A 144179-nucleotide genomic window follows, 5' to 3' on the forward strand; every position below is an offset into this window, starting at 1 on the left:
AACACCTGTCTCCTTCTAGGGAAGCTGAATGATGTCCAAAATTCTGATGACCCTGGGGCTATTTAGCACCAAGCTAGCCTGAGTACTAGAACTATTTGATTACCTGGAAGTCAAGTGTGGAGCCTAAAACGAAGTGAGAATTGTTATGGAAAGTATCAGTCATAGCATTCACCTAAGGAGGAGGGTACAGTGGGTGGTGTGGGTGGTGTTTCCTTTTTTTTTTTGGGTGATGGAGCTACTAACAAGGTTTCTTAGTTTCTTCTCTCTGGTGCTTAGACAAAGTACCCAACACCCAAATTTAAAGGACGAATGGTCCTTATTCATCTCACTGTTTTTTAGCAGTTTTAGTGCATAATCAGCTGGTTTCAAAGCAGGCTGGAACATGGCCGAGGACATCACAGAGGACACATAGTTCACGGCAGGCAGAAGGCAGCCAAAGCTGCAAGCAAGTGATGACATAGCAGCCCGTTTCTGTCCCCTGTATTTTATCCAGGCCTATGTGTCCTCAGGGTGGGTAGCACTCACACCTGAGGTGGGGCAGCCTTTATCCTAGCTTAGCACTGTGAATCATTCCCAGCATCATAACCTTGATCCAGCATTTCACAGCCAAGAAGCTAGCACTTCCAAGGCCCCAACTATGACCACATGAGGCTTTGGGGCACTGCTAGATTCAAGCCACAACAAGGAAATGTGATACACACACACACACACACACACACACACACAGAGTGGAGTACTATTTACACATTAAAAAAACATTCAAGTAATTTGTAGGAAAATAGAAGTACCCTTATACCATAATGCTAATGCTAAGTGAAACAAATCAGACACCAAAGTTTAATATCATGTGATTTCTTATACATTAAAATCCTAAACTACAATTACTTGAAGAGCAAAATAAAAGGTAGATGATAAGAAAGAGGAAAGTAGGCACATGGGAAGGGGATTCAGGGATCCATAGATAGAGGAGGGAGGAAAGGGGAAGAAGAGACAGAAAGGATGAAGTTGGGATATGCATCTGCACGGCTGCACAAGACGAATGTTTTCATTGTGCGCAATGTGTTATTAAAAAACAAGTCTCCCCAAATTACATCAACTTGTGATCTCCCCAAATCTGCACGCGACCCTGCTAGAGAGAGGGTGGTGATGCTCCCAAAAGAAAGCACGTTATAAGCATGAGGATGGAAGGGCCTCTGATGGACCCAAGCAAAACACACCTGTGGCACTGCAACCTTGCTCTTATGACCCTTCTTTTTACTATACCCACGAGTGTGGTAAATTTACTTAGTGTAAATGAAGCTCTTTAAAAGAAAGAGTAGGTATTGAACTTGCCCAGCTGTGTCCTATCATGATCCTTAAAGTAACTTACACAGGAAAGCGTACCATCTTACTAAGAATACTTCTTTATCCTACTGAGATTCCAAGATGATCACATTTTCTTATTTTAATGCACATGAAAATATCATGGACAGTCGAAATTCTGTGGAAGAGTTAGGCATAAACTCTAACAGGCCTCTGTGGAAATACTATTACAACAGGAGCAAAGCATGTTTTTTTAGAACAGAGCAAAGACCTAAGTCTTGGTTACGGAGCCTTCTTTCAAATAATTACCCACTGGCTATGTCCCTAGTTTTGTTGAAATAGAATTTTAAGTACAGGAAGAAATCTGGCCTGATGTAAGACTCTTGCTAATTTAAGAACCATTAAATGTAATTCACTGTTTTCTAGTGTCCTTGAGTATGTTTGTTTTAAAAGTTAGTCTAGAAAAGGCCACTTAGAAAAGGATAATATGAAGTTACTTGGGCGGGAAATATTTGAATGAAAGTGTTCGTGGTTGCCTTTTCATGAAGGTTTGAGGTTTTTCTTTTTAGTTTAGCTTTAGGAATAATATTTATTTTTTAAAAGTTAGTATGTGTGTTACAGAAAGCAAAAACACAACAGTTATAGTCTTTGGCCTTTGGAAGGAATTTAGGTAGCTTAGCTGGTCAGCCATGATGGATATCACTTTTCATGTCTCAGCATAATCTCTAGCCCGATACATGCTTACCAGCCCATACAAGGGTGTGGGCAATTCCGGAGGTAAGTTTCATATCGATTGTTTGTAACATCAATCAAGGTTGTGAACACAGTCAGCTTGTTGAGAATGGGTTTTGTTGATAGAACGTCATATAAGCTTGCAAATGACAGCCTCTCTTGGGTTGTGTGTTTTAGACACACCTCTGCAGGTGTTCTGCGATGATCATGCAATAGCGGGGTTCTCCATCGATCATAATTTGTTTGCACCAAAAACCATCTACCCTGTTTAGGACTGAGTTCATATACATCCAAAGAGTCTTTTCTGTCTCGTGTAATCACACATCCTTCTCCAGACTTGCTACCGCCCAGAATAAAGTACACTGGGACCAATAACTTGGTTTTCATCAGTATTTTCTGGGCTTCTTCATAGCTTATACCATTTTCCAGCACTGATCTAATGATAAATCCTATCCACGCAGCATCTTTCTTTCCTAAAATCCACTCAAGAATACCCAGATAGCCACCATGTAGGCTGAAACGTTGGTTTAGTGTGAGACTAAATAGTCTTGGTTTGAAACCCGTTAGGGTGCCTACATAGCCAGCAAAGCTTGTAGCCTTAAAGACAGTTTTATTGTTCCTTTGGAAGTCCAAATTCACTGTTAAAAGTTTTAGTTGCTCAGTTATTATTGACTTACTATTATTTTTGTTCTGCTTGAGAAATATTCCAAAATCCAAGTTTCTAACATGTAGTAGATGACCGTTCTTGTCTTCGGTTATTATTGAGGTACACATAGTAAACAATTCATAAAAAATATTGAATAAAATGATCTCTCCTAAAGGTATGTTAGTAACAGTTGCAATTCCCTTCATTTCCTCTTCATAAGGACTAGGAAATCTGCCAAGTAGTTTAGGCAACTTGTGATCCACCATCTGCATAACTTTTCCACTCGGTACAAGTGTATTTACTATATTCTTCATGGACTTCACTATGATCTTTAGCACTGGTCGCTTATCAGCCATTAATTCATGCCATCTATTATAGGGTGGTAAATCAAGATTTATGACATACCATGTAACCGGTCCTTTGTAGGTTGGTCCGGAAGGAGGATATGTTGATTTTCTGCAGTTTTCCGCCCACAGTGACGCATGGCGTGCCCCAGTGCAGGAGATGGTCATGGCCAGGAGGACAACGATGAGGTGACATGGGCCTAGCATCCTCCCAGCCAACACAGTTGCTAAGAACTTCCTCAGAGTCAGTGGGAGGCCTCACCTGGGCAGGGAAGAGGCAACACCGCTGGCCAAGGTTTGAGTTTCCTGTTGAGTTTTGTCATACACTGAAATTCTCAGTGAGAAGGTGGTTGGCTTTGTTTAGAGACTGTGGTTATTGGTCTAGAGAGGTGAAGATCTCACTCATATAGAATCTTTGGCTGCTTCTGGAATGTTTTCATCTGGCAATTCTAGGCGACACTGTTGCATTATTAAGTAACTAGAGTTTGGTCTCTTCTAGTCAGTTGGGAAGATATCCAAACAAACCAGATTCTACCTTCTGTGGCCCTTCTTTGTGTTGCCTGTTGGCCATATCACCTCTCTTGGTACACTATTTTCATCTGTGATAGGGTCCCCTGGCGGAAAGAAAATAAGGAGTTGTTCTAGAATGAACCACGCAGTCTAGCAGCCTTGGCATTCATTAGGCTAGGTTTCTAAGTATAGAAATCCTCGGATAAATGTGAAAGGACTTGATTAACATGGGTATCAATTCCCTAAAATTTAGGAACCTTGTTCAGCCTATTGTGTATGCAATAGTTTCAATTTGTTTTGGAAAATCTCTGGGAAACAAGTAGTATTTTAAAATTATATATTATTTGTCATAAAAGTAAAAATTTGTTAGTATTAAAAACTTCAGACCATGCCAGAATGTATATTGTCCCATACCAAAATTTTCCCATACTAAAATAATTTCTACTAGTGTTGTAAACAAGGTAAAGATGTCTAGTAACACTGCAGTTTGTTAAGCTTATTGCAGGTACTAGATAATTCAATTAGATAAAAGCAATGTGATACATAAAATTGGGGCTATCAGATGATTGGCTAATTGAAAAAGTTGGTAAAACTTTTATTTAAAAAGATGAATTTAATGTGAGACACAGATAATTATAATGCTATTTAAACTGCCCCAGAACATAGTAAAATAAGTAACTATCCAAATTATTTTATATGACTCCAACATAACATTGAAAACTATATAGAACAATAATTTCACAAGCAACCACAGACTAATTTTACCTACAAATGTCAGTACAATAAGCCAGCATAATACATTAATAACCAGAGTTTAGCAGCACATTAAAGAATAGCATTAACAATTAGGGTTTATTCCAGAAATACAAAGAGTATTCAAGATTGAGAAATTTATTATTATGAAAGGAGAAAATTAATATTATCTTCCCACAAGGTACTAAGAAGGCCTTTGATAAAATCTAATACCTATATTTCTGGTGAAGATTCAATCAATTAGCGATAGATAGATACTTTTATAATATGAGTAAACATATTTATCTCATCCTAAAATCCCACAATAAGCATACAAGAGAAGCATATAATTTACACTACTGTTGTAAAAAAGGTAAAGATGTCTAGTAACACTACAGTTAGTTAAGCTTATTGCAGGTACTAGACAATTCAACTAGATAAAAGCAATAAGACACATAAAAAAACATTGATATGGCCCGAGATTTAGCTCAGTGGTTTACACGCTTGCCTGGTAAGCACAAAGATATAGGTTTGATCCCCAGTACAAAAAAAAAACCAAAACAAAATAAAAAATTAACATGATATAGCTGAGAAACTTTAAAAAGTAATCTGAAAAATTATGTCCAACAATATGGAAACTAATTTGGTGTGGTAAAAAATAGACATAAGTAAATAGTCTTTAAAAAATAAAAACAGCAGCCAACTAAAAGATGTGATGGAAGACCCTGCTTATACCATAACTGGAAAGGTAGACTGAATTCAAAAGATATACAAGTTCTAAAGAAAGCAAATGTAGATAAATGGAAAGGTAGGTTCTGCTCTTGAGTAGAGAGGTTCAATATCAACCATTTCATTTGTCTTACTATTAAATGCAAGCTCAATAAAAATCCTATAAAACAAATTTTTGAGACTAATTAAGAAGCAAGTTAATGTGAAAAATAAATGAGCAGAAAAAACTGGAAAAATTTTGAAAATTAAGAGGTGAGAAACAATATGGTATTAAAATGTGAAGGAATAGCAGTTTACACAGTGCAGGACTAACCTATTCCAGGTGAGTCAATGCTATGCAGTATAAAGTCCAAAAAGTGATTACATGGCATAGTACTTGACATTTACTATTGTTTCAATATCCCATAAAGATTTCTTTCAAATGGGTTATTTAGCTAATATATTGAAGCAATTTTCATGAGTCTCTAGAATTAAGTTAAATCTATATGTTATACTTACATCAAAAATCAGTTTCAGATGGATCAAAGACTTAAATATAAGGATTAAAGAGAAGTAGATAAAAAAAGCATGGCGATATTTTCATTGGGATGGAGAAGAAATTTCTAAGAGTGAAAGAAAACTCAGAAGTGTTAGAAAAGTTCAATAAATTGAGCCATATAAAAATAAAAAAAATTCATTATGACAACAATCCACATAAGGAAATAAAAATTGAAACAACTGAGGGAAAAATGTGCACAGTTCTTATCATTAAGTTTTTATTTTCTTGTTACATAAAATGTTGCTACAAAACAATAAGAAAAGGATCACCCAACAACAACCAAAAAAGACATCAACTAGAAAAAGAAGACACAAAAGGCTTTTTGGTGAGCATGAAAAGCCATTCAATTTCACAGACAGAAAGTGAAAAAAACTATAAACAAATGTCTTGGCTGCTTTTCTCATTGCTAAGACAAAATAAGTCACGTAAGTTAAAAGATAAAGGTTATATTTTGTCTCACAATTTGTCAAGATTTCAGCCCACAGTTGGCTGGTTCCAAGGTAGGGTGGCACGGCAGAGGGGCATCTCAGAGGAGAAACAGTCCTTGGCAGAGGGTATAGCAAACAGCGAAGCAGCGGCAACAAGCCTCCCTTTCTCTTTCATCCCCTCCAGGCAATAATCTTTGGATGATGTCACCCACACCCAGCGTGGGCCTTCCCATTATCCACATCCTGAACTGTGCTAAGCTGATCAGTGGACAAAGCACCACATACTCTTGAATGACAACATCACACAACCTGGATCCATCCAGCTCCAAAATGCTTTGCCCATGAATGAATGTGTGAGGCTTCGGGGGTCATCTAGATACACTTCATAACAACAGGTATCATTTTATATGTCAGTATACAGATTTCAAAAGTTTGCTAACCTACTGTGGGAGTGAAAGTGAGGGGAAAATAAACACTATTCCACATCCTGCACAGAGTGTAAACTGGCACTGTGACTAGAAAGGGCACCTTGGCACCATCTAGCAAAATTATACATATGATCATACTGTCGCCCAGCAATGCATTTCTAGGAATTTGGCCAACAACTAGCTCTCAACTACGCAAATGGCATGTATTTTTATGGCAAAGTTATTCATGATAGCATTATTTGTAATCATGAAAGTTCAGAAACTAAATATTTAGCAATAGAAGTTTGGGAAATGAATTGTGGGACATTTGTATGTTGCAAAAATACCAAGCAACTATTTATATAAAAAACCATATTTATTCAGGGTATTCTGTCAGAAAATGGCAAGTTTTAGAATCATTACAGTGATAAGAAAGAAGCAAAATAATATATTTACTTTTTGCTTGTTTATGAATAGAATATTTTGGAATGGGCGTCCACAACAAAGTACCATTTGCTAAGACAGTGTTCATTAAATAGTCCGGCTTGGTCTTGAACTTGCTAGGCAGCTCAGGATGAGCTCAGACTTCTGAGTGACCAACCACCAGTCACTGTCCTGTGCTTTCCCTGTCAGCCAATGCAATGACTATAACCTTATTTTTTTTTTAATATTTAGAAACTCATATCCCTCAGAAGGCATGCTGGACTGCATTATTTTGGACAGCTGAAGTTATGTTTATTTGCTGGGTGGCTATCTAAATTTTGCCTCTAATAAACTCTTGTCATATTTGGTATGCCTTAACTTGCCTTTTAGGTTCACAGTACACACACACATACACACACACACACAAACACACACACACACACACACACCTGCATACAGGACACACAACCACATATAGTGGAATAGCTGGGAGCAGTTACCTGAACGTCACAGTATTTGCTAGGTTGAAAACTGGGCCTCAACTTACCTTTCTTCTGTTTGAAGATTCTTTCCAATGTGCTACCATTATTCTATCATCTCTCTGAACATGTTTACTGTTTTTATGACTTCAGGGTGTCTAAGCATTTTTTTTTCCTGGTACTGGGGATTAAATTCAGGCCTATTGCAGACCTGTTAATTTTATTTTTGAGACAGGCAACTTGCTAAGCTGCTAAGTTAGCAGGCTCAACGGCTGGGCTCAAACTTGGGATTCTCCGCCCCAGCCTCACACAGTTCTGGGATAGAGGTGCGGTATTCTAGTTTTAATGCTTGAAATGAATCCTCTAGATTTGAGGCATGGAGGCCTTATGGATGAGTAATGACGCTTTCTCAGACACTACTTTACCTATGCACAATACGACATCCTGTATGGAGTCACTCACTTCTATCTTACAAATTGTGAAAGACTTGGAAACTGTCCCATCTAAAATTATTGCTTTACGAGTCTGCTTAAATCTGAAAGAAAACTTGGAAAAAATCCCATTTATGTGTATCTTTTAGGCAAAAAGAAAATAATTTTTGGGGGGGTATTCTCACATACTCAACAATAAATAGTAACTTCTGGGAAAAAATGCACAAATAAGATTCCTATTTACAGGTTAGATTCCAAGGGAAGGCTCCTGCAAGAATGGGACAAGAAAGGCCGGCCATTTAGCTCAGTGGCTTAAGTGCCAGCCAGGCAAGCATGAGGTCGTGGTAAATTTGGATAAAAAAGAAAGCTCTTAGGATCTCAGTCTCATTATCAGTAAACGGAGTGGTCTGCATTAGTCGTGTGTCCTCAGATTTCTTTCCTTTAGGACTCTGCTTTGGCTAAGATTTGCCAAATATTTCATTCATTTGCATGTCATGGCTAATCTGAGGTGCATAGATGGGGCAGCGATAGTCATTTTTCTTACTTGTCAGATGAGGAAGCTGAGACTCAAAACAGTTGAGTCAAGTTCTCAGGACCATCTGCTGTCTTCTCCTGCTTGTGCTGCTAGAAAAAAGTATCCCGGACGGGTAATTCATACACGGTAGAAATTCACTTCCCCAGTTTTAAGGGCCAGAGCGTCAAAGTTCAAGGCCCTGACTAACGGGGGCCCAGGAGCTCTGCTCCCAAGATGGCCTGGGTTTGTGCAACACCAGGAGGAATGGATGCTGTGTCCTCCCATGGCAGAAAGCAGAAGGGCAAAAATGACTGAACACTGTGTGAAGCCTCTATTTTTTTTTTAAATGAGGGCTTCAGTGTAATACAGAAAGTAGGAATTCTTATAATCTAGTCACCTCTAAAGAGCTTACACCTCCGAATACTCCCAAGAATGGCCTTTACGTTTCAACAAGTGAAAGAGGGGATGTGGATTAGACCACAGCACCAGTCCGGGTCAATTAACCCCGAGCTCTGCAACTTTTCCACTGCACGGTACTCATCTCCTTATTTCTGGAGCAGCTGTTACAGCATATGACACTAGGAGCTGAGCATGCAAAACGCAGACGCTCCTGCCCTCTGGGGCTGGCAGTTGCTGTGAAAGGTGAGTCAAGAGCTGCAGGGTCAGCCCCCTGCTGGAGAGAGAAATAACTGCAAGAGGAAAGGGAATTTGGGGGCATCTATCACAACCAGCTTCCACGCAGCGCAAGTGTATCACAGACACTGTTAGGAAGGATAAATTGGTGGTTGGGAGATAGGGTTTGATCTCCAGCAAAGAAACGAAACCAAACCAAATAACCAAAGAAAAACCCCATTGGATCACTGGTTTTTGTTTGTCGTTGTTTGGTGTTTTCAATCAGGTTCCCTCTGTATAGTACAAATCCATCTTGTGCTCTCTGGGTAGCCCATGTTGCTTTCAAACTCTTGATCCTTCTGCCTTAGCTTCCTGAGGCAAACTGACCAATCTTTAAGAACCCGATGATCCAAGAATTGGCAAAGGTGTGGGAGAAATTACATCTTTTGTACCCTCTTGATTGGAAGATGAATTGGTATTGGAGAGCAGTTTGGCAATGTTTAATAAAATTAGAGGGGCCGGGGGTTTAGCTCAGCGGCACAAGCGCTGCCTGGCAAGTGCAAGGTCGTAAGTTCAATCCCTGTAATAAATAAATAAATAAATTGAAATCAGAGTTCACACTTTACCAAAAAACCATAGCAGTATTGCTGTAGTAAAATTTTGGCTATAATTTTTACATTAATAACAAAGGTTAAACAAATTGTACATTGGAACAATGGAATATCATATAGCAATAAACAGGAAAGAAGTAGAGCTAAAAATATCAATATGGACAAATTTCACAAATGCAAAAGGAACTCCACAATACATGCACGTACCTAGGTTTCATCACACACACCTTGCATATTTTTTGTTAGATTATCCCTAGGCCTTTACATTTTTATACTTTCAAAAATGGTATTTTTTAAACATTCAACTTCTAATTGTTTTTTGCTGGTATGTAGAAATACATCCAGCAGTTTTATAGTAATTTTGCATGTTGCAGCTTTGCTAAGAGCACTTATTACAACATGGATTTTGTGGGTAGACGCCCTCTGGTGTTCCACCTGTGAACAAAGACTGGTTGACTTTTTTTTTTTTTTTTTAATGTGTATGCCTTTCCCCACTTTTTTCTTGTCTCTATCTTGGTTTGAACCTCTTCCCACACAAAGCAGAATAGTGCAGAACAAGGCAGGACGGTGGCTGCCCTGGCTCCTTCCTGATCCCAGGGCAGAAGCACATGGTCTTTCACATTCAGCAGTGTCATAGGCTCTGGGATTTTTTGCACGTGCCCTTTATCACATGGGGAAAACTCTCCCCTGTCCCTAGCTTGGGTGTTTTTTATTTTGAAAGTGTGTTGAATTTTGCCAAATGCTGTTTTTTGTAGTAATGAAATGATCATTGCTATTTCATATGATGGTTACTTTTCATATGTTATTTTCAAATGTTGAACAATTTTTGCATTTTTGGAGTAAGTTTCACTTGATCAAGGTGTATTGCCCCTTTTCTGTAAAGATATACTCACACTGCTAAAACTTTAGGAGTAGTTGTGTCTATATTCTTGAGGAATATTGGCTAGCGAACTTTTAAAAAATAATGTCTTTGCCTGGCTTTGGTTGCAGGATAATGCTATACCATACAGTGAGCTGGGAGGTGTTTCCTCCACTTTAAGTTCTTTGAACGGTTTGTGTAGACTTAGTATTATTTCTACCTTAAAGATTTGTCTCTGAGGTCTCTTTACAGGGAAGTTCCCAGCTACACATTCAATTCCTCTCATAGATACAAGGTTATTCTGAGTATCTTTTACTCAAGGAATGTGTCCATTTTATCTGTGTTGTGGCATTTCTATCTAGCATAATTAGAATAGTGGTTGAAAAACCAATTTTTCCCACCTCCTTTCCAAGGAATTTTCCTTTTGGTGCTTTGAAGCTACTGTATACAGCATGTTGACTGCTTCCTATGGGCCTCATCTTACCTCCTAGGATCCTACTCATCATCCCCTCAAAGCCATCCTTACCACCTGTATCTCCCCAGGGGTCTCACCCAAAGACTCTGGCTTTCTCAAGTCCGTTAGCTGACAGAAATCTATTTTTAAAGCATGCACTCCAATGCTTATTACTTAACAGACAAATCCTCCCAGTATCATTTGCTTTTCCAAAGGAACTGTCTAGAGTGGATTATGCATAACAAAAATAATTAAATCTTGAATGATACTATTATTTTAGGATCTGTGACTTCAGGTAAGAAAACCCATCTGAGAACTAAGCTTTTCTCTGTTTTTCAAATCCTAGTCAACTTTAAGTTCTTACTATTCTAGCAGGGGGGTTCCCATTCTCTTTCAGTTCAAGTAAAATCTCTGACTCAGTCTTGTAAGATCTACCACTGCTAGGGTTCTCAGAATCCACTTTTTTTTGAGATTGTATCTCACTGTGTAGTGCAGGCAGTCCTTGAACTTGCTTATGTGTCCAGGCTGGCCTTGAGTTTGCTTCAGTGTTTCTGCCTCAGCCTCCTCAGTGCTGGTATTACAAGCATGCACCACCATGCTTTTTTTGGGATTTCTCTGGGAAAGTGATGTGTGTGCTCAGATTTTATGGATGAGGTGAAATGCAGATGAAGGAGCAGTATGCTTTCTCACTGCTGACCAGTGCAGGTTACCCCCAGCCTGAGTTGCTTCTGTACCAAATTGTGGGTTACTTCAAAGTGGGACTCAGGATGATCTAGTCGGCTTATTAAAAATCAGATTTATGGATACAATCCACGCCAGGCAGTTTGAATCTTCAGGAAAGGAATAGAAATAAATGTGCATTTAAAATCAAGTCCTGCAATACTCTTTTTCTTTTTTGAGACAGAGTTTTGCTATAAAGTTCAGGCTGACTTTGAATTCACAGTGTAGCCTAGGTTGGCCTCCAACTCACACAATCCTCCTGCCTCGGTCTCCACAGTTCTGGGATTGTGAGCATACACTGCCACGCCTGGCCTTAAGCAAGGCAGTTTGAGAGCCACGGTTGAAAGGTGCGTGATCTTGACCCAAGACAGATCCAGGGCCTCTACAATCCTACCCCATCAGTTGACTGATCTTTGTCAAGGGTCACAGCAGTAGCAAAGAGGAAGAGTTGGGCATGCTTGGGACTGCAGCTAGGCCACTGGCTGCTGGGCTGGAGACCCCTATTGGGAAAGCCAAGCTAAGCATCAGAGTGGGGACAAAGGAAGCTCAAAGGCAGCCCAGCTCTTCCAGGCACTGGTGGGCAGAGTACCTGGGGTGCTGGCAGGTTCAGCTTGTGGCACAACATGGGGTCCCAGAGTGGAGCTGACTTGTGACCCAGTGGTGCCTGCAGCAGGACAGGTGGGAGGGAGAGACAGGGCAGAGGACACTATCACTGCCACACAGGGGAAGAAGCGCTGATTCTGGGCCTCTAATCCATCCAGTTGACCCTCTTTCCCCGATGATTATAGTTCCTTTTCCATCCCAGTGGGGTCACCCTCTGTGCCCGGTAGGGATCTCTTGGAAGAACATTTAGAGTTGTTAATAAAAACCTAAGATTGTGCAGTAGGTTGGTAGAGTCAATGACCTGTGACCCCTGCATAGTGGACATTAGGCTTCAACCAAGTAGTGGACCTTTAGTTACCCTCTTTTTGTTTGTTAAATTGATTTTTGAAAAAAATTAAACATGTATGTTTATTTGTACATTCATTTAAAATTAAATGTTCCTCTTTGACCCAGGATGTCTTGGGAAGAGAGACAGTTGAGCAAGGTGCCACACACCCTGATGACCAGAAATTTGGAATTGAGGGGCTGGGGATTGAGCTCAGCAGCATAAGTACCTGCCTTGCAAGCAGGTGGTCGTGAGTTCGATCCCCGGTACCGATAAAAAAAAAAAAAAAAAAAGAAATTTGGAGTTGAGTGGGAATCCTGGCCTGCCACTTACTTCTGATGTGGCTGTAAGACTGCTTGGTGTCTCTAGCTCCTACCTATGAAGTGGGAACTGTAGTAGTAATTATTGCTCTCTCCCTCCTGTGCTTAGTAAGGTGCTGATGGGCTGTTCTTCAGTGCCTGTATGAGGGTTGGTTATGCTTCCCAGTGTGTGCACAAAGGAGGCGTTGGAGCAGAAGGAGGAAGCCCGAAGGCCCAGCTGTCCCTGCTTCTTCCTGAGACCTGGCACATTGGCGTGCTGTTCTTGATTCTGCCACCAGCCCTTGGAGCATATTGTCTCTTTTGGGAGGGGGATGGGACAGGTCTTGCTAGGTAGTTAAGGCTGGGCTGGATTTGAACTTGTGGCAGCCCTTTTGCCTCAGCCTCCTATAGGTGTACACTGCCATGCCTGGAAACATATTCCTTCCTTTAATCCTCACTGTAGCTTGGAACACACTTGTTTTAGGCTTTAGAAAGGAGAGCTTCTGCCTACATTGTGGTTCCAGTCATGTCAGAGCAGAACTGGAGGACCTTGGGATGACCACTGGCCTCTGCAGCCCACCTTCTTTCCCACGATGGTGTTTCAGCACAATGAGGTGACAGCCGGGAGCTCTGTCCCACTGGAGGCAGAACAGCACAGAGATTAACAGATCCGCTAGAAAGTAGGGTGTCTGTGTTCTAGTCTGACTCTATCATATATTAACTATATGATCTTGAACATTTTTAATGAGCACTACCTCACCTGTAAAGCGGGAGTAATGACTGGTCAAGAATGTACACTGGTAGAAATGTGTAGAATGAAGAAGTCACACATAGCTTCTCATCCTCACAGTGACTCTATTCAGTAGATGGTACTCTATCATGTATCTTATTGGATTTTAATATGTGTGACAGTATAAAATTTTTATGGAAAATGATACAGTAGTCATTAGTAGTAGTAGTCATATAGTAGTCATTGTTCGGTACTAATAATACCTTATTTTCACCATGTGCTTAAGAGATTAATGGTATTCCTACTAGTTGGTGTTTGGACAATAAGCCCTATCAAAGCGATGCCCTCGTTGGAAGTTTGTCCCTCCCCAGTCGCCGTCCAGGGCAGCATCTCTTGGGGTCATCTGGGGGTCACGTAGAGCGTGGGGCGGAAGAGGCGGCACTCAACGCGTGGGCGTGTTCTCTGTTCCTAGGCAGCAGCTCCGTTGTCACCACTCAAGCTCAGAAACAGAACAGGTGAATGGATTTGGCGGTATCCCTCAGCTGGCTATAGTAACCTAAGGAGAAGTCTTACCAATCGGTATGTTACCACTCAGACCCCGTGATCAGTGTTCCCCGTGAGACCGCTGGTGGGGAAGCAGCTGGCGGGAGGGAAAAGCGTAACAACCCTGCCTGCAACAGAAGGCCAGGGCCCAGGGTGCAGCGCAGCCGCTCAGCACCTTCTTTTCTCTAGTCTGGTTAGTCCGTATTATAACTTAAATTTATTTTAATTGATACATAAGTACAACATTGAATGCAGTTATGGGGTGCAGTATATTTATGGCTTATAAGTTTGAGACAGAGGTTATCATGTGGGACCATTTCATCCTTTTCCAGGGAAACCTAGTGCAAGTGTGCGTGGAAAGCCCTGCTGCCTCTAAGGTCTTACCAGGCCTTTGTGTGTGTTTGTGGGGTGGGGGCTGCCGACTTCATCCATATGAGGAGAGGAAAGCAGACTCCCGGCTTCTCTGTGTGGGGCACTCCAGGGGGTGAGACTGTTTTCTTATAGACCCCAAAGCCTCATGTAGATAATTCCCTCCAAGTGGAAATACGGGCTACTTGAGAGAATGCAAAAGAAGGGAACATTTGCTGAATCGACGAGCCTGGGCCAGCCATGGCAGTGATAGTGTCCATGAAGCCACAGAAAGACAGTGCTGGCAAGCGTGTGTGTGCAATGACATCCCAGTGCTCCTCAGCTTCTTCATCCTGTTCAGCCCTCCATACAGAATAGATTAAAGCTGATTTTTGATCATCTTTCTTTTGGAAGGGGCATCATATTGGTCATTTTGCTGCTGTTGGGGCAAATACCTGGCACTTGGAATTTAAAGGAGGAAAGGTTTATTTTGGCGCACAGTTGGAAGGTTTCAGTCCATGGTTGGCTGGCCCCAAGGCAGGGACACTGTGATAGGAAGATGTGGCAGAGGAAAGCTGCTGAACTCCTGGCATTCAGGAAGCAGAGAGTAGAGGCAAAGTCAAGAGAGGAAGGCACCAGAGACCAGTAGTACTCTCAAGGTCAGTACCCATGACCCATTTCCTGCAATCAGTCCCTCCTTCTGAGAGCCTGTTCAACTCTGACCTCATTAATGGGTTAATCCATCATGAGATTAGTGCCCTCACAATCCAGGCGTCTCTCCAGGAGTCCCTTAACCTAATCAAATTGCTAATCAAGATTCGCATTATAGTATATGAAGTTATACTCAAATATTCTTTTATTTCAATCTGCTTTTTAAAAGTTTATTTATTTTATTATTATTATTTTTTTAATTAAGGGAAACAATTTTAAAAAATTAGCAGGATATATTATAGTAACTTTTTTGATTTCCTATTAACTCGGTTTGAAGCCCTGTATTGCTCTCACCATCTTGTTTTGACTGATTTTACTCTATTCTGTTCTGTTTGATATTATCAATTTTGAGGGTATAGGCAACTACTTTGAAGGCAATAGGATTCACTATGATGCCCATTCTGGTTTGACCATTATCTTCTTTTGAAGTTCAGTAATGTCTCCAATGTTTAAGTTTTATTGGTTTTGTTCTGTACATTTTTGTTCAATTTTATTATACCTAATGATATAGGCAATTCTTTTTGAGGTAACAAGAGGCATTATGGTAGCCATTGTTGATTACCTTGTATTCTGTTTTTATATTATGTACTACGTCCATCCTTTGTTTTGACTGACTGCTTTGTTTTGTCACATTTGCTTTTATTCTCTTCCAAAAAAAAAAAAGAGTAATAAGAACTGTGGGAGTGGTGAAACCCAAAATGTGTAGATGTTATTGTGGGGAGGAGAGGAAGGGAAAGTGCTCTAAGGGACGCAGCTACAGGAGTGTTTAGGTGTGTAAGATGGCTGACCATATTGCTGGGTTTTTGTTGGATCGTTGAGCACAGCTGTTTGCAGTCTTACTGTTTGAATGTCCACTTTGTATGCTTAATTTTGTAATTTGATCAACTATTTCTGGGATGACAGTACGTGGTCTATTAACTAGTGATTTCTTACTGTTTTTTTTTTGAAATTCTGTATTACTTGTAGCCTTTTACTGTTTTTTTTTCTTTAATTAAAAAAAAGATTCGCATTTCTCACCTTGGAGACTTGACACCCAATTACGTTTTACCCAGTTACGTTTTAAGTAAGTTGATCTCTAAATGAGGACAATAACAAGTTCCTAATTCCACCTAGGATGACACTACTGTTCTGCATAACCCAAAACACCCTAATTTTCAGAATAGGAGGCAAAGTTTTTCTTTGGGTGTTACTTTTCTTCTGACATCCAATAACTTGTATCATATATAGATTTAATAATAGTTAGGTACCAATTTAGTCAATCAAAGTTCTGTTCCATGGAATAGTGACCGGCGCAGCTCCAACGAAACAGAAGACAGGAAGCGCTTTTGTGGACGACAGTTAACTGCTAGTTTATTTACGCGGGCTCTGGTTTATATATTTGGCTGTGACCAATCACAGGCTGCCACAAGGAAGCAGGGCGGGAATGGGATGTAGGCTCTGGCTACTATATCCAGCTGTGGCCAATCAGGAGTTGCCACAGAGTACAGAGTGAGCGCGGGGTGCGCACGGGTTGGCTAATTTAAAGAGGGACGTAGCGCATTGCGGAAGCTGGCGTGGTCCTTAGTCCCGGGTGGGGTATGGTATGTTGAGCGCCTGCGCCCAACAGAATAGGAATAAAACCCCCCTAAAGATATCTGCTTATTACATGTATGTGTATTTTTGTCTGTTTGTTTGTTTGCTTTGTCATACTAGAGATTGAACCCAGGCCCTTTCCAATGAACTACATCCCAGCCCTTCTCTGTACATTTTATTTTGAAACAGGGTCTTGCAAAGTTGACCAGACCGGGCTCAAACTTTCAATCCTGCTGTTTCAACCTCCCAGAGTACTAGGCCTCTGCCATCACCCCTGGCTAGCATCAATATATTCTTAACAAAATAAGGAAATGCACATGACAATTAAAAATTTCATTTCTGTAACTGGTCACATGGCCATCGTTGGTTTTTATAACTACTTTCTTCTACTGCCTGTCCTGTATTCCACTGGCTTTTAGCAAGCACCTCAGCAGGTCTTGGTCCTTTACTTGTGAGATGGAGTGATCCACATTGTCTTTCTGAAGGGTTTGGATCATTTACCTTGCTGCCTGGACTGGGTTATTTTAATTTCTCATTGCCTTTATTAACAAGTGTAGTAATACTAAGAGACAACCTAAGCAGTCCCCTGCACTCTGGACCTCTCTTCCTTGCCTCCATTGTGGAGGGCACGCCCAGAAGCCCTTGGGTCATTTATGCACCCCACAGGATCCCTGTGCTCAGGTTTTTCTTTCACCACTTTGTCCGGGAACAACTGGAAGACTCAGCCAATGTCAAGTAATATTATTATATTATTTAAATTTCCAAAAATAGTCAAAGGTATCATATATAGTGTCACTTAACCTCTAAGTGGCTAATGAGAAATAACTAAGGCACATATTTTCATACCTTTTTAAATAGGTATGGTGTGATGGTGCACACCTATTAATCATATAGCACTGCAGAGGCTGAACTCAGAGGACTGCTGCAAGTTCAAGGCCAGCCTGGGATACACAGTGAGTTCAAAGCAAACCTGAACTACATAGTGAGACCGTGTCTCGCAAAACAAAACAAACAGAAAAATCGGAATAGTTCTTGCCATATATTATTTGTGCTCTCTTTACTATTGAAAATAAAATTATCAGCACCTTCAAATGTAATTATATTAGAGAGTCAATTTCAGGAAGTCCAGAACTAATTGATAAATTTTATCTTTAAAATTCTGTTCTAGACCCATTCTTGGTGCCAAAATCTGTATATACCAGGGTTCTTGAAACAGGCAGAGTCAATAGGTGATATATTCCTTAGGGTGCCTCTTAATATTACTATACCATGTTATTCAGGTCAATGGGAAACTAAAACAACTGAGTCCAGGCAAATTACACACACACACACACACACACACACACACACACACACAGGATTTAGCTTTTATGGTTATGGAAGTTGAACAGTCATAATCTGCCATCTGTACCCTAGAGGACCAGAAAATCCAGAATGTAATTCAGTCCTAGAACAAAGAGCTGAGAACTGATGATCTGAGTGTGTAAGTCCCAGTGTAAGTGCAAAAGCCCAAGAACTAGTAGTTCTGAACAGCTCTCTGCACTAGGACTTCTCTTCACTGTTGGTGTTTTTATCCTTTCTCTGTTGTGTCGTTATTACTCTACTTTTTTTGCCAGGAGAAGTGCCAACGCAGTCCCCAGTACCACAAATTATACAGTCATGTTTCCCACATTTGGGGAAATCGCAGGGGTCAGCACATCCGGAGTGCAGTGGATCGGCCTCGCCCTGGGAAAACCACCTCCGTGCTCATGGTATCTCCCCTGCCTGCTAAGTATGTTGTTACTCTTCTTTGGTGGTTTATTTTTCCCTGTGGCTGAGTTTCCTATTGACTGTGCTTGTGGTGGTTGAGGGGGTGGTTGTCCTCGTCCTCCTCTTACATCTTGTCCTGTTCTTTGTGTTTCTCTTTCTCTTTCTTTGACTCTTTGTCGTTCTTTCTCAGTTTTTCATTTTTTGTTTGTTTTCTGTTCTTTTTGGTTTTCATTTTCCTCTTTTTCAGTTTTTTATTTTCTCCCTGTGTACTTTGTTCTTTTGCCTGTGAATTCCTTTCTGTCTTCTCATTAAATTTCTCTTGTTTTTTCTTTGTCTCTTTTCTGTCTTTTCACTTTTTGTCCTTTTTCACATTTTCCCCTTAATTCTTCCCTTTTGTTCTTTTTCTCTTGCTTTTTCCTCTTCTCACCCTTTCCTTCCTCACCCTTCCTCCCTGGTTTCCCCAATTCTCTTTCCTTTTGCTTTACACAACAGTTTTCCCTATTCTTGTGACGATGCTGCTGTTACTCTTGTTTTTCTTCCTTTTCTTGTCCTTGTTCACATTCTCCTTCTTGCCTTGTCCTCCTCTTCTTCTTTTCAGTGACTTCTCCTGCTAATCCTCTCCTTGTCTCCCCCTTCTTTTCTGTGGCTTACGGGCCATGGCCCTCCTTGCTTTATTTTCTCACTCTGCAAAACATTTCCCTTCTTCCCAATGATGCACAAACTGGGGAGACTGTCCCCCTACGTGGGCCCATGGGAAAATCACCTCTCCACACCCAGATTTCTCTCCGCTCCTGATGTTTTTATCCTTGCTGTGTTGTGTTTTTAAAATTTTTTTTGTTGTTTGTGTACCCCATGCTGAGTTTCATAGCACAGACCTTGGGGTGATTGAGGAGGTGGCTGTCCTCCTCCTCCTCCTCTTCCATCTTGTCATTTTCTTTGTGTTTTTCTTTTTCTTTCCCTTTCTCTTTGTCTTTCTTGCTCAGGGTTTCATTTTTTCTCTTTTCCTATGATTTTGCAATTTTCTTTTTCTTCTTTTTTGGTTTTTTCTTTTCTACCTTATGTGCTTAGTTCTTTGGCTCTGCTAATTCCGTTCTTTGTCTTCTCATCTCATGTTTCTTGCTTTTTCTTTCTCTTCACTTTTTCTCCTTTTTCACTTTTTTATGTTTTGCCTTATGTTCTCTCTTCTTGAAACTTTGCTTCTCTTGCCTTTTCCTTCCTGTTATCCTCCACTGTCTTTCCTTTTTGTTTCTACAGCAATGTTTGCTTGTGCTATGACAATGTTGCTGTTGTTGTTTCTTTTCCTCTCCATGTTCATGTTGATTTTGCATATGCTTGCTTCTGTTCTCTTCTTCTCTTGTTTTTCTCCTCATCCTCATCCTCATCCTCATCCTCATCCTCATCCTCAGTTCCCCTTTCTTTGCTGTTAGTCTTAGAGTCTGCGACCCTCCTTGCTCTACTGTCTGGCCCCCACAGCTTTTATATCTTGTTCTTCCCAGTGATGCACAGTTCTGTGAGACTTGTCGTTCTAAGTTTCTATATTGGTGGTATTATGTTGAAATGTTGTCATTTCTTTGCCTCAGCTTATTTTCCAGATGATTTTACGGGTGTCATTTTTCAACCACTTCATTTACTTGTCCCATTGATTGTGATTTTATGTTGTTTTTAGTTTTTGCATAGGTGTTTACTTTAATGTCTAAACAGAACCAGCGCTGACAGGAATTGAGTCTTGTTAATCACATAAGGTGTCTTTGTTCCACTCTTACATGTGAACTTCTGAGCCTACAACCTAGTCATTTGTGGTGTGTATCAGCAACCAGGACTGAAGCATCCTCTTCTATGGCAGTGATGTGACTTTATCTTGGCCAGGGTCCTGTCTTAGGTAGCTCAGCTTTCTCTTCAGATTGTTCAGTGATGTTAGGAGGGTTGCAGAGAGACTCTTGACTCATATATGGCACTGTATTTTTCAGGTGTCTGGTCATTTTCTTCCCAAAAGGAGACTTGTGGTCATGATTTATATCTAAAGGATACTTGAGGTGTCTCATGTGTGTGTAAGTTGTTAGAATTTGGGGGTATACATGCTTATCAGTGCGTTTACCCATTCCTGTCTCAGTAATTAGGTGTAATGTTAGCATCTTGAACCTGTATGAGACAAGTCACTCTAATGTATCTGGAAAAAAGTGTAGCCTTTTCACCTCTCTCACTGTTTCCTGGTAGCTTTTCTTCCATCATGATTTTCTGCCATCTTCCTGCTTTATTAGCAGGAATTCATATGTGAACTGAAACTGTGAGTCATCAAATCCTCTGTATTATGTTGTGGTATGAAGTATTTTGTAACAGGAATTGTGTAAGACACATATCAGTGCTAAATTTAATCCATATTTGAAATATAGAGTTTCACATCCTTAAGTTATATCCTCAGTTGTGGTCTTCATTGTGATGATGATAAACACCTGTACTTCTTACTACATTCTCACATTGTGAAAGTTCATTGTGTTGTATTAGTAATATCTAAGAATATGTGACAAACGATTTCACAATGCTGGCAATGAGTCTCAGTGGTTAAGTACTTAGCAAGTGTGCTAAATTTCATTATTAAATCCACAACATTTTAAGAAAGAAGATGAAAGAAAGTAACATATTGCTTAGAATTCCAAAATATTTGGAGGTGATATTACTGATTTGAGGGAGGAAGAAAATGAAGTAATTTCAAGTGATGGCTTTTCAAAAGGGATTGCATGTTGACCATTAACCGATGCTCTACTTGAAGTGCAACATCCACAAGTAAATGCCATTTTGGTACGAGTGTAGAGAGACAGGTGCACCTCTCACACATCCGTACAGCACTGGGTAGTTTGGAGGTATTTCAGTGTAACGAAATGCTTATTGAGGTAGCTCATTTCATAAAAAAAATACTGTTGTAAGATTTAGGCATCAAATGGCAGCTGTACCAGCATATCAATTGTTAGATATAAATGGGCTTTTGGGGCAGGGAGGAGTACAGAAGGGATAGAATGTGAGAAAGGTGGAGCAAATAGAGTGTGGGAAAGTCAGCTCTTAAGCTGGAAAAGATTCACAATTGAGGACAAAATATTTTAGTTTGAGGGTAACAAGTTGTGTTATGCTGGTTTGGTTGTATATGAGTCAAATATCAGAGACCTAAAGGAAAGAAAGATTTTTAGAAATGTTATATTAATAAGCCTTGTGTTACTAAATAATCTAAACACTCTAGAAGTAAAAGTAGGACTTACAAAATTGTGTATGGCCTTGTTGTAGGTTAAAAAATGAGGGGAATAACATTTTCTAAAGCAGGATCACTAGTTTGACTAGAATCCAAGATGTTTTCTCTGAAGTTCACGTAGTTTTTAAAATCATTATTATCAGTAATAGGAGTACATTTTGAGAGTAGGTCTCACTGTGTGGTACTATGTGAAGGTTTAATGTGTGATCTTGCTTCAGCCCATGGAGATGGTGTGATCACAGGTGTGGAACACCAAGCTCAGCTCTGGTGGGGAGTTTTAAAACCACTTCTACTTGCCAAGATCACAACACTTGGTTAAATTAATTATCACCTAATATTGATTTGTTTTTATGTCCAGAATATTTTAAAGACTAACATATATCCACCGTCATTTGGATTTACCAGTTGAGAGTTGAGAGTGTGTGGTACCTAGTCTGAAAGGAATCCTTGAATTCTTCTGGCTGTAGATACATCTATAAATTTTAGACTACTTGTGTGGAGCACAATTTTTTAAAAATAATGATATAGTCTCCTGATTCTGGAACTGAGATATTAAAACTGTCAGAATTTTTTAAAAAAATTTCTCTCGACTTCCGGGAGAACATGGTGGACAGATAGCAACAGCTGTGGAGGTTCTCTGAAAGAACCAGCTTGGAATCCAGGAATGGTGTGGAATAAGAAGTCGTGAGCAGGTGGAGATATGCCCTGCTGACCCAAGAATGAACTGGGCTGAGAGAAACCAACTTGGAGTGCAATCCTGGTGCTATAACAGGAACAGAAAAGCCTCAGTGTGGAAGCTGGAGCCCGCGGCATTGGAAGCCGCGATTTGGGTTTCCCGCCGCATAGCGGCTGGCTGCCTCTACAGCAGCTCGGCAAGGAGAGAGACGTGCGGAAGCTCTGAGAACGGGAATCGGGGAACGGAGTTGAAAACAGGACGGGCGGGGAGTTGTGCATTGACTTGCGGTGAGGTGAGTGAGAGAAACTGACACTCTTCCCACGGTTTGGGAGACTCCAACAGAGGACATTCTGGGACAGGGCAGACTTGCGGGAGCAGGGCGCTGTGGCGACTTCAGCCACGTATCCCCCTCTCAAGCGGGATTGGTGAGAAGAGCCTAGCCTACGTGACGCTGCTGGCTGAGACCCAGTGGGCTAGCACAACCCAGATCCCAGAGCCTGAGGGTGACCTGGAGGGGCAGGCCCCGCATAGGCTGCCTGATCTGCAACTTCCTGGTGTGCTGCGGTGGGTGGGAACACCTAGCCGCCGCAATTCAATCAGACTGTGGCTGACAGGAGAGGAAGCTGGGCCTCCTATATACACTTGCATATATAAGGAACAAAGAATATGGGAAGAGGGAGCAACAAGAAAGGCCCTTTAGCCCCCAATCCTGAGAAACAGGCAATAGCGGACACTGCACCAATAGACATAAAGCGCCATCTAGAGAGCCTCATAGATCAGTTCAGGAATGAAGTTATTAATGACCTGAAGCTAGGAATAAACAGAATAGTTAGAGAAATGCTAAGCACCACCCAAGAAAAAACAGATGGTGGAATGGAAGATCAGAAAAAGAGGGGAGAATTGTTTGATGGAGAAAATAGAGAAAGCATAGAATATGTGAAGCAGGTTCAAAGAGACTACCAGGAAACTAAAAACTCTATCGAAAACTGGCATAACAGCTTGAAAGAAACTAAGGACAGACTATCTGAACTGGAGGGCAGATTTGTAATATGGGAGAATGAAATGAAAAACTTCTTAAAAGTAACGAAGAAACAAACAGCAATAATACAAAGACTAGAAGATGATAAGAGGATCCATAACTGAAGAATTAAGAACATAAATTAAGAAGTAGAGACACAAACAAATGAACTACAAAAGCTACTCACAGAAATAATCCAGGAGAATTTTCCTAATTTAGCAAAAGGTAAAGATACTCAGTTGTATGAAGCCTACAGGACCCCAGCCACCTACAACCCAAACAGAGCAACACCCAGGCATATAATAATTAAAATTCCAGAAATTCAATACAAGAACAGAATATTAAAAGCTGTCAGAGACAAGAAACAGACCACTTACAAGGGAACACCCATCAGAATTCCAGCAGATTTCTCTGCACAAACCATCAAATCACAAAGAGCGTGGGGGGAAATAATTCAAGCTTTGAAAGATAATAATCTCCAGCCAAGATTGATATATCCTGCACAACTATCCCTGGAAATTGATGGAAAAACAAGGTGCTACCAGGATAAAGAGGAACTAGTGGAATATGCAACCACCAATTCAACTCTACAGACAATACTACAGGATATTCTAAAAAAGAAAAATACAAAGAATCCAGAAATAGTGGCAGAGAGGCCACAATGAATGGAGCAGAAAACAAAATGAAGAAGACAAACTTACAACTAATGACAGAAATGAGGCAGAGAAGATTGGATGATAGGAACAGCTATTTTGGAGAAAATGACATCTTAATAGGTAATACTGATTTAGCATCATCTTGTTTTGAAGTCTCATCAAGCTTTTGTTCTTCTGTCTCCATTGGTCTAAACAGGTTGTATCTTATTGGATTTTATTATGTATGATTGTATAATCAAAAACTTTTAAAGACAAGGAGATTATACAGAAACCATTGTTCATTTCCTGTTGGTTGATTCTAAATACCCTGTAATGCTGTCATTCTCTTAAATGGTTTTACATTGTTTTGATATATTTGAGGCTATAGTATACGAAGTTATACTCAAAGATTTCAAGGAAAGAGACAATATGGTAACTACTTTTATGTCAGGATTATCTTGTGGTGAAACACTATTCTGCTTAAATGGTTATGTTTTGATCTGCGCTGTTTTGCTGTTATGCCCTCTTCTATCTCAGTCTCCACTTCATTATTTAATTTTTTATTTTTATCCTTTTAATTAAGGGAAAAATAAATAAAAAATAGCAGGATATATTATAGTAACCCACTTTGACTTTCCATTATCTTGATTTAAAGCCCTGTATTACTCTCACCATCTTGTTTTTGACTGATGTCCCCCTATTCTGTTTTGCTTGATAGTACCAGGTTCAAAAGTTTAAGTAACAGCTGTGAAGATAGTGAGATTCATTATAACGCCTATTCTCGTTGACTATTATCTACTTTTGAAGACCTATAATGTCTCCAATGCTTTGGTTTTGTCGGTTTTGTTCTTTACTGTTTTGTTCAATTTTATTATAACTGATGATATAGGCAATTCTATTAGAGATAGCGGGAGGCATCATGGTAACCATTGTTGATCACCTTGTATTATGCTTTTACATTATCTATTATGTCCACCCTTTTGATTTGATTGGTTCTGTTCTGTTATGTCACATTTGGTTCTATTCCCTTCCAAAAAAGTAATAAGAACTGTGGGAGCAACAAAACCCAAAATGTGTAATTGTCATTGTACAAAAGAGAGGAAAAGAAAGTGCTTTAAACGATATAACTGCATGTATATATAAGTGTATAAGATAGATAATGATATCACTGAGTTTTGTTGGATCATTGAACAGAACTGTTTGCAGTCTCACTGTTGGAATGTCCACTTTACAAGCTTTAATTTTGTGACTTGAACAATTATTTCTAAGATGACAATATGTAATCCATTAACTAGTGATTTCTTACTGTTTATTTTTTTCTGTAAATCTGTATAACTTGTACCCTTTCTCTGCTTTTTTTTTCTCCTTAAATAAAATTTAAAAAAAATTCTCTCTTTTTATTAAAAGCCTCTTTAACATGATTACCTGCATTTATATTAATAGGGTAGCTCAGCATTTCATTCCTTGATACCTTCTGAATAGTGATTCATTTTGCAATACAGCATCATAGGCTTTACCCTGAAATGTGCTTTTCAAATAGTGTACTATGCCTGGGATCTCAGTTTGTCAGAATTGTGACTGCTCTGGGTCTAGAAAGTGTTGAATTTTAAGCCTACTAGTTCCTTTTGGAGAATTGTTTGATGCTTAGTAAACAAAACTCTGGAGTTCAAAAAAGCAACACATTTAAGTAGTTGTGAAAAGGAGTAGATGTGTATAACCTTTGTAAGGTTGATTGTTAAGTATTTCATTTTTGGGGATGCTATTGCGAATGGTAAATTTTTCCTAATTTCTCTCTGTGAGCTTGTTTCTTGTTTATAAGAATGCTATTGATTTCTGAGTGTTGAATTTGTATCCAGCTATGCTACTGAATTTGTTTATCAATTCTAGAAGTCTTTTGATGGAGTATTTCTGGTCTTCTATGTAGAGTATCATGAATAACAATAGTTTAACTTCTTTCTTTCCTATCTTTATTCCTTTTTTTTCACTCTCTTGCCTAACTTCTTAGGATAATCTTTCTAGAACTACATGGAATAAGAGTAGTGATAATGGACATCCTTATCTTGTTCCTGATTTTATATTGAAAGCTTTCAGTTTTTGTCTGTTTAGTATGATATTTCATGTTGGTTTATCATAGGTGGTTTTTATCAGATTGAGGTAATTGATGCCATCTTTTCTGATATTCTGTAGAATTTTTAACATAACATGGACTTTATCAAAAGTTTTTTTTGCATCTATTTAGATGATTATGTGATTTTTGTCTTTTGATCTTTTGATATGGTGTATTACATGTATTGAATTTCATATGATGAAGTATCCTTTCCTTCCTGAGATGAGTCCACTTGGTCATGGTCAATAATTTGCTTGATGATTTGTTTCATTCTGTTGGCTAGTATTTTATTGAGGATTTTTGAATCTGTATTCATTAGGGAGATTGGTCTGAAATTCAGTTTTTTTGGTGTTTGTGTGGTATCAAGGAAATGCTTGCCTCCAGGAATGAAGTAGGGAGACATTTCTTCTCTTTCAATTGTATTATAGAGATCTGTATATCAGTTTTTTAAGTCTAAAAGAGTTCTGTTTAATTGTCTTAAATAGTTGTGAATTACTTATGAGAACAAGATCATAACACCAAGCCCACTATTTTTGAACAATAAAAGACTTTGTTCTGTCCTCTTTTTGTTTTAATCGCTTTAAAATAAAATAAAAAATTAAAAAAGACTCAAATTATTGGCACACAGACAACAATACACATTATATTTATGAAAGAAATTATAACATCGTTTTGACCATTTTGTAATATGTGTGGAAGCATATTCTTAGTTTTGATGACAAATGTTTCAAAAATACATAAATTCAAAAAGAAGGCTGTTGGGAGCCAATGAAACTGGAAATTGAACACACATGCAGGGCTGCTGCATGACCAGGGCAAGATAAGATAATGGCTGGCTTCAACTCCAGCTAACTAAATAAAGACTGTAATGAAATCCAACATTGAGATCTTCTCATAAGAAAGTTCTCCTAAATTAACATAATTTGTTACTTAGAAAAGTCCTTGACCCACTCCCAAGGTCTCTTCAATTTCTTGCATTTAAACTCTAACCCTGTAAATAAATACGGGATGCCCAGAAATGTTCCCTGTCTTAGCCACCAGAGTCCCCAAACTCTGCAGAAGGTTTTGATCCTCCAGGAGCTCTAAAATCATTCCACTTATGTCATTTATTTAAGCCTTCACAATATGTTCATTTGGGAGTTTGGGGATCTAGGCCAGGTCCCCAATAGAAGAAAAATGTTTAGGCTCAAAAAAACAGTTTACAGATGGACTGTAAAGACAAGTAATACACATATAATCAGAGTGCATTCAGGAATAGTTGGCTAAATCGAATTATAATAACATTTTTACAATATTAAATTTGTAACTTTAAATAGACTAGTCAGAATTTTTTATAGATCAGTTAGCAGAAATTTCTTATAATAAAAATTTAGAAGGAACTTATACTTTTCACCCATAATTAATACCCTTTCTGTATTTTATCTTGTCTTAAGAATACTCACAATACTTCATGTCCTTCTTTCCTTCATATAGCTTCCTGCTCAGTAGTTTCTACATGCTCTGTCAGACTTTCTTTTCTTCTAACAAAGCTTGTGTTGCTTCTCCTTAAGATTTAACATAACGGGGGTTAATATTATCACTTAATCAGAACTTCTTCTCTTCTAACAACATTTGTGGAATCTCTCTGTAAGTTTACGATTTAACACAGTGAAGTGTCTAAATAAATTATAAGGAGTTAGGCCAGTGCCAGGGATTTAGCTCAGTGGCATAAGCGCTTACTGGCAAGCAGAGGGTCATGAGTTCAATCCCCAGTACAAAAAAAAAAAAGATTTAGGCCAATCAGAAAATAACAGCAATTTCAGGTAGAAGCATGTGCCTGATTTTAATTATTATAGATTTTATGGTCTGCATTCTCTTGATCACTGATAACACTTTTACAAGATTCAAATATGATTGAATGGCTTTCTATGTAATTTGGGCTGAAATTGAAATCTTATAGGATTTAAGTTTTACCTCTTGACAAGCTTTTAAGTGATTTTAAGATTTTTGTTGTGGTCCTAAGTGCCTGCTGATCTTGTCATTTTGGCTCTATCCAGGGCTACAATCTTCCCCTGTCTCTGTGCGTGCCTGAAACTGCAGTGCCCGTTCCAAAGGAAAATCTGATTCTAAATTTTTATTTAAATTCTTAAAAGCCAGTTGAAGCATGGAAATTTTGGAAGCCATTAATGAATTCGGTCCTATGTAATTAGAATTACTGGTGTGGGTACCACACCCACAGTTCTGCTACTGGTCATTTTTACTACTGCGTTTGATACCATAAAGAGCAATGTCCATTGACTCCCAAAAGGTGGATGCTGTAATACCCAGTGCAGATGAGGATGCAGCTAGGGGAAACCCTGCATGTAGAACAGTATGGTACCCGGGTATGGAGGCAGGCAGACCCATGGTCATCTACTGTTCTGGTGCTGGGTTGATCATGTCCCTGCCATTCTCTGCCTGGTAGTGAAGTGCACTCCAGACTGGAGCCATCTCCCCTGTCCTGGCCCACTTGCGGGCTCTGTGGTGTGTGGAGCTCTATGGGTTCCACCCCATACAGGATGAGGCCCACTGACATGGCACACTTCCCTCCCTGGGGGTGTCTTGGGGAGCAGGGCACAGTTTATTCCTGTTCTCACTTTAGGATTGTGGCAGACCCTTTAAGAGTCTGTAGGTATCTTGATAGATTTGCGCTTGTTCATTTTCCTAAGCCTTTCAGATCAAATTGGTCCCTTACCAAACACCTCTGGCAGTGGTGACTGACTGCTTTGTAAAGACTTCTGTGATGGGGGAATTAGGTCATTCCACTGAGGCTCTGTCTTATGGACTGAAGCCTCTGTTGTGTATGTTTTTGTTTTTTTCTGTTACTGAAGGAGGAACTGTTGCCTGTAAGCCCTATAATGGTTTTAAAACAGATTGAACTGAGTTCCAAGTAGAAAAGATATGGGGGGAGATTGTTTCTCCTCTGGCATGTGCCCGTTTTAGATTGTTTTTTCTAACTTATGCTGGCATATAAAACCCTATGTATGGCAACCTGTTTTTCTGCATTTTGTTCCTGGATAAGATAAATAAATGGCCTTTCATCTTGGGAAGACTCACGCTTTTTCCTTGTGGAAGGTTTTTCTCTCCCTGTTTCTCTAGATGTCTCTGGACAAATTTCATCCTGTGAAGTCTTTCTCTGTCTCAAACCCTTTCCACTCTGAGTGGCCGGACTCAATCAAACTTAAAAGTTCTTGTCCACAGATTCAGGTGTATGTCCAAGGATTTTATTGAAGAATTGTCCTAGGCCCCCAATCTTCTAAAATAAATCACAGTGAAGGCTTATATAAAAAGAGACAATGTAATAAGTTTTTGTGGGGAATCCAGGAAAGTCAGAACTCTCTGTGAGCCAACACCATATGTCTTCCAGATCACCATATTTATTTGGTTTCCAAACAAAGGAAGGGGATACTGAAGTAAGGCAAGAGCTGAGCAGGTCCTTGTGAAGTTAGATCAAAGATCTCCCCATGAAGTAAAATTTTCCAATTAAGAGAACTGCCTTATCCCCAAAATTGGCATTTACAGCATGAACTAAATGACTGCAGCTGCAGCTCAGCATTTTCTTTTCTGAATTGCCTGTACTTTTATTTTTGATTTTATACACTTTTGTTTTGGTTTGGCCATTTTTGCTCTGCAGAGCTGGTTTCTCCCATACCTTTCACTCTGTACTTTACAAATAAACTTGTTGACAATGTTATTGGCTTATCTCATCCAATTTTTGTTCATTGCAAGAAGGACATGGAACATAGAAACACATTATCACTGTAGATTTCAGGGTCTGCACAGTGTTTCCCATGTAGCTTGTACCTGCCAAATTATATCTAGTGTGTTGAATATTAGCAGTGTTCTCAGAATCATATTTTGACTCAAGACACATAGAGAGCCCTCTTTCTTTGATTATTTGGTTGGGCAGTTCATACAACTCTGGTGATTGTCTTCTGCTTCATTGCCCCTTTCTGAGCTGAGGGTAATATCAAAAACAAATCCATTACTCCATGAGTGGAGTCAAATGACCAGCTAACACATGTAAAGTCTATACTAGTGTCTCTCCCAGGATGTCATTTTACCTAGCCTGAGAAATGACTACATTTAATATGATTGCTGTGGGCCTTGCAGAGATGCAGCAGGCTCTTACTGGATTCCATGGTCTCTGTCTGTGTCCTGCTCCTTAAAGTGGCATTGCACATATATGGAGCCATTTCTAGAGTCAGTACCCTGTGGAGAAAAACCTTGATGTCATAGAACCTCATAACTCCAAGTTCAGGTCAGGATATAGTGGGACAGAAGGAGAGCTTAGTATTAGGAAAGGGTAAAAACTTTTGAAGGAAGCAATTTGCTTTATGGCCAAGACTTTCTTAAAGTGTCTCAGCTTGTTCCTTTTAAGCCTCAATAATTAATATATACTAAAATAATTTCTATGAAATAAATTAGGAAACCTGACTTAAATGTTAGCAATATTCTGAAAAGGAGTCAGAATGAAATAAAAGCAAACATTTCCGTTGCTTTATACTGGCATTCAGGGTTACAAAGCACACCTAAATTGTGAAAATAAACATATTTGCAGCATGAAGATAAGAGTGGTTGCTGGAATGAATGCTGATATTCAGTCACGTCCTCATGATGAGGAACACTTAGGAACTCCTAAGTGCTTCAGATTGTAAGGTCACATACCCTATAGTTGCCTCCTCACAGATCTATGAAACATTCATAGGGATTTAGATCAGTGGCTCAAGGGCTTGCCTGATAAGTGGGAGGTCATGAGTTTTAGCCCAAAAATATCCATAGTTCCTAGAAGGAAATTGTTAGCTGAATTTATGTGATACTCTTGGCAAGTAGATCCCCTTCAGAGATGACTGAAATATTAGCAAAGACACACTTCTGGATGTGTCTATTTTAGTTTTGGAAGTGATATATGGATCATATCTGGTTCCTCATCCTTTCTAGACTGCTTCCTTAGTCATTGCTTTCTGCCTTTTATAATATAACTACATTGCTTTCACATTTCCTTTCAACAGAATGTTTCTGCTTTAGAGACAGCCAACCGTACACTACAACAGTAATTGTAACTACATACAGAATATTGTGCTCTGTGCCATAGTACAAGAATTCTGATAAAAGAATTTCTCAGCATACTGAAACCTCTCAAGTGAAGATTCTGTATTTAGTATAATTAGTTATTGGGGGAACTATTGGAGCTTTGCATGGAAAATGGTCTGAAACCCAGAAAGACAAAACATAAAGTCTGAAGTTTGTAAAAACTACTTTTGTTTATGACTGTAAAGTAGGTTAAAATTTTTTTTTATTTAAGAGGAAAAAGAGAAAAACACAAAACAAAACAAAGCGGTGTAAGGGTACACGTAATACAGAACTACAAAAAAAACATAACAGTAAGAAATCACCTGTTAATAGATTACATATTATCATCTTGAAAATAGTTGCTCAAATCACAGTATCAAAGAATACAAGGTGGACATTCAAACAGGGAGACTGCAAACAGCTGTGTTCAATGATCCAAAAACATTGATATAGTCAGCTATTTAACACCCCTAAACACACTTGCTGTTATATCCGTTAGAGCTCTTTTTTCTTTTTTGTTTTCTTTTTTTCCCTTTCTTTTTTACAACAAAATTTACACATTTTGGATTTTATTACTCCTTAGTGCTTATTACTTTTTTTTGGGGGGGGGGAGAGAATACAGTCAAATATGGCAAAACAAAGCTGTCAGTCAAAACCAAGGATAGACATAGCACATGGTGTAGAACAGAGTACAAGGTTATCAACGTTGTCTCTTGTTTCCTTAAAAAGAATTGTCTATCTCATTAGATATTATAAAGTTGGACAAAACAGAGAACAAGACCAATATAACTTAAACATTGTCAACATTACAGGACTTCCAAAGGAGACAATAGTCAAACCAGAATGGGTATCTTAGTGAATCTTATTGCCTTCAAAGTAGTTGCCTATGTCTTCAAACTTGATACTATCATACAGAATGGAACAGAGTCTAATCAGTCAAAACAAGATCGTAGGAGTATTACAGGACTTCAAAACAAGTTAATAGGAAATCAAAAAGAGTTACTATTTTATATATCCTAATTTTTAAAATTTTTTCTTTAATTAAGACAAACATAAGAAATGACTAAATAATTTTTTTTAAAAGAATAAGGGGGAGATTGAGATAAAACAGGACATAACAATATAACAATAGAGGTCAAAGCATGACTGTTTCAGCAACCTAGTACTTCACCACCATATAACCCGACTTACTAGTAGTTACCATAGTGTCTGTCTTTTTCCTTGAAATATTTGGATAAAACTTCATATACTCTAGCTTCAAATATTTCCATATCAAGAAGCCCAGAATAAAGCCTTTCTAATTAATGAGTGAAAACTTTATAAGGCTTCAAGGCCACCTAATGGGGAATCATGATTACCACATATTTTTATATATTTGAATCATTACTTACATTAGGGAAACTATTCGGTATTCACACATGCGAGATTGATTTATTTCACTTATGAGTATGGTCTCAAGCTGCGCCCATTTATTGATAAATATCTCAATGTGATCCTTCTTTATAGCTGAATAATACTCCATTGTATAGAAATACCACAACTTTTTTATCCATTCCTCAGTTGATGGACACTTGGGTTGTTTCCAAGATCTGGCGATTACAAATTGTGCTGCTATAAACATAGGTGCACATATATCACTGTGGTATGATGCTTTCAGTTCTTCTGGGAATATGCCTAGAAGTGGAATAGCTGGAATAAATGGGATTTCCAGTCCCAACTTTTTGAGAAATCTCCAGACAGATCTCCACAAAGGCTGTACCAGTCTACACTCCCACCAACAGTGCAGGCGAGTTCCTTTTTCCCCACAGCCTCTCCAGCATTTGTTGTTGGTAGTTTTCTTGATCCTGGCCATTTTTTCTGGAGATGGAATCTCAATGTGGTTTGAATTTGCAATTCTCTAATGAGTAATGATGATGAACATTTTTTTATGTATGTATTTGCCATTTGCATTTCTTCATCTGAGAAGTGTGTATTCATCTCAGATGCCCATTTTTGGATGGGATCTTTGAATTTTGGGGCTCTGATTTTTTTCAGTCTTTTTATGTTTTAGACGAAGTCCTTTGTCTGAAGGACAGTTCACTAAGATTTTTTTCCCAGCTTGTGGGTTTTCTTTTCAGGATGCTGGAGATTTCTTTTGATATGCAGAAACATTTGAATAAGATGTGATTCCAGGTATTGATACTGGGAAGTATTTCGTGCACAGTTTGATTCCTATTCATGAATTCTCTACCTCCTCCTATGTCCTCAAGGTTTTTACCCAATTTGTCTTCCAATAGATTCAGTGTTTCTGTTTTAATATTCAGATCTTTGATCCATTTAGATTTTAATTTAGTACATGGTGATAGGCATGGGTCTAGCTTTAGTTTTCAGCATATGGAGAGCCATTTTTTTCCAACACCATTTATTAAAGAGGCTGTCAGTCTTCCAGTGAACGTGTTTGGCCCCTTTATCAAAGAAAAAGTGGTTGTATCGTCTAATCTATTCCATTAATATTGGGCTCTGTTTTGATTCCAGTACCATGTTGATTTTATTACAGTTGCTTTGTAGTATTACTTCAAGTCAGTTCATTAGGGAGATTGGCCTGTAGTTGTCCTTTTTAGTTTGGTCTTTCTTAGGTTTTGGTACTAGAGTGATATTTGCTTCCAGGAATGACTTAGGAAGGATTGCTTCCCTTTCGATTTCACTGAAGAGTTTGAGGAGTGTTGCCATTAGGTCTTCTTTGTATTTCTTGTAGAATTCCGCAGTGAATCCCTCTGGGCCTGGGCTCTTCTTTGTAGGTAAGGACTTAATTACAAACAAATTTTCAGTTTGATTAATAGAAATTGGGTTATTCAGCAGTTTTACATCTTCTTGACCTAGCTTTGGTACTTCATATGCGTCCAGGAATCTGTCTATTTCTTCTTCTGTGTTATCAAACCTATGAGAGTAGAGGTTTTCGAAGTTGGTGTGGATGATCTTCTGTGTTTCTACAGAGTCTGTAGTGCTTTTGCCTTTTTCATTCCTTATTGCATGAATTTGAGCTTTTTCTTCCTCTTTTTTAATAAGGTTGGCTAGGGGCTTATCAATTTTATTTATTCTTTCAAAGAACCAACTCTTGGATTCATTGATTCTTGGTATTGTTTTCTTAGTCTCTTTTGCATTAATTTCTGCTCTGATTTTTATAATTTCCTCCCTTCTTTTGCCTTTGGGCTTGACTTGCTCTTCTTTTTGTAGATGTTTGAAGTGTAGCATCAGGTTATTTATTTGTGTTCGTTCTATTTTCCTGATGTGGAACTCATTGTAATAAATTTTCCTCTGAGGACAGCTTTCATTGCATCCCACAGATTCCAGTAAGTTGTATTTGTGTTTTTGTTTACTTGTCGGCGTTGTTCAATTTCTTCTTTAATTTCCCCTGTGACCCACTGATTCCTCAAGAGTGTGTTATTCAATTTCCATGTGTTTGTGGGATTTTTGCAGTTTCTTTTATCATTAATTTCTAGTTTTGTGGCACTATGATCCAGTACCATGCATGGAATAATTTCAGCTCTTTTGCATTTATTTAAATATGTTCAGTGGGCTATGATTTGGTCTAATTTAGAGAATGTTCCATGTACCACTGACAAGAATGTGTATTCTGATGTTTTTGGATGGAACCCTCTGTATATGTGTATCAAGTCCGTTTGTTCACAGGTGTGATTGAGTTATTTCTTTTCTGATTTTCTGTCTGGTTGATCTGTCTCTTGGTGTCAATGGTGTGTTAAGGTCTCCTGTTACAATAGTGTTATCGCTAATTAGGTTTTTCATTTCTATTAATGCTTGCTTTATATAACTGGGTGCTTGGGAATTTGGTGCATATTTATGTAAGATTGTTATGTCTTCCTCTTCAAGTTTTGCCCTAAGCAATATGTTGTGATCTTTATGTCTTAGGATCATTCTTGGTTTGAAATTCACATTGTCTGCAAACAATGTGAACTACCCCCGGGTTTTTTTTTTTTGGATTCCTGTTGCTTGAATTATTGTTTTCCATCCTTTGACGTTCAGTGTGTGAGTATCCTTTTGGATCAGATGGGTTTCTTGTAGACAGCATATGGTTGGATGTTGTTTCTTTTTTTTTCTTTTCTTTTTTAATTTAAAAAAAGATTAAGATAAAAGAGGACATAACAAAACAGGTCAGAACAGAACAATTTAAGCAACATAATGTTTCACCACAAGATAGCCTGACATAAGAATAGCTACCATAGTGACTCTTTCCTTGAACTATTTGAATATACCTTCATACACGATAGTATCAAATCTAAAGAGACAGCATAAAACCATTCAAGAGAATGAAAGTATTACAGGGTATTCAGAAGCAACTAACATAAAATGAACAATAGTTACTACATTATCTCCTTGTGCATAAAAATTTTTGTTTGCACTGTCACATATAATAAAATCCAATAACATACAATGTGATAAAACCGATGGAGATAGAAGAACCAAATGCTTGGTAGGATTTCAAAACAAGATGATATTAAATGAACACTAGCTATTATAATGTTTTGTTTTCTTCAAAATAGCTGTTCATACCATCACAGACAATAAAATCAAACAACCCAAAATAAAACCATTCCAACTAATGAATGAAAACATTATAAGGCTTCAAAGCAATATAATGAGGAATCATGATTACCGCATACTTTTATTTGTTCTTAGCCCTTCTTATATTCGGGAAACTATTCGGTTTTTATACATGAGAGTTTGATTTATTTCTCTTATGAATATGGTCTCAAGCTGCATCCTTTTATTTATAAATATCTCAATGTGATGATTCCTTATAGCTGAGTAGTACTCCACTGTATAAAAATATTGTGATATTTATTCTTTTTGCTATTCCTCAGGTGGTGGGCACTTAGGTCGTTTCTAAGACCTGGCAATTACAAATTGTGCTACTATAAACATGGGTGCACATATCACTGTAATGTGATGTTTTCAGTGCTTCTGATAATATGCCTAGAAATAGAATAGCTGGAACAAATAGGACTTCCAATCCCCACTTTTTGAGAAATCTCCAGACTAACATCCACAATGGTTGCACCAGTCTACACTCCCACCAACAGTGCAGGGGAGTTCCTTTTTCCCCACCACCTCTCCAGTGTTTGTTGTTGGTAGTTTTCTTGATCCTGGCCATTCTTTCTGGAGTGAGATGGAATCTCAGTGTGGTTTGAATTTGCAATTCTCTAATGAGTAGTGATGATGAACATTTTTTCATGTATTTATTTGCCATTTGCATTTCTTCATCTGAGAAGTGTGTATTCATCTCTTTGAATTTTGGGGCTCTGATTTTTTTCAGTCTTTATATGTTTTAGACGAAGTCCTTTGTCAGAGGGGGAATTCACTAAGATTATTTACCAGTTTGTGGGTTTTATTTTCAGGATGCTGGAGATTACTTTTGACATGCAGAAACATTTTAATAAGATGTGACCCCAGTTATTGATTCTGGGAAGTATTTCCCACGCAGTTTAATTCCTGTTCATGAATTCTCTACCTTCCCCTATGTCTTCAAGGTTTTTACCCAATTTGTCTTCCAATAGATTCATTGTTTCTGTTTTAATATTCAGATCTTTGATCCATTTAGATTTTAATTTAGTACATGGTGATAGGCATGGGGATAGTTTTAGTTTTCAGCATGTGGAGAGCCATTTTTTCCAACACCATTTATTAAAGAGGCTGTCGTTCTTCCAGTGAACGTGTTTGGCCTTTTATCAAAGATAAGGTGGTTGAGTGTGTTTGTAGTTGTGGTTGTATCTTCTAATCTATTCCATTAATCTTGGGCCCTGTTTTGATTCCAATACCATGTTGATTTTTCTACAGTTGCTTTGTAGTATTACTTCAAGTCAGGGCTTGTGATGCCTCCTGCCTTGCCTTTGTTGCCTAGAACTGTCTTTGCTATTCTAGGTCTCTTCTGGTTCCAGATGAATTTCAGGAATGATTTCTCTACATCTGTGAGGTATATTGATGGTATTGTTATTGGGATTTCATTGAATCTGTATAACAGTTTTGGGAAAATGGCCATTTTTGCAATATTTATTCTCCTTATTCATGAACAAGGGATGTGTTTCCATTTTGTGAGATCCTCTTCAATTTTTTTTCAGTGTATTATAATTTTCCCTAATAATTTTCTTTTGTGATAATAATTTTTTTCAGTGTATTATAATTTCCCTATAATTTTTTTTTGTGATAATAATTCCTAAGTATTTCATGTTTTCGATGCTAGCATGAAGGGTATGGTTTTTCTTATTTCTCTGTTATTTTGTTGTTAGTGTATAAAACTGCTGTTGAGTTTTGAGTATTGATTTGTTATCCAGCTACATTGATGAATTTATTTATTATACCTAAGAGTCTTTCAACAGAGATTTGGTGGTCTGCTATGTGGAAAATCATGTCATCTGCAAATAATGATAATTTGACTTCTCCTTTTCCTATCTTTATGCCTTTTATTTCTCTCTCTCTTGTCTAATTGCTCTGGTTGGTATTTTCAGTAGTATATTAAATAGGAGCAGTGATAAGTGACATACTTGTCTTTTGCCTGACTTTAAGTTAAAGGCCTTCAGTTTTTGGCCGTTTAGTATAACACTGGCTGTTGGTTTTTCATAGATGGCCTTTATCATATTGAGGTAAAGACCATCTATTTTAATTTTCTGTAAGGTTCTTATCTTGTGTAAGTGTTGGACCTTATCAAAAGCTTTTTCTGCATTTATGGAAATGATCATGTGATTTTTACTTTTGGCTTTATTGATATGGCAGATTACACTTATTGATTTGCATATTGTGAACCATCCCTGCACATCTGGGATGAATCCCACTTGGTCATGGTGTATAATCTTTTGGATTATTTGCTGCATCCTGTTTGCCAGTATTTTAATGAGGATTTTTGCATCTGTGTTCATTAGGGAGATTGGCCTGCAGTTGTCTTTTTTGCTTGGGTCTTTCTCAGCTTTTGGTACTAGAGTAATATTTGCTTCCAAGAATGACTTAAGAAGAATTGCTTCCCTTTCGATTTCACTGAAGAGTTTGAGGAGTGCCGGCATTAAGTCTTCTTTGTGTTTCTTGTAGAATTCTGCAGTGAATCCATCTGGGCCTGGGCTCTTCTTTGTGGGTAAAGGCTTAATTGCATTTTCAGTTTAATTGGGTTAAACTGAAACCCAATTTAATTTCAGTTTAATAGAAATTGGGTTATTCACTAGTTTCACATCTTCTTGACCTAGCTTTACTACCTTATATGTTTCTAGAAATCTGTGTATTTCTTCTGTGTTATCAAACCTATGAGAGTAGAGGTTTTAGAAGTAGGTGTTGATGATCTTCTGTATTTCTACAGAGTCTGTAGTGCTTTTGCCTTTTTCATTCCTTATTGCATGAATTTGAGCTTTTTCTTTCCCTCTTTTAATAAGGTTGGCTAGGGGTTTATGAATTTTATTTATTCTTTCAAATAACCACCTCTTTGAATCACTGATTTTTGTATTGTTTTCTTAGTCTGTATTGCATCAATTTCTGCTTCGATTTTTATAATTTCCTCCCTTCTTTTTGCTTTGGGCTTGACTTGTTCTTCTTTTTGTAGATGTTTGACATGTAGCGTCAGGTTATTTATTTGTATTCCTTCTGTTTTCCTGATGTGGGAACTCACCGCAATGAATTTACCACTGAGGATAGCTTTCATGGCATCCCACAGATTCTGCTAAGTTGTATTTCTATTTTCCTTTTCTTGTAGGCATTGTTTAATTCCTTTTTTAATTTCTCCTGTTATCCACTGATTATTCAACAGTGTGTTATTCAGTTTCCATGTTTTTGTGGGATTTTTGCTGTGTCTTTAAATAATTCCTAATTTTATGGTGCCATCATCTGATAACATGCATGCAATAATTTCAACTCTTTTGCATTTATTTAAATATGTGCTGTGCTGTAATATATGGTCTATTGTAGATAGTTTCCCATACAGTGCTCAGAAGAATGTGTATTCTGTTTTTGGATGCAACACTCTGTATATGTATATGGAAGAGTCTGCATATGTCCATCAAATCCATTTGTTCACATGTTTGATTGAGTTCTGTTATTTCTTGGCTGAATTTCTGTCTGGTTGATCTGTCACTTAGTGTGTTAAGGTTTCCTGTTATAATTGTGTTACTACTAATTTGGTTTTTCATTTCTGTTAATACTTGCTTTATATAACTCTATGCTCTGGAGTTCGGTGCATACATATTTAAGATTTGTATCTCTTCCTATTGATGTTTACCCCTAACCAGTATGTAATGACCCTCTATTGGTTTGAACTTCCCATTGTCTGCAAACAGAATAACTGTCCCCGCTTTTTTTGTGTGTGTTCCTGTTTCATGAAGTATTGTTTTCCATCCATTGACTTTCAGTCTGTGAGTATCCTTTTGAGTTAGATGGGCTTCTTGTAGACAGCATATGGTTGGATGTTGTTTCTTGATGCATTCTGCCGGTCTGTTTCTTTTAATTGTTGCGTTGAGATCATTTACATTAATGGTTATAAATGATATATGTTTGTTTATAATTGACATGTTATCTTGTTGCTGTTGAATCTTTATCTTTCAATTCTGTTTAGCTGTCTGCTTTGCTTAGTGGTTTTTTCCTAAGTGTACCTCATCAGTCTTTCAGAATTCTTTGCAAGGTTGGCTTGATGATCCTGAAGTTCTTCAGCTGTTCTTTTTCATAGAAGTATCTTTTTTCTCCATCCATTTTGAAGGACAGTTTTACAGGATACATCAGTCTAGGTTGGAAATCGTTTTCCTTTAGGATCTGAAATACTTCACTCCATGCTCTTCTTGACTTTATTGTTTGTGCTGAGAAGTCTGCTGTGATTCTGATGGGTTTTCCTTCATAGGTGAGCTGTGTTTTTTCTCTGACAGCTTTTAATATTCTATTCTTATGTTGGATTTCTGAGATGGTGATTATTATATGTCTGGGTGTAGTTTTATTTTAGTTATGGCTATTTGGAGTTCTATATGCTTCACTGATCCTGATGGCTGTTTCCATTGTCATCTGTGGGAAATTTTCAGCTCTTACTTCTCTAAATATCCTCTTGACATCCTTTATGTTGCCCCCTTCTTTTTCATTTATCCCTGTCCATCGTATGTTGTTGTTGTTTTTTTTACATCATCTTGCAGCTGTTGAATTATTATTTCCTGATTCATCGTTATTTTTAAAAGATCTTTCCTTTCCTTTTCACTAGCTGCAATATTGTCTTCGAGTCCTGAAATTCTGTTTTCACTTTCATTGAGGTGGTTTTTACAACCTTCAATGGAATTTTTGATTTCTTGTATATATTCTTTGTATTTGCTTTATGTATTCTGTTTGTTTCTTATGTTGTTCAACCAGGGATTCTACCTTTTTGTTTAGTTCCTCCAATGTTTTTCATTTAAAGAGAAAAAAAAACAGAAAAAAGAAATAATACAGGATTTCAGAAAAATAAACAGTAAGAAAGCACTAGTTGATAAGTTACATATTGTCATCTTAGAAATAATTGTTCAAGTTACAAAATTAAAGCATACATAGTGATATTCAAATAATGACACTGCAAACAATTGTGCTCAATGATCCAACAAAAACTTAGTAATATCATTATCAGTCCTACACACTTGTTTTTTATCTTAAAGAGGGTATGATTAAACATGTCAAAACCAAACAAATCTGTTCATAAGGAAACAATTTAAATTAACACAGATTTCAAAGCAAGTCCTCTGGAGATCTTCACTGTCTATCTTATTGTCTCTAGTTTTCTTCCAAATAGTTGTCTCCATCTTCACACACATTGAATATATGCTGAATATTATCAGCATAACAAATAAATAATTTCAGGATGATGAAGGCTGATTTTGGGGAGGTCAATAATGACTCTAATAATGACTCTCATTCTCTTCAAAGTAGCTGTCTTTATATTTATGTATGCTGAAATTGAACCTAAAAGACTAAACTAATATCACTCTGAATGGTGAATAATAGGATTTTTAGATTTTATATCATAATGTATAGAATTAGCATTGGGTTTCTTAGTGTCTCTTCTTCTTCAGAGTATCTGTTCATTACATTGTGTATTATATAATCTGTTCCCATAAATAGTTTAGAAATTCTTCCCGTGTGAATCTTTATAGGTATATCTATCCTTTCTGTATTTTAGGGAAAAACAGATCAAAAGAAGACAACAAAACAAATTCCTAGAAAAATATGAAATGAAAAGGACATACAAGACCACAATATTAGGTAATCTACAGTAGTTACTATGCTTTCTCTTATTATTTTCAATAGAATTGTCCACATCATCAGGCATTAGATAGTTAAGCATAGCATTACATAGCTATTTTTATAAAAACACATCTTTGGAGACATTGTAGGACTTGAAATCAATTAATAATCAAAACTGGAATGGATATCTTTTACATCTTGTCATCTTCAGAATAGTTTTCTCTACTCTTAGACTTGATACTATTAAGCATACCAAATTTGAATAAAATTAGTCAAGGCAAAATAGCGGGCTAACAAACCAGCTTCAAATAAGATCAGTCATAGTAAGACAATGTAAGTAATACAGGGTTTCAGTTTAAGTTAATAGGAAATTAAGGATAGTTACTGTGGTATAACCTGCTATTTTTGGGTTAGCTTTCTGTGTCCTCAAATCTTATATGAGTAGATAGATCGGAACAAAATATAATCAAACTAAATAGAGCTATAAGAGTACTGTGGCTTTTAAACTCTGATACACTTATAATAATGTCCTCTGCCTTCCTTTTTTAGGCAATTCCTCATCTTTCCCCTTCTCTAGATGCTTTGCATACTTTGGGTCCCGCTAGTTCCTGTAGTTTATTAAACTAGGGGTCTACTTGTTATCTATCTGAGTGTTGCTGAACATTTTTACCCCTGCGCTTAATCTTGAGCTGTACTCCTTTACTTACTAAAGCCACAAAAGTTTTCCTTCCTTCTAGCTGTGTAGTTCCACACTGCACATAAGTGTCATAACTTTCCAACCCATCTGCAGCTGCTGGACGAGTTGTCCCTATTTCTCTCTGGTTTCCTGTCTCATCTTTGACTTTCAGTTTATTTACAGTCTTTCAGGTTGAGTGTATTTCCTATTCAGATCCTCTCGATGGATCCTGCCTCCTAATCTACTTTGCCTGTGTTTCTTCTTTGTTAGTATATCAAGGCTATCTGTATTAAAAATTATAGCGTACCGTCTCTGCCTCATGTCTGCTATTCTATTCTTCTGCTATTATTTGTCCACTTTACTCCTTCATTCCACTGTCTGCCCCATTCATTGAGTCCTCTCTGCCACTGTTGATGGAATCTTGGTATTTTTTTCCTCTCTCTCTCTCTGGAATGTTCTTTAGGATTTTTTGTAGGGTTGGGTTGGTGGCCATGAACTTCCACAGTTAATCCTTGTCTTGGAAATATCTTGTTTCTCCATTAATTTTGAGACAGTTTTGTTTGGTACATCAGCCTTGGTTGGAAGATTTTCTTTCATGGCTTGGACTGTTTCCCTCCAGGCTCTTCTCGATTTGAGAGTTTGTGTTGCTAAGTCTGTCGTTATTTTGATGATTTGTCCTTTGTAGGTGATCTGCTTCTTTTCTCTGGCCGCTTTTAATATTCTGTTCTTGTGGTGGGTTTCTGGTATCTTGATTATTATATGTCTGGGTGTAGGTCTGTTTTGGTTGTAGGTGGCTGGAGTTCTGTTTGCCTCATTTATCTGGATATCATTTCTTTTTCCTATGCTTGGGAAGTTTCCTTAATTATATCTGTGAATATTCTTTGTAGTTCATTTGTGGTTACTCCTGCTTCTTCATTCACATTTTTTATTGTTAAGCTATAAATCCTCTTGTCATCTTCTAGCCTTTGAATTGTTTCTTCCTGGTTCCTTGTTATTTTTAAGAGATCTTTTCTTTCACAATCATATATCATAAATCTCTCTTCAAGTTTCGAAAGGCTAACTTTAGTTTCTGTCAAGGCATTTTGCCAGATTTCAATGGAGTTTTTATTTTGTGGTAATCTCTTTGGATATGTTTCATGTGTTCTAGATTTTGTTTATATTCTTCATGAGAGGTTTCTCTTCCTTTTCTGAATTCCTCTGTTCTTCCATCTGTGTTCTCTTGGGAGGGGCTTATCATTTCTTTAATTAATCTTTTTATATCTTGTCTCACTTGGATCAGAAGTACAGTTTGAAATTCGTCTATGAAGTCATGAAGGCATTTCTTTATGTCCACTGATGCTGTGTCTAATATTGCATGATTACTGCACTGGTTCTCTTCTGTATTTACCTCTCCTGGGTTTATTTTCCCAGGGTCAGTGGTTAGAGGGTTTTTTTTTTTAATTTCTATCTCATGTCATGTTTCTGGTTTCTTTCAGACAGGTGTATCCTGGGGGTCTCTGGCTTTCTCCGTATTGCTTAGGGTCTTTCTGAAGCTTGCTGACTGGAGTTTTGCTGCCCTCCCCAATTTGCTGTTATCTGAGGTATAGGCAAGGACACAGGAATGATGCAGGCTAGCCTCTAGCCTCTGAGCCAGTCGACCCACAATTTCCTTCAGGGACTTTTGTTGTACCTTGTGGGTGTCACAGAGTCATGACCTTTTTGTCCTTGGCTATCGGGTCCCAACCAGAGGTGTAGCTCAGCCCCAGCAGAGCCCACTTACGCTGTCTGTGCCAGGGGCAGCCGACTGACGCTGCTGCAGCACCGGGCTCTGACCAATTCCAAGATGTCCTCCAGCCAGACAGCAGCTGTGGGACCCAATCCCCAGCACTCACCAGGAATCCATGCAGCTTCTCCTCTTCACTCCACTCCATGCCGTGCTGCGTTCTCCCGCCAAGGGCTCAGAACTCAACAATTCCCGTTATTGGTGGCTGTGGCTTTAGCTTGACCTTGAATTCCCTGACCCAGTACAGTGCGGACTGGTCTCAGTGAGCCCACAGGGCTCCAGCCCTCCTCTCCCGTTTTTCCTTCCCCCGCAGAGGTAGATTCTAGCTTGATGTGGTTTTTCCATGTCTAGATCAGTCTCCTGCCTCTTCAGAAAACTATGTGGCGCGCCACCCCTGGCTTTGGGGCCCAGGTGTGTGGTCCTCTCCGTGGCCTCTTCCGGCTTAGGGCCCCAGGACCCAATTTCCAGAACTCACTGAGAGCCAATAAAGGTCTTCCTCTTGGCTCCACTTTAGACTGCGCCGTGTCTTCCTGTCAAGGGCCTGGGACTCATTGACTCCCGTTATTGGCAGCTGCAGCTTCAGTGCGACTTTGGATCATCTGACTCCAGAGCATGCCCAGCACATCAAGGAACGGGTCTCAGTGAGCGTGTTGGGCTTCAGCTCTGTGCTTTTCCTTCCTCTTCCTACTTTTATTTTTTCCTTCGGTTTCCTCTTGGCTTTGTAAAAATCATCCTCCAATCTTCTGGCCCTCTCCATGCTGTCAAATTCTAGCATCTGACCTGCCTTCCCCACAGAGGTTCTCCATCCAGCCCCCTATCAAGCCGCCATTGAGTTCCTCCAATTTTTAAACTGCGTCTTCTTTAGATATGTTCAGCATCTCTTTCATTTCTTTTATCATTTTTTCTTTTACCTGTGAGGTTATTCCTAGTTTGAATTCCTTTAAAGCTTCCTTGAGTTGCTTCTTTATTTCAGTTGCTATTATTTCAGGTATTTCAGGTGTATGGCATGTATTTTCTCCTATGTACATAGCTCCTGAAGTTTCTTGGGATGGGCTGCAGGTTTGAGAATGCATTTTGGTCTTTCACTTTGTCCAGTTTCTTATATTCCTGTGTTTCAAGTGTTGTTCCAAGGCTTTCCTTGGATGTGTTGGAAATTGTCTCCTGTGCCCTAGGCTCCTGGGACTGAGTGGCGGCTGCTGGGTCTGGTCCAGTTAGACCCTCAGGCCCTCCTGCACCACCTTCAGTGTTCCAGGCAGCTGGGCAGGCACCTAACCACTGTGGATGATGGGCTAAAGCTCTCCCCTTGACCGGAGCCGTGAGTGATAGAGGCGAGACGATAACGGGGTCGGTTCTCAAAGTTTTATTGCGTACAGCTCAGCCAGACCTAACAAGGTCCGCCGCCCTCAAGCCTTCTTCTTCCTCTCCCTCTGGGAGGAGATACATGAGTTTATATGGTGAGAAGCAGCCAATCACAGCATAGCAGGAACTCGGATAGCAATTGGTCACAACTGACTGTTGCTAGGCAGATGATCACTCTTGGCGGGTTAATTACGTGGCAACACGGGCCAACAAGAACCAGGAAGCAGGAAGCGGGCGCCATCTTTGGGGAGCGGCTCATGGCCCCTAACATCTCCCCCTTTTTTATTAAGTTGAAAGATAAATCACGAGGGTCCTCTTCTACTCCCGACCGAGCATCGGGAGGGGAGTCAGGCGGGCCCATTGCTGGGGTGCCGGCCAAACAGGGCAGTAAGGCAAGGGAGAATGTAGAGGACTATACCCTGCTGTGCATCATTTCGTTATATGCATATCCTTGCGCCGGGACCATGCTGAAATGAGTTGTTCCTTTTTCGCAGGGCCAGGCATACATCGGAATGGAACCTGGATGCATATAGACATACATTCCTGTCATCCCCGATGGCCTTGCCTAGGCGGATGACACTGCAGTACCCTTGGTCTCGCATCCCATCGCCACATCATCCCTTTCCTGATCTCCCAGGGCATAAAGGATATTGAGGACCCTCGGAAATATCCGGCCAAACTATATCTGGTGTTCTGCAATGCGCAGCAGATAGGACGCCACCTGTCCTCCTGTTAGACCTGGCTCAGTCATCTGCATAGCAGCCAGTGCTGTAAGCCTAACCTGTTGCTGCGTGTGAAGCAAACGGTCAAATAAGCACTTAATGACCACCAGGCCCACCAGAACCAACACAGCAATAATGGCCCAGGTGGTGAGATTGGGCCAGGAAAACCAGGAAGTTACATAACCCCATGCATCTTTCAGAACTGACAGATCAAAGGTGATGGGTGTGAGTTTAACGCTTTCAATCGCATCGATTGCTTGGTGGACCTCGTCGGAAATGTTTTTGAAATTTGGTAGATAAGTCTGTTTTAACCAGTCAGAAACCTGTTTTGTTTGGGCTGTGATATTAGCATGAGCCGGAGTCACACAAACGTGACGCAGCATCCATCGTTGATCGCAGAGCTGGCCCGCGACGTTCCAGAGGGTGTCTATCTCATGTCCAGTTTCCTCGATCTCTCTTTGGATCTGTTGAATTGCCTGTGAATTTAGTTCATTGAGGGACTGCTGACGTCTCAATGTAGCGGCGGTCTGGTTGGCGAGGTTGTTGACGGTATCCATGGTTAGGGCAATTTGGTTAGTGGTCCAAGCCTGTAAAACCGCGTGTCCTGACCTCAAAAGACACAAGAAACAGAAAAGGGGGGGTCTAGACAAACATAGTTGTGAAGAGACATGGAGGAATTAGTTTCCGAGCTAGAGGTGGAGGTGTTAGAGAGCTGAACCCATACAGGATCATTCGTTTTCCAGGTTATCTTTATGGGGTCAGGTGTGAGAAGGCTTTCAGTGGCCCCCAGGAAAAACCCAGACCCTTTTTATCTTGTTTAGGAGTGACAAGAATTGGTGTGGTTCTGCCCTGTAAATTGACACCTAAACCTTTGCCTGGGGTATAACCCTGTTTGAGCAACATGGACTGGGCTTTGGGGGAATAAATATTAGTTAAGGTAATGCCCATGTCAGAAAGGACATCTCTCCCCCACAGTGAAACGGGCAACTGAAGCACAAAAGGCTTGAAATAGCCCGAATGTCCCTCCCCGTCACACCAATTCAGAAGCGAGGCACTGACCTTAGGGGCATGGACAAAGCCGAGTCCCTGCAGGCTTTGTGCCGCCACATCAGTAGGCCACGGGCTAGGCCAATCCCTTTGAGAGATAATAGAACGGTCGGCCCCTGTGTCCAGCAAGCCTTTAATAGGCCTTCCATTGATTTTTAGGGTAAGCATGGGCCGTTCCTGAAGGGTCAGGTGCAGACCTTCAAAGACATCTCCAGAAGAGCCAAAGCCCCGATCTCCGCGGGTTGAATCTTCCGCGGGAAAACGTTTATGAAGGCTTGGCAGAACCAACAATTGAGCAATCTTATCTCCTTTGTTGACAAGGACAGTGCCCAGCAGGTCTTGGACCATGATCTTTATTATACCTGTAAAGTCTGAATCTATGACTCCTGGAATGATTGTAAGGCCTCTAAGGGCCACAGAGGACCTCCCCAGCAGGAGTCCGACTGTGTCCGGTGGAAGGGGATTTTGGAGGGAGGTCTCAATCAGCTGAACTCCCATTTCGGGGGTCAATAAGAGGTCGGAGGTGGCACTGAGGTCCAACCCTGCTGAGCCAGGGGTTGCCCGCCTAAAGGGGGTTGGAGGGTTTGTTGTTGTTGTTGTGGCTGGTATTGGAGAAAAGCCTGGGTTTGAGGGGGCCCCAGCTGCAGGCGAGGCCCCCTCTGGCCGTTTTTTGATTGGCCGTCAGAGCATCCGGAGAGCCTGTTCCCTTCCTTATCAAAAACAGAGCGACATTCAGCCGCGGGATGGTTACCTTTGTGGCACCTTGGGCACAACCCCAAATTGGAACTGGCTTCTCCCCCGGGTTGTTTCATCGGACAGTTTCTCCTTATATGTTCCGTCTGACCGCAGGCGAAGCATGTGCCTCGTCCTTTGATCTTGCCCCCTTTCTTGGGTAGTGCGCCCGCATTATTATTAGCCTGTAGCGCGGCTACCATGGCGGCAGCGAGCCCATGATTAGTCACCGGGCCGCCAAGCTCTCGACACAGACGTGTCCATTCGTCCAAAGGTTTATTTTTATTAGACCTTAAGACATCGCGACACTCCTTAGTGCATTGCTCAAATATCAGTTGTTTGACAAGAGGGTGAGCCGCTTCAGCATCTGGGAAGATTCTGCTAGCGGCCTCAAGCATACGGGCCACAAAGTCTGAAAAGGGCTCTCCTTGTCCCTGTATAATTTTGGTGAGATGGCCCGTATGTTCTCCTTTCCCCGCTAGCCGTCTCCAGGCCTGAAGGCCGCAACGGCTAATTTGCTCATAGACCTGACGAGGGAATTGGGTCTGGTCCCCCTCAAAGGCTCCTCGCCCTAATAACATATCTCTGCCCCATTCTGCGTGGCCATGTTCTCTATTGGCCGCGGCTTGCTCTATGCAGAACTCTTCATTCCATGACTTCCAATCTAAGTACTGTCCAGGGGAGAGGCAAGCGCGTGCCAACTGTGTCCAATCCCCTGGAGTTAAAAGCAGACTGGCCAGGGCCTCTAGGAGGGCCATGGTAAAGGGTGCACTAGGCCCATAGGCCGAGACTGCATCTTTAATGGCTTTCAGCTGTTTGATCTCCAGGGGTTCGTAGTACCCTCCTCCCCCTCTGCCTCCTATTTGTACCGGAAAGGCATGGAGGCCAGAACACTCGAAGGGGAGCCGCGACCACACCCTCTGATGGAAGAAACGTCCCCCCCCCCATGTAGACATGGGAGGTAACCCAGGAAGTAACTCCCCTTCCGGCCAGGGCGGCGTCGAGGGTTGTGGATGCCCTCTAGCGGCCATGGGTGGAGGTGGCAGCCCGGGGAGTAACTCCTCCTCTGGCCAAGGTGGTGCAACAGAGTGCGGTGCCCGGAAGGGGGCAACGGCAGGCTGCGAGGTTGTACAAGGCCGGAAGGACCTGAGTTCCCTCCGCAAGTCGGAGTATCCTGGGCAGGGAGGTGTCCAGTTCCCCTTTTTGTCTTCCTGGGCCCTCAGATTCTCCCCTGTCTGAGCCGGTGGGTCACATTTGTCGAAAACCACTTCTTCCTCAGAACTATCAGACTCTAAGTCGGTATCTCTAGGGCCCTCTTGAGGCCCAAAGTCGGCCGTAACTCCGGGCTCTTCAGAGCATTCGGAGTGGGCTTTATCAAAAGCTTGTCGGGCTGAGTGGAGCCGAGGAGCATCTTCATCAGTCAGGCATGCCCTGATCATTTCTCATAAGGGTATAACCATCGGATCTAATGGGCCCCTTTCACGAGCACCCCGGAGATCTCCGCCCAATTTTTCCCATGAAGGGAGGGTCAGGGAGCCTGTGGGCCAGAACCAGGGGGCTTGTTCGTTAACGAGATCCAGAAACCAGGCAAGAGTGACCCGATTCATATAAATTCCCCGAGAGCGAAGCAGAACTCCCAAAGAGTCAGCGAGAGGTTTGCGTGCAGCATTGCCCATATCAGCGAAGCGAAAGTAAAGCAAAGAAACATAAAAGGGAAGAGAGCGGCGCCAGCGAATGTGGCGCTCGGGAGTGTGTTAGGTGCGTCCACCCAACCCAGGTGACCCAGTACTCACCTGTCCTAGGAAACCTCAGCTGTATCGTTCGTAACCGACGTGGGGCGTCGAGAAGAGGTTCTGTCGGTCTTCGGATGTCGTTGGACCGAGGTCTCGCCGTCACTCGTGTTCACTGCACACCTTGGCCAGAGGATATGCAGGGTTCCCCATACGGGCCACCAGTTGACCGGAGCCGTGAGTGATAGAGGCGAGATGATAATGGGGTCGGTTCTCAAAGTTTTATTGTGTACAGCTCAGCCGGACCTTACAAGGTCCACCGCCCTCAAGCCTTCTTCTTCCTCTCCCTCTGGGAGGAGATACATGAGTTTATATGGCGAGAAGCAGCCAATCACAGCATAGCAGGAACTCGGATAGCAATTGGTCACAACCGACTGTTGCTAGGCAGATGATCACTCTTGGTGGGTTAATTACGCGGCAACACGGGCCAACAAGAACCAGGAAGCAGGAAGCGGGCGCCATCTTTGGGGAGCGGCTCATGGCCCCTAACATCCCCTGGCAAAGACCAATGCCCTGGAACTCACTTCACCTGCTCAAATCCCATAATTGAGCAAGGTCACTGGGCATAATATAGTTGGTCCACAAAACCTCCCAAGGCTATCTAGTGTGGCTGGGCTCAGGTGGAGCTCAGCCTTACCCCAGCTGCCAGCTGAATTTCCTGGTTTGGGAGAAGGTCAGTGGGCATGTCCTGGGCAGGCCTGAAACCTGCCGAGATCAGCCTAGTAAAGCTGGGCTCTGGATGGGTCCTTGAGCTCCTGAAGAGATGATCTTAAAGTCTTCCGGGGCTCGAGGTGGTACGCAAACTTAGCCCAGCCACCAGCTGAGTTTCCCGTTTCAGGAGAAGGTCCTCTCAAAGGATCTTGAACCACACGGCCAAGTATAATCACAGCAATGAACCCAGTGCTCTGTTATCAGATTTGTTGTATGTAAGGGAAACAATGTAATATAGGACACATAATTTATAAGTAATACTTGCTATTTATAAGTAATATTTGCATAAGTAATATTTGCTTCCAGGAATGAATTAGGAAGAATTGCTTCTCTTTCAATTTCATTGAAGAGTTTGAAGAGTGTCAGCATTAAGTCTTTTTTGAAATTCTTGTAAAATTCTGCAGTGAATCCATCTGGACCTGGGTTTTTCTTTCTTGGTAAGATTTTAATTACATTTTTAATTTCAATAATTGAAATGGGTTATTTAGCAGTTTTAGAACTTATTGATCCAACTTTGATAATTCATATGTTTCTAGGAAAGTTCATTTCTTGTGTTATCAAGCCTGTGAGAGTAGAGGTTTTCAAAATAGGTTTGATGATATGCTGTATTTCCACAGGGTCTGTAGTGATTTCATCCTTTTCATTTCTTATTGTATGAATTTGAATTTTTCTTTCTTTTTAAAATAAGATTGGCTAGATTGGCTTTATTTATTCTTTCAAAGAACCAACTGATTCATTGAATATTATTTTCTTAGTCTTTATTGCATTGATTTCTGTTCTGATCTTTATAATTTCCTCTCTTCTTTTGGCTTTGGGCTTGATTTGCTCTTCTTTTTCTAGATGTTTGAATTGTTTGTTTTTGTTTGTTCTGTTTTCCTGATGTGAGAACTCACTGCAATAAATTTTCATTTAAGAACTGTTTTCATTGCATCCCATAGTTTCTGGTAAATTGTATTTGTATTTTCATTTGCTTGTAGATATTGTTTAATTTCTTCTTTAATTTGCTCTGTGACCTGCTGATTACTAAAGAGTGTAGTATTCAAATTCCCTGGATTTATGGGGTTTTTTTTTGCAGTTTCTTCTGTCAATTTCTAGTTTCATGGCACTATGATCTGATAACATGCATGGGATATTTTCAATTTCTTGCATTTAATTATGCATGTTCTATGGGCCTGTGTCTGGTCTATTTTAGAGAATTCTGAGTAGATTGTATATTCTGATGTTGTTGGGTGGAACATTGTGTATACATCCACTAAGTCCATTTGTTTACAGATGTGATTCAGTTCTGTTATTTCTTTGCTGATTTTCTGTCTAGTTGATATCTCTTTGTGTCAATGAGGTTTTAAGGTTTCCCATTATAATTGTGTTAGTTTCTTTGATTTTTCTTTTCTCTTAATATGTTTTTGGTATACCTCGGTGTTCCTGTATTTGGTGCATATATGATTAAGATTGTTTTCTCTTCCTCTTGAAGTTTTCCTCTAACTAGTAGGTGGTGACTTTCTTTTGATCATTCTTGGTTTGAAGTTCACATTGTCTGTAAACAGAACAGCTACCCTTGCTTTCTGTTGTTCTTGTTGCATGAAGTATCATTTTCTATCCTTTTTCTTTCAAACTGTAAGTTTCCTTTTGGGTCAGACAGGATTATTGTATACAGCATATGTTTTGATGTTGTTTCTTGATCCATTCTGCCAGTCTGTTACTTTCAGTTGGTGAACTGAGGTCATTTACCTTAATGGTTATAACTGATACATATATATATATATATATATATATATATATATATATATATATATTTTTTTTTTTTTTTTTTTTTTTTGACATGTTATCCTTATATTGTTGATTCTTTACCTTTCCCCTGTTTAATTATTTGCCTTACTGAGTGTTTTTTATCTATGTCTAACTAAATGTCTTTCAGTATTCTTTGCAGGGTTGGATTGTTGGTCATGAAGTTCTTCAGCTGTTCTTTGGCATGGAAGTATCTCATTTCTTCATCCATTTTGAATGACAGTTTTGCAAGGTCCATCAATCTTGGTTAGAAGTTGTTTTCTTTAAAATCTGAAATACTTCACTCCATGTTCGTCTTGACTTCATTGTTTGTGTTGAGAAGTCTGCTGTGATACCGATAGTTCCTTTATAGGTGATCTTTCTCTTCTAACAGCTTTTAATATTCTGTTCTTATGTTGGATTTCTGGGATGTTGATTATTATATGTCTGAGTGTAGTTTTATTTTGGTTATGGCTATTTGGAGTTCTAAATGCTTCACTTATCTGTATCTTGGTTTCCATTCTCATGTTTGGGAAATTTTTAGCTATTACTTCTGTCAATAGCCTATTAATGTCATTTGCATTGTCACCTTCTTTTTTGTTTATATCTATCAATCTTATATTGTTTTTCTTTGCATCATCTTGTAGCTGTGGAATTGTTATTTCCTGATTCCTTGTTATTTTTAGAAGTTCTTTTCTTTTCTGTTCACTAGCTTCAATCTTGCTTCAAGGCCTGGAAATCCATCTTCACTTTCATTGAGGTGGTTTTGCCAACTTTTGATGGAATTTTTGATTTCCTGTATATCTCTATGAATCTGTTTCATGCATTGTTTTTTTCTAATATTGTTCATTCAAGGTTTCCATCTTATTGCATTTTTTATCTAATGTTTTAACTATGTCTTCTTAAGATGTGTCCAGCATTTCTTTCATTACGTTTGTCATTTCTTCTTTGACCTGGGAAATTATTTCTGAACTGAGTTCTTCTAGAGCTTTCGAAAGTTGTTTCTTCACTTCATTTCAGGAATTTCAGGTGCTTAGCTTACATTTTCTTCTATGTCCATGTCTCCTAGGCTTGCTTGGGATGGAATGGATGTTTCAGATTGCATTTTGCTCTTTAGTTTTATCATTTTCCTATATTCCCTTAGGGAAGGTGAAAACAAGCTCTCAGTTGTTGTGTTGAGAATATTTATCCCTATGGAAGTGAGTTTCCTCAGTTGAGTGGAACTTCTTAGACAGACCTTACCAGGTGGCTCCCAGCATATTGAGGTCACTGGGTAGGGCCCTACCAGTTGGAGTAATGTGTAAAGTCTTCCTTATGGTATGGAAATCACTGTACACACTTTTGATTTGCAAGGCAGAGCATAAGTGGTGTGGGCCAATTGGGGATCACTGGGCAGGGCACAAAAAGGCCTGGAGAGACCTTCCATGGTGATGTGGGATGCTGGGCGGTGCCCTGCGAGTCTCAGAGCAATGCACCAAACATCCCTGTGGGGTGGAACTCACTGCACACCCATAAATTGTATATGTGCAATGAATTGCTTCTAAGTTTAGAGAGAATAATTTGTGCTTTACAAAAGAAAGTCACAAATACAATGATAAAATAAGTAAAGATATCAATAGGATCTTCAGCAAATAAAATATATGAAAAGGAAATAAGAATTGAAAATCATGTAATATTATTAGTTATTATGAAGAAAATTCAATTTAATAGAAGAAATGAGATGAAAGTAGAAGAAATCTTATAAGAAGGATTAAAACCACAGAGAAGTGGGCAAGTGAGAAGCTAATGAGGATAAATGTAATCTAAGTATGTTTTATACATGTATAAAGATGCAAAATGAAACTCCCTAATCTGTATAAATATCAAACACTGATAACAAATTAAAGAAGTTTAAGTAAAAATTCCCCTCTCTTATAATGGTTTAAAGAGAAAAATAAGGAAAACTAATTGTTAGTGAGGATACCAAGCATCCTGAGAAAATGCAAGCAGTGTGACTATTCTGAAACTCAATTGACCAGTGGGAAAATTTTCTACATGTGAGAAAGCATAATGTTGACAATATGTGAAAATACTTAACTTTATTGAAGAGTTGACATTGCGACAAGATACATGATATCCTGCCATACCACTAATATGTTATTATTTGTTCTTGAAACTCTCACGCTGCAGAAACTTTTAAAAAACCCTATAACAATAGGGTTATAGGGCTTTTATCTAGATGTTTCACCAAAGCCTTATGTGATTCTAGCTGGGGAGTTGGTTGGATCTAGGATAAGTGATGCTGGAGTTAATAGTGTTCCACTCCGTGTGTGGATGACACCATCAGAAGTGTAGATAAAATATAAAGGCAGGCTCATTTGCTGCTTCTTATGCTACTTCATTGATGGCAGCTTCTCTGCCCTCTGCCTGCCTTGCCATCAACCGCTTCCCCTCTGATCTGTCCCCTCTAACAGGCTGCCCTGTCTTAGAGCCAACTGACTGTGAACTGAAGTCCCTACAAACCATGAGATAAAATTAGCTTTTCTTTTGACAATTTGTGTATGTTGGGTTTTTCATCTCTGGAAAGAGAATGGTAACTGAGACATCTGTATTTAAAATAACCTCTCAATCAGTAAACTCATTGCTAGAATCCACACGAATCCTGGTGCTGTTTTCTTTCAGAAAAGACCAGAACTCATCAAAGTCACACAGGTTCTCACCATATGTAAGAGGGTCTGCAAACTATAACAGGAAAGTCCAGGAGCTTGATGCAGAGTCAATCTGTTTACATATCAGGAAAGTAAAGGCCTAAAAAGTGGTGATGGCATTCACACAGCATCAGGTCCTGTATGGAGAGCACAACTGCTTATGGCATACAACATTTTGCATGTTTACAAACCATCATGAATATAAAACGCCTGTTCTGTGTATATGGAAAAAATCAAACTTGAAAAATTAAAAACACACAAAACACTGTCACACAAACTATCATATTTTCCCGAATGAATCTTTGTTACCAGACGTGCCCAGCACACTTACATCTGCTGTGGACACTCCCTGCTATGAGGGTCCAATCACAGTGTTGTCTATATAGCAGGAGAAAATGTAAATAGGGCTTCCCTGTACTGAAGAAAACCAGCCCAGCCCTCACCCTGCAGCTCTGCAGAGTAGCCCAGCTCTGAATGCCCAGCTGTTCCCACTTGGTGATCAGGACTGAGCACATACGACCACTATGGATTTTGGGCTGATTTGGGTTTTCCCATTTGCACTTCTGTAAAATAAATTATGGAGACAAAGGATATGGAGTGTGGAAGTGAACATGACTGGGATAAACAGTGGATATGTGTGATAGTTTCCTAATCTGGATGTGATTGTGTTTGCAGTTGTCAAGGCTCAGGGGCAGCTGGTGGTATCTGGGAGAGTCTTGGTGCAACCTGGGGGCATCCCTGAAACTCTCCTGCATAGCCTCAGGATTCACCTCCAGTAGCTATTACATGGACTGGATCCACCAATCTTCAGGGAAGGGGCTGGAGTGGATCTCACACAGCAGTAACACTGGTGGTAGCTCATAGTAAGCAAAGTCGATGAAGGGAAAATTCACCATCTCCAGAGACAATTACAAGAATGCATTGTATTTTGGAATGCGTAGCCTGATACACAAAGATACAGCCATGTATTACTGTGCCACAGACAGTGAGAGGACATTAGTGTGAACATGGACAGAAACCTCCTGAGGCTCTCAGTACCAGCACGATGAGTTGTGTCCACAGAGAAACAGTTAGGGCTCCAGGAGCAGGTGCAGGAAAGGAAGCTGGCAAGTGAGGGCATCCTTGAGGCCTCTGGATTTCCTCTCAGTTTTAAATTCATACAAACTGAGGAGACCCTGAAATACATAAACTTTAGATAACTTATGATGTATTGAAGTTCTAATAAGCATTCTTTGTTACATTTAATTTTATGAGTACATATTTATATATTGATTTTTTTCATCTGTACATCACTTCACTTGATGGATGAACATAATTTATACCTATCTTGAAGACATTTATAAATTTTTTAGAAATTATAGGTCTGTAATATGCTAATTATCATCATCAAAAAGAAATCCTAATTTTATCTGGATGGTAAGGAGTTTTCTCATGCAGTAGTAAATGCTTCAGATTAGGAAATAAATCCATCACATTCCTATTCTTCTCTTGTTGATATTTTACAAGGTGGTTTATGAAGAATAGTAGGTGTTGGGTGTGTAAGTGTACATGAGTAGAATAAAGAGGTACTACGTATGATTTTCATGAGCTTGACTGTTTTCAGTGTACAGTGTGAATGTAGCTGGTGGAGTGTGCAGAGCCTCTGAAGCCTGCAGGGTCATAGAATTTCTGTGCCTCTTCATGATTAACCTTCAGTAAATAAGAATACTGCTTCTTTTTTTAAAAAAAATTTATTTAACAGGAAAAACAAAATGAAACAAAACAGTTTAAGGGTATAAGTAATACAGAATTACAAAAAAAAACCAGTAAGAAATCACTACTTAATGGATTACATATTGTCATCTTTTTTAAAAATTTTATTTAAAAGGAAAAAGAGAAAAAACAAAACAAAACAAAGTGGTGTAAGAGTACAAGTAATACAGAACTACAAAAAAAAAAAAAACCAGAAATCACCAGTTAATAGATTACACATTATCATCTTAGAGATAGTTGCCCAAGTCACAGTATCAAAGCATACAAAGTGGACATTCAAACAGTGAGACTGCAAACAGTTGTGGTCAATGATCCAACAAAAACTCAGTAATATGGTCATCTATCTAACACACCTAAAGAGTATAGCTTCTTGCAGGCTGCATGAAAGGGCCAAGACCAAGTCTTGCTATTTAGTAACTCGTGGAGAAAACACATGTTACATAGACTCCATGAAAATCAAATGGCCATATCCAGAAGAAATAAGACCAAGAACACTCAGTATCTACAAGTTATCAGTCTGAGAACTGAGGACATGATGGTGGTTTACTGTTTAAGATAAGCTGTGAAAGGACATCCGTATAGACCAACCACAATCCTTCCTTCAGGAGTGCCATGAACAGCAGGGGCTGATGGGGATCCACTGAGCCCCAGGAAAGCACTCAGAAGCAGGTGCAGAGGAGGAAGCAGAGGAGGAAAACTTCCTGTCAGGTTCTGTGGTTTCCTCACTGTGTTAATCTCATATGACTGAGGGGAATCTACAACACATAACTTGCAGATGACATGTAAAAAATCTGAGTTCCCAGTAAACATTCTCTCAAATTTAATGGCATAATTGTACATTTACATAATTACTTTAGTGATCTCCCAAATAGGAATTTTACCATATGGGGAATAGAACTTGCACAGATATCTAAATATTTTGTAATTTTTTGAGATTAGAATTTCTTTGAAGGTCAATTTATTATGATATAAAAATGAATCTTATAATTTTATCCTCATGATAAGTAGTTGTGTAATGTTGAAATAAATGCTTTAGATTAAGAGAATGAATTTTTTACATCCCTCTCCATATGGTCTGCAGACACACAGCTCTGTGTTCTACTAGGCCAATTCATGAGGCTTTGCCCTAAAATCAGCACCAGCACCATATGGAGCACTGTGTTCAGGCAACAGAGAAATAGATGCCGCCTGACTGGACTCAGGCCAGAGCTCAGGGAGCTCTTTCTGTTCATATGAGATGAACAGGAGAAGGAACTACACTTCCTTTGTGGAATTTAGAAATAAGGACTGATAACATCCATGGTAACACTACCTTTTGCATCTCTCTCTCTCTCTCTCTCTCTCTCTCTCTCTCTCTCTCTCTCCCTCCCTCTTCCTCTCTCCCTCTCCCTCTCTCTCTCTTTCTCCCCTTGTCTCTGTCTGTCCCTGTCAGTGTGTATGTTTCATCTTGCATCTACATTTCCTTCTAAAGGCTCATACTCTCACAGTTGGGGCTTCTGAAAAGTCCGTGGATCTGGGGCATGAGAATATGGATTGATGGTATGTGCTAATGAAATAGGCTTAGTATATTTCTGGATGTAGAAAGTGTAGACTCTAGTCTGGTGGCACCAACCATTAGGCTCATAGTGTTAATGGAATATAAAGCAAAAAGAGAAAGTCAAGCTTAACTGTTTTATCCTGTCAAATCATGAAAAGCATTTCTGCTGCCATGCCTTTTTCAACATGCTGTCCTCAGAGCCAAGAGATTATAAACTGAAATATTTATAAAGTTCCTTTGATTTGTGGGATTTGGGCATTTTGTCTCATCAATCAGAAAGTAATCAAACAGGTTTTCTGCCAACTGTGTGGTTGTGGTTCTGACTGTACCTGACTATGATGTTCATCAGCCTTTAAAACTAATATGAAGGAAGATTTTGGAAAGGTTTGCAAATGCCTCCGGAAGGAGGAACTTGATGGGAACACTGGGCGTCGTGGTGCAAGCCTCTAAACACAGGACTGGGGAGGCAGAGGCATGCGGATCGTGTTGAGTTCGAGGGCAGCCTTGCGTGTATAGGTAATTGAAGACGAGGATGGACCTCATAGAGAGACCCTATCTCAAACACACACACACTCTCACACACACACAGAGCAGTACTTGATAGGAGATATTAATCAGAGATGAAAAGTCCAGAATTTTTTTTTTGTCTTTTTCGTTTTTATCGGTACCAGCGATTGAACTCATGACTGCCTGCTTGCAAGGCAGGTGCTTATGCCGCTGAGCTAAATCCCCAGCCTCTGAAAAGTCCAGAATTTTAAAAGTGTGCAGTTGTTAAAGGTCAGGCTCAGTAGAATTCAATTAGAAGTAAGGATTACATTGCTTGGTGGACCCAAGTCTATGGGAGCACTGCTTTGGAAGAAAATTTGTTGGCATTTTGCTTGTGTCCAGAGACTTCCAAAAAGACTGAAATTAAATGTACTGGGCCAATGAATTTGACAGAAAAAATTCAAGGCAGTCTAACATTGTGGTGGTGGCATGACTATACTTGGGATTTTAACCACGTGTATGTTGTGAATCAAGCTCAAATGGCCCAATGGAATGATTAAAAATATTTTTCATTTGGCCAGAAATGAAGGTTCAGTAAATTTAAAGCCTGAAAAATGGAATAGAGAAGAACCTGGTTGCTAATTATGAATGAGATAATCAAATATATTATATAAGTTCATCACAAAAATCAGGAGTACCGCGCATTCCACAGTCTCAAATTTGCAAAGCTTTACTCTGAGAAGAGTGTCCCAGGTCAGTGTGTAATTTAAGGATGGTGGCCCAGCACAGTTGTTCCTCAGACTGAATTCATAGCTGTGCAAAATCCAGACACTCAACCCCTACAATCAAGAAAGAAGAAAAATTGACTATTCTTCTAGTTGATGATATACTTGGCATCTTCCACCTGGTTTTGATTTTAGGCACATGCAAAATTCATGACTATTGAGGTCAGGAAGGCTTCCACCCAGATTTCAGGCAAATGCCTTTGATAGCAGACAGTATACTGAGAGCCTGGTCCAGTGGAGAAGCCAGAATCATTATTTTTCTGAAGAAAGTAACATAGAGTGAGCAAAGTGGACCCAACAAGAAAACCATGGGAGCTCCAATCATGCTCATTACTGTAGTGGCGCAGAAATCAAGCCCTTTGAAGTTCACAACTTGCCCAGATTGCACCAGAAACTAGACATGGAAAACTGAGATTTAAACTTTTCCCTACTAGATGTTAGACCTCATTTAATCCCATTCTTTTCTTTTCTCTATTTGTATCTTTCTGGAACATTTATATTGAGCTTTGTGTGTTGAAAGTGTTCTTAAGAGTGTTTTCTGCCTAAACTTCAAAGGAAAATTTTTGTTTACCTACTTAACTCTGCTAAAAATCTTAGGCCTTTGCCAACTCGTGAACTAAGGATATCTGCATAAATTATTGCACATGAGTACTTTGGGGACTGTGGGTGAAATGTTACATTCTGGATCCAGATGCCCCACAACACATTATGCTTGCATATGTGGGGCTATATGGTATTGAGTGGTCAAGGATGTGAGGATATGGGTTAAAGTCATGTGTTAACTAAGTGGATTTGTCACAGTTCTGGATGTGAATAATGGCAGGACCACTTTGGGCCTGAGGGGCACCAACAAATGGACTTGAAGCCTGGATCAAATACAAATGGCTAGTTGAAAGTCAGGGTAGGTTCTTTATGCCTGTTATGCTGTGAAATAGTTCCCTTGTGCCAGGCCCCTTTGCCATGCAACTGTGCCTTGGAGATAAACAACTATGCATGGGAACCTCTATAACTGTGAGTTAGGTAAATCTTTCTTCCTTAAACATCACTGTGTATTTTGTCCCAGCAATGAGAAAGGCTGTCTTTGTATCTCTGTCTCTTGTCTGATCTTGTGTCTGTATTTTCTCTTTTTCTTTTCTCCACTCCTTTCTCTCTCTTAGATTCAATTTGTACGTTATTAAATAGCAAATATTTAAGATGAAATATTTCTGTTTCATAACATTCATTGTTTCTTTAGCAAGGTATCATAATTACATCTTGATATATTTATTTTATGTGAATTGATTCAAAATTAATGAGACATATTTTATTCCAAAATCTGCTTTAAATTATCAAACATATCTCTATACTTGATATTGTGATTCCCACAATTACAGTTTTCTCTAAAGTAGATACAGATTGAACTTGCACTCTTAACCAGTGTGATGAGAGTGGACCCATGTTAATTTGAGAGAGAATTTGGTGAAGGTGAGGACCAGACTGCAGATAAGACAGAGAAGAATATAGGATAACCCTGTACAGCCTCACTGGCCAATAACCGCTACACTCTGCTCACATTGTACAGGGCCTTGGGCTCAGGTTTTCTTCTCTCCTTCATGCCCTATGCAAGGTTTGTTCTTCTCCTCTTAGGATTTTTGGGGCATCCAGCTGTGTCCCTAAATTTCACCTAGATTCACAGCCTAAGGATGACATAACACACATTCCTTCAGGGAAATGGACTTGTATCTGGATATTCAGACCCCATGTCCATGTCTGCTGAGGCATCTGAGGACACAAGGGGAAGAAACAGGTATCCAAAAACGACCAGAACAGCACCATGAGATTACTGTTGACAAGGTGTCCTGCAGAAGTTGGGTGTCCCTCATGGAGACTAAGCAGATAACCAGGGAGCTGCTGATCCAGACAGGTTTCCCTGGCAGTACATCACAGGGTCAGTTTGCAGTGATGCTACCTCCCCGTGTGTTTTCCCCAGGGTCTGCTTTATGCAGATGGGATTCAGAAGACACCAAGAGACACATATCCTTTTGTGACTTCCCTCAGCCGCAACTCTGAACTCATGTCATTTGTGGGACCTGCAGCATGGCATCCTGATACCAAGCTTAGACAGTTGCTGGACATGAACTCAGGACACAACCAGAGTATGTGAAAAACACTGTGGTCACCACTTGGGGAGACATTGAAGCAACACTGTAAAGTTTCCAGCTTGGATTCCTCATCTAGGACATGCTGAATTCACTGTAGTCCTCCTAAGATCTTATAGAGTCCTTGCTGGGCCAGAAAAGTTATGGACTCTTCTATGGATGACAGTAATGAGCCTAAAGCTGTGCTGATCCAGACAGGAGGCTGATCTATTTTGGAGCCATGGTTATTGACATGATGAATGTGTCCTGTTATGGAGCCCACCTGTCCAGCTCAACGGGGACTGGTTCACAGGTGTGCTTCCACTGGGAGTTCCAGGCCCAGACCACATTAATGAGCTCCCAATACCTCTGATCCTGGTCTACATGTTACATAAGTCTGAGTATGCTCAAGGAGACCCTGTACAGAGTCATCATTCTAGTGTACTTTGCTTTTTCACAAGGGGACAAGCAGGATGGGTCACATAGATTCTGTCACACATGGGCCATAGAGTCTTGCATTGATGCAAGTGCTGGGTGGGATGACCTTAGGTTGGCCACATCTTCTTCACCACAGAGTTGTGTAGACCAAATAGACAGGTTCAGGGAGTGGTGTGCATGGAGTGGACCCCACCAAGACAAGAGTCATGCTTGCTTTCATTACATGATACTCTATAGCTGCCGCAACCCTTTCCTGTGGGCAGCTATAGAGTATCAATAATGAAAGCAAGGGGCTGTAACACAGAAACTTCTAGGCAGTGTAGATAGATTTCTGTGAATCAGATAGGGGTCTATGTGATGTTGAGAAGAAGATTGGTGCTCAGGATACACTGTACACTACTACAGTTTGGGAGCAGTTGTGGGAGCTGGATCTGGATCTGGTTCCTTTAGGACCTGGCTCCTGTCCTTTAAAAGGCTCATCTGACATTCAAAGTTTATAGTGAATACACATATGATAAATAATTTGGTTGGTTAGATGAATTTATTTGATAGTCATAAAAGAAGAGCCACAAATGTGGGTTTTAGAATGCTTTGGTTATAGCAGAAGCAAGGGACTGGAACACAGAAAGTATTGTTTTAATTCAAAATGATGCAGCTATGGTGGGAGACACAGAGAGCTTAGTGGAATGTGATCTTTACTACCAAGCCTTGGTGTTGACACCAGGAGTCAGTGTGTGGCATAGTTCAGGAGGGTTAGAGCATATGACAGTTGTACAGACCATGTAGACAAATCAGTGGGTAAAGATGAAGAATAGTGTATGTCAGTGTAAGCTCTGTGAAATCTGCAACATTTTTTTTCTGTTCCATTGTGAATGAGACCCAGATTAAATGAACACAACCTCTTGGCCGAGCTTTTTGAAACTGAATTATCAAGGTGCACATTCAAATACCAGTCTTGATGAGAACATAAACACTGCAATACCTCAGAGAGCTGATCTCTGGACCAAGAGCCTTCCTGTAGAGCAGATGGGACCCCAATAATCCAGGCAAGTGCAGCACAAACCATTCCAAAGGCCTGGCTGATACCAGAGTTGTCCTTGGGTCATTCTGAGCACTCCTGTGGCCTGGCCACTCTGTTTCTCTCTCAGAGTCAATGAGTTTTGTTGGTACCTGATAAAAGTAGGCAGGGATCAATGCACCTGCCTAGCATCAAGGACGGAGATGGCCAAAAAGAGGCTTATGTAGTTTATGGACTACTCAAAGGAGAGGTCACAGAGGAAAGCTTTTTTTTTTGGTGGCTTGATTCTCACTGAGGGGAGGTCTGTATGCATAGGGTTCAAGTAAGCAGCAGGAGATGCATTTTTTCAGACAGGATAGGGACATGGATCTTGATACCACATTGCTGCATGGCCTATGGACTGATACTTCATCCTCCAGGTGGATCACATCTAGGGCTAAGAAGCTTCCTGCCCCATCAACATTCAAATAATCCAGGTTTACTGAAGTAAATGTGGATAAGTCTGTGCCCAAAGCATTCCACAGCCATCACACTCTTCTGCACAATCTCCTGACCATGGACCTGGAGAATCCTGTTGTTGGTGAAGGCTTTGAGAAGTACGGAGATTCCCCAGTCTTAGGACTGAGGAAGGGACCAGAGCCTGTCAGGGGACACCACCTCCAACTTTTCACATTTAGAAGCAATCACATAGAGCAAGTAATTTTCTCTTGTTATGTTTTGTCTTTCTTTTAAAAAGTGTATAGATCAACTTTTTTTTCATATATGTCCATTTTCATGATGATAAGCAGGTTTCTTTGTGATAAGCTGAAACTCAGAAAGTTTGATTACTCATTAATATATCAGTTTAAAAGTTAAACTGAAGTGTATTATGTTGTTTGTCTTTATGCCACCAGGGATCAAAACTAAAACCTCCCATAGAATAGCCAAGCACTCAACCAACCACTGATGTACAATTCCATCTTTATTTTTATATAATGGGAAACTGATCAGCACAAATCCAAAAATTCCTTCAAACATTCATGAGAAGCAATTTTAAATGAGTCTCTCAGTTAATCAAATTTGTAATGTATGTTCTATTTCTATAAATGATGAGATAGAGAATTTAATGTAAAGCAGCATGAAAAAGGACATGAGCTGCCTTGTACTAGGATGCAGGAGGGAAGGAGCAGGAGAGAGGAACTGCAGAGAAGACACAGAGATCACTGCAAGATGACACATGTGTGCACTGCTTTGGTTGTACTAAAGTATAACTTGGGTGTCACAAATAAGCAAGAATTGAAAATATCAATCGATTTTAATTGTAATTTTCATTTTTCTGATGGTGGGAGATGTTCATAAAGTTTTGATGTGTTTATTGTTCAAGTCTACATATCTTTTTGAGATCTATGATTACCTTTCAATTGCCGTGTTTTATTTTGATGGGATCTAATTTTTGAACTCTCTATTCAACATATTATTTATACTAGTTTACTAGCTATGGAGGCCTGACAAAATTTTAGACACTCTGTGTGAAATAGATGTAAAAATCACATTGGATACTTTATCTAAAAATTACATTTATAAATAACTTAAAAGTCAAAATATTATACACATTACAGGAAACAAAGATGAATATTCTGCCAGAGAAAAGGAAATTAAGAGATAGGAGGGCTGTGGGTATTTGATAAAAATACAACTACATTGTTTTATTTACGTGTGTCAAGTTCCATGATAAATGGTCCCATTATACATAATAAATTCTACCAATAAGAATTTTTTAATTTAAAGAGATTAAGATAAAAGAGGACATAACAAAGCAGATCCGAACAGAACAATTTAAGCAACACAGTATTTCACCACAAGACAACTCGATATATCAGTAGCTACCATAATGTCCCTTTCCTTGAAAAAGTTGAGTATACCTTCAAACATAACAAAATAGTATAAAACCATTAAAGAGAAGGAAAACATTACAGGGCATTCAGAACCAAATAAGAGAAAACGAACAATGCTTACCATATTATCTCATTGTCCATAAAACAATTTGTTTATACTGTCACATATAATAAAATCCAATAAGATACAATATGATAGAACCAATGGAAACAGAAGACCAAAAGCATGGTAGGACTTTACAACAAGATAACATTAAATCAGCACTGGCTATCATAATGTCTTGTTTTCTTCAAAATAACTGTTCATACCATCACAGATAATAAAATCAAACAACCCAGGATAAAACCATTCCAACTAACAAATGGGAGCATTATAAGACTTCAAAGCAATGTAATGGAGAATCATGATTACTATAAACTCTTAGGTACTCTTACCATTTCTTGTGCTAGGGAGACTATATGGTATTTATACATGTGAGTTTGATTTATTTCACTTATGAGAAAGGTCTCAAGTTGCATCCATTTCTTTATAAATATCTCAATATGTTCATTCTTTACATCTGAGTAGTACTCCATTGTATAAAAATACCATAATGTTTTTTATCCATTCATCAGTTGATGGGCAGGGTATTTCCAAGATCTAGCAATTACAAATTGTGCTGCCATAAACATAGGAGCACATATATCACTGTGGTATGATGTTTTCAGTTGTGGGAGTAAGCTTAGAAGTGGGATAGCTGGAACAAATGGGACTTCCAATCCCAGCTTTCTGAGAAATCTCCAGACTGACCTCCACAATGGTCACATCAGTCTACACTCCCACCAACACTGCAAGAGACTTCCTTTTTCCCCACATCCTCTCCAGCAGTTTTCTTGATCCTGGACATTCTTTCAGGAGTGAGATGGAATCTCAGTGTGGTTTTAATTTGCATTTCTCTAATGAGTAATGATGATGAGCATTTTTTCATATATTTATTTGTCATTTGTATTTCTTCATCTGAGAACTGTGTATTCATCTCAGATGCCCATTTTTGGATTGGGTCTTTGAATTTCAGGGATCTGATTTTTAAAAATTCTTTATATGTTTTAGACAGAAGTCTTTTATCTGAGGGAAAGTTTACTAAGGTTTTTTTTCCCAGTTTGTGGGTTTGCTTTTCAATTTACTGGAGATTTCTTTTGACATGCAGAAACTTTTTAATAAGATATGATACCAGTAATTGATTCTGGAAATATTTCCCATGTGGTTTGATTCCTGTTCATTAATTTTCTACCTACCTCTATGTCTTCAAGATTTTTACCCAATTTGTCTTCCAATAGATTTAGTATTTCTGTTTTAACATTCAGATCGTTCATCCATTTAAATTTTAGTTTAGTTCATGGTGGTAGGCATGGGTCTAGTTTTAGTTTTCAGCATATGGAGAGCCAGTTTTCCCATTTATTTAAGAGACTGTTGTCTTCCACTGAACATGTTGGGTTCCTTTATCAAAGATAAGGTGGCTGAGTGTGTTTGTAGTTGTGGTTATATTTTCTAATCTATTCTGTTGATTCTCAGGTCTGTTTTTATTCCAATACCATGTTGATTTTATTACAGTTGCTTTGTAGTATAATTTCACGTCACAGATTGCAATGCCTCCTGCCTTGCATTTGCTGGTTAGAATTGCCTTTGTTACTCTAGGTCTCTTCTGGTTGCAGATGAATTTTAGGAGTAATTTCTATAGATCTATGAGGTATGTTAATTGTATTTTTTATTGGTATTTCATTGAATCAGTATAACAGTTTTGGGAGAATGGCCATTTTCACAATATTTATTCTTACTATCCATGAACAAGGGATGTCTTTCCATTTTCTGAGATCCTCTTTGATTTCTTTTTTCAGGGTATTATAATTTTTCCTGTACAGATCTTTTACTTTTTTTGTGAGATTAATTCCTAAGTATCTCATTTTTTTGATGCTAGTGTGAAGGGTTTTGGTTCTCTTATTTCTCTCTCAGTGATTTTGTTGTTAGTGTATAGGCATGCTATTGAGTTTTGAGTATTGATTTTGTATCCAGCTACATTGCTGCATTTATTTCTTATATTTAGAAGACTTTCAATAGAGTTTTGGGGGTCTTCTATGTAGACTATCATGTCATCTGCAAATAGTGATAATTTAGCTTCCTCTTTTCATATCTTTACCCCTTTTATCTCTCTGTTGTCTAATTACTCTGGCTAGTATTTCCAGTACTATGATGAATAGGAGTGGTGATAAGGGATATTTTTGTCTTGTGCCTGATTTTAAGGTAAAGGCATTCAGTTTTTGGCCATTGATGCTGGCTGTTGATTTGTCATACATGGCCTTTATCATATTGATGTAAAGACCATCTATTCCAATTTTCTGTAAGTTTCTTATCATGAATGAATGTTGGATTATCAAAATTTTTTTTGCACCTATAGAAATGATCATGTGATTCTTACTTTTGGCTTTATTGATATGGTGGATTACATTTATTGATTTATGTATATTGAACCATCCATGCAAGTGTGGGTTAAATCCCCCTTGGTTATGGTGTATAATCTTGATGATTTGTTGCATCCGGTTTGCCAATATTTTATTGAGAATTTTTGCATCTGTGTTTATTAGGGAGATTGGCCTGCAGTTCTCTTTTTCAGTTGAGTCTTTCTCAGGTTTTGGTACTAGAGTAGTATTTACTTATGAAGAATTGCTTCCCTTTCAATTTCATTGAAGAGTTTGAGTAGTGTGGGCATTAAGTCTTCTTTGTATTCTTGTAGAATTCCGCAGTGAATCCTTCTGGACCTGGGCTCTTCTTTGTAGGTAAGGACTTAATTACATTTTCAATTTGATTAATAGAAATTGGGTTATTCAGCAGTTTTACATCTTCTTGACCCAGCTTTGGTACTTCATATGTTTCTAGGAATCTATCCATATCTTCTGTGTTACAGAACCTATGACAGTAGAGGTTTGTAAATAGGGGTTGATTATCTTCTGTATTTCCACAGAGTCTGTAGTGAATTCACTCTTTTCATTCATTATTGTATTTATTTGAGCATTTTATTTCCTTTTTTTTAAAATTTTATTTTGAAAGTGGTAAAATACAACAGAACAAGACAGAATAAAGCCAACTAAAATCATACAGTGTAATTGGTACAGAACTTCACAGCAGGTTACCGTGATAATAGTAATAGGTATCACAGTATATTTTGTTATCTTTATAATAGTTGTTCTTTCAATCAGGTATATCAAAATGAGATGAAATACAGAACATTATAGAACTTATCAAAACAGAATATTGAATAGAGCAGTATCATTAATCAGAATAGAGCAAAACAGTAATAAAAGTATTTGCCTTCAAAGAGATGGTAGAAGGAAGTCCCCCTTATTTGCTATGGTCAGCCTCCCAGGAGACACTCAGATTTCTGGTTCCCATTTGCTAACGGTGGGGCGGGGGGACAGAAGAAGGGGGATAGGGGAAGTGGGATGTTTGACTCTAGGCAGTGCATCAGTAGGTTCACTATTGCTTTGCAGGGAGGCAGGCTGGTTGTTTGGTTTCACAGCGTCCTGAGTTCTATCTAACATGGCGCGGATCTCAGGAGCTGCTGCTGGTTCTCCCCCTGAAAGGGCCGCAGTCTGCCACACTTCCATTGCTTACCAGGGACGAGAGTTTCTTTCCTTAAAAATAAGGTTGGCTATGAGCATATCAATTTTATTTATTCTTTCAAAGGACAACTCTTTGATTCATTGATTCTTTTTATTGTTTTCTTAGTCTCTATTGCATTAATTTCTGCTCTGATTTTTATAATTTTGTCCCTTCTTTTGGCTTTGGGCTTGACTTACTCTTCTTTTTCTAGATGTTTGAGTTGTAGCATCAGGTTGTTTATTTGTATTTGTTCTGTTTTCCTAATGTGGGAACTCAGTGCAATAAATTTTCCTCTGAGGGCTGCTTTCTTTGCATCCCACAGATTCTGGTAAGTTGTATTTGTATTTTCATTGCTTATAAGTATTGTTAAATTTCTTCTTTAATTACCTCTGTGACCCACTGATTGCTCACGAGTGTATTATTCAATTTCCATGTGTTTTTGAGGGTTTTGCAATTTCTTTTATCATTAATTTCTAGTTTCATGGCAATTTGATCTGATAGTATGCATGAAATAATTTCAATTCTTTTGCATTTATTGAAATATGTTTGGTGGGCTAGTATATGTTCTATTTTAGAGAATGACCCATGTGCTGATTAGAAGAATGTATATTCTGATATTCTATATTGTTGGATGGAACACTCTGTATATGTATCAAGTCTATTTATTCACAGGTTTGATTCAGTTCTGTTCTTTCTTTGCTGATTTTGCTGGTTGATCTGTCCCTTGGTGTCAATGGTGTGTTAAGGTCTCCTGTTAATTGTGTTATTGCTAATTTATTTTTCATTTCTATTAATACTTGCTTTGTATAGCTGCGTGCTCTGGAATTTGGTGCATATATATATAAGATTGTTATCTCTTCCTCTTGAAGTTTTCCCCTAACCAGTATGTAATTACCTTCTTTTTCTCTTAGGATCATACTTGGTTTGAAGTTCACATTATCTGCAAACAGAATAGCTACCCTCGCTTTTTTTTTTTTTTTTTTTGGTTCCTGTTGCATGAAGTATTGTTTTTCATCCTTTGACTTTCAGTCTCTGAGTTTCTTTTTGGGTTAGACGGGTTTCTTGTAGACAGCATATGGTTGGATGTTGTTTCTTGATCATTTCTGCAGTGTTTCTTTAAATTGGAGAATTGAGACCATTTATATTAATGGTTATAACTGTTATATATTTGTTTATTTTTAACATGTTATCTTTATGCTGTTGCATGTTTATCTTTCCATTCTGTTAATTGTCTGCCTTGCTTAGTGGTTTTTTCCTATGTGTATCTAAAGTGTCTTTCAGTATTCTTTGCCAGGTTGGCTTGATGATCATGAAGTTTTTCAGCTGTTCTTTGTTATGGAAGTATCTTATTTCTCCATCCATTTTAAAGGAGACTTTTTCAGGGTACATCAGTCTAGGCTGGAAATCATTTTCCTTTAGGATCTGAAATACTTCACTCCATGCGCTTCTTGACTTCACTGTTTTTTGTTGAGAACTCTTCTGTGATTCTGATAGGTTTTTCTTTGTAGGTGCTAACAGCTTTTCATATTCTATTGTTACATTAGATTTCTGGGGTGGTGATTATTATAGGCCTGGGTATACTTTTATTTTGGTTATGGCTATTTGGAGTTCTATATGCTTCACTAATCCTAATGTCAGTTCCCCTTCTCATGTTTGATACATTTTCAGCTCTTAATTCTGTAAATAGTTTCTTGATATCATTTGTGTTGTCCCCTTCTTTTTCATTTATTGCTATCAATCTGACGTTGTTTTTCTTTGTATCATCTTGTAGCTGTTGAGTTGTTATGTACTGATTCCTTGTTATTTTTCAAAGATCTTTCCTTTCCTGTTCACTAGCTGCAATATTGTCTTTGAGACTTCAAATTCTATCTTCACTTTTGTTGAGGCCATTTTGACAATTTTCAATAGAATTTTTGATTTCTTGTATATCTCTTTGAACCTGCTTTATGTATTCTGTTTGTTTCTTATATTGTTCATTTTGGGATTCTATCTTTTTGTTATCTTCTTCTCATTTCTTAACTGTGTTTTCTTTAGAAGTGTTCAGCATCTCTTTCATTTCTTCTTTTATCTGGGAGATTTTTTCTTGTTTAAATTCCTTTAAAGCCTCCTTGAGTTGCTTCTTTATTTCAGTTGCTATTATTTCAGGTGCATGGCATATGTTTTCTTCTATGCTCATGGCTCTAGGCTTTCTTGAAATGGGCTGGATGTTTGAGATTGCATTTTGGTCTTTCTGTTTGTCATTTTCCTATATTTCTGTGTTTCAGTTGTTCCAAGCCTTCCCCTGGGTGTGTTGGAAATTGTCTCCTATGCCATACGCTCCTGGCACTGAATCGACGTTGCTGCGCATTATTCAGTCAGGCCCACAGGACCTCCCATGCCACCTCCAGTGTTCCAAGAGGGTGGACAGGCAACTAACCACTGTGGATGATGGTGCAAAGCTCTCCCCGGGCTAGGACCAATGTGCTGGAACTCACTTCATGTGCCCTCAACTCCCTTGATTGAAGAAGGTCGCTGGGTGTAATCTAGTCAGTCTGCCAAACCTCCCAAGTCTAATTTAGTGTGGCTGGAAGCTGGGCAGGTCCTTGGCCACTGGGAGCAATGATCTTAAACTGTCCCAGGGCTCAGAATGGTGTGTAAGAACTCACTTCCTCTGGCAGTGCAGTTTCCTGGTTTGAAGGAAGGTCCTCTACCAATAAGAATTAATATGAAAATAGGGTTGGAGACATAGCTCAAGGGCAGAAGAATCTGACTAGCAAGTGAGAGGTTGAGATTGATCCGTGGTGTAAAAAAAATTAATAAGAAAAAAATAAAGAAATACAATACATTGAAAGTGAGGAAGAAAATCACAGGTGAAACCAAGAAACTCACAGGCAGGCAACCCCATGAATGCTGGTGTGGTTTTCTTTCAGGAAAGACCAGAACACAGCAAAGCTGAAGATGGAAAAAGAAAAGGAAAAAGGTTCTGCAGAATGCAGTAGGAGTCCAGGATCTGAACAAGGAACCAGTCTGCTCACAGATCTGGAGAGCCAAGGCCTAGAAAATGGGGATGACATTCACACAGCATCAGATCCTATATGGAGAACACAGCTGTTTATGGAACTGAACATTTTACATTCTTACAAAGCAAGCATCATGAATATAAAAAGCATGATGTGTGTATATGGATAAAAATGAAAGCTGACAACAGAGCACTGTCACATGAGCTGCCACATTCTCTTCAATGTGTCTTTCTTATTAAACTTACCCAGTGTATTCATAGCTGCCGTAGACACTGCCTGCTCTGAGGATCTGACCTAGGCGCTGTCTATATGGCAGGAAGAGACTGAAATAGGACTTCCCTGTGGTTAGAAAAATCAGCCCAGCCCTGACCTGCAGCTCTGCAGAGGAGCCCAGCCCTGGATGCCCAGCTGTTTCCATGCAGTGATCAGGACTGAGGACAGACGATCACTGTGGATTTTGGGCTGAGTTGGGTTTTCCTGTTTGAACTTCTGAAAGGTAAATTATTTGGTACAAGGGGTACAAAATGATAATTTGGACACTAATGTGTGAAACAGTGGACATTTGTGACAGTTTTCTGACCAGGATGTGATTGTGTTAGCAGTTGTTAAGGCTGAGGGGCAGCTGGTGGTGTCTTCAGGAGGCTTGGTGCAGCCTGGGGGGATCCTGAAACTCTCCTGTGTGGCCACAGAAATCACCTTCAGTAGTTATTGGATGAGTTGGGTTTGCCAGGCACCCAGGAAGGAACTGGAGTGGATCTCATACATCAATACCAATGGTGGTAGTATAAACTGCGCAGACTCCAAGAAGGTCCTATTCATCATCTTCCAGAGACAATGACAAGAGCATACGTAGCTGCAAGGAACAACCTGAGACCCAAGGACCCTGTGTTACTGTTCCAGAGACACAGTGAGGCAACATCAGCATGAGATCAGACACAAACATCCAGCTGAGGCACTCGGGACCAACACAGGGCGCTGTGTCCTATGAGAAACAGGGCCCCAGATGCAGGCGCAGAAAAGGAAGCTGCCAAGTGAATGCTTCCTGGTAGCTTCTGGGTTTCCTCTGTTTTAAAATCATTTGTCCACAGAAGACCCCGAAATTTGGAGGCATCAGATAACTGTGAAGTATCTAAGTTCAAGTCAACATTCTGTGTTGTATTTAATTACATAAGTACATATTTATGTATTTTCTTTGTAATCTATATATAATTTCACTTAATGGGTAAATGTGAATGTACCTATCTTGCAGATACTTACACATTTTGTGACATGAACTTTCCTTTAAATGACAAATTGTCATTGTCTAAAGTGAATGTAATGATTTTATCTGGATGATAAGTGGTGTCTCATGAAGGAATAAACCCTTCATTTTAGTAAGTAAAATCCAGCATGTTCTTATTTTTAAGTTCTGAGAACTGACAACCCTCTCTTTTCCTCAGCTCTCTCTGAAGACCTGGTCCTCGGGTTCAGGCCCAGCAGCACACAGAGACCTCTGGGAGAAAGGGATAAGGGCAGTCTGACTTGACTGGGAGAAGTGTCCAGAGGCTTCAGTGTTCTAATCGTGTGGCAATACAATGAGCAGGACTTTGTCCTGAGCTTTCCTTTTAGATTTTAGAAGTTAGGAATTCATAAATATAGCACGATACAGTGTTGGCATTCTCTCTCTCTCTGTGTCTCTCAGTCATTTTATTTAGTTAATTGAGAGTACAAAAGACAAGATACTTCAGTTTCATATCATTCACTATTTCTTAGACTGACAGAGTTTTGTCTTTACAAATATTATTTCTTTTATCTCAGTTTCTCAGATAATTCTGTATTTTTCAGTCATATGTACCTGATATTTCCTAAAATATTCAAATACACCTCTATAATTGGTAACAGACTTAAGCTTATCATCTTTATTGAATCAGGTACACAGTTAACAGAAGAAAAGCTTTGGCACAATCACCTCCCTCAAATCACCTTTTCCTGAGGGCAGGGCTGAGATGATGTTCTCACACACAGGCCACTGTCCCTCAGATGTGACCATGGACCTCACAGTCACACTCATCTTGCGAAGTCAGATGCACCTCGACCTCCTCTTCCTGCTCTGCACCTGAGCTAGACCAGCATCATCACTAATGTGTTCTGTGGTTAAGGACTCAGATTTCCTGTCCTGATATGATGTCCCAGATGCATCTGTTGTTTCCAGACTAAAATGAAGATGCCTTCCAGAACACATCATCTGAGATATACCCAAATTCTCTGTTGGATCTCTTGTGTTCCACTAAACAGCAGATCCTTGAAAAGTCTATAATTTTTGATGAGTTTCTTTCTGTTTCCTTTTCTGTTACTGAGTGTTGTGTCATGCTTGTGAAAATATTCAATTACTGATTTTAGAATCATAATTCAAGTAACAGCTCCAATTTGTAAACTGTGGTTGCTCTTAGATTTGGGCTCAGCCTATAAAGGCATAGAAAATCATTATCCACATACTCAACTCTATAAAAATCTGGAAAAAGAATCATCATTATATTTTCAATAACCTGTCAAAGAAATAAAACTTCAGATTTTTTGACCACACATTAACCAGGCTATCCAGAACCTCAGGAGCCCTGCCTCCTTGTACAGCAGGAGCCACAGGCCCACAGTGGAGGGAGCACTGAATGGGAAGTGCTGGATGACTGAAGCACAGGAGAGGACAAGGAGGAGGCCACATCATGTCCTAGATACAAGAGAGCTCACGTGTTACCTCCAGAAGCTCTTGGAATCTCAAGGAGAATAGTAATAATATCATGCAGGGCTCTAACAGAGGGAAGAAAGGAATAATTATTGAGAAATTTGAACAGATCCTGGTCCAGATGGAAGAACTCAGGAAGTACATTTCCAGAAATGTCTCCTCTATGTATAAAACACTATTCTAAGTGCACAACAACCACCCAGCCTTCAAATATGATTTTAAGATATTAAAGTAGCCTAGATATGAAACGAATGAAAGAAGAAGAAGGAGATATTTTTCCAAAGAAAGACATTTTTCAGGGAAAAAGATCCTCGTGGCTGTTGCATGATAGGAAATTCTAGGGAACACAGAATCCCACAGTGTCAGGCACAGTGTGGTAAGAGAGGATTAGAGCTGAGAGACTTGCAGGACCTAGGGTCATCTGAGAGAACTCAGTGAAGCTGCAGACAGTAGACAAGACAGGAGAGGGCAGGACAGTCTTAAGAAGCCTCTGCCTCTGCCTTCTTCCATACCATGCTCAGAGGTCCCAAAGATTCAACTCATTTCTCCCTTTTGATTTAGTGATCCCTGAAAGGATTGTGTATTTGGGACATCCAGGTGTGCTATGGGGAGAAGCTAGAATCACAGACCCAGAAGGACACACATGTTCCTGCAGGGAACTAAACAGCTGAGAGACTCACGCATGTTTGTTTTCATGTCTGCCCAGGTGTCTCAGGTCATAAATGGAAGAGACCAGCAGCTGGAGCCCACCAGGCCAGCACAGTGTTTATTCTAGTGAAAATGTGTTTGGCAGAACCTGGGTATCACATGTGGAGGTGAACTGTGTCACCATGCAGCTGCTTTCCTCAAAAGGTGTTTCTGAAACTACACCACCACCCTCAGTGTACAATGGTGCTGGTCCCACGTCTGTCTTCTCTAGCATCAGCATCAGGCAGTTGCAGTTTTTGTGATCTTCGTGGGAACCACAGTTTCCTGTGAATGTGCTCACATGTAGCGGCTTCTTCATGCTCCTGGTGAGGTCTGCATATACATCCTGATATCCAGGAATATCCCCTTGGTTTCAGTGTAGACCAGGGCTTAGTCAGGATGTGTAGACACATACAGACCTCATAAATTTGGAAGGTTTTGGAACACAGATTGTAAATAAGCCTTCCCTTGGGTGCCATATTTGAATCATGCTATGATAACTCTCATCTTTTTCAGATTTCATGCAGCTCTTGTTGGATTGGGTTAACTTACGGATCCTTCCCATGGTCAAAACTTTGGAGCTTCAAGTAAAGTCAGGAAGTTTCTCTGTCTTGGAGTCTGAATAATTACCATGAAGAATGTGTCCTTCCACAGAACACATCCACTCAGATGAGATGTGATGGGATCACACAAGGATATCAATAATCCTTACTGGACCCAACAATGTAGAGTGTTCACCAGGACCAGTGATTCAGGTCTCAAAAGTACCTCAACCTGATTGTTCCCACAGATTCTATGAATATCCCTTGCTCTGAACCTTTGCTGTCTGTGCCTGCCTGCCATCAGACCAGCTAACTGGATCCAGTGAACCCTCTGTGCCTGGAGCTCATGATCGTTAACTGACCTGCATATTTGGTGAAATGACCCTCTTCGACAGCAGGGCCACATTATATTCCCTGACCCATTCCATGAATCGTGTATGTTTGTGTTCAGGACAAATTGAATCTCTGAGCATTAGAGAGGATCAATGGGTCATCCTTAAGCTCCAGTCACTTGCTATGCTGTGGTCTCTTGGGAGACCTGATGATTGGTAGAGTTAACATAAATAAGTAAGATCCAATGTATATTATAGGAAGTGTTTTAAGGGAATTTAATACGTCAGGAGTAAGGGTCTGGAACAAAGGGAGGAATTTTCTCAGCTTAAATTGTGAAGCATATCGGAAGACACATCGGTTTCAGGCTCTCAATATTATATTTCCATTCTTGGGGTCTTGGTGTTGTTACCAGGATTTACATTCTTAGATCTTGGTGTTCAGACCAGGATTGAGTGTGTGACACAGTAGTGGACGGTGAGAGACTGTAGCAGATGTATGCTGAATGAGATCAGTGGATATTGCCTAAATTTTGAAAAAAATGAAAAATGGTGCCTTATGGAGTTAAGATTGAGACCAATTGAGATTAATATGAAGTTTTAGGCAAGATTTTGGAATTTGAACAATCAAAATTCTTCTTTAAGCCATATGGAGTCCTGGGTCCCACATCACAGGACTGTTCTGGGAATCAAGGGTCTTACTGTGAAACAGCTGGGGCCTCAGCAACCTAAATAGGTTATGGGGAGAACACCCCCAAATGCCTGGCAATATCAGCAGTATCTAGTTTCCTGCTGGCTCCTCCTGTGGTAGGAACAGTGTATCACTCTCAGAGTCAACAATGAGATTTGCTGGTGTCTGATGGTCACCAGATGGGGACAGTGATCAGCACCAGACAGTGATGCACCCTGTGAAGTTCACAGTTTCTCTGGACCATTGGCACTAATGGTCATGTAGCAGTAGGGGCATATTTCCTCAGACAGGACTGGGACATGGGACCCAGTACCAACTGCTGTATAGCTTATATGCCAACACTTCCTCCTTCTCAAGCTGGACGAGATCTAGATCTAAGAAGCTTCCTGCCTCATGAATATATAAATATTCAGTCTACTGAGATGAATATAGGTTAATCGGTGCCCTAGTAAATTTCACTGCCATCATCCTCTTCTGAAGAATTCCCTGGAACATAGCTCTTCATGGACAAGACCTGGAGAATCCCTTTTTTAGTGGCATCTGTGAAAAGTAAGGAGATCCCAAGTCTTTCCCTTGAGAAAGTGACCAGAACTTCTCAGGGGCCACCTGCTCAAACTTCTGTCTTCCCTTTTCAGGTTCCCAAGGTCAGGTGCTGCTAGTAATGTCTGGGACTGGGCTGGGGAGGCCCAGAGCCTCCATGATGGTGTCTTGTCAGGCATCTGGTTACACCTTCATGAGCTACTACATGTGCTGGTGTGCCAGGGCCCTGGCCAGGTCTGGTGTGGATTAGGTGGATCAGTTTCTACAGTGATGAAACAAAGTATGCTAAGAAATTTCAGGAGAGGATCATGCCAACAAGAGACACTTCCTCCAGCACAGTCTACATGGAGCTGAGCAGTTTGAGCTCTGAAGACAGAACTGTGTATTACTAGGCCAGGCACAGTGTGGTGACCACATCCTGAGTGTGTCAGAAACCCTGATGGAGGGAAAGCTTCCTTTGCACTGTGATGACAGAGATGATGAAGCTGAAGACTTGCTTACAAAAGGTAAGTTTTCTAAGGCAACAAACAATAGAATCAGGTTGCACTGTAATGATAAGGGAAAATCAGCACAGCCCAGTTTCTCTGTATGCTAAGCACTTGAAGTAGGACACATTCTAATTCATAAAATTGAATCAAACAATGCCATGAAATTAATACTGTGATTTTGTAGTTCCCAATGAATTCCATTAGTAGTTGGGACAAATTTGGTTGATCATCTTGTAAGGGCAATTTTACATTCTAAAGGATTGTAAATCTTGCCTTGAGTGTTTCTATTTAGCAATGTTGAGCAATTAAATGAAGTTTGTGTGTCTGGTTAAGATGAGGAATACAAAAGGAATTTAGATAGGGAAAGAAGGTATTACAATTGTGTACAGTTGTTTTAGTCTTTTACAGAGAACCATAAGCATCCACAATAATACACTCTTACTCTGTTTCAGCAGCATACTACTCAAAGTCAAGACCATTTCTGTACAGAAATAAGAAATTCACTGAGAGCTGTTGTACTCTAAGAAAGAGTGCCATCACCCTGTACTGTACTCGCCATTGCCCAAGTTACGTGCCCTAATTACTCTGTGACTGCCTTCACAAAACAACTGTTTCACACAACTGCCCACCCTGAGCAACCAACCACTATGTGGTGATTTAACTAAAATGCCACCATACTGTTCTGTGTGCATCTTCACTCTGGTAACCTGTTTGCTGTGTTAACCTTTGTTCCTCTTTGTGAGGAATGATTTTTCCAGAAAATAGAGGGCCACAAGCAATACACACTCTGTCTTAACCCTTGCATCCATGAAAAAAGACAGATGTTTCTGGAATTAGCTGACCACAAACTGCAAATTCCTGTAAAGGAGGAACTTGCTGACCACCAACTGCAAAACTTCCCGAAAAAACTCTGTCCTCAAGCAAAAAGGGAACAAAGGTCTTTCTCATTCTTGTCTCCCTCCCACCTCTAGCTTTGTGTTTTTTTCCTTTTTAAGCCTGACAAAAATCTAACCTAGTTGCACAGTTTTGCAAATTCTATTGGTACTGTGCCGCTGGTGCCAGCTTAAATAAAGCAGTCTTTCTTTTTGAATGTCGTCTCATTTCTGGGGTACAACAAGAGGGAAATTAGGGAAAGAAAGTATTTCATAACATCATTAAAAACAAGATCACACAAGAATTTGCCAAACCAAGGCAAAGGACCTCTACAATAAAAATTGTAGTATGCTAAGAAACGAAATCAATAAGAATATCAGAAAATGGAAGACATATCCTGTCTCTGAGTAGGCAGTGCCAAAGTACTTATGACTTCACTTACAAAACTGTAAAATAAAATTAATGCAGTCCCAATTAAAGTATCATTAAATAAGATCCCCTACAGAAGTGGAGAAAGTGATTCTAAAATTTATACAAACCAGAAACATGTAGAATTGCAAAAACAATTCTAGGAAATAATGACAAGGCAGGTAGCATCATAATAGCATAACTCATCTTAGAGTACAAAATCTACAGTGACGACAATAACAGAGCATTATCAGAGAAAACAGACTCTAAGCCAAAAGAACTGAATAGAAGTTACTGGAAGAACTCCATGCCCACTCAGTTACAGTATCTTTGATGAAAGTGTGCACTCAGTTCACAGGGGAAAAGATACCATCTTTAGCAACTGGAGCTGAAAGTACTGGATATCCACACGAGGACGGTTGAACTTAGTCACATATTTAGCAGCATATATTAAGCTCAGATCAAAATGGATCAATGTTTCACTTGTGGAAAAAAGAAATCTGCTGGCGACAAAATAGGTAAAACTCTCAAAAGACATAGGTATAGGCAAAGACTTTGAAGAAACCTGGTTTGCAAGGAATAATACAATGAACTGACAAATGCAATCACATTAAATTAAAAAAAATTGCTCATCCCAGGAAACCAGATACAAAATGAAGTGATAAACTATAAAATGTGAAATTTATTTCTACCTACTCCTGTGATCCTGGACTGACCTCTAGAAAGATAAAGAACTAAAAAAAAGTGAGCTCAAAAATTGACATAAAAAATGTATAGACATGTCTCAGATGATGTAATACATTTAGACAATAAATATGAAAAATTTTTTAGCATCATTGGGCACTGGAGAAATTAAAACAGTATTTTGATTCTATGTCGCACCACAAAAATTTATTACTGTCAAGGTATGGACTAAAATCTATTGCTGTCCAGCCTGCAGGGAGAAAGGAATCCTTTCTTTTTGATGGGAATGTAAACTGATACAAGCATTCAAAAAAACAGAAACCTACGCAAACTCTTAAAGTTTAAAAAGAGAATTCAGTTTTCCTAAATTTTTTCCTTTTAGGTGTGGTCGCCAAAGAGTTAAAATATACCACAATATACATGTGTACTCATGTATTTAGCTACTCAATTACTGATAGGTAAATCTTTGAAATAGCTTATGTGCCCTAAAATAGACGAATACATGAAGGAAATGAGATATTTATACACAGTGGAGTACTACTGTGCTGCAAAGAAAGACAAACACCAGGCAATTGTAGGAAACGTATGCACGTTGAGACTATGAATTAACCGATGTAAATGAGATACACAAACTTGAACATATTTTGATTATCCCCATATGATTGATATATAATTAAAGCATGAAATAAAAGACAGATGAGAGGAACGGATTAAGAGAGAAGGAGAGACAAATGAATTAAATTCTAAGGATGCTTCTGCTGTCTGTTCCTAATTTCACTTCAATATGGCTTAAGGGCTTATTTTACAGGATATCTATTTCTTTGGATCCATTGAAGTCTTTATTGTTTCTATGAGAATGGTCTATTTGAATAAAAATAGCAGAATAAGGACATTGTGAACATAGAGCATAGTTCATTGCCTGCCTAGATTTGAGTGGAGGGATTGGAAGATGTAGGTAGAGGGTCGAGTGTTTTGATTTGGGATAAGAAAAGTGACATGAATTTGACTGTGGTCATGGCTATACAATTCTATCAATTTGCTAAAATCTACTGAATCATACACTGTTAAGTATACAGATAATACAATGTATACATTTTAATTCAAAGAAACTTCTTTTAAATTAGTAAAGAAAGGAAATAATGTTAAGCATATGTCATATGAAACAAAGGACACAGAAAAAAGGAAGCTTCTTCTATGGTGGATCCACCTTACCTAAACTTAAATCTTCTGGGGAGCAGTCATTTTCATAGGAAGGCAGATATTTAGGGGTCCTATCCAGTGCTGCAGTGACCAGATGCCTGGGACTGACTGTGTCCACTTTGTTCCCCACACATAGCCACCTTTCTAAACACTGGGAAAACTTCACAGCTGCTTTCTCCTCTCCAGAACATACTGCAGGCAGGGGATCCCCTCTCCCCAACACAGGCCAGAGAGAAGGTAAACAGGTTAAGTGTATTCTAGCTAAGATAGCACAGCTTACAAGCATGCTTAACCAGACCATGTCTGATTCACTGCTGTATGCAGGAAGGGTCCCTGCACTGATTTAGATACCACACTTGCCCAGAGTGCTCAGTGTCTCACAGGCCAGCATACACAGCCAGGTTGGTACCAGCTTTGTGCTTGTGTAGCTTGTCTGAGTCATAAGCACTGCATCCAATCTGCATAACATGAGTCCTGCATGTGTCCTTGTCTGCTGAGTCACAGGTATGAGCCCTGAGCACAAGCCAAGCTGACTCTATTTCTGCTACCACATTCACAAGACTACACAGTTATCTGCAGAGGGCACAGTTGGTCACCTGCCATCAGCTTGTAACTCAGATGAGGAGGGAATTTCCTGGGTGCACGGACTCTGTCATGGTGGATAAGAAGGAACTGCAGCCATTATGATGATCACATGCAGGATCCCCACCACTACTCACTGAAGCCTAGGGAATCCCACCTCCACTTTGATAAGAATGGCAGGGACTGTGGACTCCACAGATGGGCACAGAAACCCTGAGGAATCTGCAGAATCCTGAGAATGAAGAGTGCGTGGTCCCAGGCCAGTCACTGCCATCTTCTGCAGAATCCTCACTTGGTACCTGAAAGCAATTGCAGACCTCTGAGGATTCCTGATACACAGTGTCCCCTCACTTGCCAGTGACACTGCCTGATGATTCCATCCTCACACCTAGGGAGGAAGACAAGAAGAGTTCTTAACACAAGCACTGCTTCAGTGTCAGATTCTGCCCGTCAGACTGTGAGTGGTGGGATTGGTGCCCTGAGACAGGGTAAGTTTAGTTTTGGAAGATCAGAATGACATTGGCATGGCCACATTTTTTTCACACTACAGTTGCTGAAGGGAGGAAAACGGGTGAAAAATGGCACTTTCTGCAAAAGACATTGTGTGAGTCATATATACAATATTTTGGAGTTATTTAAAAATGAGTCTTTTTCAGATATCTTCTGGACTTAGGGTACTGTTTGTTGCTTTCCATGTTTTCTTTTCTTCTGTTTCCTTTTTATTACTCACCATTTCAGCCACTGTGAAATCGCAATTGGAAACAGTACTGAGGTCTCCCCTTCCCTACTAATAAAGACCTTTACAGAGGGATCGAAAACAACAAATAGTGGCTGGTTATGGGCAGAAGGAGCCCTTTGGTTTGCTGTTGATGGAAATGGAAACAGGTAAAATCACCATGGAAATCTGTACGAAGGTTCTTCCAAGATCTAAAAGTAGAATTTCCATTTGACCCAGTTGTACTACTTTTGAGCATCAGCAAAAAAGTGTAAAAACATTTCAAAACAGTAGTACATGCATAGTCATGTTAATAGCAGCTCAGCTCTTACTGGTTAAATCTTCAGGCAACTAACATGCCCATCAAGAGATGAGTGGATAAAATTACATGACATATACAAAAGGGAGTACAACTCGGACATAAAGAAGAGTAACATGCAGTCTTCATTTTCAAACACCTTAGTTTAACTATTGCATTAGTTCCCTTATATTAGAAACTGAAATATAAATAAAGACCAACATAAACATATATTTTAAGAAATGGTATTGGCATTATTTAGATGGGAAGCAGGGATTGGGAGATACAGAACGGAGGGCAGAAGGAAGTGGGGTTTACATGTGACATGATTATGTATAAACTTCACAGATCCTGGAATAAATTTCATGCAAATGATGTATGATACACCCAGGTCATGAGGGAAATTTTTGTTCAATTTTATTGTATATATTTGCATATTGAATTATTGTGTGTCCTTCATACAGGACCAAACTGAATTTGCATACATCTAAAAGTAAAGGTGGATATTCAGAGCTTAGGCATCCTTGGAGCACCCAGTTGTCATTTGCTACAATGTGTAAAACTCAGGCTCCTGGAATGAGCCTCAGCATTCTGTGGAGGACTATGCTCAGGGGAGGGAAACAGGGGCAGCTAGCCTGGACTCAGGGTAACTTCAAAGGTGCTCACTCTTCTCTCCTTTCTTCAGTGGCTGAAAAGGATAAGGACCTGCACATTCACCAAGGAATTTGTCCTTCAAGGAGTCATTAAATAGCATTTAATCATTTGTTGTATTTTCTTCTTTCTCTCCTGAGAAACACACAAGTTTCAATACATTCCCTGTGTAATGAAAAGAATATATGTTTCTCAAAATTCTCATATTTTCATTTCTATAGCATTTTTTCATGACAGTAATTATTGCAGTTATTTTCTAACACTTCATGCATCAGTCACATGTAGGTTCTCTGAAATAGTAAATCATTCTTTGTACTGCATGATGTCAAGCTTCTAGTGCAGCTTTACATAAAGCAAGAATTTTAAAAATGATCCTCCCACAGAGGCATTGGTTCAGGAGTAAAGAGGGGGAGGACCTGCACCTGTATTCCTGGGACTCTGAGAAATGACCTTGGCCCTCTTCTTTCAGCACAATCTGGGAAGCGCAGGTAACCATGCAATGTCATTCTAAATCATTTTCCTAAATTGCCAATTTTAATATCATATTTTTATGTTTAAAGAGAAAAAAAGAAAACAGATAAACATAATTATGATATCAAGTTTCAAAACAGGTTAGTATGTACATTACACTAACTGTTATATGTTGTATTGCTGTTATATGTTGTATTCATAGCAATAGTTTTTCAGTGTGTAAGACATAGGCATTATATCTCATCCAAACAGTTCTATCATACATCTTCTTTTCAACGAAATGAGAGAAACCAGCTGTATAACTATCTTAAATTTTATATATAAAATGAATATATATTTCATTTTCCTTTCTTCCTTTATGCTTTCCTCCTCCACAATTAGTGTTTTCTGTTGAACAGTTTCTTCCTCATTCATAATACCTATTGTACACTTTGAATCTTATTTACTCTTCAGTTTCTCACACTAGTGAGATAACAGTCTTTACAGATATGGGTCTGAGTTATTTTACTTATTATTATCTCAAACTGAGAACCACTGTTCTTGTTCTTGTCTCTCTTTCCAAAGGGAAGACAAATCTATTTGTCTTAATGGATTTGCTATTCCTGGAATATTTTATGTGCTGCAAACATATAGAGTTAATTCTAGTATTAGAGTTTTTTTGTTCAGCAAAATGATTTCAACTTAGTGCACTGTTGTGGCGTATGTTGGAGATAAAAATTACAAAGAGTAGCTTGTACTGATGGAGTTGTGGCAAAACCAGACCCCTCAAAATTAGTCATTCAATATTTCAGATTTTATTTTTGTATCAGGAATAAAACTCAAGACCTCCTTCTTGCCAGGCAGGCTCTTGAGCCACTGAACTGTATTTCTGGCCCCTATACTGTATTTTTAAATCACATACACTCAAACATACAGACATACCTGCACATAAAATATATGTAAAAACACACATACAACACACAGTTGTATACCAAACTCAATTTTGTGAAAGGCAGAGCTGTACATCTCTCAAGCAGGCCATACTTCTCAGTAGACAATGGGTTTTAAGATCATGGTCCTTGGAGAGGATGAGGAACCCTTGAAAAGCTCCCAGAATAGTGCATGAAATATTGAAGCTGGAGCTCTGTTCTATGCTTGTCTGATTTCATTGCTTTTCAGATCAGCTGTGTGGGCCACATCTGAAGTCTGCCTGCTAGAGGGGCGCTAGAGCCTTGGAAACCACAGGACACAGGAAAGATGGCAAGGTGGGGCTTAGATGACTCCCTGTGATTTTAATCCAATGTGGCAGTATTCTTAAAATGAAAACATGACGAAAAGTGTGAAAATCCTTGATTCCAATGTTTTAAATTTTGATGCAGTATCACAAAATCACCAAGTTCCACTGGCATGACTCAGGGTAAAGTCTTCCCTTCTTTGCTTCTCAGAGCTCTAGATTTACTACCATGAGCCAGCAAACCTGGCAGAAACCTTGATATCTGTATCCAAGATTTTATTTCTCAAATATAGAAGATAATACAGTTTGAAATATGAAATTTTAAATGAGCCTGTGTCTCTCCTATTTGACATTTTCATAATCTTATCTATTATAAAGCAATTACCAATAATATAAAAAATGACTTGTGTGCATGTATAAATATAAAAGAATACATATATACTCAGGACACTATTACATCCGGAGCAATCATGATTTCTTGAATTTTGTCATTATTACCAAACTTCCCCAGCATACTCATATTTGCTATGGGTGCTGCCTACTCAGAGTCATCCATCTCCAGAGCAGCCTGTATAGCAATATGACATTGCCATAGGGCTTCACTCTTCTGTGAAGAACCAGCCCAGCTCATAGTGTGCAGCTCTGGAGTGGAGCCCTGCCCTGCCAGTCCTGGTGTTCCCACTCAGTGGTCAGGACTGAGCATAGGCACAATGGCACTTAGGCTGAGGTGGGCTTTCCTTGTTGATATTTTGAAAGACGGTTTATGGAGAACAACAGATCTTGAGTATGTGAGTGTACATGAGTGGGATAAACAGGGGCATGTGTGATACTTTCCTGAGCAAGATATCTCTGTGCTTGGAGTAGTCCAGTGTGAGATGCAGCTGGTGGAGTGTGAGGAGCCTTGTACAGCCTGCAGGGTTGAAGATTCTCATTCCAGCTTATAGATTCACCTTCAGCAGCTATAAAACATGGGAAATTGACAGTTGAGAAATGGGATTTATTTGAAAAGCTGCAGCAGTCAGTCAGCTAAGGCCATTGAAAAAGCATTGCTGGCTGGCCTTGATTCCTCTGTTCTCTTTCCTTATATACCAATCTATGAGTCCACAAGGTCAGAGGGTTACATGTATTCCATCTTTTTGCAGCACTGTCATTGTTTGGATTTTACAAGACCTTCTTATACATCTGTGTACTGTTACAAGGTTTCCATAACTAGCTATGTCTGGAACTGTGTCTGGATGACTTCTAAGAGAGTTCTACAGTGGATGGGATACTTGATAGGAAGCCATGGCTAAAACCCAGATTTCCAGGGCTGTAATTTCATCTTTGCTGACCCAGCTAAGAACCAGTGCTTCCTGGAGCTGAACTCTGTGACCTTCAAGGACATCACCGTGTATTACATACAAGACCCACTGAGAGTATATCAGTGTGGAACCAGAAAAAATATAAGTTCATGCACAGTGTGATTTTCTATTTATTTTCAAATTGCATTATTTAGCTTCATGTTTCTGGAGTGTATATTCTAGTTTAGGTAAATTACAATGATGAAAGTTTCATTGTAGATCAGTTTCAGATAACTTTATGAACTCTATGGTTGTGCTACCCTGATACTCAGAGCAGTGGTCCTTACATCTATAAGAGCATATGGTCAGAGACCTAAATTCCTATCTCTGGACACTCACTCCTGCAGGTGCCACTATGTCCTCATGGTGCCATATGTAGCAGACAAAACTTTAAAATACAACTATAGGACACTTTAAGCTGAAATTACAGCACAAACTGAAGCCATACACACAAGTCAGGTGCTTGAAATATGCATTCCAAAAATAATTCCTAAAAATTTAAAAAATACAAAATAAAAATATAAAGGGAGACTTATGGGAAGCCTCAATCCATTCCTAAAACATAAAAGTACTATTGGTATGCATAAGAAACTACATAAAAATAATATATAGGCAAGTGACAGACTGGTACAAACACTCAAGTTGTATATGTGAGACATGCATTGCTTCAAAGTTTAAAGAAAATATTTTATACTCTACAAAAGAAAGCAGAAATACAATCATAAAATGAGTGAAAAATCTCAACACCATTGTACCTCAAATATTGTACCTCAAAAATGAAGCAAAACCTCATCCAAAAAGAAAAAAGAAATGCTTTATTTAGGCTGGTACCCAGTAGAACATTTGCATTGGAATTTGCAGAGCTGTGCAACTAGGTTAGGTGGCAGGGGGGAGGTTTATAAAGGGAAAAACTGCAAATCTCAGGGAGGGAGCTTATGCCAACAGGCAGTTAATTATACTGAAATGTTTTAGCAACACAGCAGAGGAGGACAGGACAGCCTTGAGCAGCTTCTGCCTCCACCACCTTCCATACAGTGCTCAGAGCCCCCAAATCCTCAAACCCAGTTCTCACTCTCCCTTTGGTGATTATGAAAGAGTTTTTGGCACAGTTAGAAAACAGAATATAAAGTAAAGTGGCCTTTATTTTAAGCATGCGGAGAGAAACTCCATGACCGCTGGGGCCTGGATTCCTCTGCTGGACATGTGATGTAGGGGGCATACATATAGCTTTGGTCTGGGCTGGTGCCTAAAGCGGAATTACTGATGCACCAGCAGCCATTTGGAACTCATTTCACACCACAGGTAATTGGCCTAGGGTCGGGGAAATGACCTCGAGGTAAACATCCCTTGGTCCTGCCTCTCATTGCTATAGTGTCCTATCCAGGGAAAATCCTTTCAGATTATAGCAAGGTTTATCTCAGCTGAGAATTTGGAACATCAAGGTGTGCCATGAGATGCAGATAGAGTCACAGAGCCACAAGACACACCTGACAGACATGTTCCTTCAACCACCCTGTCACACACCTGACAGACTCAAGTCCATGTCTATATTAGTTTCTGAGTTCATGAATGGAAAAGCCCAATATCTGGAGCACACCAGACAAGCACTGTGTCCTTGCTGGAGAGAATGTGTCCGTAGAGCATGGGTCTCCCTCATGGAGATGAACTTTCACCAGGCAACTGCTGCCTTCATTTTGTGACCCTGAAACCACACCACCAAGGTCAGTTAGGCAAAGGTGATGATACTGAGTCACTTTTTGCAGTGTGTAGGACAAACTCTAGGATATACATAAGATCAAGAAAGGTTCCTGCCTGCAGAGGGGAGAGCAAAAGGGAACTTAACAGGGAACCTGCTTTGCACATCAATCAATAACAGTTTCCAAAAAAGGGACATGTTCCTCCAGGACCTGGATCACTGAATGATCTAAAATTAGAATCCTGTAAAGACTGCAATGCTTTACTTATCTTTCTTCTATAGGGGGCATTAATAACAGAATGTATTTAATATTAAGACCAATAAAGCACCTGTGCACTGTGGAGGTTGTCACAGAGGTAGCATGCCAGTTAACTGCAGGAATTTCATATGGAACCTGCTAGTGCCAGGTTTCCAATCTTTACTAAGGAGTGAATTAGGGACTGAGATAAGTCAGAAGTCTGTTGCTTAGAAACAGAAATTTATGCACTTAATGTCAGATACACCCATCACATTAAATCTGGTTAGATGCATGATTGGTAATTAAAAGCTCCATCAACACACTTATAAAATAATCTATTCAAGAGGCACTGGAATTATTAGCTAGTTAGCAAGACTATTACCAACACCCAACCAGTAATCATTGCAGAGAAAATTATTAAACCTTTTAACTTGATAGAAATTGAGCTAAGGGACTCACAAGGACAAGGAATATAGCTTTGGACAAAAGCAGGAACTTAGGAGATATTTTTCTTATTTACTAGAAAGTAGAAAAGAAAGAAAAAAAGTTTTTGCTGCTCAATAACGGGTATCCATAAAAAAAGAAAAATGATTTTCTACCTGACCCAGTCACAGGAGGGGGTCCGCATCCTACTACTGCCCTATAGTAAATGAGTGAATGTAACATTCATAAAACCAAGGGCTTAGAGATCTCAAGATTGAAATGGGAAATGAAAACACCTTGTTTGGAAGAAGGAAAAGTAATGAGGGTCAGACACCTACCTGTGAGAAGGTAGTGGCCAGATAACTGAGGGCCTTTTTTCCTGGCTGCACCTAGTAAAGAGGCAAAAAAGCCCTTTCCTGGGACTTGTGCCAGGTCCTGCAGTCCCAACTCCGGTACCATTGCCTTCCTGCAAATTCCTACATCAAATTCATTAGATTTTATTTCCTGCTGTCTGTATTTTAGATCTAAAATTTATGGGTTGTATAAAATCAACCTTAGATATGAAGTCAGGTCAACAATTAGGCAACAGTTTAATGCTCTAATATAATGAGTGGAATATATCCATACATGCCAAAAGTGTTTTCACTTACAGTCAAAAGTGTTTTTGTATCCCACACTCAATACCAGGAAGCGATCTAGTGGATCCAGTGTGGGACTCTGTTTCAGCAATTGTTGTGAATCTCGTGCTTGGCTAGGTTTATCGTCACAATTTAGGTATGATTTATGACACTGGATACAGAATGAAACTTTTCTGCAGCACTTGAACTGTCTGATTTTCCTTCATCTTTACTTTTCCCAGAAACCTATTACTGTTTATATGTAGGTTTTTCATTCACGCTGTAATGCATTTCTCTTGGTGGATGCATACTAATTAGTTAAATGAAAATGAGCACTGAAAGAGCCCCTGTGACAATCCGGGCAGAAAATGTTATGGGCGCATTCCTGACAGCAGCTCCTACCCATTGCAGTTTGTCCTGGTCTGACCTGGCCAAATAATCTTTTATGTCCTCAAGGGATTTTTTTTTTTTCCAGAGGACGTTGACCAGGGAACATTTAGGATTCAGCTTAAGGAGAGGGCACTGAGCCCTTTAGGAAACTCTTGACAGCCAACAGTGAAGCCTTTAAAGGGAAGTATGAATACTGGCAGATGAGGGTGACATCACAGGAGAGAGACGGGCCCAGAAGCCAATCATTGATAAAGGTGGGGCTGGCTGCTCACCCAATCGGGTGGGCCAAGGGAGGAGGGTCTTCCCAGCGATGGTGTAGAAGGGGTCTCTGTAAGTTCAATGCTGAGATCCTGGAGCTGAGCGCACCTCTAGTTTCTGTGAGTTCTTACTGCAGGCTGCAAAGGATCCTCGGACACCCTCAAGCATCACAATGGTAACTTGATGGTACCGGAGCTGGGAATGGGATGTGTTTGTTTTGGAAGGAAATGGGCTGAACCACTGTAAGCCCAGATGGTCTTTTTGGGCAGCCCCAGGTACAGCTGTGTTTTGAGATGAGCGGTGGTTCGGAGGCAAAACCAGAGTTGTGTCCTCAAAATGACAAAAACTATCATCTGAATTCCATATGTGAGACCTCTCCTTGAATGATATTACTTCATAAACAGAACTCATAATCTCACAACACTGATTTTGGAGTTCCGGAACCAAAATAAGAAATGAGAAGAGCTCCTTGGCTTCCGGAATGCTTTTTCTGTGAGTAGTCAGCTGGCCGGGCACACGTGGCTCTATGGATTTAAAATAGACGTTTATCTATCTATTTATCTTCCTTTTTCTCTTTTCTTTTCTTTTTCATTTTTTCATTGTTTGGATACAGAGTGTATCTGTGTGGCCTGGACCTTACCTCTGGGCCTTCCTCCTCCACCAGAGTCCAGTGTGAGGAGATGACAGGCCTGAGTCACAGCACCCAGAAAAAAGGACTACTTTGAACCCAGGTTCTCTAGCACATTTCCTTAGCCTGTGATGTCTACAGGAAACAGGGTTTAGAGATAAACTGGCTGTTTGTATTTACATTTCTGTTATCTCAGGAGTTTAGTAAGTAGCAGCTGCAAGTCTCCATAGTAGACAGGAATCTGCCTTTTATCGTGGGTGAGAAAATTCACTGCTGGTTCAAAGCCCTAAGTCACTGTCTATTTTGATTTTAATTTTTATCAAACCCATTAATTTAGCAAGTTTTCTGCAGGCCCCTTCCTTAGCTAGTGTCTTAATTATACACTAAGTAAATAAACAGTTTTTTATAATTGAACTACTGAAGCAAGGCTTGTCATAGTTTAGAATGCTGTGAGGTATTTTGGGGGATGGCAATGCATTAGCTCCTGAGGGGAAAGTTCCTGCAGAGAACAACTTCCTGTAGGTGCTACCTGTTAATACTACACTGAGAAATACACCAAACTGGTGTCTCTAGGCAGGAAGAGATGTGATATATAGAGAATGGAAATTTAAATGGGTGTCATATCTGAAAAAATTGCTGTAGCCTTTGGGCTGTGCTTAGACTTTGACCTGCAATTTGCAGTACTTGGTTGGGCATAGTGACAGGTGCCCTTATTCCCAGCACTCAGGTGGCTCATTCTGGAGGATCCTTGCAAATTTAAGGCAATCCTTGGCTATGAAGTGAGCTCAAGGGTGTCCTAAGTTGCATTGTGAGACCCTGTCTCAAAAGACAAAAAAATGTTAAACACTGTGATAGATTTTTGCTGAAGTAGGAGTATACTCACATAGTATATGCATGAGTATTAAAGAATAAAAACAAAAGTTCTTTTTGAATGAGAAGAGCCAAAGACATTGAAAGGAAATGGGAGAGCAGAGGCATGTGGTGGGAGGCCCAATCAGCAGCCAGAAGAGTAAAGGACTTCTGAGGTGAGCTTGACCTACTGTGACAGCACTGAAGGGTTGTCTGCCTGCTAGGTCTGAGAGTAGGAAAAGGGTCAGAGGCCTATAGAAGGGGAGGGAGACATTGTCATAGATCAATATTTCTTCTGTGTCTACTGATCAGCTCCACTCATCATCTCTGAGGTTAGATAGGAAATTAGAACCCTAGTATTGGTGATTTGAAAATATGTTGGACATCATAGCTAAAGTAGCAAGGGAAGTTTTTTCTTTTGGACACCAAAGATTTCAAGGCACATGTCATGTTTCTTATTGTGCAGTGACTGGCCTCAGAAATTTGGCCCTTAGCTTCATCCTCCCAAATTTGAAAAAAAATTTAATTGTTTAACAAATATTTTTATTGCGTTTTGAGATAAGGTCTTACTACTTTGCTAACTTGGCAAGAAGTGTTGCGACTTTGCCAGCACTTGGACTGTTGAGTATGTGCAGTACAAGTTCATGTTCTCTCAGATTTAAAAATGAATTTTAGGAATAGCAGAGGTTAAACGCAGAAGTATTTATTGAGTGAAAGAAAACTTCTGTCTGAGAGAGAGACAGAAGCGTTCTCCGTAGGCTTCTGAAGACTATTTTTTAGGAATTTTTCTGGAATAAAACCATGAGGTGAGGCAAGTGTAAAGCCGGACAAGGTGTAAAGGGAGTTTCAAGCATCATCTACTGTAGTGCAAGGGTTTCAGGTGTGCACTACCTTGCCTGGGTCAGTGTTTTCACTTTTATGTCACCAAATTCCACCAACATATACAGTTTTAGGGTAAAGTAAACAACACTGAATCATGGTGGTGCACAAATTTAATGCCAGCGCCTTGTGAGAGTTAGGAGTGTTTCAAAACTGGCACCACTCTGGATAACTGAGCAAGAGAGTTTTTTGATATGAGATGCACATTGAAGGTTTACATCTATCCTAAATTACCTTTTCTAAAGTCCACGGGACCTTAAATAATAAAGAGAAAATGTTTGCAGTTTAAACTTCTATTAAATTTTTAAGTTGACACAGAATATCTACTATTGATACATGGCACAATGCAAAGTTTATTTGCTCATGTCAGGGAATGCAGAGATGAGTCTCTCATTTCAGAAAAAAGACATCATAGGTGAAGAACCTGTGATTCACAGTGTCCTGCATTCAGTAGGGTACATGTGATAAGTTGTTTTATAAATGTGTCTTTGTTATGTCAGAAATAAAGATCTGAGGATTTAGCTCAGCGCATAAGCACCTGCCTTGCAAGCAGACGGTCGTGAGTTCGATCGTCGGTACCAATAAAAAGTTTAAAAAAAAAAGAAATAAAGATCAAGGCATTTGTATTCAGCACATTGAAAAAATCTAATGCTTAGTGATGGTGTTTGCAATATCAGGCTTGTTTTTGTGCATATTCAATGCATTTTCTTGTCAATAACTTTTACATTGATCAAGTCATTTTCCTTTTGCAACTCAAATGTTACTTTTATGTCAGTCCTTCCAGTCTTCATATTGTCCCCTACACAACACAAGCCTCACCCGGTTGTTTGCAGTTTGGAGAGCTGTTTTCACCTGTTTCTCCTGAGCAGCTCCATCAGGAGAGCAGTACAATCCTGTTTGGATATGTGAATACTGTTGGGGGCATTTTGTGTCGTTGTTTCTCTGGATTTTATTATTATTATTGTACTGATGTGGTCCAATCTGGTCATACTGCTTGACATGTGTTTCCCACATGAGAGGATAAAATGGAAACTTTAAATAGTCAGAAACTGAGCTGAGTGGTTAGCACTATGGTTAAGAGTACACATAACAAGTATTTCTGTAATATATCTTTTAGTGTCATATCTGTAACACAGCATCAGGTTTATAATTTCAGTTGAGTGGTGTGTTTGCCTCAGAAGGATTCAAATGTTTGGCAGTTTCACCTTTTTAAAGAGAGAGGAGTTTCTAAGGTAAATAAGACTTTCTGGAGTACTGACTACATGCATAGTGGTGTGAGCATACAGAAAGAGTTCAAAAAGGTGACTAGAATATGAACGTCACTAGAGATAGAGCACCTGGGGCTACACTCAAGTGGATGGGGAAGGAGACAGTGCACAGGAAAAATGGACAATTCCCATTGAATACTGAAAACGGGCTGCGAATTAAATACACAAATTAATCTCCTTGACATTAGCAATTCACATCTACATGCAATTTTTAAAAACTGGGAATCAAACTCACAATCTCATTGCCAAGGCAGGCACTGCGCTGCTGAGGTACATCATTGGACTTGTAAAAGAATTTTTTCTGTGAGTGCAGAGAGAGAAGCACAATTGGTCATGTAATTATTATAATTCATTGGTAGTGACTGAACACTGTTGAAAAGGACATGCTAAATGATGCACTTTGTGCTTTTTATAGCTGTTTCACGTGTGGTTTTCACATTTGTGAAATTACAGAATGTGAATTGCATGTGGTGTAATGCTGGTAATTTCAGTCCACTTGTTTTTACCTGACACATATTTACATTGGTTTGTATCTGTATTTCAAACCAGAGATCTTGTCTGTGGTACAGTATGTCATAAATTCTACTAAAGTTTTGTTGCAACTATAATTTTTTTCACCATATACAGTGTTACTTGAAAGTGACTACATTTCTATGCAATCCAACTGATTCTCTGCTAATTTTATTTCAGTTGTTATGTCTTTTCTGTGTCCACTGACATCATTGTAGGAAGTTTTACCTCTGGATTGTAATGTATTCAATTATATTAATTACTCAATAATGCCTCTAATACTTTTAAGAGTTTCTTCTTTATTGTTGTTTAGATTCTGCACAAATACAGAGCAATGAAAAAACCTTATTTTCCATGGAGTGATTAACATTTTTATATTGCAGCAGTTTTCTCTAGTGCTGTTTCGGAACTCGGCTCCTGGAGTCTCAGGGATGGGCCTGTTATGGGCAGTGCTGGACCTAGTCTTAGACTTCCCAAAGACTGTGATGAAGAGTACTGATACCATGCCCTCAGCTCACAGACACACTGATGAGCTTCCCTCTGCCCTGTGTTTGCTAATGTTCTGAGATTGAAATCTTTCTTCTTTTCCATACCTGCATTCATTGTTTTTAATATGAGTTGAGGCATCAATTTTGAGTAATTGAAATAATTCCAAATGTACATTCTGTCATAGATTATGAAATCCTTAATCATTTAAGATGTTTTTGAAATGTGTCATTTAAAAAAGTTGTGATTAGATCTCTCATTCTGAGAGTATTCTTAATTTGTTTCTGCTCTTCATTTCTAATTTCATCCCAGTATTGTGTAAGAGCCTGCTGGGCATGGCTTCCACTCCACTGACTACATTACCTTCTGTATTGCTGCTCTGATCCTGGGCCATATGTGTGAATGCTTGGATTTTTGTAAGGCCAGTGTGCTATGTATTTCTGTGATAAAACATTTGATAGAATCCATCTGATATATTGCTTTGAATTGTTATCTTGTTTATTTTATGCGTTACTTTAAAGATTGCTCTGCCTTCTGTCAGTCACTGATTGAGTTGTTTTGAATTCTTAAATATATACTTTAAAAAACTGATTTTTTCCCTTCCAATCCTATTTCTGTTATTGTGGTTTGTTTTTCTTGGGTACGTATCAAGGAATTGGGTACGTATCAAGGAATGATGTTTGTGTTTAAAGAACTGCTGATTGTACATGTGCAATATAGTAAAGCTAATGTAGCTTCAGTAGATTTTGTCGAATGAATGCAACCCAAGTATGTCTTTATGCATAGCTTTCTATTTAATCTATCCTTATCAGTTCCATATAATAACCACTGGTCTCCAGGTGGTTAGAGTATTTGCCCTTTAGCTAGGTGTCTAGCTATTAGTCATTTCTGACACCTGTTGTTTCATTCCCTTTAATCTGACCTGTTCTCCTGATAATGTGACCTGCTCTCTTGATAGGCTGACCTGTTCTGCTGTTAGTGAATTTAGCGTTTCATGACTGTCAGCTGTGGATTTGTTGCACTCATGTTTGCAACTGTAGTTTGCTTATCACTACCTAATATGGATTCTGTCTCATCATTTCATGTGTGAAGACAGATAAGCAGATATAAATGAATAAGTACCTGTATTGTATTTTATTGTTTTAATCATTTAAAGAAAATCTTATTCCCAAAGCTTTTGTTTACATTTAATGATAACAATGAAAGTGTCCCACATGTATTCAGCAAGTTTCATATTGGGTCTTAAGCAAGAAGTGAAAGTAGCCAGGTGATACAATCCTTTTAGGTCAGAAGGTATTATTGCATGATTGATGACAACTCTCCTTTGGAAATTTTCCAAAGTTTACAATCTGTGGTTTTTCATGGAGACTGTCTTTTTAGCTTCTCCTTTTTAACTTTTCAGGAACTACTTTAGAAACTGCACAGAGAAATATCTTGTAGGTTTCATGGTGTTTCTCAATTTAGTCACTTCTTACTGTTGTTCACAAGGACTTGGATGTGAATCAAGGCCAAAGTACTTTCTCATTTAGTCTCTTGGTCACAGTTTCTGACTCTTTAATTTCCCTTAAAAAGAATCACATATATTCCCAGGAATCATAGCACAAAGTATTTTCTATACATTAGAAAGATGGACCTTGTCTGTGGATGTTCATAAACTCCATAGTAAAGGTGTTTGTGGAATTCACTAGCTGAGTGTTAATTTAATAAATCTAATTATTTTGTTCTTCCACACTTCAATATTGTTTGTTGATTTTCACAAGTGTGACTTAGATTTTCTTTTCTATTCATTATTTATCTTGAGTGTAATAAGTATTTGTTTATTTTTAGATTTGTGCTCATTGATCTTAACTCTGTATGTAAAATCTTTGTATTGCGTTCCCAACAAATGTTTTCTTGTTTAATTCCCATCTTCATAGATTTCAATTTCTTTTAATTTTCATGGCTGCTTGATTTTTGTCTGAGGAAACTTTCTTATTAACTGAGTGTTTTTTAAATTGCACAGTCATTCCTGTTTCTCTTTCCCATTTCAATAGTTCACCAATGCACATAAGTGTGGAGATTGTACAGTCCAGATTTCTAAGGTCATTCTGTTTCTCTCTGAATGTAAATGAAACACCTTTGCTTTCATCCTGTTAGGCATAACATCATCTGAATCATGAAATAATATTCTACATGCCTGTGAATGCACTGAGAGTTGCCTTCCTTTCCTGAGATTCATTTGTCCACTGATATCAATGCTGAACTTCAAATGTTTTCCATGTTTATTATGTGGAATGCTTCCTTGCTCACAATATTGAATGTTTGTAGGCTTTTTCCTTTCATTTATACTTGTTGAACAAATCAAAGGTGTGTTTAGTTTGTTTCTTTTTGATATTAGAAATTGAACTCAGGACCTTGAACATCAGCCAGGTGTTTGCACCACTGAGATGTATCCTTGGTACAAAGGTGTGATTTGTAAATGACTGAATTAATTTTAGTTTTCATTTGTTGAGGGAGTTTGATGAATGGCCATACTTTGTAGTCTGAGCTGGTCTTATTGCATAGCCCAGGCTGGACACTGTATGCATTGCATTCCTGAAATTCCTCTTACACCTGCCTCTAAAGTGCTGGGAGCACAGGCATGTACTACCCCACTGGGCTGGACTCTTCCTTCTGTACTTAGTGACTGATGGAATTTTTGATGTGTCTTAAATGATAGAAACATGAAATAAAAGTGGCCTTTATTCCAAGAACACGGAGAGCAAACCCCCACCACTGAGGTGTGGCTCTTGTCTCTGCTAGACTCCTGGTGTGGGGGCTTACAATGCACAAGTACCCATTGAAATTCATTTTTGTGCCACAGGTAAATTACATAAGGGTGGGGAAGATGACCTCAAGACAGAGCCCCTTGGTTCCGCCTCCTAGCCTCCCGCTGCACGTGTAGGGCAAAATATTTTCATTCCTGTCCTTTTATTATTAGGAAAAGGGTGAAGTTTTTCTGTCCTTTACTAACTGATGCTGAAAGGAGGGCTGCCGTATTGGGGTTTAGGAGGGTCAATGGGATGACAGTTGATGCCCATGTAGAAGCTGGTGCCAGGTGTTTTAGCCAGGACAGCTTTATCATTGGTGAATGCCTGCACATTAGACTGGAAAAACAAAGAGACAAGGTGTTATGAGTAGGCAGGCCACTATCATATTCAAGGACTCAGGGGAGGTAGAAGACAAAGTGCCTTTGATTTAGATATGTAAAATCATTACCACAGTGAGATAGAATTCTGAACAATAAGTGTGGAGTTAGGAGGAGTTAAGTTATGAGAGGTGATTATTTCCCTATCTGCAAGGGTAAATGTTAAGAATGTAGGTAGTTAGGACTTGTCTCTGGTCCACGAGTTGAGCTGGAAAGAATAGGAGGGGTGGGGAAGGCCATGGTTGTGTCACTATTGGGAAGGTAAGAGCCTAAGCTTTCAGGGATCCCACGTTTGACCAAACACCTTAGGGTAGAGAGAACTAAGACAGTTGTCACATAGAACAACATGAAGACGATCTTGCACATGATGTGGGAGTCTTTAGGAAAGACTGTTATGAGTCCTGTTGTAAAAACGATAATTAATAAATTGTAAGAAAGTAGGAACCAAAATGGATAACAAAACATCACTTAGCCTGAGAGTTGTGGCTGTGGGGCCTTCATGAAACGGAGATGAGTAGGTGACAGAAGATGAGGTGACCGTTAAGAATGGTTAGATTTAGGGCTGGGAGGGCACTGCTTAGCCCGAGTGATGTGCAATCAGGATGGGAGTCCAGCAACTTTCACCACTGTAGGGTTAAGGAGATCAGAATGGGGTCCCTCCACCTTGGTTGTGATCCTGTGGATTTAAAATGTCTTGAGGTTAATTACATCTCCTGGGGATGGGAGGATCTGGTTTGGCCCCTTCAGAGGGTTGAGGAAGGCAGAGATCAACATGTTGTCGCAACAAGTATTGCAGGAAGGAGAGGACTGGTATATAGTCAGCAAGAGGAGGGAGGTTTTGGGGAGGAGGAGGATTGTGGAGTAAGAATGGCCTGCCATACATAAGTTCAAAAGGACTTAAAAATGTCGGGACTCGGGGAAGTGTCCTGAGCTTGGCTAAGGCTAAGGGCAGGAGTTGAGGCCAAGGTTGGTGCAGTTCCAAAATGAGCTTTGTTTTTATGAGGCCATTTGCCTTTTCTACTTTTCCTGAGGATTGTGGCTGGTATGGAATGTGTCGGCGCCAGGTGTTGTGTAAGCTTGAGGATATATGTTGAGTAATCTGAGAAAAAAAGATGGGATTATTATCTGACTGAATACTCTGAGGTAGGCGAAACCTTGGTTTGATTTCCTGTAATAGGACTTTAGTAACTACAGCGGTCTCCCTGGTTGTGGGAAAGGTGCCTATCCATCCTAAAAATGTACAAACAAAGGCGAGAAGATATTTGAGAGTTTTGTGGTATGGCATATGTGTAAAATCTGTCTGTCTGTCCTGACCCGGAGTGTGTCTTTCAAGTTGATGAATAAGGAAGGGGATGCTATATGTCCCTGAGGATAAGTCTTAGCCCAGAGATAACAGTATTCTTAAGAATGAAAACTGTTAGAGAAGGGTATGTGACTACTGGGGCCAAGAATTTGTATAGGCCTGTGATTGTATATGGAAACAATTATGTAACTCAGTGAGATATCATGGCCTGCTGATCTGAGAGAACAAGTTTTGATCCTTGGAAAATCCATCCCTGAGTGGTTTGTTTGTAATGTGGTTTATGAAGTAACTGTAGCTGCTCTGGTGAATAATTAGGCTGAGGTAGACTGTTTTGAACAAAAGGGAGAAGATGATAAGGATAGGGTCTTTGTGCAGCTAACTTGGCCTATGAATCTGGAAAGGCATTTCTTTGAGCAATGGGATCTGCAGAATTCTGGTGTGCCCTACAATGAATAACTGCTGCCTGTTTTGGGAGTTGTGCTGCCTCTAGAAGTTTAAGGATAAGAGATGCATTAATGATGGGGGTTCCCTGAGAGTTAATAATACCCTTTTCTTGCCAAATGAATGTAAAATGCCAAATATATACTTTTAATCAGTGTATTTATTTATGACTTTGTCTTTTGCTAGTGTCAGAGCCCTTGTAAGGGCAATAAGTTCTGCCCTCTGATAAGAGGTTCTAGGTGGCAGTGGATTTGCCTCTATAACTTTTGACTGGTTAATCATTGCATATCCTGTTTTTTTTTTTTTTTTTTTTTTTTTGCTGTCTGTGTTTGTTAAACTGCCATCTATGAACCATGTGTGAAAGGCTAGAGAGAGAGAGGTGTGCTACTGATGTGAGGGAAAAGGATGGAAGTCATCTGTAAGTCATCAATGCAGTTGTAGTGGGGTGGCCCTCTGAAGTGGAAAGTAAGGTTACCACAGTAAGAGGGCCACTAGTTGCAATAGAAATGCAAGGGTCTAGCTAGAGGGCTAGGTGTACCTGTTGAAGGTGAGAAGGGGTCATCAGGGCAGGAAGTGCCTTATGTGAGATGAGCTCATTTAAGTGATGAGGTGAATGTACTATAATAGACTTCTGTACTGTAAACTTTTTAGCTTCTTGTGTCAGTAGGGCTGCAGCCACAAGGGCTCAGAGACAAGGAGCCCATCCTTTTATTGTGTTGTCTAACTGTTTTGACAATAGGCTATGCTTCAAAACAAGGCCTTTTTTTGTATCCTAGTACACCTACAGCATTGTGACCCTGAGAGGTAGTATATAGAATAAAAGATTGGGTGGGGTGAGGAAGGATAAGGGCTGAAGCTCTTAGGAGAGCCTCTTTTAATTTATGAAAGGAGGCATGTATAGGTACAGTGGGGTCTAGGGATTCTGTTAAGGGACCCTTAGATGCCTTGGTAGAAGGGTTTAGTGAGGGTTGCAAAATTAGGAATCTAGAGATGAAAGAAATTAGCTAAACCTAGAAAAGATGTAACCTTTTGTTTGGTTGTGGGCATCTGGAAATCTTGAAGAATAGTCTTATGATCTGTGATGATAGAACTAGTGTTGGGGGTGAGAGAGAGACCTACATATTTAACTTTTGGGGAAGTTATCTGGACTTTAAAAAGAGTGACTCTGTATCCATGACTAGCAAGAAAATTAAGTAGATCAGCTGAATGCTGTATGGCTAACGTATGGGATGGAGAACATAAGAGAAGGTCATCTATGTATTGAAGAAGGGTATTAGGTTTGAGATCAAGTTCTGTGAGGTTAGTAGTGAGAGCTTGGCTAAAGATGTGGGGACTATCGTTGAACCCTTGGAGGAGCACTGTTCAAGTAAGTTGTTGAGACGTGAGAGTGTCTGGGTCACTCCATGTAAATGCAAAGTGTTCCTGACAATCAGGGTGTAGGGGGATGTTAGAAAAGGCATCTTTAAGATCTAGAACCATAAAATGAATGGTGGAAGGAGGGATATGAGAGACCATGGTATAAGAATTTGGCACCAGTGGGTTGGTTGAGATAACAGCACTATTAATTACCCTAAGGTCCTGTACCAGGCAATAGGACCCATCAGGCTTTAGTACTGGAAAAATGCGAGCATTATTGGGTGAATGGGTAGGTTTAAGAAAACCATTGTCTAAAAGACACTTAATTGTAGGTTTAAGTCCCTGTTAGTGTTTAGGAGCTATGGGATACTGGGCAACACCAGGAAAAAATTGAAGGTTCCCTGAGATGGATTAAAATAGGCATGGCATGAGTAGCGAGGGTGGGATTGAAGGTATCCCAAACTATGGGATTGTCTAGAGAAGAAGGAAGGGGAGGGGATGACTTTGTGGTACATTGTGAGACTGTTTGGAGGACTAGAGCAGTGGGGAGGGAGAAGGTAAAGGAGAAGTTAAGCTTTTGAACGAGGTCTCTACCTAAAAAGAGTGTGTGGCATGTTGGAATTACTAGGAAGCTGTGGGTAAAGAAAAGAGTGCATGGGATAGGCCCAGTCTGCAAAGGCTGTGTAGGTTGGCTGTCAGTGCCCACAACAGAGATTGAGGACTTAATGCAAGGACCTGGAAACTCAGGAAGTACGCTATAAGTTGCCCCTATGTGCACAAAAACAGATAGTGTCTTACCTGGGACCTCCAGTGAGACTTCGGGCTCCAAGAAGGATATCTTAGTGAGTCTGTGGGCCCTGAGCCCTCTCAATCTTCAGCAGCAAGTCTGAGCAGATCTGTCAGTGATGAATCTGGCAGAGATAGTGTTTCCTGTGAGGGTGAGGAGGTAGCACATGGCTTACCTGCTCTCTGGTGGTTAGGACATTCGCTCTTCCAGTGGCTCTTAAAGTTGCAGTAGGAACAGGGCCCCAAAGGAAGCCAAGATTGGGGCATTCTCTTGTGCAGTGTCCTTTGCTGCATTTGAATCATGGTCTAGAAGGAGCTTGGATAACTCCACTTTGTTTTGGCTTTTCTTTTTTTTTTTTAAATTTAATTTAAAGAAAAAAAACAAAAACAGTTAAAGGATACAAGTATACAGAATTTCAAAAAAATAAGAAATCATTAGTTAGTAGATTACATATTGTCATCTTAGCAATAGTTGTTCAAGTTACAAAATTAAAGCATACAAAATGGACATTCAAACAGTGAGACTGCAAACTGTTGTGCTCAATGATCCAACAAAAACTTAGTAATATGGTCATCTATCTTACACACCTAAACACACTTACAGTTGTATCCTTTAGAGCACTTTCTTTTCTTCTCTTTTTTACAATTACATTTACACATTTTGGGTTTTATTACTTCCACCATTCTTATCACTTTTTTTTTTTTTTTGGAAAACAATAAAACCAAATGTGATGAAACAAAGGTGTCAGTCAAAACAAAAGATGGACATAGTCCATGATTTAAAAACAGAATACAAAGTAATCAACAGTGGTTACCATAATGCCTCTTGCTACCTTAAAAAGACTTGCCTATATCATCAGGTATAATAAAATTCAACAAAACTGTACAGAACAAAACCAATAAAATCTTTCTCGGGAGCCCCCAGTGTCACTGCTAAGCGATCAGATTGACATTTAGCAAATTTTTTGTTTTGAGCCTCATTTTCTGCTTTTTGAGTTTTATCTCTGTTGAAGACACAGAAAGCAAAATTAAGAATGTCTCCTTTTGGGGATTGAGGGCCATTTTCAACCTTTTGTAACTTTGTATGAATATCAGTGGCAGACTGAGAAATAAAATGAGTTAACAACAATCATCCCTTCATGAGAGTCTCGGTTTAGTAAACTTAATTCTGGTGTCCCTAAGCTGATTTAGGAAAACAGCTGTGTTTTCATTAGCCTCCTGGAGCTGTTCTAAAAGTTTGTTATAGTTAATATGTTTGTGATCAACTTCATTAAGGCCCACAATTAGACATTCATCCATCTTATGCATTTTTCTGAACCTTTGCCATTTTGCTAACTCCAGTTAGGATCTTGTTCTCACACCAAAGTAGGTCCAGGATCATTTTCAGTGGTATTTGCCTTACATCTGCAATCCTCTTCTTCTCAAGCTGCTTGCCACAGCTGAGCTTACTCTTGTGAGCTGAGGGTGGAGTTCAGAATCACATAAATATCCTTAAAATGTAACCGTAATAATTATTTATAAATTCAAGTTCTATGATATAATTTTGTGGGTCAATAGAGATGCAACCTAATTTATAGCTAATCTGACATTACCATGACCATGAGACCCATCCCAAGATGGTGGCGCCCCACCATGTTATGGAGGGCCAAAAGATGGCAACTGTCCTCTATGTGAGCAACCATGTGGACCTCCAGAAGGCTGGAATGCCCAAGACCTAGTATGGTGAATGGATGGAGAAAATGTCAACGCAGGAAAGGGAGACCAAGATTCTTCAGACAGGACAGATTGCTCTGGCTGAGTGGAGTGAGAGGTCGGATACTGGGGAGAAACACTAATGCAGGGGTTAAAGATGCTGGGGGAATGTTCAGAGGTTTTAGGAGAAGAATTAGGGACCCTGTAAGAGGGAGGGGTAGATGACTGTGCAGCGGGAGATAATTGCACAGCAGGAGCAGAAATCATTTATTGAGAAGCTGTGAGGTTTGATCTTGGGGATAGGAAGGAAGGGGTGGGTGAAAAACCAGCGGGACCTCATCTAGTGGGTCTTGGGGACTGGAAAGGAAAGTTTGTGGTGCAGTACAGCTAGCTAAAAATATTTGTGCAGATGTACATGATTTAATGAGAGAAGAGCACATTCTTAGAGTAAGGAAAGCCTGTACATATGAAATTTCTGCTAACTTGTTGCCAGTGTAACAAAAGTCATATAACTTTCTGAGAATACACGGGTCAGAATTCCCCTCTTTATGCCAAGGGCTGCTGTTATGTTGATAGGTTGGCCAAGCCTCCTGGCAGTAAAAGGTTAATTGTTTAGTTTTAATGGTTTTCTTTAAGGCGAGAGTACCCAGATTACAGACCAGGCACTGTAAAGGTATGTTTTTTTTGGGGGAGAGGAAATAATATTTCCCATGATGGAATCACAGTAAAGTGAGCCAATGGACAGTGACCTAAAGCAGACCAGTTTGTGACCTGGTCTTTTAGACCAACAGTAATTCTGCCAACTTGTGTCTTTGCAGTCATCACTAAAAGCACGAGTGTTATCCTAGTGGATTACAGTAACGGCTCTACCTTTGGGCTGCCCAAGGGATGAGAGAACTGCTACCCTAGTCCAGGGAGGGAAGGAAGATCTGGCGTGGGGTTGGCCCACCCATGGAGTAATCCTTGGGCAGAATTGGCTCACCTGTGGTAAATGAATTAGACCAGTGTTGTTTGCAAACCAGCAGCAGTAAGTTGAGCAGCTCCTGCATGTTGAGAAATTAGGAATTAATTCAGAATGGGGTCCAGTCAGTCTGTGAATTGGCAGGGGACTCAAACTCGGAAGACCCAAGGAGTCACTCACACACTGTTCCCGGTCAGGGAACCAACTCATAGAATTTTCAGTGTGGCTAAAAAGATAGAAATATGAAATGAAAGTGTCCTGTATTCTAAGAATGCAGAGAGAAAACCCCATGACCATGGAGGTCTGGTTTTTTTCTCTGTTGGACACGTGGTGTGGTGGCATACATAGAGCTTTGGTCTGGGGTGGTGCCTAAGGGGCATTACTGATGCACAAGTAGTCCAGTGGAATTCATTTTGTGCCACAGGTAAATTGCCTAGCAATGGGGAAGTCGACCTCAAAGTAGAGGCCCTTTGTTCTGCCTGCCAGTCTCCTGCTTCAGCAGCATCTAGGGTAAAATCCTTTCAGTGAGCAGTTACTTTTCTGTACCTCCATTTTCACTGCATTTCAAATATATTCTTTCCCACATTATTTTCCTTTACATCCTAGTAGAATTTCTAGTATTTAAGTACAAGGAGATAGTTTGGTATTCCTGAGCTATAGGGTTATAGCTTCCCTTTCCCTAATTTTCTTGTCTATATAATGGTCAAATCTTTATTTTCATTAAATTATGGTAATTGATAAACCTTCTTTCATATTCAACTGAATATTTATCTGTGACACCAGTTTCTTTTTAAAATTTTTAAAAATTTAAAAATTAAACCGAACAAAACAGATCATAGGGTCAGAATCGAAGAAACACAGATTTCAAAGCAAGACCACCAGACAGCTTCACTGTCTGTTGTAATGCCTCTTGTTTTCTGCCAAGTAGTTGTCCATATCTTCACACACAGTGAATACATACTGAACAATATAGTACTAAGCTTTACACAACAGAATGATGAAGGCATTTTAGGTCTTCAAGACCAGATAATAGGGAAGTCAGCAATGGCTGCAATAATGTCTCTCATTCTCTTCAAAATAGCTGTCCATATCTTTACATATGTTTAAGTTAAATAAAAGAAAACAGATTAATATCACTCTGAACAGAGAATAATGGTATTGCTAGATTTTATATCATAATGCTACAAAAGTAGCACTGGCTATTTCAATGTCTCTCCTGAGTATCTCTTCATTACATTGTGCATTATATAACCTATTCTTGGAAACTGTTAGAAGTTCTACACATGCATGAACCTCTACATGTATACCTCTCTTTTCTATATTATAGGGAAAAAACATTAAAAGAAGACAACAAAACAAATTCCTAGAAAAACATGAAATGTAAAAGACATAAAAAACCACAATACTAGGTGATCTACAGTAGTTGCTATGATGTCTCTTGTTATTTTCAATAGAATTGTCCATATTATCAGTCATAATATAATTGAACATAGCACTACACAGCAATATTAATAAAAATACATCAATAAATCAAATATATCAGTAATCAAAAATATCAATAAACAACATTGGAGACATTATAGCACTACAAAAACAGTAATCAAACCAAAATGGGTATCCCATTGCATCTCATTCTTTTCAGTGTAGTTGCCTCTATTCTTGATACAGTCAAGCATACAAAATCCGAATAAAATGAGTCAAGGCAAAACAGCAATCTAACAAAGCAGAATCAAATAAGATCAGTCACTGTAAGACAATGTAAATAATATAGGGCTTCAATTTAAGTTAGTAGGAAATTAAGGATAGTTAGCATAGTATATTCTGCTATTTTTGGGATAGCTGTCTGTGCCCTCAATTCTGGTTTAAGTAGAAAGACTAAGGCAGAATAAAATCAATCTAAAGAGAGCAACAAGACTAATGTGGCTTTTAAATCCTGATACACTATTAAAAGTGTCTGCTGCCTTCTTTTTTTTAGACAATTTCTCCCCTTTCCCTTTCTCAGGTTGCTTTATACATTTTGGGTGCCACTAGCTCCTCTAGTTTTTAGATTAGGGGGGCAATCCATTATCTTCCTGAGTGGTGCTGAACGCTTTTACCCCTGAGCTTGATCTTGAGCTGTATTCCTTTATGTACTAAAGACCCAAGGTTTTTTTCCTTATAGCCGAGTAGTTCTGCACTGCACAAAAGTGTCATGACTTCCCAACCTATCTTCAGCTGCTGGATGAGCTGTCCCTATTTGTCTCTGTTCCTTGTCACATAGAGCATGATTTTCTCATCTTTGACTTTCAGTTTATTAACCCTCTTTCAGGTTGTGTATATTTCCTATCCAGAGCATCTCAATGGACCCTATCTCCTGATCTACTCTGCCTGTGTTTCTTTTTGTTAGTGTATGAAAGCCATCTATGTTAGAGATTATAGCCAACCTTCTCGGCCTCATCTCTACTATGCTATTTTCCTGCTATTGATTGTTTACTTTTCTCCTTCATTCCACTGTCTGTCCCTTTCATTGAGGTCTCTACCACTGTTTCTGGAATCCTGGTATTTTTTTCTCTTTCTGGAATGTCCTTCAGTATTTTTTGTAGTCAGAAACTCCACAGTTCCTTTTTGTCATGGAAACATTAATCTTGTTTGTCCATTAATTTTGAGTGTTTTTCAGGGTACATCAGTCTGGTTGTAGGGTTATTTTCTTTAGGGCTTGGAATACTTTGCTTAAAGTCCTTCTTGATTTGATCATTTGTGTCAAGAAATCTGTCATATTTTTGATAGGTGTTTCTTTATAGATCATCTGCTTCTTTGACTGCTTTTGCTATTCTGTTCTTGAGATGAATTTCTGGGATCTTGATTATTATATGTCTGGGTGTAGATCTCTTTTGGTTGTTGCTGGCTGCAGTTCTGTATACATCATTTATCTGCATACAATTTTCTTTTCCTATGGGTGGGAATTTTTCCTTAATTATTTCTGTGAATAGCTTTTGTAATTCATTTGTGTTGATTCCTGCTTCTTCACTCACATTTTTTATTAAGTTATAGATCCTTTTGTAATCTTCTAACCTTTTATTGTTTCTTCCTGGTTCCTTGTTAATTTTAAGAGATCTTTTTTTTCATAATCACACATTGCAAATCTATCTTCAAGTTTTGAAAGTTTCATTTTAGTTTCTGTCAAGGAATTTTTCCAGCTTTCAGTAGAAGTTTTAATGTCTTGGTAATCTCTCTGGATCTGTTTCATGTATTCTAGATTTTTAAAATATTCTTCATAAAAGGTTTCTCTTCTTTTTCTGGGTTCCTGCATTCTTCTGTCTGTGTCTTCTTGAGAGGTTTTAGACATTTCTTTTATTAATCTTTTTATATCTTGCCTCACTTGAATTAAAATTTCAGTTTTAATATCATCTATGAGGTCACAAAAGTATTTCTTTATTTCCTCTGATGCTCTGGCTGATATTGTATGATTGCTGCCCTCAATCTCTTCTGTATTTACCTCTCTTGGACTTATTTTCCCTGGGTCAGTGGCTGGAGGCTTTTTCTTGTTTCTTTCTCTTGTCATGTTTCTGGTTTTCTCAGTCAGGTGTACGGTGGAGATCTCAGGTCCTTTCCATATTGCTTATGGTTTTTCTGAAGCATGCTGGTTAGGGGATTGCTGCCCTCTCCAGTTTGCTGTTGATCTGCGAGGTACACACAGGGACAATGTAGGCTGGCCTCTTTCCTCTGAACCAGTCAACCGGCGGATGCCTTCAGCACATTAGTCTGTGTTGTATGGATGTCATAGGTTCAGGACAGTTTTGTCCCTGGCTGTTGTTTCCTGAATGGGGATATGACCCAGCCCAAGCAGATCCCACCAGTCCTCTTTGGGCCAGGGGTGGCTGACTGACACCACTGTGGTTCTGAGTTCAGGCCCATCCTGCCCAACTCCAATATGTCATCCAGCCAGTCACCCAATCCCCGGGACCCAATTCCTAGCACTGTCCACAGATGTCAGTTCTGCTCTCCATTGCACTGCATCCTCCTGCCAAGGGCCTTGGGCTCACCAACCCCCAATTTTGGGGACCGCAAATTCATCATAACCGTGAGTCATCTGATACCAAGGAATGCCCAGCACAGTGCAGGACTGGCCCCAGGGAGAGCATCTGGTTCCAGCCTTTCATCCATGTTGTTCTTTCCTTTTTCTTTTTCCTCAGTTTCTTCCTGGGTTGTGAGAATCCCTCTCCTTTCATCTGGTCTTCTCCCTGGTGTTAAATTCTAGCATCTGAGTTATTTCTCTCAGAAAGGCTGTCTACCCTGCTACTTATCAAGCTGCCATCGTCAGCAAGACTATAAATTCTGTCTAGAAAGAGAGATGAACTTAGTGTTATGAATAAGCAGGTGTTTTGAGAATGGTGGTTTACATGTGCTTCTTTGAGCTCTGCTTTAAAGTCAGTGAAAAACTACAGTATAGGTGCCCTGCAAGACAAGCCATGCCACAGTTCTATGATTACTTTGGAAGTTTGTTGCAGTCTAGCATCATTGTTACTGAGTGGCTAAATTTGAATGTACTTGAGTTTTGATGACTATGATATGCAGTTAATACTTAAGAGAATGACCTTTAGTTAGACATTTTATTTGGGGACCTGAGAAAAATTTGTTGTGTTTCTAACCTTCAGGGTACTTGTCATTATTTAGGAGACAGTGACCTTTAATGATGTAGCTGTGAAGTTCACCCCAGAGGAGTGGGATTTACTGACTCCATTCCAGAAGAAGCTCTACAGAGGTGTGATGTGGGAAACATACATGAATATTACTGTGACACGTAAGGATGATATATTTTATTTATTTATGCAAACAGCATTGATTATTACTCAGTGATATAGTGTAATATATTTGATAACTATAATATTGTCTTACATATCTCAGGCCTGAGTATATTATACTATGAGTATAACTGGAACCAGTGATGCTTTAATGTTATAGTGAATTTTTTTTTTTATTTCTATGTCTGTCATACAGGAAGAATATGGCACAACCTGCAAATTAAAGAAGAGGACAAAAATTGTTCAAGAAATCTAAGGTGATTGACACACATAAGAGAAAGGGAACATTTCTTAAGTGTCAGTTTTTGAGAATAAGTATTGGAACAAAGGAACTTGAAGAAATGAGATCATATTCCACTTTATTTAACCTCAGAGAAATATCAAGAGAAACACTTGATTTTATTTTGTATTATCTGGAAATCCATATTAAAGGATTTGAATGTAGGAATCAGAGGTAGTGCTGATACTATGTAACAATTAACACTATCTAATACATCAGTTTAAAAATTGCTTTCATGATCAACATCATGGAAATGTATGAGAGTAAATTTAAATATTGTAATCTAGAATCTAGGAAATGAAAAAAATTGTGAATTTTCATAGAAACTCTTCTTCAAAGTATCGTTTGTATATATGTGAATAATGAGACTTTCATGGTCTAAAAAATTTTTCACATAGAATCAGTACTTAAAGTGGAAATAAATGCTACAGTTTATAATAAATACTTTGAAAATATCCTATAGAATGTTGAGCTTTTCATGTTTAAATTTCTTCATACATTGTTGATGGATACATAAAATAGAAACATGGTAAAAAATATTCAGAGGTCTGAAAAGTAAAATGATATGTTTCATATTTTTTCACATGTACATCTATCAGTATATACTTTTGATTTTTACTTTTGTGCCATGATTTTATAATGTAGTTCAGATTGACTTTGAACTTACTGTGTAGTCCATACTGGCCTGAAACTCAGAGGTATCCTTCTGCCTCTACCTCCTGACTATTGATTGAGTTGTACTGTTTCATTATGTGCAATGATTCACAATATATTGTGAAATACATTAAGATCATCAAATGTTAATAATCCACACAATGTGGTGTTCAGTGCAGCACATGAAGTCATTTACAGCATCTAATAGAAGAATCAACTCAAGTACCTAAGCTATGGGAATAGCCCAGATGCCCATCACGGGTTGCCAAGGTAAAGAAAACGTGGAGTCAGCTCATCATGGTGGTGCATCCTTGCGATCCCACTACTCTGGGAGGCTGAATCAGCTGAATGACAATCTGATGCTCAGCCCAAGCAAGTTCATGGTCAATAAGAATCTCTTTCAAAAACAAATAATAGGTCAGCAAATTTAATTCAGTCCAATACCTGTGTTTAACTCTACACTGAAATAAAAAATGCCAAACAAGGAACTGTGATATGTTTTCACAAGAAACAGAAAGAGTTGAAGCTTATGTGAAATAAATCAGACTCAGAAATGGAAGTATTACAGGTTTTCCCTTAAATGGGAAGGTAATAGCATATTTGAGGCAAGAGAGATAATATGAGACCAGAAACCCTTACTTTCTGTAGATGAGAAAGATGATCAGGCTAAATAGATGATGGGGAGAATGAAGACATGAGGAGCTAAAAAAAAGATCAATATTTGATAGTCATTTGTACCAATCCTAAAATGATATTACATATTAGAATCATATACCAATTTAAAATTCTCAAATGAAAACCATCCTCTTTAGAATGACTAGTACTTTGAAAGAAGTACTGCAGGACAGTGAGTCAGTTAACCATTAGAATTACTTAGCAGGCATCAAACCAAAGTAGTCATCATAAACCTCAATTGTTAATGAGGAGCTCTTTCCATTGTGATTGATATCTTTTTATTTTTTTACAGATATGATGAACACAATTATTTGAGAATTGAAGAGCAGCAATATAAATGTAATGAAGATGTAGAGACCTACAGTGATTTCCAGTCCGTTCAGAAGCAATGTGGGAAAGCATTCAGTATACTCAGTAGCTGTCAAAGACATAAAAACATTCACACTGGGGAGAAGCCCTGTGTATGCAACAAATGTGGGAAAGTATTCACCACAGCCAAATGTAAAGCACATGATAGAACTCACACTGGGGAGAAACACTTTAGATGTAGGCAGTGTGGGAAATCTTTCAGTCGAAAGGATAACCTTATTAATCATGAAAGAGTTCACACAGGTGAGAAACCCTTTATATGCAACAAATGTGGGAAAGCATTTAGTACAGTCTCTGGCTGTAAAGCACATGAAAGAATTCACAGTGGGGAGAAACCCTTTGTATGTAAGCATTGTGGGAAATCTTTCAATCGAAAGGATAACCTTAGTAATCATGAAAGAGTTCACACAGGGGAGAAACCCTATGTATGCAACAGATGCGGGAAAGCATTCAGGAGTGCATCACAATGTAAAATACATGATAGAATTCACACTGGGCAGGAATTCTACATATGCAACAAATGTGGGAAAGCATTCATCAGTGCTTCACAATGTCAAAAACATGACAGAGTTCACACTGGGGAGAAACCATTTGTATGTAGGCAGTGTGGGAAATCTTTCAACCGAAAGGATAACCTTATAAACCATGAAAGAATTCACACTGGGGAGAAACCCTATGTATGCAACAAATGTGGGAAAGCATTCATCAGTGCGTCACAATGTCAAAAACATGATAGAATTCACACTGGGGAGAAACCATTTATATGTAATCAGTGTGGAAAATCTTTCAAGCAAAAGCGTTATCTTATTACACATGAAAGACTTCATACTGCAGAGAAACCTTATGTGTGCAACAAATGTGGGAAAGCATTCATCAGTGCATCACAATGTCAAATACATGATAGAATTCATACTGGGGAGAAACCATTTTTATGTAAACAATGTGGAAAATCTTTCAAGCAAAAGCGTTACCTTATTATACATGAGAGACTTCATACTGGGGAGAAACCCTATGTATGCAACAGATGTGGGAAAGCATTCAGTTCAGCCTCTAGCCTTAAAGCACATGATAGAATTCACACTGGGGAGAAACCATATGTATGTAAACAATGTGGGAAATCTTTCAGTCATAATTGTACCCTTATTCTACATGAAAGAATTCACTCTGGGGAGAAACCCTTTGTATGTAAGCAATGTGGGAAATCTTTCAACCAAAAGGATAACCTTATTAAACATGAAAGAATTCATACAGGAGAGAAACCCTATGTATGCAACACATGTGGGAAAGCATTCGTCAGTGCAAAACGATGTAAAGTACATGATAGAATTCACACTGGGGAGAAACCCTTTGTATGTAATCAATGTGGGAAGTCTTTCAAGCAAAAGCGTTCTCTTATTATGCATGAAAGCCTTCATACTGGGGAGAAACCCTATGTGTGTAACATGTGGGAAAGCATTCAGGACAGAGTCTAGCTATAAGCTACATGATAGAATTTACTCTGGAGAGAAACCATATGTATGTAAACAATGTGGGAAATCTTTCAGTCAAAAAGGTAAGTTTATTATACATGAAAGAATTCATACTAGGGAGAAAACCTTTGTAAACAATATTTAAAAAGCTTCAGTCAAAATGCTATCCTTAATGAATTTTTTTTTGTCTTTTTCCTTTTTATCGGTATCCTTATTGATGAAAGAACTCATACTGGGTAGGAACCTCTGTGGACATAACCAAATTGGCAAAGCATTCAGTATGCAGAGGTGCTAAAATAAACCCTATTTGTGTATGCAATTTGGGATGTCTTTCAGCTATGGTTGTAGCTTTTGTGTATACAAAAGGATTCACTCTGTAGAAAAACCCTACCTGTATGAGAAATGAATAAGCGGGTTTGTTGGTAAATTCGCAATTCATAAACATGAAAGATCCTACACTGGGGGAAAACCTATGAACATCAGGAATGTAGGAAAACTTTCCACAACTGGAGAGATTGTCACTGTATGACAGAACTCCCTCTGTGTAGTAATTCTGTGCATTTTGTGCACAAAAATGCCATCAAATAGGGGAATAATGCACACAAGATAAAAACCCTATGTATGTAGGCAGTGTGGGAAAAATATGCTGCAGTTTTTCCCTTTTCCAAACAAGATTCCTTCACACTATAAGAAATATTGGAAAAAGTTGAGATGACAGAGGTGCTAACCTGACTGATGTCACATTGTGGCCTGAGCTTATGTATGCAATGTGGGAAAGCATTCAGTATACATGGCTATTGTCAAACATATGAAAATAATCAAATGAAATCATATGTACATAGGTGACTTTTGAAAATAATTCATAAGTTACTCATGGAGAGGAGACTGGTAAAAATAATATAAAATTATTGCTGTAAATATACATAGGTTTTTTTTGAAAACACCCTCAGTGCAGTTACCCCAAAACATTTTCTTTTTTATAAATCACACATAAATATCTGATCTATTTTTTTGTAGTCTTAATTTAAAAATACAGTGTTTAAAGCAAATTTAAGTATGCTGAGGTTTTTTTCCCCATGTTTTTGATCCACCAATGTCTTGTTGGATGATACCAAGTTACCTCAGGACCATTTTTTCTCACCATAATCTGTAACTCTTGTATCAGTTTACCCAGAGGATGTATACATTCATATTCAAAAATGTGCTTGTATTTATGGCCGATGTATGTAGCCATGCTTATGGTAAGGTATACCATCACAGAAGCTAAAGCAGACCCAGTCACTGTTAGAAATAAGAATGAACTTAAATTAGGGAAAAATCTTATGTATGCAACAAATGTGCAAAAATGTTCAGTACACAAACAGGTTCTAAAATACATGATAGAACTCTGAATAGGGAGAAACTGTGAAGGTAATGTGCAAAATCTCTCAGTAAATATTGTAACCTTGTCCATAAAACTTCACACTTGGGCGAAACTGTATGTAAGACATAGTAAGAAAGCTTTGCTGATAATCCACATTTTAACCTTATGTATGTAAGCAATGTGGAAATCTAGCAGCCAAACCCATAGCTTGCAAATGCATCAAGGAATTCACAATGGAAAGAAATTCTGTAGGTGAGCAATTTAGGAAAACATTCAGTTCACATAGTCAGTGACAAACACATGAAAGAACCCACAATAGGGAAAATCTGTATGCATGTAAGCAACGCAGCAAATGTTTCCACCACTACTGATTGTAATGACATGAATTCACACAAGGAAGTAACCTTATGCATTGCAACAATGGAAAAAAGCAGTTAGTGCAAAATAATGCCATCAATTAAAGAAATAATGCACACAAGGGAGAAACCCCATGTAAGTAGTCAACATAGAAGATGTTCTTGCAAATTTTTCATTTTATAAATGCTAAATTTCCCACACACTGGAGAATAACTGTGAAAAAGATGTATTGAGAAAAAATTTCCACTGACAGAAATGCAAACCTCCAATATGATGTCACATTGTGGCCAAAGCCTATGTATGCCATGTGATAAAGCACTCAAAGTATTTGGGTATGGTCAAATACATGAAACTCAGCACTATGAAGAGAAACTGTACATATGTAAGTGACTATTTTGAAAATACTTTGGAAATTATTCATGTAGTCAAGACCTGTAGAAATACCATAAAAATTGATGTCAATATATATTGATAAATTTTCCAGCAATCACACTTGAAGATGAAGATATTCCAAAGCATATTCATTTTGTGTTATTGTGTCACACATAACTACCTGGCCTATTTATCCATAGTCTTACTATTGAAAAATCACACTTTTTAAAGATGATTCATGGATTCTAAAGGATTTTCCCCACATTTTGGATTCACTGATATCATCTTGATAGATGACACCTATTTTCTCACAAATATCCTTTTCTACTTCCATCCATCTCAAATGATTTTTTCTAGAAGAATCTGCACAAAGACATTGAGAAGTGTCCTTCACCAGGTTGTATGACATATATTCTTGTATGTATGCCTATTATAATCACAAAAGCAAAAGCAAATTTAAAATATGTATAAATGCATTCATGCCTATTTCTAGTATATAATTTAAGTATTCATCTTTGGAAGTCATCAGTATGTATAAAAGGTCTGAGTTCTTTATTGTTGCTTTAGCATCCTCTATTTACATCTTTGCTCTATTGCTTGCTCTTCTCCATTTTTGAAAGAGATATGCTCATACTGCTTATTATACATCATGTAGTTTTATACAAATTTACACTCTATCCCTCTATTAAGTCAGTCATTTATGAATAGCAGAATCCTGAATATGCAAATGAATTAGGATTTCACACAGTTCCTAGGATTCAAAAGAAAATGCATGCCATATGATTCCCAGAATAGGAATGGAGAGTGATGGAAATCATATCATATCATGACACCAGAAAGACAGTCACCAGTGCGCGTTAAATAAGGTTATGATCACAAGTATGCAAATATATTGTACGAGAATTGTACAATTAGGTTTTTCTTTCCTGTGAAACAGTCTTGCTGTGTAGTTCAGGCTGTTCTTGGGCTCTGTTTTAAATCTAGAATGGTCTTGTGCTCACATTGTAGTGTAGGATGATATTAGGCTCACTTTATAGTTCAGGCTGACCTTGAACTTGTGGCAATCCTCCTGCCTTAGCTTTCCAAGTCCTGGGTTACAGGCATGCACCACCATGCCTAGGTTGTAACATTAGATTTACCTAGCAAAAAATTCCATGGAAGGATGATAATATACCACTTTTGCCCCTCACTGTCCATCTTTGGGGCATGGCACTGCTAAACTCTCATAGTCTCCCTTTAGGCATATGTTCCACAGTGGTGTTTTAGTGGCATTTTAAGATATTAAAATAAAATTCAGAAATGAAAGGTGACAAAGTCTGAATCATGTTCCATTTTCAGTAGCATAAGTAAATCTAATGTCACTTGGATCCATCATGGATCTCAGTTTCCTTCATCAGAGTATTGTCATGTGATGTCACAACCTGACAAGACGGTTAAGTGCAAGGCTGGATGAGATATGAAGAGAGAGACAAAACATTCACAGGATGCTGATTACACCATGGTTATTGTGCCAATTTCTATAGTACCATTGTAATTTTTTATTCATATATAATTTTCCATTTATTCCAATATATATATATATATATATATATATATATATATATATATATATATATATATAATGTTATTTGTATAACTTTACATGTTAGTAACATATAACTCTCCCTATTGGAAATATACTTTGAGGCAGTTGGCATTTCTGCACACTCGATCCTGAGGTTAAATATTGTTGACAAATTACTACAATGTAGTTTCTACTTTTTCCCATTATTTTAGTGTTTTATCATGTTTTAAATAAAATGGTTCAGACATAGGTAAAGTGGTGATTTCATATGATTTAAGCAATCTGGGAACCTGAGGCAAAAGGATTTCAAATTTGCAATTTAATCCCAGGCTTGGCAAGTTGGAAACATAGTGAAACCTGTCTGCAAATAAATAGTGCTGGGGAGATTGATCAGTATAAATGTCCTGGATTCCAGTATCAGCCCTGAAAAGTTAAAATAGACCTTCTTTCCCAATAAGGCAGTAAAACCACTGGCCTCATCTCACACTCTGAACAGACCTGACCTTTTCTCATCATCCCCCCTCAGAGTTTAGGAGTGATTTCCAAACTACATAGTCTCCAATCACCAGAGTACAGTTCCCATCCTACCTACTGCACTTAGGAGTTAACTTGCAAAAAAAATACAGTTATTCAATCCGTGCTAAAGACAAGAGCAACCTCATTTTAAGTGCAGTATTGTCCTTGTGGGCCATTTCAGTAGCTCATATGTAATCCAAGAATGGCACCCATCACTTTGCTAATCAGTACACATTTTGGATCACTTTCCCTGTCCCTTCCACCTCAAATATTTGGTCTTTCCTCAACAGCTGGTGCAGGAAGGTCCTGTGCATTATGAAATGGAAAGAAGTACAGGCAGATCAGGACAACTCGTTATGTGGAGTCTTCCTTCATATTTTTGTCATTATGTTTTGGGCCCAGGGTCACCTGCTGATGAAGGGCCTTAGAATTTGTGCCTGGCTGCTGGATGACTTTCTCAGAGAACAAGAATCAAATACACAAGGAAACCATCTAGAGGCTACAAATGTTAGGTGTGGGGCCAGGTGTTCTGAGCTGGATACAGTTGGACTGGATGTTATCTGATGAAGTTGGAATCTCCCCATGAAATCTGTGAATCTGAGCTCTCCAGTGGCTTCAACCTGATCCCTTCAGGTCTGTGCCATGGGGCTTGGCTGGCAGTGAGGATGCCAGTTCCCTGTCCTTTTCCTATTTCAACTTCAGCCTCGTGCAAAGTGGTACCCATTTAGCAAATTCTACTGCATCTCTATGTCTTAATATTCTTTATGGTGACTTCATTAGTGCATGTGGAGTCTACAGGCTCATCTGTAGTCTCACATAGAAAAGTATTTTTTTCCTCATTTGTAGTTCCTCTACATATATTTCTTTGCCCTTTGTAATTTGTCATCTGAGAAGAGTGTATTCATCTGAAATGCCCAATTTTGGATTCAGTTTTAAATTTGGAGGTTCTAGTTTTCTCCAAATTTATATATGCTCCAGGTATTAGTCCTTGGTCTGAGAATACAGATCCAAAATTGTTTTCCCTAGAAGGCCAGGCAACCCCTGGCGTGAGTGTCCCCGCACCATCACCCGAGCCCAGGGAGGTAAGATCCCCAGCCAGGGAACTTCACAGCTTCCTGCTGCACTGGACCAGCTCAACAGGTCTTGAGCATGGAGTGAAGTATTTCAGATACTAAAGAAAAATGATTTCCAACCTAGACTGCTGTACTCTGAAAAACTGTCCTTCAAAATGGATGGAGAAATAAGATACTTCCATGATGAAGGATAGCTGAAGAACTTCATGATAACCAAGCCAACCCTGCAAAGAATACTGAAAGACAGATTGGATACACTTAGGAAAAAACCACTAAGCAAAGCAGACAGTTAAACAGAATGGAAATATAAAGATGAAACAGCAGAAAGATAACAATAAACAAACATATTACCGTTATAACCATTAATATAAATGGTCTCAATGCATCACATAAAAGAAACAGATTAGCAGAATGAATCAAGAAATAACATCCAACCATATGCTGTCTACAAGAAATCCATCTAAAGCCAAAAGGATACTCACAGACTGAAAGTCAAATGATGAAAAACAGCACATCATTACAGGAACCCAAAAAAGTGAGGGCAGCTATTCTGTTTGCAAACAATGTGAACTTCAAACCACTAATGATCAGAAGAGATAAAGAAGGTCATACTGGATAAGGGAAAACTTCAAGAGGAAGAGATTGCAATCTTTTTTAAAAAATTTTTTTTTATTTAAAAGAAAAAAAAAAAAAACAAAACAGTATAAGAGTACAAGTAATGTCATCTTAGAAATAGTTGTTTAAGTTACAGGATTAAACCATACAAAGTGGACATTCAAACAGTGAGACTGCAAACAGTTGTGTTCAATGATCCAACAAATACTCAGTAATATGGTCATCTATCTTAACACACCTAAACACACTTGCAGTTGTATCCTTTTGAGCACTTTATTTTCCTCTCTTTTTTACAACAAAATTTACACATTTTGGGTTTTATTACTCCCATAGTTCTTATTACTTTTTTTGGAAGAGAATAAAACCAAATACGAAAAACAATGCAGTCAGTCAAAACAAAGGATATACATAGCATATGATGTAAAAACACAATACAAGGTTATCAACAGTAGTTACCATAATGCCTCTTGCTTCCTTAAAAAGAACTGCCTATATCATTAGGTATAATAAAATTGAACAAAATAATACAGAACAAGACCAATAAAACCTAAATATTGTAAACATTACAGGACTTCCAAAGAAGATAATAGTCAAACAAGAATGGGCATCATAGTGAATCTTATTGCCTTCAAAGTAGCTGCCTATACCCTCAAACTTGATACTATCAAACAAAATGGAACAGAATCTAATCAGTCAAAACAAGATAGTGGGAGTAATACAAGGCTTCAAATCAAGTTAGTAGGAAATCAAAAAGGTTACTATAATATATCCTGCTAATTTTTAAAAATTTTTCCCTTAATTAAAAAAATAATAAAAAAATAAATAATTTTTTAATGAATAAGGGGGAGATTGACATAAAAGAGGACATAACAACATAACAATAGAGGTCAAAATATGGCAATTTCAGCAACCTAGTGCTTCACCACCAAATAACCCAACTTAATAATAGTTCCTATCATAGTGTCTCTTTTCTTGAAATATTTGAATATAACTTCATATACTATAGCATCAAACATATCAAGACAGTGTGAAACCATTAAGTGGATGAAAGTATTACAGGTATTTAGAACCAGCTAATGGAAAATGAACAATGGTTTCTATATTATGACTTTGCCTATAAAAAATTTTATTTATACTATCACATATAAAATCCAGTAAGATACAACATGATAAAACCAATGGACACAGAAGAGCAACAGTTTGGTGGGACTTCAAAGCAAGATGATATTAAATCAGCACTAGCTATTATGATGTCTTGTTTTCATCAAAATAGCTGTTCATTTCATCACAGGCAATAATATCAAGCAGCCCAGAATAAAGCCATTCCAATTAATGAGTGAAAACTTTATAAGGCTTCAAGGCCACATAATAGGGAATCATGATTACCACACACTTTTATATATTTGAATCATTTCTTAAACTAGGGAAACTATTTGATATTCATACATGTGAGTTTGATTTATTTCACTTATGAGTATGGTCTCAAGCTGTGTCCATTTATTTATAAACTCAGTGTGATCATTCTTTATAGCTGAGTAGTACTCCACTGTATAAAAGTACTGGAACTTTTTTATCCATTCCTCAATTGATGGACACTTAGGTTGTTTCTAAGATCTGACAATTAAAAATTATGCTGTTATAAACATAGTTGTGCATATATCACTGTGGTATCAAGTCTTCAATTCTTCTGTGAAGATGCCTAGAAGTGGAATAGCTGGAATAAATGGGACCTCCAAAACCAGCTTTCTGAGAAATATTCAGACTGACTCCCACAGTGATTGTATCAGTCTACACTCCCACCAACAGTGCAGGGGAGTTTCTTTTTCCCCACAGCCTCTCCAGCATTTGTTATTGGTAGTTTTGTTGATCCTGGCCATTCTTTCTGGAGTGAGATGGAATCTTAGTGTGGTTTTAATTTGCATTTCTCTAGTGAGTAATGATAATGAACATTTTATCATGTATTTATTTGCCATTTGCGTATCTTCATCTGCAAATTGTGTTTTCGTCTCAGATGCACATTTTTGGATTGGATCCTTGAATTTTGGATGTCGGATTTTTAAAATTCTTTGTGTGTTTTAGACAGAAGACCTTTGTCTGAGAGACTGTTCACCAAGATTGTTTCCCAGTTTGTAGATTTTCTTTTCACTATGCTAGAGATTTTTTTAACATGCAGAATCTTTGTAATAAGATATGATCCCAGTGGATAATAATAATCGTCATTAATTAAAAAATTAATAAAAGCTTAAGACAAACATTACCATACTTGACAATTTTACAAACCACTATCAATATTGTAATTTTAATTTATGACACTACTTATTAAACGTGCTTATAAAACACAGTTTAAGAGTCATTAACTTGCTCATATTTTTGGATAATTCCAGATAAGCAAACAATATTGTTCAACAAATATGACCTACTTTTCTCTCTATAGTTCCATTTGGGTGAGATTTTTGGTCCTTTGCTAGGACAAATAAATTCCCTTCCTTACCCTGAAGCAGTTACAGAAGATGGACTATGTAGCCTTTTCCAGAATTTAATAAGGAGTCCAATCTGATAGGTGAGATATAATGGAAGAAATAAGATATGTAAAACAGAGACAGGTAAAATTCATGCTTTTGCAAATGAAAACTATACTTTCAAAACATGAATCCATTTTAATGTTTTTTCTCCACTCAAGGAGCAGAATAAGCAGGGAAATACCCGTTTACATAGAAGATTGTCTAGCCTTCCATTTCTTAGCAGCAAATGAACTTTTCTCCTGTAAATAGATCACTGCTTACCTATGGAAGAGGTTTTCTTCATTGAACCCTTCATTATCATACTATTCATGGGCCATTCTACTCACCTACCCAAATGAAGAAGATTGTAAATGGTCAAATTTCAGATTCCCACTATCAAAAATACGTAATGTTTCCCATTTCCAAACTACAGTACAGATCACACCCTTGATGGTCCACACTCAGCTACTCAATATGTACTACAATTTTAGCCTAATGAACACTTTCTGTACCTGCTATTTATATTCTCAAAATTCTCCTTCTGTGAAAGGACTCATTGAACCTCCATGCCTTCCAGGTGTATGGTGTGTGAAGTTGTCCTAAGACCAAGTTCAGTAACAAGACAATTGGAGATCAAACTGAACACCAGGGAAGAAGAAAGAGTAAATGAGCGCAATGGCAGGATTGATATATGTAATCATATGTAATGTTTATCAGTAGAAACAGAAACAGTTCACCTTTTTATCTCAATAGATGCACAAAAACCGTTTCACAAAATAACACACATTTATGATAATTTTCTTACAAATTTGAAAAAGATGGTTTTTATCTCAATCTGAGTAATCCAGCTATGACAACCAATAGCAAACATCAGTCTAATTGGCCCCAAACTGAAAACTTTCACTCAGAAATCTGAAACAAGACAAAGGTACCCATTATCATCAATTCTATTAAATGCACTTCCACAAACAGTAGCCAGAGTAATTGAACTAGAATAAATTAAAGCAATAAGGAAGATAAGAAAATGTGAAAGAGGAACAAATAACACAATGGAAACTGAAAAGAAACAGTTAAATTATCATCAGTTGCTGATGACATGATACTATGCTGGACATGGTGCTGTATCTATCACACCTCCAACATTCCAGCAAAGGAATTCTAGACATAGGAGACCAACTCAGACATGTATCTGGATGCAAAGTAAACTCTAAAACCCCAGTGGTGTTCCTGTACACAAATAACAAACTCACTGAGAGAGGATAAGTGAAAAACTCCCCTTCACAAAGCACAGAATACTGAAATACTTATGAATCAGTGTAACAAAAGAAGGCAAAAGGGCTCTACACTGAAAACTACACTCTGAAAAAGGAAATCTAAAAGGAAATCAGAAAATGCAAAGGTATTCCTTGCTCATGTGTAAGAACAAACAATATAATTAAAATGGCCCTATTTCTTAAAATTTTACATGAATATAATGCAATTCTAATCATAGTACAATTATTATGCCATCTAAAAACAGAGAAAAGATTCCTAATGTACACACATTTATGCCAGAAAGAATCTAGAATAGCAAAAATAATCTCAGGTCCCAAATATGAGGCAGGGTGCATTACAATCTCTGACTTGCAACAATAACACAGACTCATTCGGATAAAAACAATAGATACTGGGAAAAAAGGATCAGTGGAATAGATTAGAAGATGCAAAAATGATTCCAATAACTGATAAGCTCCTGGTATTTTGTAAAGGAGATAAACACATTCCCTGGAAGAAAGGTGGACTGTGTAATAAACACTACTAGAAAATCTGAATGTCCAAATACCAAACAATAAAGTAAGCACATGTATCTCACCATGCACTAAATGAAATTACAAATGGGTCAAAGGTCTAAATTTTTTAAAACATCTAATAATTAAAATAGAAACACAAAATCATTTGAAAGAGCAGATAGGCAATACAGTTGAGCACCTAGTGTAGGCAAAGTCTTATGAGTAGAACCAAGAACACACAGAAATACCACAAAAAATTCAACAGCTGGGATCTCTTCTTATTAAAAAGTTTTAGTTCAAATAAAATAAATAGCTAAAAAAAACAAAATAAATAGCTAACAGAGTGAAAATAAAATCTATTGAATGGAATAACAAATTTGGGGGGTTTTGTGTCTTTTTTTTTAAAAGGGGATACTAAGATAAAAGAGGATATAACAAAGCAGGTCAGAACAGAACAATTTAGGGCGCATAGTGTTTCACCACAAGATAACTCGATATAACAGTAGTTACTGTAGTGTCTCTTTCCTTGAAATATTTGAGCGTACCTTCATACACTATGGCATCAACAAAACAAGACAGTGTAAAACAATTCAAGAGAATGAAAGCATTGCAAGGTATTTAGGACTAACTGACATAAATGAAAATGGTTTTTATATTATCTCCTTGTCTATAAAATATTTTGTTTATACTATCACATACAATAAAATCTAATAAGATACAACATAATAAAACCGATGGAGACAGAAGAACAAAAGCTTGGTGGGACTTAAAATCAAGCACTAGCTATTAAAATTTCTTATTTCCCTCAAAATAACTCTTCATGAAATCACAGACAATAAAATCAAACAACTGAGAATAAAACCATTCCAATTAATGAATGAAAATATTATAAGGCTTCAAAGCAATATAATGAGGAATCATGATTACCACGTACTCTTATGTATTCTTACCATTTCTTATACTAGGGAAACAATTTAGTATTTATACATGTAAGTCTGATTTATTTTGCATATGAGTATGGTCTCTAGCTGCACCCATTTATTTATAAATATCTCAATGTGATCATTCTTTATAGCTGAGTGGTATTCCATTGTATAGAAATACCACAACTTTTTAATCCATTCCTCAGTTGATGGACACTTAGGTTGTTTCCAAGATCTGGCTATTACACATTGTGCTGCTATAAACATAGGTGCACATATATCACTGTGGTATGTTTTCATTTCTTCTGGGAATATGCCTAAAAGTGGGATAGTTGGAACAAATGGGACTTTCAATCCCAGCTTTCTGAAAATCTCGAGACTGACCTCCACAATGGTTGCACCAGTCTACACTCCCCCCAAGAGTGCAGGAGAGTTCCTTTTTCCCCACAGACTCTCCAGCATTTGTTGTTGATGGTTTTCTTGATCCTGGTCATGCTTTCAGGAGTGAGATGGAATCTCAGTGTGATTTTAATTTGCATTTCTCTAATGACTAATGATGATGAGCATTTTTTGATGTATTTATTCGCCATTTATATTTATTCAACTGAGAACTGTGTGTTGATCTCAGATACCCATTTTTGTATTGGGTCTTTGAATTTTGGAGGTCTGATTTTTAAAAATTCTTTGTATGTTTTAGACAGAAGTCCTTTGTCTGAGGCACAGTTCACTGATTTTTTCCCAGTTTGTGGTTTTTCTTTTCACTACACTGGAGATTTCTTTTGACATGCAGAAATTCTTTAATAAGATGTGATCCCAGCAATTGATTCTGGGAAGTATTTCCCATGTAGTTTGGTTCCTGTTCATGAATTCTCTACCTACCCCTATGTCTTCAAGATTTTTCCCCAGTTTGTCTTCTAATAGATTTAGTGTTTCTGTTTTAATATTCAGATCTTTGATCCATTTAGATTTGAGTTCAGTATATGGTGATAGGCATGGGTCTAGTTTTAGTTTTCGGCATTTGGAGAGCCAGTTTTTCCAACACCATGTAGTAAAGAGACTACCGTTCTTCGAGTGAGCATGTTTGGCCCTTTTATCAAACAAAGATAAGGTGGTTGAGTGTGTTTGTAGTTGTGGTTGGATCTTCTAATTTATTCCTTCAAATCTGTTTTTATTCCAGTACCATGTTGATTTTATTACAGTAGCTTTGTAGTATAACTTCAAGTCAAGGATTGTGATGTCTCCTGCCTTGCCTTTGCAGCTTACAATTTTCTTTGCTATTCTAGGTCTCTTCTGATTCCAGATGAATTTTAAGAGTGATTTTATATGTCTATGAGGTATGTTGATGGTATTTTCATTGAGATTCCATTGAATCTGTATAACAGTTTTAGGAGAATGGCCATTTTCACAATACTTATTCTTTCTATCCATGAACAAGAAATATCTTTCCATTTTCTAAGATCATCTTCAATTTCTTTTTTCAGTGTATTATAATTTTCCCTGTATAAGTCTTTCACTTCTTTCATGAGATTATGTCCTAATTATTTCATTTGTTTGGATGCTACTGTGAAGGGTGTTGCTTCTCTTATTTCTCTCTCAGTGGTTTTTTTTGTTAGTGTATATGAATGCTATTGATTTTTGATTATTGACTTTGTACCCAGCTAGATAGCTGAATTTATTTATTAAATCTATGAATCTTTAATTGGAGTTTTGTGGGTCTTCTATGTAGAGTATCATGTCATCTACAAATAATGATAATTTAACTTCCTCTTTTCCTATTTTTACCTCTTTTTTTCTTTCTCTTTTCTGATTGCGATGGCTACTATTTCCAGTACTAGGAGTTGTGATAAGGGACATCCTTATCTTGTGCCTGATTTTAAGGTAAAGGCCTTTGGTTTTTGCCCTTCAATATGATGTTGGCTGTTGGTTTGTTTTCATGTAATTTTTTATTTCCTGGGTATTTCTTTGGATCTGTTTCATGCATTCTCTTTCTTATATTGTTCTTTCAAGATTTGCATCTTTTTGAAATATTCCTCAAATTTTAGCTATGTCCTCTTTAGATGCGTTCATTATATTTTTCATTACTTTTGTCATTTTTTGTTTCCCTTGGGAGATTATTTCTGATCTGAGTTCCTTACAGCTTCCTGAAGTTCTCTCTGTACTTCAGTTGTAAATATTTCAGGTGTATGGTTTGTATTTCCTTCTTTTTCCATGTTCCTATGCTTTCCACTTCACAAAATGAATGATCAGCCAGACCCTGACCCACCTCAGGAACCTCATGAGGTGGTCCTTTCCTGCAGTTAGGGTGCAGCCTAATCTCCATCAGTGCCACATGCCCATCAGCTCTGCATGTTGAAGTCCCTTTCTGCCTTACCCAGTTTCTTTTAACTTCCAATTAAAGCTTTATCTGCCTTCTCATACTTATTGGCCTTCCTCCCCATTACTATTACTATTACTATTATGATTGCTATTACTGTTACTGCTAAGATAAAAGACTCTACATCCAATGTCAGGGATAGCAAGGGTCAGCTTGACCTACCCACTCTGAGTTGTGTGTGCACAAATCATTGTGCATATTCTATTATTTTCCTTGTCATTTGTTTCCCTTAGGGAATCTGTAGTCTAATTTTGTTTATCTGTGATTGTAGTTAAGTTCAGTGATGCTACGGACCTCCTCATCACTTACAACAAGGAGGAAGATGGACAAATATAATGGACTTCATGTTTGGTGGCCCCTCTAGTGTCTACTGGTAGCACTGATTCAAGAAAACCAAGGGCTCTGCTCAATTTTGAGGGAAAACATGAAACTCACAAGTTACTGTCAGGTTCCAGTAAAGCCTTCCAAATGGAAGGTGGGGCTCACAGGGAAGTTTGTCAGGTTATATAACACAAAGGCAATTCAGGACACATCCATGACTAGCATAGGCAAGCAACTGTATTAGATAGAAACAGACAGAAACAGTGAGTGGCCTTAGGGTGATAAGTCACAGGGGGCACAGCTCTCGTGATCAGAAAAATCCCATTAACAAAGGAATGAGGTTGGCTTCTGTGGCTTTCCTTGGGTACAACAGGTCTCATCAGTGTGGACCTAGGCTTTAGTGGGTTTTCTCTTTGGAGGATAAGTATTACTGGTGATTTGTACTTTAAGGGGTTCCTGGAATCTCCTCTATGCTACAGGTTACCTGCTCCTTGCAATAAGAGTAAGGGAAAAGTGCAGGGTGCATTGCATACACAGTATTAATAAAGGGAGGCAGAGGTTACAAAGTGGGAGTAATGTCATCATTTTCAGTGGGTCAGAGGTCATGAATAAAGACCAAAAGGCCATGTCTCATTTTATGAGAGTTCCTATCCTATTTCAGCACCATGAACACAGGAAAGTTGGAAAGTTGAGGCAAATTTAAGACCCAAAAGATTTTTAATAAGCAGGAAAAGAGTTAATGAATGTATATTAGTATTACTGTTTAAAACAGTTACAAAAGTAAATGTTACAACATACAGTTTAACACCGTTAAAACAAAATACAGTCAATCAAGTAGAAAATCACAAAACAATTAAATACATAATCTTCATATCTTGAAATAAGGCAGTATCTTGGTTTTCTGAGTAGTCATGAGCAATGAAAATGCCACAGATTAGCAATTAGTAGTATTTTCTTCCTCTCAAGACACCCAAAGTGAGTTAAATAAAAATTACAAAATAGCCAGATATTGTATCTCCAATCCATATCCTTACACCACAGTTTTGGGGAGAAGAGGTTTTAGGAACACTGTGGAGAAACCAAAGACGTTGCCACATTCGCCGGGCAGACCTAGGTAGACACAATTTGAACCTAAAAATGCAAAGCATCTTATGGAAAAGAAAAAGATTTTTATATTTGTAAATTATGGGAATGCTGCCCTACAATATGCCATTTTGGCCCTTGATAAAGCAACAGAATCTAGAAGGTCACACTCACCTTTCCTTCACTATTTTCTGTTTTATTATTATTATTATTATTTTTTGCAGTACCAGGGATCGAACTCACAATCTTGTGCTTGCCCTGAAGGTGCTTATGCCACTGAGCTAAATCCCCAACTCCCTCATTATTTTCTACAGCACATCATAAATCTAGTATGGAATTGCTCACCTTTCAGCAAAGCAAGTCATAAAGCCTTGAAATAAGGACTATGTTGCTGAACAGAGAGGAAATACAGCTTGTCTCTTTAGGTGCAGTTACACAGAGTGAAATTTGCACAAGACTTGCTGAATTATACTCAGATTAATATCGAGACTACACTATTTATTCAGCTACATTTGATAGTCATCCACTGATTCATCCGATCTGGTTGAAAAACACCCAGACTTTCCTTGTGTTCATCTCTTCATTTCTTATGAAATGTGTGTCACACAAAACCCTAACGATATTTCTACCTTTTTTATTTCTTTTCATTGTGTGACAAGAATAATAGCTACAAACTTCAGAATCTTTTCCTTTATAGCATGTGTATATGCACATATGTTAAGAAAAACCCTTAGTTTTTGTAACAGACATTAAACAGTATTTCAAACTACTATAGTTGGCTTTTCTTCATGGAACTTACGATTTTACACCTGTGTTGTCTTAAGTGTGTTTGGAATTTACTTAGAAAATATTTAAAAGGATAAACTTTTACTAATTTAAAATATTTAAAACATGTCTTTAAATGGCACAGTTATTTAAAATTGTGAAAGTTGATCTATTCTCTACTCATGAGCACAGATTAGTGAGTTTTGGGAACACTGAAGATGAATGAAAGCAAAGGAGCCCAAGGGAACTCTGGGTGGGAAGGGCATCCTTTAGACCCTGACTGCAGCTCTATATTTCAATGCATGCATGGTATTGAATACAATTGTTTATAACACATGAAAATATATACAGTAAAATTCACTTTATTTTTAAAAATATTCAATTATATACTGTTCAAACATGAATCACAAATGCAGGTTTCTGTTCTAAAAAGAACTTTCCAGCTCTTTCTACATGAGGCTGTGCCATTAGCAGACTGTGAAAGAAGAGAGCAAGACAAGATGATACTAAATCAGCACTAGCTATTATGATGTCTTGTTTTCTTCAAAATAGTTGCTCATGTCATCACAGACAATAATATCAAACAGCCCAGAATAAAATCATTCCAATTAATGAGTGAAAACTTTATGAGTCTTCAAACCACATAATGGGGAATCATGATTACCACATACTTTTAGTTATTTGAATAATTTCTTACACTAGGGAAACTATTCAGTATTCATATATGTGAGTTTGATTTATTTCACTTATGAGTATGGTCTCAAGTTTTTCTGCCTCCATTTTTATAGGCAAAGAGATAATATAGAAACCATTTTTCATTTTTACATTAGCTGGTTCTAAATACCCTGTAATACTTTGATCCTCTTGAATGGTTTCACACTGCCTTGATATGTTTGATGCCATAGAATATGAAGTTATACTCAAATATTTCAAGGAAAGAGACACTACGGTGACTGCTATGAAGTCGGGTTATCTTGTGGTAAAGCACTAGGTTGCTGAAATTGTTCTGCTTTTTCCTGTATTATTATGTTGTTATGTCCTTTTATCTCAGTCTCCTCCTTTTTTAAAAAAATTATTTATTTATTTTTTCATTATTATTTTTTAATTAAGGGAAAAAATAAAAAAAATAAGCAGGATATATTATAGTAAATTTTGATTTCCTATTAACTTGATTTGAAGCCCTGTATTGCTCCCACCATCTTGTTTTGACTGATTTTACTGTTCTGTTTGATGGTATCAAGTTTGAGGGTATAGGCAACTACTTTGAAGGCAATAAGATTCACTATGATGCCCAATGTGGTTTGACTATCATCTTCTTATGAAGCCCTGTAATGTCTCCAATGTTTCAGTTTTATTGGTCTTGGTCTGTACTGTTTTGTTCAATTTTATTACACCTAATGATATAGGCAATTCTTTTTAAGGTAGCAAGAGGCATTATGGTAACCATTGTTGATTACCTTGTATTCTGTTTTTACATCAGTGTCAATCCTTTGTATTGACTGACTGCTTTGTTTTGTTACATTTGGTTTTATTCTCTTCCAAAAAAAGTAATAAGAACTATGGGAGTAATAAAATCCAAAATGTGTAAATGTTATTGTAAAAAAGAGAGGAAAAGAAAGTGCTCTAAAAGATACAACTGCAAGTGTGTTTAGGTGTGTAAGATAGATGACCATATTACTAAGTTTTTATAGGATCATTGAACACAACTGTTTGCAGTCTCACTGTTTGAATGTCCATTTTTTATGGTTTAATCCTGTAACTTGAACAACTATTTCTAACATGACAATATGTATTCTATTAACTAGTGATTTCTTACTGTTTTTTTGAAATCCTGTATTACTTGTACCCTTATACTGTTTTATTTTTTTCCTTTAAATAAAATAAAAAGAAGAAGAAGAAGAGAGCAAGGCCTTACCATGAAGTGATCCCTGCTTGGAAACCATGTTACTTTGTTTTGTTGGATTGAGTTTCATTCTCTCTCTCTCTCTCTTTTTTTTTTACTGCTTGATTATGTTAAATCTGATGGCAGTATCAGATATTTAAAAGATAGCAAGATATATTGTGGTAGTCATAATGGATTTACTTTTGGCTGGGTTTGAAGACCTTTATTGCATTGATTGTTTTGTTTTTATTGTTTCAATTACTTTCTGCTCTGTTTGATTTTTACTGTGCCCAAAGGTATCTGTAGCTATTTTGAGGACAACAAAAGGCATTATGGTAACTATTGTTTATTTCATAAGATTTGGAAGACCTGTGACACTTCTCCTGGTTTATTTTAATTGGTTTTATTCTATTTTATTTTCCTTGTTTTTATGCAATTTAAAATAAATAAGTAAAATAGAATAAAATAAAATAAAGTAAAATAAAAAGGCCTTGCCAGAGTGAGGCAGGTCCAGCACTACTGGCATGAAGACGAGAAACTGTCACTGCCCAGCAGACACTGGAAATGCCAGCTGTGCTCCTGGCATCCCACAGAGTCAGTGTTTCATTTGCCTTGCCTTTCTGAAAACTTCATAAAAGTTAAACATTTATTTTACTATTACCTAAACCAAACATTAAAAAAGTATGTCATCACTGATTTTTTGCCAAATAAACTTTTCTTTTAAAATAAGCAAATCCATCAGTGGTCTGAATTTCTGGCAAATGAAGCCAGTGTGCCCAGGACAGATCTGCACCCCATGCCAGTAACTGCAGTATTGCTGTGGTCTCTAAGGTGTGGCATCAGCCCAGTGGCTGTCTAGAGATGAGCAGATAGAAGAGGGAGGCTCTGTGAGCTGGATGCTCCTCAGCCACCAGAAGATTAAAGTGCTCCCATTTGGGACACCATCAGAGGATTTGGAGGACACTGTGTCAAGTGAAGTAAACAAGATGCAGAAAGAGGAATACAGTATGACCTGACTCATATGCTAAGACAGCTGTTCTCAAAGGAAGGCAGAGAATAGTAACTGTTCTAAGAAGCGCAGAAGTAGAGATGGGAAAGGAATGGGGAAAGTTTGGAGATGGTTACATAGCTACAGGAAGCTACAAGATTACACCCAAAAGCTATGAGGCGAGAGCTTTCATCAAGTGGTTTCCCATCACCTGGTTTCTGCAAGGGATTATTGTTTTCTGAAATATGCCCTCATCTGAAGAGGTGCACTAGAGTAGGTAGAATAAAATCTTGTCTGCATCATCCCACAGAGTCACAGCACAGGCATGAGCTATGCCTCTCAGTGGAAGCATCACACCTGTAAACCCATGTTTTTTCAGAAAAATCTGTCTGCAGCTGCAATTGCTCTTCAGATCTTTCTCAGTGTCCCTGTGATTTTTGCTCATCAAGTAGCCTTAAGCATAAAAGTTATCCTATCATGTCTTATCCTATGGATAATACTGTGGTCCTCTAGATCTCATCTTCCCACTGTTCAGACTTGCATCCCAATAATCACACAGCTAGAGTTATACCTCTTATGTGAGCAGGAATTCAAACTCTGTCATGACTTAACTAGAAACAGATTCAGCCAATCTTGGGAAGGAGTTCAAAACAAGTTACTATATTGTTACTACTAAATGAGGACTGCAAAATACAGTAATCATTCCAATTATATTCTATAGATGAAAAAATGGACACCAAATAGGTGAAGTGATCATTTATTGGTTTCACACTTTGTGAGCAGGAAAGCTTTAGTAGTCAACCAAGCCTGACTCAGACAAAATATATTCTGATACATCACAGATGAAAAGAGTGGGGAAATAGAGCCATGTATCTCATGAAAGTGAGTTGGGCAAGGAAGTAAAAGAAGCCTCTACCAGCTGCATGGGTTCAGCTACCTTCTTGCACTGTACTGAATGTCCACTGCCTTCTAGGCTTGTGGTGCAGCTTCCAGGATGCAGGGAAGGAACTGGCTGCCCTCACACTGAGGTCTGACTGTGCACCATCTAGTGACATAGCCACACATCTTCACATTCTCGCCATCCTTCAGGGTCTAGTTTAGATGCAACTTTGTCTCTATGTCCTTATAATTTTCTATGTACCCTTTCCAGTCTGATGGCTCAATCACAGTAATTGGTGGAAATGGCTATATAGAGGTTTGGGGTCAGGACCAGTTCTGTTAGAAGAAATCACGAGACTTATTGATGACTCTGGATGTGAAAGAAAAGGTGCATTAGTGAGGAAAACGATTCCAAGTTGGACATTTTTGTAACACATGGGGTTTTTTAGTAGGACAGGGCAAAATGATAAAGAAGTGAATTTGGAAGGAAACTGGATTTATTCAGGGTTAGGCTTAGCATGTATATTATACATCAGAGTAGCAATACCAAGTGCTGGGGAAGAGGGTATAGCATTGGTGGCTAAATGGCGTAATCAAAGTTACAGCATGGCAGAGTAGCTAAAGCTACAAGAACATCTCAGGTTCCCAAAGTCCACTGAAGAGAGCAAAGGAGTTTGGTTTGATTTCTGCCATGGATTCTTGGTGCAGACCAGAAGTTTGGCTCCTGAAATGGAGTGTAGAAAGAAGGTGCCAGTGGGTGTCCGACTGGAGACTGCTTGCATGTGAATTTTAACTCTGCAATGTGCTCCTAAGCTCTCTGTATCCCTTCCTGGCATGTACATTACCTTAGCGGGGTTAGGCTTCCCATAGGGTCCTCATGTTTTTGAGAGTCATTTCCACCTCTGTTATCTGATGAAACATTGAGTCCATCACCTCCCACTTGGTCCCAAAGCTGGAGGTCAGCATTCTCTCCCTAGAATTACAGGGTTACCTAAATAACTTGAATGCTTGGGATTTACCTTACTGTCAGCTAGAAACTTCTTAGATTAGGTGTGGAAAAGGTGACTCAAACATTACATATAATTCATGTCATCTCATCCAGAGCTTAGCAAGATGACAAGACAGCATCTGCTATGACCCCACCTTACACATATGATAGCTGACACTCACTCAATTAAGATATACTCACTTGCAGAGGTCATTACTTAGGGGCCTCAGAAATCATGAAACATAAACTTTCCATGTGGTGAGGGAATGGGTGAAACCCAGGATGGTACCTGTAATGCAATTCAGTTCACAGTGCCCTACTTAGAGAATGGAAATGGGGCTGATTGCTTTTTAATTGCTCAGATTTGCTGCAGGGACTTCCTCTTGCACCCCATTGTGGAGCCTTGAGATAGTTTTTGGTTATGTTTTGCCAGGTATTAGGATGACCCTGCAAACAAGCCTCCCATATGTGCATTATGTATGATGTAAGTAGCTTTTATTGGATGTAGGATCACCCAATTTGAAGACATTCATATTGATTTGGTGTTTTATTATGGCCCATTATTCTCCTGTTCCTCTGGTCTTTAGCTTCACTGTATGTGCTTTGATCTGCTCTTTCATGCTGGAGCATGTGTTCAAGGACCATAGGTCAGCACTGCCCATGCATGCACTAGGTGGGAATCAGCTAAGTGAAGCCAATTTGGGTGGTGCTGTGTCTTCAGTGCTTCTCTCACTGCTCAATTTGGTGAGGAGTCTCATCAGTCAGGGAGTCTATGACTTGAGCAGCTCTAGATCCCCACAAAAATATCCTTGAATTACTAGCCTGACCTGCCATGGTGATCCTGGCCACTAGAATTCTGGAAACTGAGAAGAATGGGGAGCTGAGGGTTAGTTTTCAATGTTGAGAAAAGGATCTTGTTCTAACTAAAGGTCTTTATCCTCTTCTCTTATATGGGCCTCAGCACCATGCTATAGGTTAAAAGCATTTCACTGTATTTATAAAATGATGTTCCATTGTCTTCTCTTAATGATTATATTACTATGATATTGTGTTGATCTAGTTGCCTATAGTCACCTATTTAATTTTTCTCCCTTTTGCATAAAAATAAAGCTACCATGCAGACTATTTACACATTGTAGGGAGCTATTTAATCTGGAAATTTACTGTATCTGTGGGAACTTGCCAGCCATATCTGAGAACAAAGACCATCCAGGGTAAGCTACAGAAATAGGGACTTGAGCCCCCAAAATCAGGTCCTGATGTTGCCATACATTCAACTTATCAGACAGTGGGGTGTCATGTGACATTATGTTGCTAAATGTATAAATAAAGGTCCCTACAGTGAAGGGGAGGTTCCTCTCATCCCATCAGAAGAGAGAGGTCTCCACCTGACCCCAGCTTTTGTCTCCTCTTTACTTGCTCAGCCTCTCACAGTCATTCGCCCCAAGAACCTCAGGAACCTAAAGGGTTGTAACAAGTATTCATCGTGCAAATGCTGTTTTTCCCCAGCTTCTCCATTTAGGTAAGTGATGAGTAGTGCATTCTTTCTGACATTTTTTACTGTACTAGGCATCTCATTTACAATAACTTGACCCAAATCAAATAGTTCAGTTGGTAGATATGCAAAATACATTTCTAAGAGGAAGTTCATTCTACCTACATAAACCACAATGTCATAAGACCTGTGAAAACTAGGACCTTTCATATATGTATAGTGCTTTCCTACATATCCTTTTCAACTAATCACTCTGTTTCATGCAGGAAATCTTTAGAGAAAGAAATAAAGAAAGAAAGAAATGCAAGAGTGTGTTACAATTAAAGATTTTATACAATTTTACAGTTTTTCCTAATACATCACTATCAATATTTTGTGTATTATCAAAGACTAGATTTCATTGGATGTTTCTTTAAAATTATAATTATAGTACTTCACTTCTTAATTGAGAAACAATTAAGCATTAATTTGTCAACATTGCCTCTCATTTTGACATGTATTTTAATGCTCAAATATAAATTTAAGATACGTGTGTCTTGAATCATTAATTTTTATCTGTTATATTTTCTGGTTTCAATGGCAGTGTCTTTGAATACATCCAAAAAGGAAGGAAGGTGCCAGATCCCATCTCTCAGTGTAGTTTGTGCAATTGCAACCCAGAATGTTCTGGAAAAGATAGGGAACTTAAGCCCACACAACCAGGGACTGGCATAGAGCGCAAGCCGTGGGCAGAGCCTGTAGGAGAGGAAGCCTTTTAGCCTTGTGCAGTGGGGCTCAAGTCCACAAGTGTATTTAGTTTGAGAATGAGAGCCTGTGTGAGACATCACCTCCTGAAATCTCTCTCTCACACACACAGGCCCACAGGAGCTTTCCTGTGAGGGCTGGAGGAGGAGATAGGAGAGAGAGAGAGAAAGAGAGAGAGAGAGAGACAGAGAGAGAGAGAGAGAGAGAGAGAGAGAGAGAGAGAGAGAGAAAGAGAGAGAGACAGAGAGAGAGACAGAGACAGAGAGAGACAGAGACAGAGAGAGAGACAGAGAGAGAGACAGAGAGAGACAGAGAGAGAGACAGAGAGAGATAGAGAGGGAGAAAGAGAAAGAGAGACAGAGAGAGAGAGTGAGAGAGAGAGACAGAGAGAGACAGAGATGAGAGAGAGAGAGAGAGAGAGAGAGAGAGATTCAGTGGCTCTAACATGTTATGGGCATCAGTCTGCTAGCAACAGGCCATGGGCCCATAGCTTAGATAAATGTCAGTCTCTACCCTGCCCAGTGTCCTGAAGCTGGATGTGTGCCTAGAGCTCTCAAATGAGCACAACTTGCAGGTCTCTGTCCACTGCTCCAGCACTTGATGAAGCCCCAGAGTGAAAGGACTACCAAGAAAGCAAGCCTCAGCTGCCTTCTTGTATTTGAGGATAGATCAAATGTATTTTCCTGGGCTCACAAATACTCAAGAGATTATCCATTGAAATTGATTTTCCACTGAGTATGCATGGCATACTGAGGTGATTTAAAACAGTGCTGTTCTTTTTAAAAAAATTTTATTTTTCAAAAAGATCACGATAAAAGAGGACATAAGAAAACAGGTCAGAACAGAACAGTTTAAGCAACATAGTGTTTCACCACAAGACAATCTGATATAACAGTAGCTATCATAGTGTCTTTTTCCTTGACATATTTGAGTATACCTTCATATACTATAGTATCAAGCATAAAAAAGACAGTGTAAAACCATTCAAGAGAATGAAAATATTACAGAGTATTCAGAATCAACTAACAGAAAATGAACAAAGGTTACTATAGTATCTCCTTGTCTATAAAATATTTTGTTTACACTATCACATATAATAAAATGCAATAAGATGCAACATGATAAAACCAATGGAGACAGAAGAACAAAAGCTTGGTGGAATTTCACAACAAGATGATGTTAAATCATCACTAGCTTATAACAATTTTTGTTTTTACTATCACATATAATAAAATCCAGCAACATACATCATGATAAAACCAATGGAGACAGAAGAGCCATAGTTTGGTGGGGCTTCAAAACAAGATGATAGTAAATCAGCACTAGCTATTATGATGACTTATTTTGTTCAAAATAGCTGTTCATTTCATCACAGACAATAATGTCAAGCAGCCCAGAATAAAGCCATTCTAATTAATAAGTGAAAAATTTATAAGGCTTCAAGGTCACATAATAGGGAATCATGATTACTACACACTTTTATATATTTGAATCATTTCTTAAACTAAGGAAACTATTCGATATTCAGACATGTGAGATTAATTTATTTCACTTATGAGTATGGTCTCAAGCTGCGCCCATTTATTGATAAATATCTCAATGTGATCCTTCTTTACAGTGGAGTAATACTCCATTGTATAGAAATACCACAACTTTTTTATCCATTCCTCAGTTGATGGACACTTGGGTTGTTTCCAAGATCTGGCGATTACAAATTGTACTGCTACATAGAAAGGATTGTTCGTTTTCTGTTAGCTGGTTCTAAATATCCTACAATGCTTTCATCCACTTGAATGGTTTTACACTGACTTGATATGTTTGAAGCTATAGTATATGAAGTTATTTTTAAATATTTCAAGGAAAAAGACACTATGGTAACTACTATTAAGTCGGGTTATTTGGAGCTGAAGCACTAGGTTGCTGAAATTGTCATGCTTTGACCTGTATTGTTATGTTGCTATGTCCTCTTTTATCTCAATCTCTTATTCATAAAAAAAAATATTTAATTATTTTTTATTACTTTTTTAAATAAGGGGAAAAATAAAAAAAAATTAGCAGGATATATTATAGTCACTTTTTTGATTTCCTATTAACTTGATTTGAAGTCCTGTAATACTCTCTTGTTTTGACTGATTACACTCTGTTCCATTCTGTATATAGTATCAAGTTTGAGGGTATAGGCAACTACTTTGAAGGCAATAAGATTCACTATGATGCCCATTCTGGTTTGACTATTATCTTCTTTGGAAGTCCTGTAATGTTTACAAGGGTTAGGTTTTTTTGGTCTTGTTCTCTACTGTTTTGTTCAACTCAATAATACCTAATGAGATAGACAATTCTTTTTAAGGAAGCAAGAAGCATTATGGTAACCATTGTTGATAACCTTGTACTTTGTTTTTACATCATGTGCTACGTCTATCCTTGGTTTTGACTCACATCAGTGTTTTGCCATATTTGAATGTTTTCTCTTCCAAAAAAAGGTAATAAGAACTAAAGAGTAATAAAACCCAAAATGTGTCAATTTTGTTGTAAAAAAGAGGAAAAAAAGTGCTCTAAAGGATACAACTGCAAGTGTGTTTAGGGGTGTTAAATAGATGACCATATTAATGTTTTTGGTTGGATCATCGAACACAACTGTTTGCAGTCTCACTGTTTGAATGCCCACTTTGTATGCTTTGATACTGTGACTTGAGCAACTATCCCCAAGATGATAATGTGTAATCTATTAACTGGTGATTTCTTGTTGTTTTTTTTTTGGTAGTTCTATATTACTTGTACACTTACACTGCTTTGTTTTGTTTTTTCTCTCCTTTTAAATAAAATAAAAAAGATAGAGGAAAAAAATCATCCCTAGTTATTATGATGTCTTGTTTGCTTCAAAATAGCTGTTCATACCGACACAGACAAGAAAATCAAACAACTCAAAATAAAACCATTTCAATCAATGAATGAAAACATTATAAGGCTTCAAAGCAATATAATGGGGAATCATGATTATCACATATTTTTATGTATTCTTACCATTTCTTACACTAAGGAAACTATTCGGTATTCATACATGTGAGTTTGATTTATTTCACTTATGAGTATGGTCTCAAGCTGTGTCCATTTATTTATAATCTCAGTGTGATCATTCTTTATAGCTGAGTAGTACTCCACTGTATAAAAGTACTGGAACTTTTTTATCCATTCCTCAGTTGATGGACACTTAGGTTGTTTCCAAGATCTGGTGATTACAAATTGTGCTGCTATAAACATGCGGGCACATATACCATTGTGGTATGAAGCCTTCAATTCTTCTGGGAAGAAGACTAGAAGTGAAATAGCTGGAATAAATGGGACCTCCAAAACCAGCTTTCTGAGAAATCTCCAGACTGACCTCCACAATGGTTGCACCAACCTATACTCCCACCAACAGCCTCTCCAATATTTGTTACTGGTAGTTTTCTTGATCCTGGCCATTCTTTCTGGAGTGAGATGGAATCTTAATGTGGTTTTAATTTGCATTTCTCTAATGAGTAATTATAATGAACATTTTATCATGTATTTATTTGCCATTTGTGTATCTTCATCTGTGAATTGTGTATTCATCTCAGATACCCATTTTTGGATTGGATCCTTGAATTTTGGATGTCAGATTTTTAAAATTCCTTGTATGTTTTAGACAGAAGACCTTTGTCTGAGAGACAGTTCACTAAGATTGTTTCCCAGTTTGTAGGTTTTCTTTTCACTATGCTAGAGATTATTTTTTAACATGCAGAACTTTTTAATAAGATATGATCCTGGTGGTTGATTCTGGGAAGTATTTCCTGTGAGGTTTGATTTCTGTTCATCAACTCTCCACCTACCACTATGTGCCCAAGGGTTTTACCCAAATTGTGCTCCAATAGGTTTAGTGTTTCTGTTTTAATATTCAGATCTTTGATCCACTTTTAATTTAGTACATGGTGATAGGCATGGGTCTAGTTTAAGTTTTTGGCATGTGGAGAGCCAGTTTTTCCAACACCATTTATTAAAGAGACTGCTGTTTTTCCAGTGAAGATGTTTGGCTCTTTATCAAAGATAAGGTGGTTGAGTGTATTTGTAGTTGTAGTTGTATCTTCTAATATATTTCACTGATCTTTGGCTCTGTTTTTATTCCAGTACCATACTGATTTTATTGCAGTTGCTTTGTAGTATAACTTTGTCAGGGATTGTGATGCCTCCTGCGTTGCCTTTGCTGCTTAGAACTGTCCTTGCTATTCTAGGTCTCTTCTGGTTCCAGATGAATTTTAGGAGTGATTTCTTGAGATCTATGAGGTATGTTGACAGTATTTTGCTTGGGATTGCATTGAATCTGTATAACAGTTTTGGGAGAATGGCCGTTTAACAATATTTATTTTTCCTATCCTTGAGCAAGTGATGTCTTTCCACATTCTGAGATCCTCTTCAATTTATTTTTTCAGTGTATCATAATTTTCCCTATATAGATCTTTCACTTCTTTCGTGAGGATAATTCCTAAATATTTCCATTTTTTTCATTGCTAGTGTGAAGGGTGTTGCTTCTCTTATTTCCCTCACTGTGAACTTTTTGTTAGTGTATAGAAATGCTATTGATTTTGTATCCAGCTACATTGCTGAATTTATTCATTATACCTAGGAGTCTTTCAATGGAGTTTTGGGGGTCTTCTATTTAGAGCACCATATCATCTGCAAATAATGATAATTTAACTTCTTCATTTCCTATCTTTACCCCTTTTACTTCTCCCTCTTGTCTAATTGCTCTGGCTAGTATTTCCAGTACTATATTAAATAGGAGTGGAAATAAGGGATATCCTTGTCTTGTGCCTGATTTCAAAGTAAAGGCCTTCAGTTTTTGGCAATTTAGCATGATACTGGTTGTTGGTTTGTCATAGATAGACCTTATCATACTGAGGTGAAGACAATCTATTTCAATTTTCTCTAAGATTCTTATCATGAATGAATGTTGGACCTTATCACAAGCTTTTTCTGCATCTATAGAAATGATCATGTGTTTCTTACTTTTGGCTTTATTGATATGGTGGATTATATTTATTGATTTACGTATGTGGAACCATTCCTGCCTGCCTGGGATGAATCTCACTTGGTCATGGTGTATAATCTTCTTGATGATTTGCTGCATCCTACTTGCCAATATTTTATTGAGAATTTTTGCGTCTGTGTTCCTTAGGGAGAGTGGCCTCGAGTTCTTTTTTTTAGTTGGGTCTTTCTCAGGTTTTTGTACTAGAGTAGTATTTGCTTCCAGGAACGACTCAAGAACGATTGTTTCCCTTTCAATTTCATTGAAGAATCTGAGGATTGTGGGCATTAAGTCTTCTTTGTATTTCTTGTAGAGTTCTGCAGTGAATCTCTCTGGGCCTGGTCTGTTCTTTGTATGTAAGGACTTAATTATATTTTCAATTTGATTAATAGAAATTGTGTTATTCACTAAAATCTTTTCCCAGTTTGTGGGTTTTCTTTTCACTATGCTGGAGATTCCCCCCCCCAAAAAAAGTAATAAGAACTAAGGAGTAATAAAATCCAAAATGTGTAAATTTTGTTGTAAAAAAGAGAGGGGAAAAAAAAAGAGCTCTAACGGATATAACAGCAAGTGTGTTTAGGGGTGTTAAATAGCTGACTATATTAATGTTTTTGGATCATTGAACACAGCTGTTTGCAGTCTCTCTGTTTGAATGTCCACTTTGTATTCTTTGATACTGTGATTTGAGCAACTATTTCCAAGATGATAATATGTAATCTATTAACAGGTGATTTCTTACTGTTATGTTTTTTTTTGTAGTTCTGTATTATGTGTACCCTTACACCGCTTTGTTTTGTTTTGTGTTTTTCTCTTTTTCCTCTTAAATAAAATTAAAAACAAAAACAAAACAAAAAAAGAAATTGTGTTATTCAGCAGTTTTACATCTTCTTCACCTAGCTTTGGTACTTCATATGTTTCCAGGAATGTGTCTATTTTTTCTTCTGTGTTATTAAACCTATGAGAGTAGAGGTTTTCAAAATAGGTGTTGATGATCTTATGTATTTCTACAGAGTCTGTAGTGATTTTGCCTTTTTCATTCCTTATTGCATGAATTTGAGCTTTTTCTTGTCTTTTTAAAGTAAGCTTGGCTAGGGGTTTATCAATTTTATTTATTCTTCCAAAGAATCAACTCTTGGATTCATTGATTCTTTGTATTGTTTTCTTAGTGTCTATTGCATTCATTTCTGCTCCGATTTTTATAGTTTCCTCCCTTCTTCTGGCTTTGGGATTGACTTGCTCTTCTTTTTGTAGATGTTCGAGGTGTAGCATCAGCTTATTTATTTGTATTCATTCTGTTTTCCTGATGTGGGAACTCAGTGCAATAAATTTTCCTCTGAGGACAGCTTTCATTGTATCCCACTGATTCTGGTAAGTTATATTTGTATTTTTGTTTGCTTGTAGGCATTGTTAAATTTCTTCTGTTACCAATGATTACTCAAGTGTGTGTTATTTAGTTTCCAAGTGTTTTTTGGATTTTGAAGTATCTTTTATCATTAATTTCTAATTTCATGGTGCTATGACCAGATTATATACAAGGGATAACTTCAACTCTTTTGCATTTCTTTAAATATGTTCTGTGGGCTAATCTATGGTGTGTTTTAGAGAATGTCCCATGTACTGCTGAGAAGAATGTGTATTCTGATGTTTTTGGATGGAACACTTTGTATATGTCTATCAAGTCCATTTGTTCCCAGGTGTGATTCAGTTCTGTCATTTTTTTCATGATTTTCTGTCTGGTTGATCTGTCCCTTGGTGTCAATGGTGTGTTAAGGTCTCGTGTTATAATTATGTTATTGCTAATTCAGCTTTTTAATTTATTAATAGTTTTTTTATATAACTGGGTGCTCTGGGATTTGTTGCATATATTTTTAAGAGTACTATCTTTTCTTCTTGAAGTTTTCCCCTAGCCAGTATGTAATTACTTTTATCTCTTCTGATCATTCTTGGTTTGAAGTTCACATTGTCTGCAAACAGAATAGCTACTCCCACAATTTGTTTGGTTCCTGTTCCATGAAGTATTGTTTTCCATCCTTTGACTTTCAGTCTGTGAGTATCCTTTTGTGTTCAATGGGTTTCTTGCAGACAGCATATGGCTGGATGTTGTTTCTTGATCTATTCTGCCAGTCTGTTTCTTTTACTTGGTGCATTGAGACCATTTACATTAATGGTTATAACTGTTATATGTTGGTTTATTGTTGACATGTTATCTTTCTGCTGTTGCATAACTTTATCTTTCTGTTCTGTTTGTCTGCCATGCTTAGTGATTTTTTCCTATGTGTATCTAAAGTATCTTTCAATAATCTTTGCAGAGTTGGCTTAGTGATCATGAAGTTCTTCAGCTATTCTTTGTCATGAAAGTATCTAATTTCTCCATTCATTTTGAAGGACAGTTATGCAGGGTACATCAGTTTAGGTTGGAAATCATTTTCCTTTAGGATCTGAAATACTTCACTCCATGCTCTTCTTGACTTTATTGTTTGTACTGAGAAATCTGCTGTGATTCTGATAGATTTTCCTATAGATGATATGTCTTTTTTCTCTGACAGCTTTTAACATTCTATTCTTGTGTTGAATTTCTGGAATGGTGATTATTATATGTCTGGGTGTAGTTATATTTTGGTTATTGGTATTTGGAGTTTTATATGCTTCACTGAACCTCGTATCAATTTCCATTCTCATGTTTGGGAAATTTTCAGCTTCTCTAATTACTTCTCTCAATATCCTCTTGACATCCTTTATGTTGTCCCCTTCTTTTTCATTTACACCTATTAATATTATGTTGTTTTTCTCCACATCACCTCACAGTTGTTCAATTGTTATTTCCTGATTCCTTATTATTTTTAAAAATCTTTCCTTTCCTGTTCCCTTGCTGCAATATTGTCTTTGAATTCTGAAATTCTGTCTTCACTTTCATTGAAGTGGTTTTTACAACTTTCAAAGGAATTTTTGATTTCCTCTATATCTCTTTGAATCTGCTTCATGTATTCTCTTTGTTTCTTATTTTGTTTATCCAGGGATCCTTTTTGTTTAATTCCTCCTATTTTTTAACTGTGTCTTCTTTAGATACGTTCAGCATCTCTTTCATTTCTGTTATCATTTCTCCTTTTACCTGGGAGATTATTTCTAGTTTGAATTCCTTTAAAGCTTCCTGTAGTTGCTTCTTTATTTCAGTTGCTATTATTTCAGATTTGTGGCATATGTTTTTTTTCTGTGTACATAGCTCCTAAGGTATCTTGGGATGGGCTAGAGGCTTGAGATTTTTTTTGGTGTTTCATTTTGTCCTTTTCTTATATTTCTATGTTTCAAGTGTTATTCCAAGGCTTCCATAAGGCCTGTTGGAATCCTCTTCTATGCTCTCATCTTCTGGGACTCAGGCCACCAAGTTCTCAGAATTGAGAAAGAGTCACTGGGGGAGGGGCTGGCAGGGCCAAGCCCTACTGTGTGTGGGTCTAGTGTGGAAGGAAGCTGCAAAGTTCCATGGCTGGCAAGGGAAATGATCTTAAACTCCCTCCCAGGGTCTCAAGATGGTGTGGGGACACTCACCTCAGGTCTCCCAGTCTCTAGAGTACAGGGTGCAGGCAGGCAGGCCAATTACCTGGAGCTGGCAGAGCACAGCAGGAAATTGGTAAAGTTGATGCAGGCCCTGCTGAGCTGGTTCAGTGTGGCATGAAGATGTAAAGTTCCCTTGCTGATGTTAGCTAAGATCTTAAACTTCCTCCCTGGACTCAGGATAGTGCAAGAACACTCACCCCAGGCTGTCCAGTCCAGAGCTGAGGGTGCAGGAAGGCAGGCTCAATTCCTCAGAGCTGGACAAGCAGCAACAGTGCTGTTCTTTAGAAGGCCTGGGAAAAAGCAATGTGACTCAAGGTTCAGGAAACTAAGGACCTGGGATACTGCAAAGTGGAGAAAAACACAGGAGTGCTATAGGTGTGCTGCCTCCAGCCCCAGTTTCCTCCCTTGGAAGCAGGGCTAAAGTCATTGTCATGGCCATGGTGCAGAACTCTCATGAGAAAACTGCAGGAAAGTGGAATCTAAGAGGTGGAGGAAAGCAAATATTTCAGTCTTCCCAATGCCTCGGTGCCTGTGTATCTTCAAGATTTTTCCTCCAGAGCCCAGTCCACTTAGAAGCCTTCCCACACAGATGTGTGCTTTGTGGCTTTGTGTATTCTTTTCCTTGGTTTGGTTTGTGTTTGGAATTTTTAACATGTGGCTGCAGCACTACTCCACCACCAGGGGGCAGATCTTGTCCTATGTGCTCCTTGAAAACCAGACTGGGAAAAATCCCCAAAAAGCTCTTTTAGGTAGACTGCCTGAGGGAAGCAACACAGCTGCAGCGATTATGTTCCCCTGTGATGTGTGCAGGACATCACTGAGTGTGTCCCTACTGTCCACATCTCTACAGGCTGAGAAAAATGGAAAACTCACACAGACAGACACAAAAAAGTGAGAAGGACAGATTTTGAATCGAAATAAATCGAAGTGCTGTGAGGCGGAACTGGCAGCTGAGAGCAGATCTGCTACAAAGAGGTCACAACTTTTCCTGTGACCAGAAAGACAAGAAGAGCCAGCCTGGGGGTATCTGGGAGCAGCAGGTAGGGGCAAGCATCCATGTGCAGAGATTCAGTGGCACAGACTCTCTGTTCAGAAACTTTGTTCACAGAGAAGGTTAGGAAGGCATTCAGTAATGCCAGAGGTAATGCAGAGCAGAGAAAGACAGAGAACAGAGGGGGGACGCC

The 144179-nt window shown here is 38.6% G+C and overlaps 2 protein-coding genes, 1 long non-coding RNA gene and 1 other non-coding gene across 5 annotated transcripts; 2 read left to right on the plus strand and 2 right to left on the minus strand.

Moving 5' to 3' along the window:
* Positions 1-1926: 1926 nt before the first annotated feature.
* LOC100731092 (acid ceramidase-like) lies at positions 1927-3436 on the minus strand. The gene has a single exon (XM_003466446.2). The coding sequence runs from the start codon at positions 3229-3231 to the stop codon at positions 2044-2046; it is 1188 nt and encodes a 395-aa protein (XP_003466494.1). The 5' UTR covers positions 3232-3436; the 3' UTR covers positions 1927-2043.
* Positions 3437-13875: 10439 nt separating this feature from the next.
* Positions 13876-72607, plus strand: LOC106026929 (uncharacterized). The gene is made up of 2 exons (XR_002790382.2): positions 13876-14007; positions 71135-72607. It is a non-coding gene; the product is annotated as an uncharacterized LOC106026929 (long non-coding RNA).
* On the minus strand, positions 18215-18377 carry LOC134477113 (U1 spliceosomal RNA). Its single transcript, XR_010049007.1, has one exon. It is a non-coding gene; the product is annotated as a U1 spliceosomal RNA (small nuclear RNA).
* A 16701-nt stretch (positions 72608-89308) lies between the features above and the next one.
* LOC106026930 (gastrula zinc finger protein XlCGF26.1-like) lies at positions 89309-112149 on the plus strand. Of its 2 annotated transcripts, none has more exons than XM_013149011.3 (4): positions 89309-89452; positions 108256-108382; positions 108580-108640; positions 110285-112149. In XM_013149011.3, the coding sequence occupies exons 1-4, from the start codon at positions 89450-89452 to the stop codon at positions 111831-111833; spliced, it is 1740 nt and encodes a 579-aa protein (XP_013004465.1). In that variant the 5' UTR covers positions 89309-89449; the 3' UTR covers positions 111834-112149. The 2 variants fall into 2 exon arrangements, with proteins under 2 accessions (XP_013004465.1, XP_013004466.1); XM_013149012.3 differs by lacking the exon at positions 89309-89452 and adding an exon at positions 89463-89769.
* The last annotated feature ends 32030 nt before the right edge of the window (positions 112150-144179 follow it).

The sequence above is a fragment of the Cavia porcellus genome, unplaced genomic scaffold, assembly GCF_034190915.1.
Source record: "Cavia porcellus strain 051 isolate PalLab524CR breed Dunkin Hartley unplaced genomic scaffold, mCavPor4.1 scaffold_7, whole genome shotgun sequence".
Taxonomy (NCBI): Eukaryota; Metazoa; Chordata; class Mammalia; order Rodentia; family Caviidae; genus Cavia; species Cavia porcellus.

Coding starts and splice junctions, on each gene's coding strand:
- LOC106026930 (XM_013149011.3), top strand. Junction 108,383..108,579: donor CATGAATATTACTGTGACAC/GTAAGGATGATA, acceptor TCTGTCATACAG/GAAGAATATGGCACAACCTG. Junction 108,641..110,284: donor AATTGTTCAAGAAATCTAAG/GTGATTGACACA, acceptor ATTTTTTTACAG/ATATGATGAACACAATTATT.
- LOC100731092 (XM_003466446.2), bottom strand. CDS start 3,231: ATGCTAGGCCCATGTCACCTCATCGTTGTCCTCCTGGCCATGACCATC.